The sequence below is a fragment of the Paramormyrops kingsleyae genome, chromosome 9 (assembly GCF_048594095.1).
Source record: "Paramormyrops kingsleyae isolate MSU_618 chromosome 9, PKINGS_0.4, whole genome shotgun sequence".
Taxonomy (NCBI): Eukaryota; Metazoa; Chordata; class Actinopteri; order Osteoglossiformes; family Mormyridae; genus Paramormyrops; species Paramormyrops kingsleyae.
In genome coordinates this window covers 24,895,400-25,039,262 of record NC_132805.1, presented here as the reverse complement: position 1 = coordinate 25,039,262, position 143,863 = coordinate 24,895,400, and the positions used below count along the sequence as shown (strand labels likewise).

The following is a 143,863-nucleotide window of genomic DNA, read 5'->3' as shown; positions in this document are numbered from 1 at the left end:
GATAGTAAGATAAAAATGTGCTTTTGATGCCAGGACTGTTTGCAAATGATTATAAATATATTATAAATACACATTAAATATATTCACAGGCCACTGATCAATGCCTTTTACATGCACTGATAATCATAACGTTTTTTGATTATAATTCAACACTTTTCAGATATAAATGAATATTGAAAAATAAAGTAAAAATCTTAATGTACAAGATTTAAATGACATTGAATACTTATAGTAATTTAAAATAGTGGCACTAGATGAAGCCTGACTGAATGTGCAGTTTTCAGGTCAGATTGTCTCTTCAAAAGGCCTTTTTTACATCCCACTTTTCTGCAAAAGCTGTTATTATTGACTACATTAAACAAAATGTGTTCATAGTTTTAAGCAAAAAGCATACAAACGTACCTTTTTCATGGAATTATACAAAGTCAAACTGTCCTTCAACCTCATTCAACTTCACATACCTCTGCTGTTGGTTGTGCTTGACCTGAACCAGCATATTTTCTGACATACACAAGAAAGACACACAGAAGTCAATTAACATGTTAAGGAAAGATAATAATATTCATATGATGGCAAAGTGCACAGAAACTGATGAAAATAAACCGATTATTATTGCTTCTTTGATATGTTTATTTCCATCTTGTTATCTCTTTCTTCAAACGAAAAAGAATTTCCTTCCTATAAATCAGAGGTGAACAAACACCAGGCCACTGGCCGGTACCGGGCAGCACAGAAAGAATTAAAACACACATGCACACAAGAGCACACATGTCGATTGTTTATGAGCATTTTGAATCAATAATGGACGCCTAGTGTCGAAGTTTACACACCACGTGAATTTCAACTCCACGCGAGAGCAACTCATTTTGTTTCGTGTTTTAACAAGATATGTTTCACTTGACTTTCGGGCTGCTGCCTGCTCTGAGAGTGGGTACCCAGAGGACGACCCTCCAGGTGACCTGCAGTGGGACCATTCTGGTCTGGCCCTGAGTTCCATACTAGGGATTCCGGTTCCTACCCCAGACTTGAACCACTCATATCTCCTGTCGCAAAAGGGCCTCCGGTAAAGACATAATCATTTTATGCTAGCCTTACAGAGCTTTGATAATAATGTTCTAGATAAATCTGCTGGCAATATTTTTACAGAAATATAATATTGAACACTTGAATATAATTCCACAGAGTATGTTAGATACATATTCATAAACAACTGATATTTCACAAAATTGACGTCTAACAGAGAGGCTTGTAATAGGAGTCAAATGATGTAACCATTTACACCATTTGACATTTCAATTTAAAATCAAATTTGACAGGCATTATCACAGACACTTATGTAAGCATATAGACTTGATATGAGTGTTTCAAACATACTCTTGGAGCACCCCTTACAGCACCCCCCGAGGGGCAGGATCATATGCTTTCCCCAAGTCCACAAAATATATGTAGACCAGTTGGGCAAACTCCAATGAGTCCTCCGATATCCTTGTGAGGGTGAAAATCTCGTCCAGTGTTCTGTGACCAGGACGGAATCCACATTGTTCTAATCACACCCTTCCAGGGGCCTGTACTACGAAGGGGGTTTAACTAAATCAGATTTAACCCGGAGTCAATTTGCTAACACGGGGTTCACAAAACCAGGTTGTCTCAATCGGTGCTAATCAGTACTATGACACCAGTTGATTTGTTACATCGGTGTTAACTTAATTTAGTTTGTGCGCGTTCACATAAATGGAGCACGTTCGGCAGCACAAGTCATCGTTTGACTCATGACGCGATCTCCACATTTCCCGTAGGAAGACTGCATGCTAATTATGCAGGGTTAGGAGGAGTTTAAATCAACGCTTAAAGGAAAGTCCAATACCACTGCAGCCAACAAAAGCAGGCAGGCTTGACGTATTGCCGACTGAGTACATGCGTAAGTACATTTTCATGGTTATAAAACGTGGTCTAAAATATCTCACGACTGATTATTAGACTATGAAGCGTTGTCTGAAAAGAATTGAAATACTGTTAATAAATACAGAGGCTCACAGATATGACACAATTCAGAAGTAAGCCTATTATTTGCTGTTAAGTAATGTAATGGTCCCAAAAGTTCCATGACTGTGATGTTATTCATAATGTAAACCTAATGTTAACAATAACTTAACTGATCCAATTTCAAATGCAATAGTAGTGGAAAGCTTACATGGCAGCAAGTCAAATGAGCATATTATGAGAAGAATACCTGTACAGTACATTGATACTATGAAAAGATTTGCGATTCACATAATCACCCTCATGCACTCCCAGGGGTGCACTAATTGGGATGTGTGTGCAATCAATGATTCCTCTGACCCTTGGGAATCCTATGAGAAATTGTGTTCAGTAAAAGCAATTTCCCTATGAAAACAATATTTTAATGCTGCGATTTACCTCCGATTCCATGAAACCCTATTTTATTCCGCAGAGCACTTAAATGACAAGGGAAAACAACAAATGCATCCAACGATTTAGATAGAGCAAGTACCACTTTGCGAACCGCACGGCAAACTGTTTTCTTGCTCAGATGTTCAGCATCACCTATGGAATACATAAATTGGCCACTGGCAAAATATCACAGTACAAAGCATACTGTCTGCTCAATCATAAGGGCATTGCTATGGCCAGTGGAATTAGAGACCTCTGGACCGATCAACTGAAAAAGGTAACGAATTACCTTTCATGGAGAATATCGTCCGGGTATGCCAGCGGATTCTGGTAGTCTCTAAAAACTTTTGCCCTGCGGAGAAGGCCCCTCATGATTCGCGCTAATGTCGTATGGATCATCCAGGTATGCCTGCATTGTCTTCGGGGAAATTGTAGTTGGAGGGGTGGTCCTCATATAGGGCTGGCTTACGCAGAAACCTCGACTTAACCAAGAACATAACCTGCTCGGAGCAGGTTTGAGATGCAGCGTAAACTGCCATAGCAGCATGCCTCGAGTAAAACCTAACCACCTTTTGTAGTACAGATTAATCGCGAAGTTACACCACACGTCATCAAGTTACTTGCAAAGTTACCCCGATAAGCTATTAACCCCGCTTCGTAGTACAGGCCACTGGTTTCACTGCCATTACCCACATAAGTGTTAAACTCCCCCAGCAGAACAAAGGAGTGTCCAAAAGGGTCACGTTCCAGCACCCCTTCCAAGGTCTCCAAGTAGACTGGATACTTTGAACTGGTGTTTGGCGCGTACACACAGACTACTGTCAGAGCTCATCCTCCAACATGAAGTCGAAGGGAGGTGACTTTCTCGTTCATTGGGGTGAATTCCGTTTTACTGGCACCGAATCAGAGGCCTACAAGTGGAGCCACCCCTGCCTGGTGTCTGTCACCATATGCAACTCCAGAGCAGAGTAGAGTCCCGCCCCTCTTCAGGAGTTTGGTTCCAAAGCATGAGCCTATCTAGTCAGTATCTCTCTACCTCTTGCAGTAGCTTAGGCTCCTTTCCCACCACCAAACCATGTACCAAGAGTCAGTTTTGGTAGCCAACGATCAGTGGGCGAACCCATGTTATCCGATCGGGCTATGCCCGGCCAGGCCCTGTGGATGGAGGCCCAGGCACCAGTAGCTCTCCTTCAAGCTCCCACCCCAGGCCTGGCTCTAGGGTGATGCCCCATTATTGAAATGTGAGATCAAAATTTTAATATTTGAAATACCATTCATTTAATATGAATGTGCAATACAGTAATTAAAAACGTACGTGCCCTGGTGAGGTGTTCCGGGCATGTCCCACTGGGAGGAGGCCCCGGGGAAGACCCAGGACACTCTGGAGGGACTATGTCTCTCGACTGGCCCGGGACCGCCTCGGGATTCCCCCAGAGGAGCTGGATGACGTGGCCGGGGAGAGGGAAGTCTGGGTTTCCCTGCTGAGACTGCTGCCCCCGCGACCCGACCCATTTCCCATTTTATATTGTTGTGCATGTCGTCCTGCTTTATTATTCTGCAATACACGAATCATTCAATATACTTTCATTTCTTATCATTTTCTAGTCCTAGACAGTCACGTTACTTACCTGCACATGCCTTTTTATCCTACGGTTTAATTTTATTCTGCATTTTTAATACTGTACAACACTTTGGCCTTGTGTATGAAAACGTGCCATACAAATAAACTTTGATTTGAATTCGTTTACTTGGCCTGTTTAATTTCTCATATCCTTTGCAAAAATAATTTTATTTAGCTGTGCAATAAACTGAGTAACAGCATAGACTGTGGTGCCTGTAGTTCAGGATAGAAAATTAAAGCACCAAGTGTGAAGGTGCTGACTAATTTAGGATATCCACCATCAAGCACTGAGAATCCATTCCAATGTATTTAGGCTGCCTCGATCTTTGTGACGGCAGACCAATTGTATGGCATACTAGCATTTGTGTGGCAGCCTAACATTTTTGAACAAAAGCTGGTAATTGATAGCCTGGCTCAACATGCCAATTAGTTCCAGCTTATTGCTGTTAGTGAATTTGGGTCTGGTTATATCAAGGTAGGTAACTGATCCCTTGTACATCTCCATGAAACAAAGTTCCAATGAAACTGAATCAAGGCCCTCGATTTCTGGCTTGGAAAGTTCGGTTATTGTGATTGTTTTTCTATGTAATGCTGAAACTTCTGTTCTTACTTGTTTGAAGCCTACTGTTGTTTGTGGACATCATAGTCACAGCAGCGGTAATAAGCCATAGACACTTCAACTAACACTTAGGTACATTCACCTAAAGGATTATTAGGAACACCATACTAATACGGTGTTTGACCCCCTTTCGCCTTCAGAACTGCCTTAATTCTACGTGGCATTGATTCAACAAGGTGCTGAAAGCATTCTTTAGAAATGTTGGCCCATATTGATAGGATAGCATCTTGCAGTTGATGGAGATTTGTGGGATGCACATCCAGGGCACGAAGCTCCCATTCCACCACATCCCAAAGATGCTCCATTGGGTTGAGATCTGGTGACTGTGGGGGGCATTGTAGTACAGTGAACTCATTGTCATGTCCAAGAAACCAATTTGAAATGATTCGAGCTTTGTGACATGGTGCATTATCCTGCTGGAAGTAGCCATCAGAGGATGGGTACATGGTGGTCATAAAGGGATGGACATGGTCAGAAACAATGCTCAGGTAGGCCGTGGCATTTAAACGATGCCCAATTGGCACTAAGGGGCCTAAAGTGTGCCAAGAAAACATCCCCCACACCATTACACCACCACCACCAGCCTGCACAGTGGTAACAAGGCATGATGGATCCATGTTCTCATTCTGTTTACACCAAATTCTGACTCTACCATTTGAATGTCTCAACAGAAATCGAGACTCATCAGACCAGGCAACATTTTTCCAGTCTTCAACTGTCCAATTTTGGTGAACTCTTTTTCCTATTTGTAGTGGAGATGAGTGGTACCCGGTGGGGTCTTCTGCTGTTGTAGCCCATCCGCCTCAAGGTTGTGCGTGTTGTGGCTTCACAAATGCTTTGCTGCATACCTCGGTTGTAACGAGTGGTTATTTCAGTCAAAGTTGCTCTTCTATCAGCTTGAATCAGTCGGCCCATTCTCCTCTGACCTCTAGCATCAACAAGGCATTTTCGCCCACAGGACTGCCGCATACTGGATGTTTTTCCCTTTGCACACCATTCTTTGTAAACCATAGAAATGGTTGTGCGTGAAAATCCCAGTAACTGAGCAGATTGTGAAATACTCAGACCGGCCCGTCTGGCACCAACAACCATGCCACGCTCAAAATAGCTTAAATCACCTTTCTTTCCCATTCTGACATTCAGTTTGGAGTTCAGGAGATTGTCTTGACCAGGACCACACCCCTAAATGCATTGAAGCAACTGCCATGTGATTGGTTGATTAGATAATTGCATTAATGAGAAATTGAACAGGTGTTCCTGATAATCCTTTAGGTGAGTGTATATCTGAAAGGCTACAGCCGCTACACATGAAAAAACTATCAGAGGGGGAACAGAAATGAAGCAAAGGAAGAAAAAAGAAAATCTTTATTTTACCTATAATAGAACGGCACCACTTCACACATCAAAAATCTGAAGTGCAAAACATTTCAATGTTAATAGAAAGAACAGTAATATACTCTCGCAGTGAAGGACTTGCATCTTTAATTCACAGCAAATGTCCCAGGAGGAGCAGATACGACAGATTCTGGAAAACAGATAAGATAAATGAATATTTCCATATTCCTCACATTACCAAGCGCAATGCCAAGTGTCAGACACAGTCATGTAAAGCAGGCCATCACTGGACTCTGGAGCAGTGGAAACATGTTCTGTGGAGTGATGAATCACGCTTCCCTGTCTGTCAGTCTGATGGATGAGTCTAGGTTTGGCGGATACCTCAAAAGCATTACCTGCCTGACTGCACTGTGCCAGCTGTAAAGTTTGTTGGAGGAGGGATTATGGTTTGGGGTTGTTTTTCAGGGGTTGGGCTAGGCCCCTTAGTTCCAGTGAAGAGAACTCTTGATATTTCAGAATACCAAGACATCTTGGATAATTCTACGCTTCCAACTTTTTGGGAACAGTTTAGGGAAGGCTTAAAACGTCGGCTTAAATTTTACGATCGTGACAGCCCTAGAAATGATTTTTTTATTTTAGAAAACAGAATGGGGCAAGAGTTCTGGAAACATTTTTGCACACCCTCTTTTGTCATACTTATCCAGGCTTGGACATTACTAAAATCAAATTCCATACTTTTCCATACTGCTTAAGGAACCCTTGATTCTATTAATGGGAAACAAAGAATGATCATAGATGATATGCATTACATAACACAGCAGAGAAAGGAAGAGACTGTTTTACCTTCATAAGGATTCAAATAAATCCAAATGTATCCCTGACTCCACATACTCTATGAAGGTTGAGTAGGAGGGATGCAGGGGCAGACACAGTATCACCTCACACGTATTAACCTCTGGAATAGTCTTTGATTCCCATCATTACAAACTGAAACTGAATGGTTGGACGGTGGGGAAACCCAAATACCACCCCTCTCCTGAACACGAATTGACAATCATAGGCTAGCATGCCATTCTGACCTCTTGCAATGAAATGACTCGAAAAGATCAATACGTCGTGTGGGTAAGGATTTATCTTTCGGTGATCCTCCTCCTGAGTCCCCTGAGCGTAATTTTGATTGGTCAAGGTGACTCTTTGGGCGTGCAGGCTCCTAGCTGAAAGAAGGTACCCCAATAGCATACTGCTGAATACTCGCAGCACTGTTCTCAGGCCCCACACTCTCACGTGGCACGTGACGGCAGGGCCTGAGAATTAAATAAAATAACTGAAGTTTGACAGTAATCAGTGTTGAGTGCAGTTGTGAGGTTAACACTGCCTGGTTCTAAATTCTATCCATGATGGTGAAGATGTTTTGCCAATATAGTACACGGTATCAGCAAAGTAAATATTAGCAGAAAAGTATAATACATAATGTCACGTCCACATAACAAATGGATAAGGAACGATAAGCGATGCAGTTTCTTTCAGGAAAATCCCTTTATTCGGGGAAGCACACACGGACCAGGAGCATGATACGGAACAATGACCGGACTGAGGAACATGGGACTAGGGAACACTTACATACAAGAGTAAAAAGAGGGGAAAACACCAGGTAACAATTAGTGATTAACATGAGGGCAGAACACGAGGTAAGACAAGATGACCCTCAGGCGTGGCTATTTTGGAGCCCAAGGGGAGTGAACACGGCGGGCGGGGCTGGACGTGACACATAAGCTTAAAATGTACACTAAGGAAATATTTGGGTGGCAATTTTTTAATGGGCATGAAACATCTGCCTTGCAATTTCTAAGGGCTCCAAGAGAATGTCCATCCCAAAGCACATGCTGTGGTCGAGGGGATCAATTCTTCCACGGTGCCTCAGGTGTCTCTGGAACATCAACTGTCCCTTCGGGATCTAATGGTGTTGGTCCTTCCCAATCAATTCCATAATCTTCCAGATTCCCCTAGATCAGAGCAAAATGTCGTCACAAAAATATTTTGAAGTCTCTCACCTCTCAACTATGACTGAGTAAGATGTACATTTATACAGTAAATGTATAATTGCTCCATGGCACCACATTTGTAGTGTATTTAGTTTTATGTCATATATCCACAGAATGACATAATACAACTTGTCATTGTAAATAAAGATGATTCTTAGACTGACCTGCTCATTGACGGGGTCAGAGATTGGATTGTTGCTCATTAATTGCCCTTCAATCCACAGTTGCTGAGGTGACCTTCCTTGCTCTGTGGAAAGGGAATGGCGATCCTATGCTTGCTTAAAAAGCTGCAAATCTGCATTAATTCGGGGCAGCATCAGATAATGCAAACAAATGAGGTCAAGCTCATTCTCAGGGTTTAAAGCAGCTGTGGGGCAGAATGTTGTTGGAATGCTGTATGGTAGTTCACGGTCACAGCACAGCAAACATCTCTCCAGAGCCTCTCCATTCTCTGATTATGAACACTGCATCCAGTTATGAAACTACTTATTTCTGAGATAGGAAAAGAGAAATGACAACAGAAATGCATGTTGCATTATTTAGAAATAAGACAGATCAACAGAAGTGTGAAATATTTTTCAGTGACTACAATACTCAATTCAAAATAGAGATATAATTTTAAAATACCCCAAAAAGCAACCCACGAGAACCAAACATGGCTCATACTGATCAGTCTGATTTGTGATATTTATCAAAAATGAAACGTGGCCAGTCAGTCATACGTCAGTGTGTATATCAGGCAGATGGTGGGGGGAAAAGTGCTGTTTGTCAAAAACAAAGTGTTTTTGACCACTTGTCTGTGATGTAGCCCATGTATTATCCTGGTATGTGGCCATATAGGTAAATAAAGTGATAATATGTGTACAATTATGCAATAATAGTTAATACAAGACTAATGTATATCTGTGGATTTTTCACAAATCACGTTTTGTCAAAAACAACATGGATATTGTGATTTGGGTATTTCCATTATTAGTAATTAAGCTTTATGTGCAAAAACTGCCTATAAAAACTGCCTTGCCATAGCAGGTAGTACTGCTTGATACACACACTGACCTATGACAGACTGACCACGTTTGATTTGTGAAAAAAAATCACACATCAGACTGGCCAGTATGAGCCTAGTTTGGTCCTTGTGGATCACTTTTTAGGTGTTTTGCTATTATAGATCTCCGGTAATTCTACTTAGCTATGGAGTTTGATTAACTGAAATGTGCAAAAATAAACAAAAAAAATCAGCTAAAATATGTCAGCGATTTTTTTTTCCATAATCGCGCATATCAGTCACTATGGAAGAGGATTAGGGCCACCATGAAAATATTATTTGAATTCTGACTTTAATCTCAGAATTCTGACTTTTTTTATCTGAGATTAAAGTCAGAATTCTGAGATTAAAGTCAGAATTCTGAAAAAAAAGTCAGAATTCAAATAATATTTTCATGGTGGCCCTAATCCTCTTCTGTAAGTCACTGACAGCGGAACTGGACTGTAGAAAAAATTCACAAATCAGACTGGTCAGTATGAGCCTGGTTAGACCTGTTTATATGGTAAATTTTTCATTATTCACTCTTGAACATAAAAAGGCAAAGTATAATATCAGCAGATTTCGGGATAGGGGGGTGACAGCATCTGAATACACAAATCATGAGGAACAAAACGCCACTATTTACTAACATACACGTTACTGTACAGTAGAGATAAATTGAATGGGATCCCTAATCGCTATATATGCAAACTATACCACGGTGATCTGCCGTATATGAAAGCGCGCTATACAAAGAAACTTTGAATTAGTCTACTTCAAACGGCAGGGGTGCTAAGAGTACAATGTAAAGTTGTACAATGTAAGTACAACAACAGAAGTACAATGTAAAGTTGAATTGATGCATACAAATGTTTTGTTGGGTGAGCAATCGACATTGTGACTGTCAAAATAGATTTGTCACAAACGAATGTTTTGTTACGTGCTCAGTCGACGTGGACAGTGTACTAATGACATATTTTTGGCACAAATGGAACGTACAAATGTATATCGACGCATTTTTGGCACTAATGGAGACAAGAGAAGTGCTTCGTAAGGCGTCGATACATCGGCTCAATACTTCGCGATGATGTTTTGAGGTGGTTTGACTATGTAAGCGGTTACTCGTCTGTAGCCGAGTTGCACCTGTCCGATCCCGCCCCTGTGGGCGTGACAAATATTGATATCGACTGCTCACCTGAGGAAACACTTGTCATACTTGTCATCCTAGCATGCCCTGTCGTTGGACTCCTTTATTGCATATTAACGAAATATGTCAACACGTCATTTTGTGTCATATCCTCGTCGTTTGACTGCGTCGTTATGCATGCTGTCATGCCCCGATTGTGCCGTTCCCCTTGTGTGCCACGCCCCCTCATGTACCCCGTGTGGAATCCCCATGTTATCAGCTGTCCCTAGTTGTGTTTAATTAGTCCAGTGAACGTTTCCCCAGTCTGGTCATTGATGTCATTCCGTGTTCCTGAGTGTTTCTATTCCAAATAAACCCCGTGTTCGCCTGACTTCTCCGCCTGCTGTGTCTGCTTCCCCGCTTTGAGCCAAGACACATGTCAGCCGGATGTGTCATCTATGGCATCTATGGAATTTGTAATTGGAATTTGTAATTGGAGTTCATATATTAACAATATGAATTTCATTTATATACAATGCAATTCTTACTAGTAAGAATGATAATTTTTACTAGCAAGAATTGTATTTTTGCTAGTAAAAAAAAAATATTATAGAGCTCTATAATTCAATTTTTACTAATCATATATTCCCGTTGACATCCATGGTATTTTTGGTTCATATATCCTTAATTCAGTTTTTACTAGTAAAAAGTTATATTGTAGAGATCTACAACTCAATTCTTACTAGTAAGAATGATAATTGTATATATCTGTATTTACATTTTGACTAGTGAGAATTCCAGGCCCACATATCCATAATTGAGTTTTCACGAGTAAAAATTTCATTACAGATTTGTAGAGATCTGAAATTACACATATCCAGAATTGTGCTTTGCCTTTTTATTTTCAAAAGTGAATAATAAACTTGACCATATGAACAGGTCCAACCAGGCTCATACTGAACAGTCTGATTTGTGAATTTTTTTCACAGATTTTTGTACATTTCACTTCATTGAACTATATGGCTAAGTCATAGTGCAGGACATCTAATACCAAAACACCCCAAAAAAAAGTTACCTTCAAGGACCAAACTAGGCTTATATTGACCAGTCTGATTTGTGATTTTTTTTCACAAATCAAATGTTATCAGTCAGTCATTGGTCAGTGCGTGCATCAAGCAGGTAGTAGGAAAAGAGGCTGTTTTTACACTTAAACCTTAAGAACAATGAACAGCTCCTGGATCACAATATCCATGTCGTTTTTTGGCAAAACGTGATTTGTGAAAAATTTACATATACAGCTGTAAAAAAAATGAGACCACTGCACAATTTTTTTGTCTCACTCATTTCTCAATTTATGGCTCTGTGTCTGTGAATAATATATTTTCTTCTGCAAACTGCAGCCTGGTTCTTCTCTGTTACTCATTAATGAAGGGCTTCTTCTTTGCTTTATGGGACTTCATGGGACAGTCCTGCTTCTGGGAGCCTGATACAGACTCCCACATATCAGTGCACTTCACACCTGCACCATTTCCCATTCCTTTTGAAGGTTACTTGATTCATTCTCCGATTCATGAGAAACTGTCAGATTAACAGTCATCTCTGGTATTAGAAAGTCGTTTTCACCCTTTACCTGACTGGTTTCTGGTCATTCCCAGTGTCTCCTGCTTCATCTTATTTTTGTGTGCTGCTGTCTTAGAAATTTTCAATGTGGTACCTGCTGCTCAGCGCAGCCTTTTGCCAGCTGAATCATGATAATACCAGGATTAAAAGTGGTCTTGAAATTTTTTCCATGACTGTATATTTGCATACATGTGATCACTTCATTTACGTCTATGGCCACATGCCATGGCAATATATGGGCTACATCACAGACCAGTGGCCAAAACACCCAAATAAGGGACCCACAAGGATGGAACCAAGTTCATAGTGACCAAATGGGGTCAACCAGTTATAGGTGTTTGTATTAGATCTCCTGCGATTCCAATTATCCTGAGAGTTCAATGAATTGAAATGTGAAAAATAAACAAACAAATTGTCACAGCAGGAAGCCAGGGACAACAGGAGACCCAAAATGCAGGAGAACCCTGAACAACCAAAGCCAAATCGCACTACCAAAGTCGTTGTCAGGAGAGTAGACCCAGGAATCCGTCCAACGATGAAGCACGAGACCAGGAACAGGGACGCCAGACAATTTCCACTCCTAAACCTTGTGGACAGCCTTCCCAGAACAGTTGAAGCTGTTATATCTGCAAAGGGTGGGCCAACTCCATATTAAAGGCTATGTATTAAGAATGGGATGTCATTAAACGTCATGTGTGTGTAAATGCAGGTGTCCCAATACTTTTGATAATATAGTGTATATGGGTTTGATATGAGGCAAGGCAACAGCTGGATTTCATACATCCATTTGGTTAATTTTGGTGATACAACCTAATGTGTCTACTTTATGCCAGTGAAAAAAAAACGTTTTTGATACATACAGGTCCTTCTCAAAAAATTAGCATATTGTGATAAAGTTCATTATTTTCTGTAATAGACTGATAAACATTAGACTTTCATATATGTTAGATTCATTACACACAACTGAAGTAGTTCAAGCCTTTTATTGTTTAAATATTGATGATTTTGGCATACAGCTCATGAAAACCCAAAATTCCTATCTCAAAAAATTAGCATATCATGAAAAGGTTCTCTAAACGAGCTATTAACCTAATCATCTGAATCAACTAATTAACTCTAAACACCTGCAAAAGATTCCTGAGGCTTTTAAAAACTCCCAGCCTGGTTCATTACTCAAAACCGCAATCATGGGTAAGACTGTCGACCTGACTGCTGTCCAGAAGGCCATCATTGACACCGTCAAGCAAGAGGGTAAGACACAGAAAGAAATTTCTGAACGAATAGGCTGTTCCCAGAGTGCTGTATCAAGGCACCTCAGTGGGAAGTCTGTGGGAAGGGAAAAGTGTGGCAGAAAACGCTGCACAACGAGAAGAGGTGACCGGACCCTGAGGAAGATTATGGAGAAGGACCGATTCCAGACCTTGAGGGACCTGCGGAAGCAGTGGACTGAGTCTGGAGTAGAAACATCCAGAGCCACCGTGTACAGGCGTGTGCAGGAAATGGGCTACAGGTGCCGCATTCCCCCGGTCAAGCCACTTTTGAACCAGAAACAGCGGCAGAAGCGCCTAACCTGGGCTACAGAGAAGCAGCACTGGACTGTTGCTCAGTGGTCCAAAGGATGAAAGCAAATTTTGCATGTCATTCGGAAATCAAGGTGCCAGAGTCTGGAGGAAGACTGGGGAGAGGGAAATGCCAAAATGCCTGAAGTCCAGTGTCAAGTACCCACAGTCAGTGATGGTCTGGGGTGCCATGTCAGCTGCTGGTGTTGGTCCACTGTGTTTTATCAAGGGCAGGGTCAATGCAGCTAGCTATCAGGAGATTTTGGAGCACTTCATGCTTCCATCTGCTGAAAAGCTTTATGGAGATGAAGATTTCATTTTTCAGCATGACCTGGCACCTGCTCACAGTGCCAAAACCACTGGTAAATGGTTTACTGACCATGGTATTACTGTGCTCAATTGGCCTGCCAACTCTCCTGACCTGAACCCCATAGAGAATCTGTGGGATATTGTGAAGAGAAAGTTGAGAGACGCAAGACCCAACACTCTGGATGAGCTTAAGGCTGCTATCGAAGCATCCTGGGCCTCCATAACACCTCAGCAGTGCCACAGGCTGATTGCCTCCATGCCACGCCGCATTGAAGCAGTCATTTCTGCAAAAGGATTCCCGACCAAGTATTGAGTGCATAACTGAACATAATTATTTGAAGGTTGACTTTTTTTGTATTAAAAACACTTTCCTTTTATTGGTCGGATGAAATATGCTAATTTTTTGAGATAGGAATTTTGGGTTTTCATGAGCTGTATGCCAAAATCATCAATATTAAAACAATAAAAGGCTTGAACTACTTCAGTTGTGTGTAATGAATCTAACATATATGAAAGTCTAATGTTTATCAGTCAATTACAGAAAATAATGAACTTTATCACAATATGCTAATTTTTTGAGAAGGACCTGTATATACAATTAAGCGAGCTCGATGGGCCGAATGGCCTCCTCTCGTTTGTATAGTTCTTATGTTCTTATGTTCTTAAATTATATTGCCATGATTTCTATTAAAAACCATGGAATGTTGATCGGTGATTCTCAAATACATTAATCCTCAGCCAATGTTTGACATCCTCAACAGTCCATTTAGACACATCTGTCACACTAAGAACGAACAAAAACAGAAAACTATGTATACAACTGGAAAGACTTGGCTGGTTTTAATCAGCAAAAGTGCTTCAGTCTATGCAATAGTCCACTACATTATCATTAGAACACAGATAAAACATGTTTGTAAGGACAGAGGGAATTTCTTTCTTATTGGAGAATGTCCCAGAGTGGAATTCTATTTTTTGTGGAATAGACAAATTTAAATATGTAGTGTATTGACAGACTTGAAACAATTTGAAAGTGAGTCTTATTTCTTCATAAATGCAAGTCGAGATAAAAGTCAAGAAGAAAAATTTCCATCTATAACAAAAACCAGGAATTTCCATATAAAAAAGAATTTGTATCCTATGAGCTGCAGTGCATGCTTTAACAAATAATGTAAGCTTTCCTACTCATTTTATTTAACTCAGTTCAAATAACTTTCTTATTTAAGTCAAGTCAAGTGGGACTATATTGTTGTGCCAGCCATACACAAGTATACAGTGGTATGAGACATTGTTCCCCTGGGACCACGGTGCAACGTAAGACACATTGGGTATGTACACAATTACACAATGCAGATTAACACAAAATATATATGACATTGTAGGAGGTCAGACACACAGTGTATACATGAATAGTTACCACTTTACAATAAGGCTCTCTTTTGCCACTTGTAAATGGTAGTGACTCATTAATAGAAAGAAAACTGTTATAACTTGTTTAAAATAGTCTATTATTAATAATTTACAAAGTGCTACAACCTAATTAATAACCAGATTATAAACCATTCATAAACTCTTTATATCGGTAGACTTATTGTAAAGTGGCGCCCATGAATAAACTGTCTGTACATAATACAGCAGCAGGAATGTAGCAGAATATAAATATGGTATGTAAAATATGTAACATGAATAGAATGATGTGTGTAAGCTGTGTGTAAATCTGTACATAACAATATTGAATATAACCTTTGTGTACATATTTACAGTATGTCAACCATGCAACATAAATAGATGTGGTATGTGAGCTACATATACATCATATACTGTAGTATGGTATGGTATAGTAGACCAGCAGATAATGTAGCAGCAGATAACAAAAAGGTCAAAATTAGGCATCTTAATTCTTATTTAGTCATTGAACTTAGCCCCATTGGCAGTATGACATTAGACTTCTTGTTAACTTTGGGCACTGGCATGTCAAAGCAAAATGGAATTATGATGTCATAACTGGGTTTATCTTGGGGAAAGAAAAGGTCTCCGCACACCTCAATGAATGACAAATGGGTTCTTAATTAGAAAAAAGAGAGGAACTCCCGTACTGACACGTTTACTGCAGAAATACACCATAATAAATTTCTGTAGTTTCCACAGTATTGCTGGTGTTCTGTCGATATATGCTGCCTTGTGGAAAAATGCTACCGTAGTGCTAATCGATAGCCCTAGCCCTAACTCTTACCCTAACCCTAACCCCCCAAACCCCCTTACCTTAACCTTAACCCCTAAAACCTAACCCTAATCCCAAAACGGTGGAACTGCACATGCACAGAAAGGCTCAATAGCACATCTCGATGAGTAGGATTTTATGACAGAACACCGGCGAGATGGGTCCAAATAGCGGAGCCCAGTTAGTGTGCTGATCGTGCTGGGAGCGCTTGTAAATAGCCCTGCTTGTATGTCTTGTAAATAGTTGTATTTGTTAGTGTAAACACCTGCTTTGCCCCCGAGTATCGTCTGTGAATTAACCTGTGTTGTATGTGTTAGGACTGCAATGGGACCCGAAGCTGCGTCAGTGCGCAGCAGTGCCGTCACACTCTAAGGCAGGGGTCTCAAACTCCAGTCCTGGAGGGCCATAGCCCTACACAGTTTTTGGTTCACCCTCATTTAACACACCTGATTCAACTCTTTGTGCTAATTACCACACGGCTCTTGAGCTGGATCATTTGTGGTGGAAGGGGGAAAGAACTAATCTACACAGGGCTCCGGCCCTCCAGGACCGGAGTTTGAGACCCCTGCTCTAAGGCATACGACGTGCTTGGTGGAAGCTTCCAGAATAGGTATAAGTTCTCTCGCGCTTCGAAGAGGTGACCTCGCAATTATCTCACCATTAGTCTCTTCTAATAATGTAGTGTTTCCTGCCCACGGTTATCTGTGTGTGTCAATGTCGTTCAGTGGCTAATATTCGTTCTGTATTTGACGTAGTTAGTTTAATTACTGGACTAACAGTGTTTGTGTAATATCATTTACACGGGTGTTTCCTGTATTCCTGTACCATGTTATGTTCGTGTATCTGTTTGTATTACGTTGCCATCATTGTACGGGGAGATGATAACTTTATTACCACAGTTATTCGCCTATGTTGGCAGAATGCACTCCGTGTATCACATGCAGACTCGGCTGTAATCCTTAGGCGCCATCTTGTGGTTAGATGGTGTTGTAGAGCTGCGGTGCGGAGGAAAAAGAGAAAAGAGGCAGTCACCACAAGCCAAGCGCCAAAAAACAGGTGTCTTTATTTTAGCTTGCTAAACACTGAAAAACCCGCGCCAAGAGAGTTCCAGCTTGGGCATGTGCACTCACCACCAAACCCCTGCGTGCAGGAGTAAGGGAGAATGTGAATTCTCTTTAAATGGTAGGAGCCCCTGCAGTGTAACTGTCATAATTAAGTTCATGGTAGATTGAATCAAAGACAACCCTTCTTGCTGTGATTTCCTGTGCTCTGACTGGCACGCTCCTGTGAACACTACCTCATCCTGAACAGGTGCACCCTCCTATGTCCCAACGTACTCTAGTTTTCTATAATTATCCTACTGTGTGTGACCCTTCCTGTCCTTAGCCTAACTTCCTCGTGTTTATCTGCCATTCTTTGCCTCCGAGTATAGTTTCTTTCTGCACGGCCTTTTACAGTACTGTATATAAAAAGCAACTTCGTGCAAAACCCGCTTTTGTTTCTCGCCGTCGCTGCCTCTATGCGTTGGTCTGCCATGCATCACAGAATTATTACTGTGTAATAAACAAATGTTTACTCAGTCATGATAGTTCAGGTATTACATTCAGGTACTACAGTACTGTATGTTAGTAAACAATTAACTAATTAGTTAACAATGGTAAGACTTCAGTTGAGGGGGCAAAAATTACTTAACTAATTTACTACTGAAGAACATATCATGAACTAATATAGGTTTTCCCATAAAATGCATGAACTGTCATGATTAAACAATGATGAATGAACATGGGATCTGTACTTACCAAACACTTAGTTACTGGTAAATTAATGCATTAAGTAAGCATGTACTACTACATTATTCATGTCCCCTCAAGTAAAGATGTTTTTTCCTGCAAATCACAATCCAGTAATTTTGAGCAGGATTTTTTTTCAGCTATACTAACAATAATCTATTTTGCTCCTACTACATTTTGCATTTTTTCCAACACATGTATTCTAGTTGTTATGACACAGACAGAGGAGGACCCAACATCTTTACAAAACATAAAGTCACAAAAATGATGAGAGTATAACTGATGTCTACCTGCATTTTCCACAAAGTTTGTTTGCAAGACGAAGATTTCACACTTTCTTCGTCCCTTGAGTCCAGTGAGGTATCTTTGCTCATTATTTTGCAACTGTATCTTAATTTAATGCAGTTTGCTCATGTAAAGTTAGCTGTATGCATACCTTTAGGATAGTAATGGGAATACTTAAATTATTCAATGTACAATAATTATACTAAACTTCATAAACACCATTATTTAACACTGCGTTTCTAATGAAAACATTAACACAAAAACATTAGACAATATTACACAAGTATATTGAACATTTGAATAATCATATTATATTATCAAATGATCATCCTCTTATTGTCTTGCATTAAGAAAAAGAAAGAAACAAAAGCTTTGCAGGTGAGTGGGAGAGGCAGAAAATAGACCAGATCGAGGTAGAGATATGGTGTGCATGGAAATAATATTATTTTATTATGTATGAGTCCCTCATACCTTTCACACCTCATAGTCTACTCATGGCTGGACACTTGTCAGGTGAATGGTTACCTCATTGAATGATGGGAAGGGGGCCAGGTCAGGCATTCCACCTTCAAAAGGAAAATACCTCCAAGGCAGGGGTGGCCAATCTTATCCACAAAGGGCCGGTGTGTATGCGGGTTTTTGCTGCAACTCCCTAATTAGATTACTAATTAGAGGACTGATTGGCTGAAGAGTCCTCACACCTAGGTTTGAACAGCTGACCTACAGGTTATCCCAAAAACCTGCATAAACACCGGCCCTTTGCGGATAAGATTGGCCACCCCTGCTCTAAGGGATCATCCACCTGGGCTGAGTGACCACTGCACTGGCTGAAGACTGGCCCAAATGGCTCAAGAGGTTTGAATGGTTTTGGATAAAGTCCGGCTTGGACGTGCAAGCAGATGAAAACAAATTTAATGCCACGATGGGTGAAGAAACAGGATATTATGACTTCTTTACACCTAAGTGTGGAAGAAGTGAGTACAAAACTGTAAAGGATTAGTTATATGCTCACTTCTTAATGCGTAGAAACGTGATTTCTGAGAGAGATAAATTTAATCAGAGACGGCAAGACACAGGTGAGTCTATAGACTGCCTTATAACGGTACTGCATTGTCTGTCTGAACATTGAGCATATGGGGCTCTGCACAATGAAATCGTGCGAGACAGAATTGTAGTGGGTGTGAAGGATAAGATATTGTTGGATATAAATGCCTTTATTCTTCTCTTTGGTTTGCTTTATGCTCTATGCTTACTATGCTTAATGAAGAGTATCACAAGGATCTAAGGTACATGTTCAAGACTGTTCAGATGATCTTCTGAACTCTGAAAATGAGTGAACTGCAAGAGTGCGGTCTCTAAAGAACAAGCTATTGCAAGTGATTGAATTTTTGGTAGAATTGTTGAATTGAATTTTGAATAGTTGTAGTTTAAACAGAAAGGACCGTAAAGAAACATTTTCTTTTTAAATACATTTAAAGCAAAGACTTGTGTTTTCAAGTAAGGTTGTGTGTAAAAAGACATGAAGTGAAATCAGTAAGAATTGTATGCTAAAAGTCATAATCAATATCAGCGATCTCACATGTACATTTTGTGCAGTTCAAACCAGTTTGTACCAAGTGACAGTTAATAAAATTAAATAATTTTCTGTTAACATAAATGTTACTAAAGTGCACGTGAGCTTTTAACATGCACTGTGAATGATACTTTGTATGCATTGCTTTGCAATGCTCTTTTCCATTCAGTACTTTGTGTAGTTTATCACAGGATGCTGTAAAATTAATGTGAAGTTTACATACAGAATTTACTAGTGCACTTTTACAATGTTATTTGTTTATTTTGTATTCTTGATCTGTTCTGTTGTGTACAGTACTTTTGTGCAGTTCTACACAGAATGCTCAAAGTGCATGCTGAGAAATATTTTTATATTATTAAAATGTAAAAAGTAATGAAGTAAAGTCACATGCACTGCACAAAGAAGTAGAAGTTGCTGTCAACAAAGTCAGTAAGAAGAAGATGCAAGATGGGAAAATTTGGGTATGTAAAAGATTGCAATGAGTGTGGATGAAAAAATAGGAACATAAGAAATTTACAAATCAGAGGAGGCCATTCGGCCCATCAAGCTTGTTTGGGGAGAACTCAACTAATAGCTCAGTATAATTCCAGTTGGATGTGCAAATCAAAAGTACAACATATAACAAGGCAGTGGTGGCTTGATGGTTAGGAAAGTGCACTTGTAATCAAAAGATTGCAGGTTCAAATCCCCGACCATCAAGGCACCACTGAGGTACCCTGAGCAAGGTACTGCCCTCAAGCACTGCTCCCCGGGCGCTGAATTAGCTGCCCCCTGCTATGTCACAAAAAGTCACATACAGGTATGGGTTAAATGCAGAGGACACATTTTGTTGTTGCGCACTGTGTGCTGTGGTGTGTTAGTAATGACCACTGATCACTAAATTCTAAAAAAACAACTACAGAAGGCACTCTTCAAAAAGATGGAGAAGCAAGTGCATGAGATAGAACATAAAGAACTGGAGAAAATGTTTATGGGTAGCATTGAAGTAAGGCAAATGGAGTGATCAGAGCTTCCAAAATTATCACTGAAATTGAAAATGAAAATAAGAAATGGATGTAAACACTGAGTATTAACAATCACATGCTTACACTGAAACTTGATACAGGAGTACAGTGTGATGTCATTGAGTGATTGAAAGAATCACCAAGCATATGTCAGGCAATGTAAGAGGGAAGGGGATATTTAATGTGCTTTTCTTTGTTCTTTGGTTTGTGTTTTATTTATATTGTGTTTTAGGTTATTTTGTGGGTTTTTCTTCATTTGTGATTAATTACACATGTGATTAATTAATTGATTTATTGGTTAAAGTATACTGGGAAGCATGTGAGAGGGAGCCAACCCAGAAGAAGAAGCCAATGGGAGAGCCACCCATTCCTGGAGCTCCAGCAATCTGGCTTTGATATGCTGGATAGGTGATTGGGTGGATTTAAGGTGTAGTGTTCAGCACTTCAACACCATTCTGAACCGCACTGTCATGTTGCTGCGACCCCTGCAATAAATCATGGACCATCTGGGATGGCTGACCCACGCAATGGAATGACTGAATCCACCGGTTACCACACAATCCCCTCCATCCTCAGAACCCCTTCCACCACTAAATGCACCTGCTTGCTCCAGTGGCGGAGCTAGAGGGCTAGTTGGGGTGGCAATTGCCACCCCAGACGAAGTCCTTGCCACCCCTGTTGCCACCCCGCTGAAAACATTACACTGTTTGATTTTTACGAACATTTCTCAAATCTCCCAGCGAACGTGAATGCATCCTTACGCAGCACGCACAAGCGTGCAGCGTGCTGTTGCTGCTACACTTTTCATTGGTTAAGCTGACACGCAGGTATTTCGTTCTCCAAACGGCTCCAAAACATCGCGGCAGCACACGCGGGATCGATGTAGAGCGTTTTTGCTGGTATGTAAGGCTTTTATTGGTATTAAATTAAACGAAGTACTGTTTTAACGGGAAGTAAGGGAGACATTGCACTGTAGTGCTTAGCATTAATTAGAGCTGGGCGATTTTTAAATAAAAAACTCGATTTACGATTCGAATCGATTTTTTTTGTCTGTTACGATAGTCGCTGTGTCAGATTACACGATTTTGACTCCTAAAAATTTTGTCACGTCGTGGACAAGAAACATGTCAGACTACACGTTGTTTTCCGACCAGTCATCGCGAGCTGTCTCACACACTCTTTCACTCGCACATACACAAGCTCACTCATATAGCCTACACACACACACTCGCACATACACTCTCATACATACATACTGTTCTATTATTATTCTTGTGGTACATATTTGAATGTGTACAACTGCCTTGTCCTGCCTTGTTTTGACAGGTCCAAGTTTACCTCAGTTTTTGTTTACTACTGGACTTGATTAGTCCAAGGAGCACTTTGAATACTTATTCTATTTTTGCTGTATACTTAATACATATATAATTGTGTACATTTTGGAAAATAAAAACTTTAATTAATCTGTATACATTTTGTGGAAAATAATTTATTTTTAGTGTAATTGAACACTTTGTATATTGACCCCCCAAAATAATACCTTGCCACCCCTTTGCCACCCCTGTTTTAAAAGTCTAGCTCCGCCACTGGCTTGCTCCCAAAACCAGCCATGTCCCAGTGCTCACCAGCTAAGAACAAGGAGTGCAAGAACATTGTTTTTTGAGCACCTTAATCCTTTTTCATTGGGAGAGGTGGGGGGGGGGGGGGGGGGGGGGGGGGGGGTACTTGATTGTGCGTGCGCTTTTGTGTTTATTTTAATTTTGGGTCCTCAGTTCCCAAAATAGAAATAAAACTGCAATCTTTGTTCAAACAAAATACAGCCTATAGCTTTTCAAGGCATTTTACAACATCCAAATAAAAGGTAATAGAGCCTTTATTTTCTAACATCTCAAAATTTAAATTCCTTACCAGGCTATAGACGATTCAGCTCTTCTGCCAGTTGATCCCTCCTTGCTCGTGCTGCTCCTGGTGTACACTCCATTGTTTGCATCGGCACATACAGTTCAGCATCATGCCTTCCAGGGGCGTTTCTAGGATTTTCATTTAAGGGGGGCTCAGCCCCCATATATGTTTAACACATATTTGGCTTGTTCAGAATCAGTATTCAAATGAGTCTTCCTGATTTCTCATAAATAAGACAGTAGGTTCTAAATTCAACCCCTTAAAACTTTATATCTACTAGGCTATTTATTCTAATTCATTAATATAGACAAACATTGTTTTAATGTAATTAAACAAAACATATTTTTTATATCATTCTTTTTTTGTTTCTATTCATTAAAAAAGTAACTTTTTCTAAATCAAAGTGACAAAAAACGCTACTCTAAGGCTAATAAATGTTTTTCACGATCTGGGACATTATTTAATACAATATTTATTACAAAAAAAACAGGATTTTTCTATCTCTGTAAATCACACTGCTATGCAGTTAAAACGAGTGCATTGAATGCTGTCTGTCACTGTTTTTAATCATTTATGTGCATAACTCTATGGCAGTTAATGCCATGCACTGTGTAATGTTTTATATTGACAGTTAGGTTTTCCAATTAAAACAGCATCATTGTTTTATAAAGTAGACTATAGGTTAATAGGGTAAGTATTAAGGGTTTCTTTTTCGCTAGAGGAAACAGCTGGTGTGATGACGTAACACAGCGAAAATTTTGACATTTTTTGTAAACTGTATTTATGAAAAAGGGCTGCACTGATGCAGATATAACAATTTATCGAAAATGGTGCCACAGAGGTACTGGTGGCCGGGCTGGAGGGCTTAATCCTCGCTCTGTGATGCCCCCCTAAAAATGGCCTAGCGACGCCCATGATGCCTTCTAAAGTCCAAAATCAAAATTACCAGCTGGAATGTCATGGGACTGGGAGAAATAGCCAAAATAAAACAGGTTTTAAACAGAATCAAACAACTTAGGTCCCAAATAATTTTCTTGCAGGAGATACATTTAAGAGCAGTGGAAATTGATAAAGTATGTAACCGGTGATTGCTAGGGATGACGTCACCCACGGATCCCGTATCGGGTTGCATGCACGAGAGGCTGTTTAGTAGGTAGTTGGGGGTGTTCCGCAGTGAAGTTTTAATCGGGGAGAAACAGCTGTGCACGCAATTAATTAGGATCGGCGTGAATAAAAGCGGTGGAAGCCGGTAGTGGGGGCGTGGTCCGATTGTTGCCGTGACACTCCTGTGAGTGACGGGAATTGTGGTGAGTGTCCGTGTCCGTGTCCGTGTCCGTGTCCGTGTCCGTGTCCGTGTCCGTGTCCGTGTCCGTGTCCGTGTCCGTGTCCGTGTCCGTGTCCGTGTCCGTGTCCGTGTCCGTGTCGCGGTGCAAGGTAATGAGTAATAGTGGTTGGAAGGTTGTTGCGGGGTGCAGTTTTCTTTTCGGGTATGTAAGGATTGTCGATCTCTTCCCAGGCTGGGTGCTGGGTAACAAGTGTCTGGGTTTATGCTGCTGCTCAGGTAGGACACAGGTGGACACATGATGTGTAGAATAAATGTTGAAGTTGTGTATCTCGTGAGTATGGTCTGAAATGGGTGTATGTTTGCAGGAGAATGTCACTGCTGTTTTGCCTGTTTCGATTTTTGTAAGATTATGTGGGTTGTACTGGTATGGTTGTGAATAAGGGGTGGTTACCAGGGCTAACTGGGTACTGGCTGGTATAGTGGGTGGGGGTCTTGAGGGTATTTTATTGACCTTTTCCCCATCTATAGAGCCAGTGAATGTGGTGCTGGAGTTTTGGGAGCTGGAGGTTGTTTCCTGCACTGCATGGAGTGAATGTGGGGTGAATTATAGGTACTAACTCCAGGATGTGGTTTGCTGTGATTTTTGGTGTTAACTCCCACTTGGATATGTGAGCCCTTGGTGTGTATGTGTGGTGTTTCCTCTTCCCTTCCTTTCCCTCAAGGTAAGCACCTTCCCTGGCTGGCTAAGGGGTCAAGGTGGGATTATAGAGTTGGACCACCAGTGCCTGGGTTTTGCTCTCAACAGGGGCGCTGCTAGAGATTTTGGGCCCCATGAAAGCCTATCATATTAGGCCCCCCAGTCCAAACCAATCCAGTTATTTTCCTAATTTTTTAGGGCCCCTGTCACTCAGGGGCCCTTGGAATCGTCCTAGCTTTCCTCCCCCTTACGGCGCCCCTGGCTCTCAACCCCTATTTGTCATGTTTTAGTGGTGTCATATGCTGGTAATTGTTTATTGGCTCGGAGGTTGTTTTTAAATATTGTGTTAATAAACTGTTTTTTAATTCTGGGATATGCGTCTGTGTTCATGCAACGTGGCTGCGGGTGGAAGTTCTGGGGGTTAATTATACATCCTAAGGGGCAGGGCCTTGGGTGGCGTAGTCTGGTCTCTTTTTTTTGTGTAACCTTGCAGCCCAAGGTTACACAGATTAAAAAAGAGAAGGTCAGGTTCTGTGTGCTCCATTTAGTAATTGTGCTAGTGGTGTCCTCATACTCATACAAAAATCTGTACTGTTCCAAATGGTCAATGTTTGTGACCAAGATGGTAGATATATCATTGTTCAGGGTAACATATCCACACAGGCTGAATCTGGTTAGTATCTATGGTCCAGTATTTTTCAGAATTTTTTGCAAGGTATGTACAGTGAGGAACATAAGTACTTGAACACCCTACGATTTTGCAAGTTCTCCTACTTAGAAATCATGGAGGGGTCTGAAATTAATATTGTCGGTGCATTCCCACTGAGACGGCATTTAAAAAAAAAAAAAAAAATCAGGAAATCACATTTAAAGAATTTTATTTGTATTGCACTGCTGCACATAAGTATTTGAACACCTGAGAAAATCAGTGTTAATATTTGGTACAGAAGCCTTTGTTTGCAATTACAGAGGTCAAACATTTCCTGTAGTTCTTGACCAGGTTTGCGCACACTGCAACAGAGATTTTGGCCCACTCCTCCACACAGATCTCTAGATCTGTCAGGTTTCGGGGCTGTCGCTGAGCAACAAGAAGTTTCAGCTCCGTCCAAAGATTTTCTATTGGATTTAGGTCTGGAGACTGGCTAGGCCACTCCAGAACCTTGATAAGCTTCTAACGGAACCACTGTTATCCTGGCTGTGTGCGTCGGGTCATTGTCATGTTGGAAGACAGCCACGACCCATCTTCAATGCTCTGACTGAGGAGGTTGTTGCTCAATCTCTCAATACATGGCCCCATTCACCCTCTCCTTAATACAGTGCAGTCGTCCTGTTCCCCTCGCAGAAAAGCACCCCCAAAGCATGATGTTTCCACCCCCATGCTTCACAGTAGGGATGGTGTTCTTGGGATGCAACTCCTTTTTCCTCCAAATACGGCAAGTGAAGTTTAGACCAGAGTTCTATTTTGGTCTCATCTGACCACATAACTTTCTCCCATGCCGCCTCTGGATCATCCAGATGGTTATTGGCAAACTTCAGGCGGGAATGGACATGTGATGACTTGAGCAGGGGAATCTTCCGTGCAATGCATGATTTGAAACCATGATGGCATAGTGTTCTACCGACAGTGACCCTTGAAACTGTGGTCCCAGCTCTCTTCATGTCATTGACCAGCTCCTTCCGTGTAGTTCTGGGCTGATTCCTCACCTTTATCAGTGATATCAGTGAGATCTTGCATGGAGCCCCAGTCCGAGGGAGACTGACAGTCGTCTTTAGCCTCTTCCATTTTCTAACAATTGCTCCAACAGTTGATCTATTTTCACCAAGCTGCTTGGCAATTGCCCCGTGTGTGGAGGTCCACAATTTTGTCTCTGGTGTCTTTTGACAGCTCTTTGGTCTTGCCCATGGTAGTAGTTGGAGTCTGACTGACTGTGGGGTGGACAGATGTCTTTAAAGAGCTCAGACAGGTGCTACTAATTTAGATTAAGTGGAGTAGAGGTGGACTTTTTAAAGGCAGAGTAACAGGTCTTTGAGAGCCAGAATTCTTGCTGATTGCCCGGTGTTCAAATACTTATGTGCAGCAGTGCAATACAAATAAATTCTTTAAAAATCATACAATGTGATTTCCTGATATTTTTTATTTTTATTTTTTTTTTTTTTAAATGCTGTCTCTCACAGTGGGAATGCAGCTACAATGTGAATTTCAGACCCCTCCATGAACTCCAAGTCGGAGAACTTGCAAAATTGCAGGGTGTTCAAATACTTATGTTCCTCACTGTATGTGGGGATGATTTCAGTTTAGTGCCTACAAAAGATCGCTCTACTAATCTTGACTCTACTCATACAGGCAAGGAAAATGTTGCTGCAGTCCTGTAAAGATTTAGATTTGGTTGAAATATGAAGGGAACTGCATCCTGATAGAATTGAATACTCCTGTTATTCAAGTACACATGGCACTCATTCACAAATTGACTATACGATAGCATTGTCATAAGTGATCATGCAGCTGTATCATTGAATTTAGATATAGATATTTCTATTTATAACTGTAAGAGACGGAGATTGCCCATTGAGCTATTGCAGGATACAAAGTTTATAATATTTGCTGAATTGAAAATTATTTTGAAATTAATCTTGTTCACACTGATGCTTGTGTTAGATGGGAGGCATTTAAAGCATACATGAGGGGAAATTATTAGTTATACGAAATCCAAGGCCGAACAACGGCGTATGGAAACAATTGAAAACCAAATTAGATTATTGGAACAATACTTGTATAATAATTACACCCAGCAGAATTGCAAACTATGAGAATGAAATATACTCAGCAAAAAAAGAAACGTCCCTTTTTCAGGACTGTATTTCAACAATGTTGTAAAAATCCAAATAACTTTACAGATCTTCATTGTAAAGGGTCTAAATGTTTTCCATGCATGTTCAATTAACCATAATCAATTAATTAACATGCACATCCGAATATCACACCTACGTGACAGGTACAGGATGGCCACAACAACTGCCCGAGTCACACCAGGAACACACAAGCCCTCAGTCCAGCCTCTCTCAGCCTATTGCGGACAGTCTGAGCACTGATGGAGGGATTGTGTGTTCCTGGTGTGACTCGGGCAGTTGTTGTGGCCATCCTGTACCTGTCACGCAGGTGTGATATTCGGATGTACCGATCCTGTGCAGGTGTTGTTACACATGGTCTTCCACTGCGAGGATGATCAGCTGTCCTTCCTGTCTCCCTGTAGCGCTGTCTTTGGTGTCTCACAGTGCGGACATGGCAATTTATTGCCCTAGCCACATCAGCAGTCCTCATGCCTCCCTGCAACATGCCTAATGCACGTTCACACAGATGAGCAGGGACCCTGGGCATCTTTCTTTGGGTGTTTTTCACAGTCGGTAGACAAGTCTCTTTAGTGTCCTGCGTTTTTAGAACTGTGACCTTAAATGCCTACTTTCTGTAAGCTGTTAAGGTCTTAACGACCATTCCACAGGTGCATGTTAATTAATTGATTATGGTTAATTGAACATGCATGGAAAACATTGTTTAAACCCTTTACAAGATCTGTAAAGTTATTTGGATTTTTACAACATTGTTGAAATACACAGTCCTGAAAAAGGGACGTTTCTTTTTTTGCTGAGTATATAAGTTATCCATAGATAAAGTTGCTAAAACAGTCCTATTATGATCAAGGAGAAAAATGTGGTAAATTATTGGTTTGGCCAATTTAGAAAAAGGCAGTCGTACAGGGAAATTAACAGCATCATGACACCTGCAGGTGATGTGACTTCAGAGCCAATAGTGATCAATAACACATTTAGGGATTATTACGAGTCCTTGTATGCATCTGAGTGTTCAAATGATTTGTGAGAGTCAAAATTCTTTTTTAGATCAGTTGAAGTTCCAGACTTAGAAAGGGAACAACAGGAATTGGATTGCGGTTTAACAATGGAGGAATTACCAGAGGCCATTCAAAGTATGCAGAGCGGGAAAGCACCAGGGCCAGACGGCGTTATAAGAGACCTTGCGCCGTAAGAGAGACAGTAGAAATAGACAAGGATTACATAACATTTAATGTGTTCTGAACATATTGTATGAAAAACACAGTTCTAGAGATACAGCTATATTGTCCTTAGACGCATGCCAGGCTTTTGATAGGATTGAGTGGGGCTTCTTTTTTAATGTGCTTCTACGGTGTCACGCCCACAAGGCCGACGCACTCTAGGCAGTTCGACCCCCCTGAGGCAGTTGAATCTCCTGCTGGATGCCCCCAGGGCAGGTTGTATGGTCCCGATCCTCATCGGTCCGCGATAATCAAATGGGTACATTCATCCCATAGCTCCGGGCACCTGAGGGTCTCCGCAACTCAGCGGATGGTGCCACAGAGGTATTGGTGGCCGGGCTGGAGGGCTGAAGTAGAAAGGTACAGTACGTTGCATTATAGGGCAACTCTGTAGTTACAGTATGCTGTATAGTGTTCCACGGTTGGCAACTTTGGTCAGCTGGCCGTCATGAGATCTTCAATTCGAGACAAATCTGCACACACATTTACGTGTATGTATGTTACGTGAATTACATTGTAAATAGTCTGTTCCAACACTTTGATGTAGCTAATTTTAGATTCTTAATGGAATAATACAGATTTGCCATGATTTTTTGCAGGAGCTTGAGAGTCTGAGAGCATGAGAGTCTGAGAGCGTGAGCGTCACGCCAGATGTGTGATTCAGAAACCCTGCAATTAGTTTTTTTTTTCCGTAAACTATTGCCGTTACAATTGCAATATATAAAGTGATATCCATCTTCAGTAATATGGCAGTTTAAGTCTGGTAATGTCCCGCATCATTTGCACTGAATTTGAGGAAATTATTAAAATTGTGCACAACATGAATTCCAACACGAATGTTAAGCCATGCACTGTGGAAAATTTACCTCATTTCAGGGACCAGTATGATGCCCCTGTCACTCTCCTGCACCCTGTCTTCTTTCACAAACATCCTAACTTTCTGGATAGAATCACTAGCACAAACACAACATAAAATAGCGACTAGAGATAAATATGGTGGATTTATTGAAGCACTCCTTAACTAGACTTTCTGCGAGCACTGATCAAGTGCTGAATAATTCAGAGTTTTTGGTAACTGAGTAACTTACTTTGTGGCATTTTACAAATAAATATCAAGTCTGGCCTGTTTTCTGACGGACTTCTTACACATTCTTGTGCCCTGTCAGCAAACACAATGAGATGAATTGTGACTGACACAAACACTATGTACCACTGCGTTGTCAGCGTTGCTATTTGTGCTGTGCTATTAACTAACCAAGCGAGTTGCAGTTTGCACAATCAAATAAGATAATCTTTGTGAAATCTAATTAACCTGATCATTAAATTCCACCATTTCACACAGCCTTTTACTAACTGTTGTTTGTGAAACAAGGCCTTTGGTGAGTTAACATACAAAGCCATACCATCCTTTTCCACCCGTTCTCTATGTTGACTACTTGCTCATGGGTCTGGAAGCGAGTGCCTGCAAACTGGAGCGGGAATTTGGACTAAACCATTTTAATGAAGGGTAGGGGTTCTCGAGGTGGAAACTCAGTAAAAAAAAAAAAAGCTTTATGTGATGAGATATATTAGTCGTAAATATTTTTTGTAAACCAAGCATTTTATTATATAGGATATTATTGAGGAGGATGATCCCCCCCCATCTCAGTGTAAGACAATAGATATGTAATCCAACAATGTGCATGATACTATAGTACTATACTGTATACTTACTGCAATGCTTCATATTACAGTATTTCACTTGCAATTTATAATATGCATTAAATGTACTTTATAGTTACATACTGTACATATAGGCTGTAGCACACACATGTATACATACAGTGTGTGTGTGTATATATATATGCTGTATATATGTATGTATACATTTGTGTGTTGTGTGTTACAGTATATGCACAGTATATGTACTGTTGAAATTGATATATGCCATACAGAAAAAGCAAAACCTTATGCATTTTCTATTATTGTCATCAAAATGTTACTCACCGTTGACGCTGGAAAATATTCAGAGTGCATATTTTATTGACAACATGGCTATGCATTTTCACCATCTTGTTTGTGAACAATGGTGCAAGAACTTGATGGCACTGCAAGCTTATTGCCATAAATATTTCCTTTTGAGGGATAAACTAAGGATTTTGAGAAAGTCCCAGGATTTTGCAAACAATCCATTATATGTTGCTGTTGTACAAATTGCTTTGAGAAATTGATTGTTTTACAAATGTTAAGGATGATTTGAGAAATGTACCAAAGTAACTGAGAAAAGCTGCAATAGCTGACCAAGGACTTCCCCAGCCTCATTCTCACCTTTGTGTGTGTACAGTATGCCTTAAAAAAAGATTACATATGAATGAGCACAGCTACCCTTTTTTAGGTAATTTTGAAAAGCATACCATGGCTATAAGGTACAGTATGTTGTTTGTTTTCAGTATTTATACTTTTAAATGGCAAGTAAATTATTTCAAGATGGTTGCATGTTTTATATATGTCTTTTGTCATCTGCTTATTTCAGTGTGACAAAGGTTTAATGGGACTGTCAGCCAAACCCTGGGGAGCGACTTCATTTTAAAAATCGTGAACCCAATAAGGAAGCAACGCCAATGACTTTTGAAATGGGCCCTGGTAAGAACAAGGCAACGGTTCCTACAGATTCTAGAACATTGCCAAGCATTGAAGGCTTATTTGATTCCATTGCTTTCTTCTCCTGTTTGAGGGCATCAATGCTTTGTTGCATAAGTTCTGATTTCTCATTAAAGTTCTGGCTGAGAAGGTCCTCTTGTTCCTGCAATAACAAACACAGCCCATCATGCTCATGCTCAGTCACCTGACAAACAACATGTGAAAGACAGAAGGAGAGCCCCTGGTCTAGTAGCGTTTAACGTCAATGCGTCTACCTTCAGTTTAGCTGCCAGTACTCTGTCATACTCCTTTGCGGCATTCTGCCCGTCTTCCTCCATTTTCTGCATCAGCTGCTGAGTAAACTCATTGTAACTCTGCTCCTGGTCCTTTAACAGTTTCTCATACATATTATTCATCTCAGTCTCAGTGCGATGCTGCTGCTCAAGGGCCTGAGCCTTTGCCAGTTCAGCTGCAGAAGGGGAAGCAGGACAACAAATACAACATTTGAGGTGCTGTAAGCAAAATATGATTAGATATCATTACATTTGCTATGCATTCCTTATAGTGTAGCAATGAATAAAACCAGCCATCTTTAATTATACAATAATCATGTTACTACATCCCACATCAAAGAAACTTTGCCAATTAAAACTAGCCAACACTGTCGACAATAATTCATTTTGAATATATTATGAAAATGATGGCAATATTCATAACAGACACTTCACCTTGGATCTGGCGCTCAGCTTCAGTGAGAGACTGGTCAGCGGTCAGTATGGAGTCCTGAAAGGCCTTTTTCCCATCCAAATATTTCTTCAGGGCTTCTTCAGCCTGTACGCAGTAATGAGCAGGACATGTGATCGCGGTCAGATAAACTCACTCAATTTCACAACGTTGACTGATCTCAATGGCTACTCCACTGTTACCTGCACCCCTTTGCCAGGTGTTGATCTGTACCGATTGATGAATCTCTGCATGTCAGCACAGAAGGCTTTGTACCCTCCGCTTGACACGTAGTGGCCAGAGCCAAGCTGATCTTCTAGAGGTTGGAAAACATGCTTGATGATGGACTCACAAGCTTTCTTGGATTCTTCAATGTTTTTCCTCAAGATTCCTGCATACATTTCATCCAGACTTAGCTGGAGGAACAAGAAGTACCACATAGTTGGCCATTTAAAAATGATTTTTTGGAGGGGAGAACAACATCTAGTTATTTTAAGACTTTGATGAGGTGTTGCTTAGCCAAACATGGTATGCTATTGGCCAAGTGAACAAATACATGGCTACACTGGAGGGTTACTATAAACACATTAGGACGTTTTACGATGTTTTGAGCTAATGCACTTTAACAGACAGGTTAATACTGTTGTTTTATACCAAAATGAAGATCATTTAAACATCAATTCCTTTGACTGCCTAAGACTTGCATAGTACTTTATATGCATGACCTCAAGCACTGCTTTACACACATTTTTGTAATGAATGGGCTTTACAAGATTCTAGACAAATTTCAGTATTTGTTAATCGTTCATAGCAACTTCAGTCAAATTCATATTGCAGTGAATGTGATTCTACGGAGCCCCCAAAGTCCCATAGAGTGATTTTTTTTTTTTTCTTGTGTGCACAAGTTACGTATCTTGTGTGCACAAGTTAATATTTGTAAGGAACAGGTTAGCTGTGTATAGTTGCCGTATTACGTTTGATAGACCTCTAGGTTAAGTTGCATTTGCAATTTTCAAGAGTTTACTGATTTCTCAAAAATGATTTCATTGACATAATTAGAAGAATTGCTGTGTGTTTGATGTTACTCGCTTGTTTAATCGAATCATTCTCCTAAAAAAAACATTGCTGGCATCAGGGTACAATATGAAAAGATACAGTAGCCTTGCAATGAATATTACTCGAAGGACTAGATGCAACGCTGCTGCGCACTAATTTGGCATTAAGGCTGAGTTACACGTACAGTCCGTGTGAATGGTCGCGACAGAGGTGAAGCGTCATGAACAATACGTTTTTCTTTCACTATCGGTAATCATAGTAAAACAGGTATAAACAGGTTCAATAAATACAATAAACAGGTGTCAGTAATGATGTATTTACTGTACCTGTTTATCATAGTGTATTATTATGATTACCGATAAGGACCGAAGGAAAAGTATTGTTCATGTCACTTCACCTCTGTCGCGACCATTCATACGGACTGTAACTATCTTGTGCGCACAAGATACATAACTTGTGCGCACAAGTTATGTATCTTATGCGCTCAAGTTATGTATCTTGTGCGCACAAGATAAAAAAAATAAAAAATAAAAAATCACTCTATGGGACTTCGGGGGCTCCGTATGATTCAAATATAATAGAAAAACACAAAATATTGTATCAAAACCATTTGTACAGCTACTAGACTCCCATACCAAGAACTTTTGTTGATATTTCTGATCATCATCCTTGAAGGAGCAGTCAATGAGAATCTTCAGTGCCTCCTTCTCTACAACGTGGTGAATTTGTGACAGTTCCTCTTGTGATTCAGTCGGGTAGGCAACCCTCTCCGCCATCTGAGCATTGTAGTGATCTATGGCCTGAACTACTGCTTTGGCATTCTGAATCTGTGCCAAGCTCAGCACTGCATTTTCTAAACAAGGGATCTGGTTGCTGCAGATTGCATCCACATAGATCTTCGCCAGGTTTCCCAACACTAAGGGACAGTCAGCTTGCTTTATTACCATCATCAGGTTCCACTTGGCACACATTTCAAGACAGATGGTCTACAATTTATCCAAGAATGAATGATCATTTGACGAAATGATTCTTATTTTGAATTTCTGTTATGAGAAAACTGAAGCAGAAAGACAATAACACACTGCAAAAGGCAGCAGTAGATGGACTTAATACTCACATGTGCCTGTCACATGGACACCTCCTTTCAGAGTTTTGCTTTCAGCGGTGCTGAAGACATGACAGCAGAACTCCCTGACCTGCTTCACAAAGCTGGGATCCAAGTCTGCGTCAGCAAGTGTATCTAGAATGCGCATTTTTTCTGTCCTTGCAGGACGGTCAAACACAAAGCACTTGCGGGTGGGGAAATAATTCCTAAGGCAGCTGCGAGGCATGTTGTACATCTGGACAGCTTTTGAATGACCTTTCAACAACAAAAAAAAATTGACAGGAAGTTCTGATTACAGTCTTTTTTAGGTTCATTGTATCATGCCATCTCTTAGTTACAGTGTTTTATTTTTCTTCATATTAAAGCAATACCAGTGACTATTTGTGTTGATGTCCTCACCAGGTTTTAGCTTTAACGCATTGTTCAGGTACTCATCAGCGGTAATTGGCTTCCCATCGTGCTCCAGCGTAAGGGTGAAATCTCGGACACTCCATACAAAGGAGGGAAAGACTCGTAAGAACTCAGTAGATTCATCTTCATATTCATCCTGCTGTGATTTCACCTTGATGTGCTCTGTCAGTTCTGTGACATAGCTGTACATGCCAATGTTCAGGAGGAAGCTTCCAGGAAAAAAAGAGACCCTCTGTTTACAAAATTGTCATCTCATTTTACATTCTTTTATTTATTAGCAAATGCTTTTTTCAAGGTGAGATAGAGGTAAGAATCAAAGAGCCAGATCAGCCAGACCCTGGAGCAACTGGGGTTAAGGGCCTTTCACAAGGGCCCAGTGGTGACATCAGAAGGATACTGTAAGCGCTGCAGGGCGTCGTTATCGATGGTTCCCATACTATTATACACCAGCATGCTGCTCAGCAGTACAGCCAGGGAAAATATCCATGTGTCATTTTTCTGATCTCCCTGAGAAGAGAAAATTTGGGTTGGGAGAAGACATAAAATATTTGTGGACAATAGAGACTATATGGGGGACAGCTGCTCGACCCGGGGGGGCGGGGTGGAAAGTGAATGTCCCTTTCTGTAAATTTTGGCCACCAAATCAAACCAATCATTCTAGTCATTCAGAAAAATCTGGCCAGGTGCTCAGGTACCCTAAGCCCTCCCATGTGCCTGTTTATTACATTCAGTGTTATGTTGAACAGCATATTCAACCTTAAATTAAATGCTGAAACAGAACAAGTAGCCCTTCTGATCACCTTCTCCACGTCGCCCAGCCCCTCGGTGTCCAGGAGCACCAGAGTGTGGTCCTTTTTAACAGGGTGAGGTACACACCACATCCAGATGCCCTTAGTTTTGGACTGTATGGTGGCTCCCAGGGCAAATCCTGATACAAACAAAATGACTCATGAGGATGGTTAAGACAAACAAGCTGATTGGACAATTCTGCACTAACACAAATCATTACTACTGAAATAGATGTGGAGACATGTGCTATATGGTTAACACCTTTTGAGACACGGGACACCCTCACCATTCCTCTTTCCAGCCAGCTGGTTCATGAGGTAAGACTTGCCAGTGCGATAGAGTCCTACCACTGCCACAACCACAACTCGCTGTCCGATTTGCTCCAGGATCTGGAGTGCTTTAGGCTGGACGCACAGCTTGCCATCCTTGCCATTTTCAATCAGACATATCGGTTCCGCCATGGAGAATCCAGCCATTATGCTGCAAGCAGACGTGCATGTGAAACAGTGAGGTGTAATCGTTGGCACAATTGAACTGGCACGTTCCATGGATATAACATACAGTACATCACTTGTCCTGTAGTTAAACATTGCAGTTCTTGCGCTAATTTCTGGTGTTCTTAATGCTTGCTTTGTTTATAAAAATGAAAAGCGATACATTTTTTAAAAAGAAGGATTGAATTTGGGTAATGTGGGGGGTAGCAACCCTGAAGGCATAGGATGTGAGATGATGGTGACTGTTCACGGGTTCAGATCCCTGAAGTTGTTTATTTTCCCTGAGTGCATGAGTTCAGTTTACCTTGGGGTACTACCACTGTCCAACAACATGCAGTTAGGGGAAATTGAGTTTCTAAATTGTCTGTTGTCTCATAGAGTGTTTCCTCCTATGATGGACTGGCATCTCATCCAGGGTGTACCCCTGGAATAGGCTGCTAGGGCCCTGTACTAGTTAAGCATTTGAAAGATGAGATTTTGAATATAGTATGTGTGTATGTTGTCATATATCTCCTATATCAACGCCTATACGTTGTGATACCAAACATGTAAATATAAATAATTGCATGTGCTTAGGGCGGCATGGTGGTGCAGTGGTTAGCACTGTTGCCTCACACCTCTGGGACCTGGGTCTCCGCTTGGGTCACATGTGTGTGGAGTTTGCATGTTCTCCCCATGTCGTCATGGGGTTTCCTCCTGGTACTCCGGTTTCCCTCCAAAGACATGCTGAGGCTAATTGGAGTTGCTAAATTGCCCTTAGGGGTGCATGTGTGAGTGAATGGTGTGTGAGTGTGCCCATGATGGGCTGGCCCCCCATCCAGGGTTGTTCCCTGCCTCTTGCCCATTGCTTCTGGGATAGGCTCCGGGTGACCCAATAGGATAAGTGGGTTGGACGATGGATGGATGTATGTGCTTAAGTATGAATTGCCTGAACTATACACAATACACCTAATCTGCATTTTACAATTTTTCTCAATTGCTTTGGAGCATTTCTCAAATGACGGTTAATATTTGCAAAACAACAAGTGTATTCCCCTCATCATAATGTCACTTTTGCATAACAGAAAATCATTTCTCATCGTTTTACACAAATTTCCAAAGGTTTTAGAAGATGTATTCAAATGGTTTTGCCCAGTTTTCATCATTTGGCACAGTTTTCAGTTGCTTAAATTTAACTGCATATGTACAGTATGTGATCCTCCTGTTAGTCACTGCATGCAAAACAGTTAACCAAGCTTTCAAAACGATTTAAAGATATATTCAAAAAATTGCAGTGATACGGCATTGTTGTGTTGTGTGTGTGTGTGTATATGATTTTGTTGTTCTTGTATTGCTATTTTGCTGTTTTGATACAGAGTTGTGTGCTGGCGTTTTTGTTTGCTATTGTACTGTATCTTAAGATCTGAAGAAGTTACATGTGCATGAGAGTGGTTTCTCTTGCCAGTGGAGTTTACATACTGTAATCCAGAGCCTTGAAATGTTGAAACTGCTGTCATTCAGATGAACAAGTATCAGTTTGCTAAAGAAAAATGATCGGTCAGTGACAATGACAAAGTGGGAGCTCAGGAGCAGACTTACACTGACATACTTACACTGGCATTATGATAATACATCTAAGCATTATGACTCATGGTTAAAACGATGCAGATTGTACTTTTCATTTTAGCACTGACTAATTCATTGGTGGAATTATTTGCTTTTCAGACATAGGCTAATTGTTTTGGGTAAGTTACAGGCTTTTGTATTGTACATTTCGTATGTCAAATTACTTTTGAATGCTCATTGTATACCTGGCAAAATGGCGGCACACACACATGCAGCAACTCACACCTCTCCACTTTGGTGCGCTTTTTGTATGTTTTTGTTTGTATGTCTCACCTACAGCCGTCAAGATCTTGTAACAACAGAAATACAGTGGAATCAGGCAATTATATGTGAATTTTTGCATTGTACCAGAGGAGATATCCAGCACCCCAGGCTCTTTGCGAATTGTTGTTGGCTCCTGCAGGCTTTGGAGGTGGAGAGGACACAGAAAGTAAAAGCACGGCAAGCGCGGTGTGGTATGCGTGCTAGACTAAGGAGACAACCACACAAACCACTGCTACTTAGCATTTTTCTCAGCAGCCAACAAAATGGGTGAACTGAATCTTCAGATCTCCGCGAACAAATGCATACAAGACTGTTGTATTTTGCTAATTACAAAGACATAGCATCACTCTGTCAGGGTCAGCACCTGTTTTGTCCCAGTCTTGTGTCTTCTCCCCATTTGGCCAGTAGATATCGCTGGTCATCCTGTCTTTCCCCATTGTCTTAGTCTGTAGTGTCTCCTCTCCTCCCCGTTGGCCGCATGGCTCAATGAATTGAGTATGTGGCTACCTGCTAACTCCTTTGTTGTGTGTTTGAATCTTACTTCCTCTATTTTTGTATTTTGTTCCGTAGTGTATCAGATGTTCTAGTTTCTTTGTCTTGTGATTTGTATTTGGTTTTGGTTTCATGCTTTGTGCCTGTGCTTGTGTTTTTTACCTGTCTGTTATTCCCCTAGTGTACATTCTGTTTCCTTGTTTCTGTCAGTGTCTTAGTTTCCCCCTCTCAGTCCCTTGATTTAATTATTAGTTTAATCTGTGGCCTGTTTTCCCAACCCTTGTTAATTAGTCTCACCTGCCCTGTGTCAGTCTTGTTACCCCTCAGTATTTAAGTCCCTGCCTCAGTTCAGTTCCCCAGTGGTTCATTGTATGAAATGTATGTTGCTGTTTGCTAAGCGTAGTATTTCTAGTGTATTGCATAAGGTGTATATCTTGTCTTAGTGCATGGTACTAGTGATGGCAAAACGAAGCTTTTCAAAGCACTGAAGCTTCCTTTTCAAGTGTGTTGAAAAACGGTTCAGTACTCGAAGCCTTTCGAATTGGTGACCATTAGTGACACCAAGTGGTCAAATAAGGAAATAACACTTCATTTTGAGCGAGTGCAGTGAATCTCAATATTTATAAATTGGCAAAAATTCTAATGGTCTGTAGTGCGTCGTGAACATTAATGACCTGGTGAAATTGAATGTGAATTCTTGTGGACTGGGAAACCATTGACTTAACTGGGAAGGGGTGCTTGTGTAATGGAAGAGGGCCATTAGTCTACAGATTTTGAACAGCATTTGTTCAACAGTGCGGGGGCTAAGTTGGTTACGTTTTTTATTCACCACTTCTCCTGCTTTGGAGAATACCCACTCACATGGAACGGAGGACGCTGGAGTGCATAAAAACTTTACTGCAAGTTCGTATAAGTGTGGATACACAGCCTGGTGCATATCCCAGAACCTCAAATGGTCTTCAGTATGTGGTATATTGGGGTCACTGAGGTTCGCGCCTCATTTTCACTTTCCTGAAGCAGTCACGTGGTTGAGCGCAGAACGAAGCTTTGGATCACCATGGTCACGTGTTTAGGGTAGAAAAGAAGAAGCATCAAAGTTCTGCTTCAGAACGCACTGTATCGTTTTTTTTGACAGATGCCTCGGAGCTTCGGTGTCAAGCTTAACATCACTACATGGTACCCTGGTGTTTATTTGTTTCCTGCCTGCCTGCCTACTCCTTGTTGCCCCAGTCATTTGTAATTAGTCTTTGTTTTTCCCCTTTTACTTTTGACCCCTCCTGGTCCATTTTGTTTTGTAGTCTTCTTAGTGTGTTCAACTTTGTTTAATAAACCCCTGTGTTCCTATTAGCCGCCAGTAGGTCATCCAACTTCCTGCTTGCCTGCACCATGCAACGTCCTTGCGCCAAATCCGCCCGGATCCTTGACAGACTCACTTATCTCGGATCTAGCTATTGAGCTTGCAGACTGCACGTTTTTTTTGCTGGGACAGAAACAAAGACTCCAGTAAGAGCAATTGAGGGGGACTCTGCATTTATATACATAACAAATGGAGTACTCCTACTGAAATCTTAGACAAACACTTCTTTTGATTTGGAATATCTCACTGTTAAATGCGGACCTTTTTACCTTGCATGTGAGTTTACCATTGCTATATTCACAGCTGTTTAAATTCCACTGAACGCTAATGATAACACAGCTTAGGCTACCTACTCAGTCCTATAAATTCACAACAGAACACCTATCCAGAAGCAGCCCATATTACTGTTGGTGACTTTTACCATGCAGATTGAAAAGCAGTTCTCCTTAAGTTTCATCAACATGGCAGCTGTGTTACCATGGGTAGAAGAACATTTGATTAAGTTTACTCAAACATCAAAAACGGATTCAGGTCACCACCACTACCTCACTTAGGTTGATCAAACCACTTACCCATACTTCTAAACCCAGCATACACTCCCCTGAGGAGAAAAGCTCAAACCACCACAAACACTGTTAGGACATGGCCTGAAGGAGGTTCCTCACAACTGTGGGATTGCTTTGAAAGAACAAATCGGAACACTTATGAAAATCAACTGTACTCTGCTACATAAAGAATTGTGTTGACATTGTCACAGTTGAAAAACACATCTGGATGTACCCCAATCAGAAACTTTGAGTGAAAAAATGTGCTAAAATGCTCCTCAAGGAACGTTACTCCTCCTTCAGGTCCAGCAATAGAGCTCCACATAGTATTGCTAGAGCTAACCTGAAGAAAGGCAGCGGAGAGGTTAAACTGGCCTACAAGAGGAAGATTGAGGATCACCTCTCCAACAACAACCCAAGGAGGATGTGACAGAGCATCCAGCAAATAAGTAAGTGTCATGCCCCGCTCCGTCCGATCCTAATGTGTGCCACGCCCCCTCGTTAACCTCATGTGGAATCCCAGTGTTTTACAGCTGTTTCAGATTGTTGTCATTAGTTCAGTGTATTTAGTCCGCGTTCCCGTTTGTATCCCCAGTCCGGTCATTGATGTTGTAGTGTCATTCTGTGTTCTTGCCTGCTGTTTGTTGCATTAAACCCAGTGTTTCCCTATATTCACGGCTCATCTCGCCTGCTTCCCCGCGCGCCTGCACGATCGCCGTAACAGAATGACCGGACTCCGTAGAAAGACGCCTCACCTCATGGAGGAAGAATACCTCAGCGCTACCGACGAGGTACTACACTGGCTCGTTCAGCCCGAGGTCCAGGAGGATCCCCTGCTTCGGGCTCTAGCTTACCGGAGCAGGGACGTAGTAGAGGCGATGTCCCTACCTGGCGATGCGCATCTGACCGAAGAGGTGCGTGACAACCTAAGGCAGCTGAGACGCGGGGTGGCCGAAGGTAAAATGAAGCGGCTCCAGCCGCTCACCTGTGCGGAGACGACCCCGCTGCCTCTTACAGGGTCCGGACGGCGGAAAAAGAAGAGGCGAAGAGGGAAGGGAGAAGAGGCCACTCCGACTCTGTTCATGGGGGCTTGCTCTCTGCACCCCGCCTGGGATGACACCACCGCTACCCGCCTGGCCGGCTCCCATCCGGAGAAGCCACCTCCGATGGAGGCGTGTCACTACCGGCCGGCGTGCCTGGGTCAAGGCGGGATACACGCCGTTAGGGACGCTATTCCCCGGATCCCTGGAGCCCTTAAAGGGGCAGCACCAGCTCGCTCGGCGCTCCTCCTGGCGCCCATTCCGGATCAGCCTGTCCTGCCTGTCCAGACTGTCCTGCCTGACCAGCCTGTTCTGCCTGCAGTGCCCCCTGTTGGCCCAGAGTCGGCGGCGCCTGCAGTGCCCCCTGAGTTTCCTGTGCCTCCTGCTCCAGCTGCACTACCCCCTGCTGGCCTGGAGTGGGTGCCCCCCGAGGTTCCTGGGGCGCCTGCAGTGCCCCCCGAGGTTCCTGTGGCGCCTGCAGCGCCCCCCGAGGTTCCTGAGGCGCCTGCAGCGCCCCCCGTGACTCCAGTGCTCCCCGTGACTCCAGTGCCTGAGCTCCCAGCTCAGTCCCCTGCTGCTGAGGTGCCCCCGGTGACTCCCGCGCCTGCTGAGGCGCCCCCGGTGACTCCCGCGCCTGCTGAGGCGCCCCCGGTGACTCCCGCGCCTGCTGAGGCGCCCCCGGTGACTCCCGGCGCCTGCTGAGGCACCGCCTGCTGGCCATGTGTCGGCAGTGCCCGCTGTGGCGCCCCCAGTGACTCCCGTGCTCCCTGTGACTCCCGTGCTCCCCGTGACTCTGATGCCTGAGCTACCAGCTCAGTCCCCTGCTGCTGCTGCAGCTGCGCCCCCAATGACTCCCTTGCCTGCAGCTGGCCGCACGCCGGAGGCCGCCGCTCTGCCCGCGGCCCTGCCGGAGGCCGCCGCTCTGCCCGCGGCCCTGCCGGAGGCCGCCGCTCTGCCCGCGGCCCTGCCGGAGGCCGCCGCTCTGCCTGTCCAGCCCAGCTCGCCCGCGGCATCACGGGCTACCTCCCCTGAGGCCCTTTCTGCATCCCCTGAGCTCCCCGCGGCCCCTGAGCTCCCCGTGGCCCCTGAGCTCTCAGCTCGGCTCCCCAGGCCCCTGTCCCCGAGGAGGTCCCGGACTGCTGCCCTGATGCTCCTCCCTCCATAGTGGAGTCGGAGGGGGAGCTTGAGGCCCCTGTGACTGCCCCCGTTACTTCCCCTGTGACTCTGCCACCGTCACCCCAGTGTGACAGACCCCGGCCGGGTCCCCGCCTCTCAGTCTCCCGGAAAGGGCGGGGACACCTGCATCGGGCCCGGGTCCCACCCGCCCTGCCCCCTGGCTCGCCCGTTAGGCCCCTGGCTGTCGCTCGGTGGCTGCCTGCGGGTCCTCCGGCTCTGGATCGGCGGTCCCCTCCGGGTCCCCCCCCGGTGCCTTGGTGCCGGTTCTCGGCGTCGCCTCCGGCTCCATGTCGGTCGCCTCCGGCCCCCCTGCTTCAGCGGGGCATCGGATGGCGCCTGCCGCGGCTTCCCCCTCCTACCTGCCTCCGCTGGTGTTCCCTCCTGCTCCCTCCGTGTCCCCTCCGTCTCTCCCTCGTCCCGTTCCCTCGGCCCCTGTGTGGTTCCCTCCTGCTCCCTCCTCTCTGTCGCCTGCGGTCCCTCCGGCCACTGCCCGTCGTCCGCCTGGGCGCTCTCAGGCTCCCCTGGCTCCTCCTCCCTTTCCCTCCGTCCCGCCTGTTTTTGGTCCTTGTCCCTCTGTTCCTCCTGTGGTTCCTGTGTTCACTCCTGGCCCCTTTGTGTCGCCGTTCGGTGTTCCTTCTGTGCCCTCTGTGTCTCCCTTCTTTGTCTGTCTGTCTGCGTTCCCTGTCCTTTGTCGGGTTTTGTCTTGGTTCCTGTCCTTGTTCTTGTTCTGTGTCTCTGTCTTGGTTCCTGTTTCTCGTTGATGTTTTTGGTTTTTGTTTTTCAGGTCCTGTTCCCCGGTCTCGTCTCGTCCGTCGCCTCCTCTCGGGCGCGCCCGGTGTGTGCGCCTTCGGGGGGGGGTTCTGTCATGCCCTGCTCCGTCCGATCCTAATGTGTGCCACGCCCCCTCGTTAACCTCATGTGGAATCCCAGTGTTTTACAGCTGTTTCAGATTGTTGTCATTAGTTCAGTGTATTTAGTCCGCGTTCCCGTTTGTATCCCCAGTCCGGTCATTGATGTAGTGTCATTCTGTGTTCTTGCCTGCTGTTTGTTGCATTAAACCCAGTGTTTCCCTATATTCACGGCTCATCTCGCCTGCTTCCCCGCGCGCCCGCACGATCGCCGTAACAGTAAGTACAAGATCAACAGCTACAAGACCATCCACAGAGAAGCCTTGCATGCAGAGGAACTTAATTGTTTCTTTGCTTGCTTTGAGGTAGAAACAAAGGAGACAGACCCAACATTTGTCCCCCAACAGCCACATCATCCTGGTGCAGGAGCATGAAGTGAAGTAGGTGCTCAAAACTTTAAATCTAAGAAAATCTGCTGGCCTGAATGGTGTGACAGGAAGGGTGCTGAAGGAATGTGAAGCCAGCTGTCAGGTCTTCACAAGGATCTTCAACCTGTCACTTTCAAAATGCATCATCCCACCATGCCAGAACTCTGGCACAATCATTCCACTGCCAAAAAAGGATGTCATCAGTGACCCCCCCCAACGATTATAATGAATTGACATCATCCCTCCTGTTGCCTATGCCTGTCCCTGTGCTAGACAAAACCCTGCGATCTCCATCTGACCCTAGCCCCCCCCCCCCATTGTGTCCTGATATTCCATTTGGGCCCTTCTTAGTCCTGTTTTGTTTTCCCATAAGCATTTGTGTGTTGTTCTAATAAAGACCCTCTCCACTTACCTTACGTCAGCCTTCAAATCATTCCTTTCCTAGTTGTGACAATTACCAATATTCATCCTGATGATTTGTCAAAGATTTTTTGATTTTTAGAATCTAAGACTTTGATCTGCGCAATGTGTGGGTGTTCAAAAAGTTTGATTCTTTTAGATTTGAAAACCGGTTGGACCAATTCACTGAAAAGAACTGGTTCAAAAGTATGATTCTTTCACAAATGAGATATCATTGTCATTCAACTGGATAGCTTGGATAGCTGTTTTTACATGCAAGATTAGTGTTTCTTGCTAAGACCATATTGCGTTGTACTGTAGTTCATGTAATGCTTTTCTATCAGACTGAAAATCATGCAAATAAAAATGCAAAAAGTTTGTTTTGCATTTTCTGGATGTGCTACTCAGGGTTCACAAATTTTGAACCAAAAAAGCAATTTGCTTTATCATAGCACCCCCGTCCATTGACATGGGTCATTTTGTGCTGGGCCCTAGCTCTGCATCAGCTATATCAACTCCACAAATTTCACATTTGCATGTCAGACCGTTTGTGCAGCAGAATCACTTTAACACGATATTATGCTGAAAGAAATAATCTTAACAAATACAACAGGTATCCATCAGCTACGCTGCAAAGCATGAAAATCAGAGCGATCTGAAGATCTTTTTTTTTTTTTTAAATGGCCATTACTGTACTGATCCCCTGACTATGATTGAAACTCACTTCTATTTCTTCACTCAGAAAAAAGGGTAAAATGTGTACTTTGCTTGTCACTGGGGCCGTACCCTCAAGGGTCTGCCAATTGTACCCTTAGCTGCAGGGTAATTGTACCCCTATAGCTGTACCCTTTTAAGGTACAGAAATGGACTCTGAGGAACACCCCAAAGGTACAAACAGCATTAACCATCAACAGTACAAATATATTCCTCAGAGTCCATTTCTGTACCTTAAACGGGTACAGCTAGGGGTACAATTACCCTGCAGCTAAGGGTACAATTGGCAGACCCTTGAGGGTACAGCCCTAGTGACAAGCAAAGGTATAAATGTTTACCCCTTGTTCTAAGTGTTCCGTTTTATTCTTGCAAGCCATTTTTGTACAACAGGGGGTACGTCTGACAGTAGTGCCACATCCGAGCAGAAAAAAACTATGAATAAATAAATTTTTCAAATCCCGTTTGTTCATATACTAATTAAAACAAACTTGCGGGCTGAACTGAAAGTTTTACTCACGTCTCTAAGTCTTACAACTCGGGTTAACTGTAAGCAATGAAATTGCTTGTCATCGCTTTAAAATTAATACACCAAACTGTCCATTCTGGTAAGCATTAATAAATAAATAAATAAATGTTTCAATTACCTACCTTGATCTAGCTTGATTATTTACTTGGAAAATTTGCCTAATACTTTTATAGTGAATTCGGTTGACCTGAAAAATCAAGAGAGTGAGCAATATCGAAAGTGTAACTACTTCTCAACTGCTTTCAGTTTCCCGTAACAGGAGTTTCCAGTAAGATTCTGGTGTAAACAAGGTAATCATTATAAAGGATTGATCGCTCTATCTATCAAATACAGTCATAATTACAGGATCGTTGCTAGAATACGCGGTATTTGGCTCGTGACGCATTTGGCCATAAATATGTAGGCCTAATCTATCATTTATTATGGATGGTGGAAGTTAACCTTTATGTTTAAAGAATCTGGGCTATGTCTCCGTGTTATGCTATAATGTTATTCACAGTATTGTCTCCATGTCGTTTTACGTCAGCATCTGTGACACACCCTAAAACAGCCTGTGATTATAAAGATTCTTGACCCTTGTTCGAAGGAGAGCAGCCTTCACTTTCGCTTGTCGTCGAGCCACAGCCAAGGAGTACCGCGCACATTAACACGGAGCTCTTGTAAGCGTTTTCATTACAATCTATTTATTGTATAAATGTTTCCACTAGGGAAGCCAGAAAAACTCACCGAAAAGCGCAACGCGTTGTACTGCGTTTTTTTTTAATTCCGCATGGTTATTTCGCATACACATGTTTGTAATATATGATATTCTAGCGAATCGCAGAACGCGCGCGTTAAATCCGAAGTATAAGTAATTTTATTTACAAACTGAATGGGGCTTTTCAAATTTTGCGCTACATAGTTTACTACATGTGTCTAAATAGGTTTTGGTTTCATAATCCGTTTTGAGGCTTACAGTATAGGAATGTCCGGCTACGGTGAGAATCTCATTGGCTATATTTGTGTATTTGAAAATGTTATAATAATTATCTTACCTTGAACTGTTGACACTTTCACTAGAAGTTTTTTTTCTGTAAAATATTACCACTGTTTTCATATCTTTGCATTGACTCCACGTAGGATGATATGATTCCCTTACTTGTTATAAGGAAAATAATATTCGTTTCGTATAATTTAGCAGGTTCTGTGTCCAGAGTTTCCACAATGGAGTCCCCTATGTGTTTGATCGAAAACGCCGGGACCTTGCGAGTCGTCCCAGAAGCAATGTCTTATCTTATGGGGGTCAGTCAGCCCGTCGTGGTTGTGGCCATAGTGGGATTGTACCGCACTGGCAAGTCCTACCTGATGAACAAGCTGGCAGGAAAGCAGAAAGGTAAGCTTGCAGATTGCATGGTTGTCACAAGCCTGCATTGCTTTGTTCTCAGGCATCCAGCTTTTATTTATTATTGTGTCTTAAGGTTTTGCCCTGGGAGCCACCATACAGTCCAAAACTAAGGGCATCTGGATGTGGTGTGTACCGCACCCTGTTAAAAAGGACCACACTCTGGTGCTCCTGGACACCGAGGGGCTGGGCGACGTGGAGAAGGTGATCAGAAGGGCTACTTGTTCTGGTTAACGCATTTCAGAATATATATATATATATATATATATATATATATATATGTGTGTGTGTGTGTGTATGTATATATGTATATATTATTCATTAATCATAATCGAGGTAAAATGTTCAATTAATCGTAATATTCATTGAGGTCATATTGCCCAGCCTTAGATATAACTTTATTTTCAACTGTCCACAACATACATATACATTACTGGGGGCAAGAAGCAGGCAGGTACAGTATAAGCATCATGAATGACACCTACATGAAAGCTACAAAAGTGTTCTCCCTTTAGTCATTTGAAGACACTCATTCACAGCTTGTGTAGACCTGCACTTGTCATAGCGATTTAACTTTGCGCAATGTGTTTAACCTTTCAGTTTCTGTTTTTCCACTCTTTATAGTCTTGTTCCTGTTTCTGTGCTTTTCCGTGTTTCGTGTGTGCTCAATACTGCTGTTCTGCTCTCTTCTCATTTTGAAAGTGAAATCAACAGACAGCTCAGACGAGTCTTAGTGTGTAACTAACATCCCTTTACAAATGGCAGGTATAAGTTACTTTTCATTTCTTTGAAAAGTAATTCCGAATGTCCATTTTGGACTTTTGGCACTCTTGACAGGAAGTCAATGTTTGCCTAGCATCTAGTGGGGCGTGGAGGCTAAGGATAATGGAAAATCCTGGTCTGGAATGTTTAGAGATACGGGTATTTGAAGGAAAAATAAGTGGACTGGATTTCTAAAATGGTAAATCCTGGAAAATGGGTAATGGAAAATTCTGTCCTGGGTTTTTTTTAGAACTAGTAAGTGGATTGAATTTTACTGGCAATGCAGAGAAAACTACCCAAGCATGGCACAAAACTACTGCTGAGAATGAGAAAAGTGGGGGGGGGGGACAAAATCCACACTTTTAAAAAGTGTCGAGGGGGATGGATATTCTGACCCTTATAGTTCTATAGGTTCTACATTGATATATATATATATATATATATATATATATATATATATATGTGTGTGTGTGTGTGTGTGTGTGTGTGTGTGTGTGTGGTATAACACTGCATGACACTAGGTGATTTGCTCTTTTATTGATTAACTTTGTATCCATTCTTGTATATAGTTAACTTATTGTGTTGCTAAACCTCATGGATTTTCTGTCTGTATCAAGGGACTGGATCTTTGTTCATTTTAAAAATTGTGACAACAATGACACAGGACTGTATTAAGGTTTCACAGGTATATTGTTCACATGGGCAGTTTTTTTTTTAATTTTTATCAATGTTATTTTATGACAAACATCAAAACATCTTGCATCTAGCTCAATCTGTTGATTATAAATGTTAATTGCTGTAGGAAATCCCATCATGAAGCACAGCGGTGAAATTATTTAATTCTCCATTATTTAAAGCTGTAACTATGTTTGCATATGGCTAACTATGGCATGCCATCATTTCATTTAGATTTGGGGATGTTTTACAGGGAGACCAGAAGAATGATGCCTGGATCTTCGCTCTGTCCATTCTTTTGAGCAGCACTCTGGTCTACAACAGCAGAGGAACCATAGACAACCAAGCAGTGGAAAACTTACAGTATCCTTTTTTCTGTAGTAAAAACTCAGTATTTAAGTGAAAGCCATGTTAATTACCTGACATCAGGTAAATTTCCCCAACAGGTGGCAGATACCTTTGGGTCTGGCTTTGTGAAAAGGCACCTCTTGGCTTGTTATGATGTATTTGATTTATTGAAGAACAGTTGTTGAACATTGAATGGATCGGTGATAATACAGTCAGTCCTGCCAGAATGTGACTAATGCGTTCCTGGAAAACGTCACATTCACTAAAATCTCATAGTAAAATACAGATATCCAGTGGGAAAAAGAGAGTTAGGGGAATGCGACTCTAAAACTTACGCCAAATTAAATGAATTGCATAATTAAAACAGTGGTACCAATGGGCAGTAATGTAATTATATGCATTTTAAATAAGAAATAATAATATCACATGAGCACCATCTAGTGGCGTCAGAAAATACAGAAAATGATTCATTAATAATTCATATTGGATATCATTGGTCATTAGTCGGAAGTCGTGAGCCAAAGCTGGGCATGCGGACAGCGTTCGACCGATTCACTGTAAAGAATTGGATGCCACTATCGATCACTTGGATAGTTATTTTTGCGTTCAAGTAGTATTTCTATCTAAGATCGTATCTGGTCATAGTTCTTAGTGCTGTTCTTTCCAACTGAAAATCATGAAAATACAAATGCGATTCCTCGTTGTATTGGACTTGGGTACTAATATATCAATTGTATTAGAAACGATTTGTGTTATGATATCACGTGTTGTAACAGGACTGATCTTATTCATCATTAGGCCCTTTAGGGGTATATGTTAGCGGCAGTTAAAGGGCCTCGATTTCTGAGTCCCACAGGGCACCATTTCTTAACATGTACAGATATGTCACAGAGCTGACAGAGCGGATCAAGGTGAAATCGCCTGCCAGTGCTTTATCTGCTGAGGGTGATGACGATGAGGAAGATGCCCAGTTTCTGCAGTTCTTCCCCAGATTTGTGTGGGCTGTGCGGGATTTCACTTTGTTGCTGGAAATTGATGGAAAGAAAGTAAATGAAGAAGAGTATCTGGAACATGCTCTTGCCCTTAAAAAAGGTAAGAGATAAAACATCAAGATTAACATAGTCTTGGCTTGGGGGAGGGGGGGTCAGGGGCGGGTCTGCTTGGTGGCTCTCGGGGCATCCCCCTGGTCCCCCGGGTGGGGGTCTTGGGGGGGGGGGGCAGGTCTCCCGCGGGGTGTGCAGGTGGTCCGGGGTCTGGGCTCTGTCCGTGCCTGCGTGGCCGGCCTCCCGGGGGGGGCCGGCGCGCTGCCGCCTGTGGCCGTGGGGTTCCTGCCTCGTGCTCGCCGGTGGGGGGCGCCCAGTGCCTCCCCCCCTGCCTTCCTTGGGTGGGCGCGCAGCCGTCTGGTGGCGGGGGCCCGGGTACCTGGCCACTGTGGGGCGGCTGGGTCCGTGACCCGTCGGGGCTCTCCCGGCCGTCTGGGGGCCCCAGGGCGGTATTGTTGTGGCCTCGCACACTCACTGGGAATCATTCCATGTTAACCTGCACAGTCATACACTCACAACACACAAACATACACATATGCGTACACACACACATACACGTATGCGTACACACTCACATACACGTACATATGCACACGCACACACATACACACACTTTCATATCAACACACATACACTTAGAATGCACACACACACAGACATGCGCGCACACACACACACACACACACACACACAAGAGACCCTAGGGCTCTCTTCCCCTATTTTATCCCTCTTTCCCCTTGTCTGGGTGTGTGTGTGCGTGTGAGAGTGTGTGTGAAAGTTGGTGTGTGGCTTCCACTCCCTCCTCTCAGATGCAGATACGGGTACGACGATATTTAGACAGTGTTCCTGGTGGTCTGCTTATGCATATATATTTATTTTCTTTCGTTGGTATTAACGTATTTAATTCCAGAAGCAGATACTGGCACAAGCACATTCCCATGTCATAATGGTACCACTGGTTTCTTCGTGTGTATACTGTTTGCGTGTGTCCCTGGATCTTATCTTTCAGATACAGCAGCTGGTGTGATGATACGGTGTAAAGCAGCAAGATGCAGAAGCTGTCCTCTTATTACTCTTTCCTTTTTGTTCTACTGTTTGTTATGTATTATTTCTCTTCCCTGTCTCTCTCTCTCTCTGACCCCTGTCCTTATTTTATTTTTATTATGTATTTATTTATTTTTCTACTTCCTCCGTCTCTCACCCCTTTCTCTCCTTTCTCACTTTCTCTATCTCTTTCCCACTAACCCCCTCTGTCAGCTCTGCCTTTGTGGCACATTGTCATAAAAATGATTAATAAAGAGTATACCTCAAGTAACAAGAGGAGCTTAAATCCAAAGCTCCACTTGTTAAAATAAAAGTGTTGGCACAATAAGGCACCCAGACTAACATCCTGCTTGCTAAACTGCCGGACACGACAAGGGGAAAAAAAAAAAAAAAGATTAACATAGTTGAATCACATTACTTTTGAGACATTAATGTGTCTAGTTAGGTAGTACACAACACAAAATTTAGAATGGTGCTTTATTGATCAGGTTGGGTAGCTTGCTTTGGTACAGTGCTGTGCCTTTATTGATTCCTGTGGGAAAAATCTCTTTTTGCCAATCCCATCCTGCTCTCAGTCAATGGCATGGAGAATCGGATAGGTGTTTATACAGATTACATCTGAGACATGAGGTAATAGGTGTTAACATGGTCATTAAAATCAATACAAAGAGAGACAATGTTAACATAATCTACACTGATAAATACAACTAGGGTGACCACCTAATCCATGTCAGGAGGGACACTATGAGCTACAACAGGATTTGTAAACTACCATTTCATACATTTCAATTAAAAGGACCAGGATTTCACTTAAGCACTGGGTTCTTGCCGTATGCTGATTGGTCAGTCTCCTATAATCATGTATATGTGTCAGTAATGTTAATGCGAAACAGCTGGATGAGTCTTTCCATCTAGGAACTAACCAAACATTTTAGCAGAGCACAGAACCCTTTCAGCTTTAAAGTAGTTCGTAAAAGCTGAAGTAGCTCATAGTGTCCCTCCTGACATGGATTAGGTGGTCACCCTAAATACAACTGTACAGATGTGATGTGACCAATTAAATGATGTTGTGAGGGCTAACGCATTCAACCCCACTTGTTAACGACAAATCAAAATCAAGCCTCCAGTCACTTCACCACCAAATTTGCGTGGCAGTTTCTAAAGTAACATGGAGTATCTCTGCCTCTCTGTACCCAGACCTGAGATGTAGTGATGGGCATATTCACGTATACCTCATATACCAACTTCTGAAAAAATGAATTTACTGTATACCCACCAAAAAATTGTAAGAAATGCATGTCAGTCAGAAGAAATGCAATAATACAGTATAACAGTATGCCCACCTACCAAAACACCACTACCACACTGGGTATAATGTTTGTTAGACTACCTCCTGTATGCTCCAATATACAGATATACGTATGTCATGATACATGTTTCTATGTATAGGAAGGGACAGGAAGACAGTTGATTATAACCTCCCTCGAGAGTGCATTCGGAATTACTTCCCAACAAGAAGATGCTTTGTGTTTGAAACCCCAGCCGCTCCAGATAAAATGGCCCACCTTGAGTCCATTGAAGAAAATCAGCTCAGTTCATCATTTAAGGCTGTTTCTCTTATGTTCTGCAACTACATCTACCAGGAAAGTCTAGTAAAAAGAGTGAAAGGTGGACTTCCAGTCACAGGAAGGAGTGAGTCTACGATCTCTCAGTCAACACTCATAATTACCGTAGCTCTGTTTCCTGTTTTAAAATATTGCTTTACATGTAAAGAGATGGTACTGATTTCTAAATTGGACCATATCCAATATTTTGGAGGGCAAAAGTCTTTGGATTAAATTAACTCCCAGTGGATATTACATAGTAACTATGGATTTTGAATAATCGCGATTTACATACTTGCTGTTTGGTTTTAGTGCTTGGCCAATTGGCAAAGACCTACGTGGAGACCATTGCTAGTGGTGGTGTTCCCTGTCTGGAGAATGCTGTGGTGGCCCTGACCCAAATTGAAAATGAGGCCGCTGTGCAGGAAGGATTGCAGGTGTACAGAAATGGCATGGAGGAGGTCACCTTCCCAATAGGCATTGAAGAGATGTCCAAACACCACAGACACTGGGATTCCCAGGCCATCAAAGCATTCTCAAGCCGATCCTTTAAGGATGAGAAGGGAGAATACATGAAAAAACTACTGGTAGGTTTCAGTCCCAGCCAACTTATGATACTGATTTAAGGTTGCTGAAAGAATGTAAACCACAACAGAATCTGTGCTGTGTTCATAGGAAACTATCAATGAAGCTTATGCTGATCTTCTTATTGAAAACGAGGAAGCCTCAGAAGAACTTTGCAGACAGCTGCTTTCACAGCTTTCTCAGCCAATGGCCATGAAACTGGAGAACGGGTCCTATGCTAAATCAAGTGGGTATGAGCTTTATTGTGTGGACCGCCAAGCTTTACTGGATGAATACAACAGAAAGCCCAACAAAGGAGTCAAGGTAAGAACTACAGATAAAACTGTCTACAACCCAAAACGACTTGCTGTTATGCATGTGCTTTGTGTCTTTCAAAATCTGATCTATATCTACTGGAATTGGTCATTTTCATGCTGAATATGCAAAGCAATACAGTCTGTATTGCTGAAATGGGGAAAAACAAGTCATAAAACCATAGGGTATCAGTGTCTTACGCCCATTTGTCTGTTATGATCTTTTCATGTCCTGATGGGTTTTATAGGCAGAAGAAGTCCTGGAGAACTTTCTAAAGGAAAAGAGTGCAGAATCTACTTCAGTCATGCAGGCTGATAAGCAACTCACGGAGAAGGAGAAGAAAATCCATGGTAAGTTTTTATTACAGCAATAGAATAGAATAGAATAGATAATTAATTCATCCCCTTGGGGAAATTCTCTTTACTTGCCTATCCTGTCTAACTCTCCATGAAATGAATACAGGTGACAGTAAGCTTGGGGGTCACAGCGCAGGGCCAGCCAGTGTGCAGCACCCCTGCAACTGGCGGTTAAGTGCTTTGGTCAGTTGTTCTGATCACAGACACTGGTACAAAAGCTTAAGAGAGATATGTTGGACCTGTTGTTGAAGTCTGTTTCTTTATCCACTTATAGCAGCTTGTTTCAGCCTGTAATTCTGTCTTCTTTAACCTATTATTTAATATTTAATTCTCATTTTCATATTCATTTATTATACCATTATGTTTTATGTTTATGGCTATACACTCACCTAAAGGATTATTAGGAACACCACACTAATACGGTGTTTGACCCCCTTTCGCCTTCAGAACTGCCTTAATTCTACGTGGCATTGATTCAACAAAGTGCTGAAAGCATTCTTTAGAAATGTTGGCCCATACTGATAGGATAGCATCTTGCAGTTGATGGAGATTTGTGGGATGCACATCCAGGGCACGAAGCTCCCGTTCCACCACATCCCAAAGATGCTCTATTGGGTTGAGATCTGGTGATTGTGGGGGCCATTTTAGTACAGTGAACTAACTGTCATGTTCAAGAAACCAATTTGAAATGATTCGAGCTTTGTGACATGGTGCATTATCCTGCTGGAAGTAGCCATCAGAGGATGGGTACATGGTGGTCATAAAGGGATGGACATGGTCAGAAACAATGCTCAGGTAGGCCGTGGCATTTAAACGATGCCCAATTGGCACTAAGGGGCCTAAAGTGTGCCAAGAAAACATCCCCCACACTATTACACCACCACCACCAGCCTGCACAGTGGTAACAAGGCATGATGGATCCATGTTCTCATTCTGTTTACGCCAAATTCTGACTCTACCATTTGAATGTCACAACAGAAATCGAGACTCATCAGACCAGGCAACATTTTTCCAGTCTTCAACTGTCCAATTTTGGTGAGCTCGTGCAAATTGTAGCCTCTTTTTCCTATTTGTAGTGGAGATGAGTGATATCCGGTGGGGTCTTCTGCTGTTGTAGCCCATCCGCCTCAAGGTTGTGCGTGTTGTGGCTTCACAAATGCTTTGATGCATACCTCGGTTGTAACGAGTGGTTATTTCAGTCAAAGTTGCTCTTCTATCAGCTTGAATCAGTCGGCCCATTCTCCTCTGACCTCTAGCATCAACAAGGCATTTTCGCCCACAGGACTGCCGCATACTGGATGTTTTTCCCTTTGCACACCATTCTTTGTAAACCCTAGAAATGGTTGTGCGTGAAAATCCCAGTAACTGAGCAGATTGTGAAATACTCAGACCGGCCCATCTGGCACCAACAACCATGCCACGCTCAAAATTGCTTAAATCACCTTTCTTTCCCATTCTGACATTCAGTTTGGAGTTCAGGAGATTGTCTTGACCAGGACCACACCCATAAATGCATTGAAGCAACTGCCATGTGATTGGTTGATTAGATAATTGCATTAATGAGAAATTGAACAGGTGTTCCTAATAATCCTTTAGGTGAGTGTATATGAACTATGCAGAAACAGCATGAAGTTGCAGAAAAATGAATGGGGGAAAAATGTTTCTTCCTGTGCAAAATGCTAATCTTGAAAGTTTCAGTTGGGCCCACTTCCTGAGAGCTGACTGGGTTGTATATAGCACAGATAACTTTTGGTGAATTTTCTCATCAATGTAGCTAATAATAATAATAATAATAACCATACCAGTTACATACAACCTACAAAAGACACAAACAGGTAAAATATGCAAATACACAGATCTGACATATGAAATACATCACCTCTGGCAAATGGATAGAGTGGTCATTGTCACCATTGTTCTTTCCTAAGCAGTTGCCACATGCACTATACAAAAATGACATTTACACCCAAAGACATATATTACAGTACAAAAAGCAACAATAATAAACATAAGCCACATAGTCAGGAAATTCCTTTCACATTAATAAACCTGTCCTGATGTCTTGGCCTTCACCCAACATAGGAGATCGCCTTGGGGATATCCCAGAATAATAATAATAGTAAGATATATTTTTTAATTAAAACTGTTGCTTATCCACACTGATACATATTATGTACAGAACTGTGCAAAAGTCTGAGGCAGTCAAAGAAAATTATATTTAAATGATCTTCATGTTAGTGTAACACTGATTTTTATGGCTGTCAGGGTGCGTTAGCTTAGCCATTTCTAAGTCTGTGCTAAAGTCACTCCCAGTATTTACAGTAACCAGTCAAAGTACCCATGTATTTGTTGGCTGGACCACAAGCATACCATGTTTGGCTGATCACTAAAATATTAATCAATCAATAAATTGGCAGATTGACTTATTGGTGAAATTTAACAAACACGTGGAATGGCTGCGGTCCTTAGTTACAGGGATACATGATTGATCAAATTGCTTCTGTTACATGATGTGCTGACCTTTCTTCTTCTTGACACTTTAGCAGAACAGTGCTTACAGTCTGCTTTACTTCTGTTGTCGTCCCTTATCTTAAAATATGTACAAACTGCTGACATCCTCTGCGTATACTTGCCAATTTGCCAGTGTTCTATGCATTTATCCTTCCCAGATGTTTCTGATTGACAAATCTCTCTCTTTGAATGTGTTATAATGTAATTTTTTACACTTTAACACATTTTCTTTGACTATTTTAAAACTTTAAAACCTTTTCGCAGTACATGGACCATACATATAAAATATTATAATATTATACATACTCATACCTTTTTGCCTATGAGAGGACATGGCCGCCTCAGCATATTATTATTTGCTATCTGCTGAGAACCAAATAAAATCAAAATTCTGTACCATATTGAATTGCATAGCATCTCATCGTATAGCATTGAATTGCATGGTGTTGAATCAAATTCTGTCAAGTCTCATCGCAATAGGAATGAACCAGCACAAAGCATAAATGTTAGCAACAGTGTAGACCACTTGTGTAGTCTACAGTATAAGCTGGACACGGAAGTATAAATCAGCCTTTACAGTGTCAGCTGTAAGCTGTAGTGTACGTTATTATAAGCATATTTTAATCAGTTTACTGAGTCTACAAGTTTACAGAGAATAAACTGCTGATTGTTGACTGTAAAGTAATGTTTAATTGGTAACACTTGACACTACACTTGGCACAAATAATATAGTATTATGCTATTATGTATTAATAAATCAAAAACTAAATCTTAGTTACATACTGATATCATGTTAATTCATCATTAATGAATCGTATTGCATGTTTTATCTCAAGCAGTTACTATACGTTATTAGGCTATATTATATATAATTCTGTAAACCTTCGTTAACTACTGACAGAACTACTGAAGGAACATGTAATGAAGAACACAAGTGAAATACTGATCGTCATGCACCTTTTATTTCAAGTAGTAATTATACTTGTTCATGATTTGTTCATGATTTGTACTTAAGTAGTAACTGGGCTTTTACTAAGTATTTGTGCCTTGTGTTACCATAAACGGTAAAGTGTTACCGTTTCATTAAATTTGTTTAATTATTTGCGTAAACTTTGATCATCATTTGATCTGCCTTTGTGGAAAGCTCTGTAACTAAGCTACAACTTACTAAAATTTCAGCTAAGTGTGTTTTTAAAGATTTCAGTGTTGAACTGAAACTGAAGCTAAATTCATAGAATAAAAGTTAGTGGTTAGCGGTTATGGTTAACTCCCTCTAAATTTTTTAGCGGTTTGTTGGTTTAGCATTGTCAAATTAAACTTTGGAGTTAGCGGATTAGCAGTTATCGAAGCTAACTTTTCAAATAGCTGACCCCAACAGAATGAAAGAACAATGAATAAATGGAGGAAATCGCAGGCTGTATTTTATCTAAAACTAGAGGTGAAATTTTTGCCTATTCATTCAATTCCCCTCCCCCCTCCCCTTTGTTGTGACTGAATGAACAGAGGAAAGAGAGAGAGCCGCACTACTGGCTCAACAGACAAAAGCTGAAGAGGAGAAACGTTTAGAGATGGAGAAGACCCTCGAGGATGAACGCAAAAACCAAGAGAAGGCACTTCAGATGCTTAGAGAGAAAATGGGGGATGAATTAGCCTGCCAAAAGAAGGAGACAGAAAAGGCCTTAGAATGCAAACTTCAAGAGCAGAGGGATCTTATGGAGAAAGGCTTTAAGGAGAAGGCAGAAGTAATGAAACAAGAAATCGAGAACCTGAAAGCAGAGAAAGACAAACAAAGCAACTCTAGCAACTGGTTTACAGATTATGTCTTGCCAGCTGCTAATACAGCCATCCAGGCAGCCAGCACTGTCTTACAGTTCAAATTAATGAAGAAATCTTTTAAAAAGTAAAAATAACTTTGTACCCTCCTAGTTTGCTTCATTGAGAAGTAACAGATTTCATTGTAGCTATCAGCAAATTCGATCAATAAAATGAAATTCTTCATATCTCACTTTGTAATGGTTTGATTATTTGTGTATTTACTGTCCTTTTCAGAAAATTGTTTACACAGTGACTGTTTGTCTTTGTGTTTCTTAAAGCAAATCCTTAACAATATTATTCTTTCCCGGTATTCATAAAGAATATTGAAAGCCATCAAACTCACACTCTGTCACATTCATAAAAACTGGCCAGTGCACAGATGAATTTCTTCCATTCTAGAGGCATTCCCAGTGAGGTCATTCCCAGTTCTTGTCTGTATTGTAACAGAGGAGGAGATGAGATCTCTCAAGTTGGAGCAGGAGAAGAGAAGGGAAACTCAAGAACGTCAGATAGCAGAACAGATGCTTGAGGAGCAAAGTTTACGCCACCAAGAGACCGTACATCATCTGAAGGTACATTCATTCATCTTATTTGTCTTTTGTGAAGGAGATATTTTAATCTGAAAAGGTAGAAGGGATTTCATATCAGATTAGATGGTAACTTAGTATAGTCACATTATACATTATACATTATAATGTTTAGAGCTCCTGACTCTGTAGATAATTTTTATTTTAAACCGATATAATCAAACAGTTAAAGATACGAAAGACCTCAAACATTCTGATTTGTGGGATTAAAGGAACACTAAAGAATGGCTGAGCACAGCAGAAATGTCACTCACACATTTTGTTCTGTGACATTAAAAGGAAAAAATGAAACGTGAGGCAGCTGAAGCTCAGCAAGAAATGGAGCTTGCTCTACAGAGTAAGCTTCAGGAGCAGAATGAGCTCATGGCTATGGGCTTCAAAGCCAAGGAAGCAGCCATGGAAGAGGAGATTCAGAGGCTGCAAGTGGGGATCAACGAGGCCAAGCAGAGACAGGAAATGGAATTGATGGGAAAGGTCAAAGACTTCATGACTGTCATCTCCACTGGCTTAAACACTTACTACGATTACAAAAAAACCTGTGAGCAGCGCAAACTGCTGGCACAGAAGCATCAAATGAGTACTAAGGGAGTAAAGACCCCAAGGCAGGACACAAACCCCACAAAGAACCGGTCGGGGTCGTCTGTCCAAAATAAGTCAGCCCAAGGGGTGTCGACACCGAGCCAGAAAGATGGTACTTCTGTGTGATTTCAAAGTAATCTTTTCTGCATCAATTTATTTTCCCCGATTTCTTTTCAAATCATAGGAATGTTTCATTGATGAGTCAACGTGAAATACCTACCTAAAATGTCCAAGTACTCCTAATACTTTATCCAGTGTAGCATCTTTGGGAAACCAGGCCCAGTCCTGGGAAACACAAGCCACCTCACAGACTGAAGGTCACCCTATATCATAAGTAAGATGGGAAATCTCAAGGGGGTGGGGAAAAAAAGAAGACGAGAAGCTCCTGTCCTAGGTTGCCTTCAAATGTACGACAGGCACAAGACAGATGAGGTGGATGCAGGACAGATGTAGGATAAGTACACGACTCATTTGTGTTCAAGAGAAATACTGTATCTTAGAGAACCTGGAACAGTGTGAAACTTATATGTGACAAATAAAAACTTCAGTGTATTCACCATGCCTCTTGACTGCAAGCCACTAGTAGACTGCAGGGAGTCAATGAGTAGCTCGCATAACATGCACCACAAGAAATCAGATCATTTTTACCATCACCAGCCCTGCACCCCCAGGTTGATATAATCTTGAATCAAATGCATGGTGTCACGCCCCGCTCCGTCCGCTCCCGATGTGTGCCACGCCCACCTCGTTACCTCGTGTGATTCCCTGATTGTCTCTTACCTGTGATTCGTTACCCTTAGCCTGTGTCTTGTATTTAGTCCGTGTCTAAGTCAGTGTACCCCAGATCTGTCATTGTTAGATGTCCGTCCGCCTCCAAATAAACCCCGTTACCTGAACTCCTGGCTGCCACTCGCCTGATTTCTGGTTCGCCGGATCCCGAAGCTGACACATGGCTCCCCATATTATTTTCTTTGTAGAAGTAGCTTACACTAGGTGCATTCATATTGAATTTCAGAAACCTGAGCCGGTATGCATAAAACTTCCTAAGAATGGTCTTAAGAATGGTCTTAAGAATGGTCGTACACTTGGACTTAAAAAGTAAAAAAACACTTAGCAAAAAGTAGGACCTAAGAGCATTGTATAAAGCTGCTAAAAGTAACTTTCAGCAGTCTAAGCCCAATTCCTAAGTGCTGACGGAGCCAGCATTTAAGTGTCGTGAAATGAGGACTACAAATAAAATCCATCCACTAAATACTGAGTTCAACCAATAGAGGAGCTGCACGGTGAATATATTAGTGACATTAAACCGTTAATGTACAGCTTTATACAACATACCGTTCTGTGATCATACCTTTAATTGGTTGTACGAAAATCTACCTAGCACACCACCAATCAATTTCCACTAATATTTGTACCATGTAACATGTTGTAACATGTTGTATAAATGACTGTATGGGTCAAACGCAAAACTCATAGCAAGACATTGGATTCTAAAAGAAAACCAAACTGGACGACAAACAAAACGGTTCTTTTGGAACAGTTGGTGCTTAAATGGAAGGAGGTAGTGCGAGGAAAGTTTGGCCCAGCTGTTACAAGCACGGATAAAAAAAAGCTTAGGAGGCTATTGCAAGCTCCGTAAGGCCTCGTTCACACGGACGTCTGTACCAGGCGTTTTTCTGGCGTTCGTGGCGCCAGGTGAGCGCCGACTGTTTTTCTGCTCATTGGAGCAAATCAAAGCGTCCACACGGGCGTTCAGCACCGGCGTTCGGCCGGCTACGCGTTCAGGTGGCGTCAAATAAACGCTGCATGCAACGTTTTCTTGGCGTCAAATCCCGACGAACGCGAGGAAAACGACGCTATTGCGTTTACATGGCGTTCGGTTAGCGTTCTGGAGGACCAAATATGTCCCATGATTCTGTACGACAACTGCGAGAAACCACATTTTACGGAAAATTTGATACTTGTAATATCGGTATTGTACCAGCAGTGAATTAATCAGCTGCTGGTACAATACCAATATTACGAGTAACCCAACCGACGGATCAACTGGTGCTAATATTTTCGCTTAAAATACCAATTTAAAAAGCTCAGCCCTTGACAGCCCTTTCGTTGTCAATAAAACCCCATTTACCCGTAAGTACGGCTCCATTCGCCTGCTTTCCGGCTCGCCTGCCCAGCAACTCTGACAGAATGACAGATCTCCCCGAAGACCTCTGGCTCGCCCTGTTGCATGAAACTGAGTACTGGCGAGAGCTACCAGAGATCCGCGGGGATCCCGGTTTAAGCTCCCTCGCAGAAAGGAGCTGGGATCTCCTACAGGGGATCACACCCACCAAAGAAGCACACGTAATGGCGGAAGTGCGCTCCCTCCTACGACAGCTCATCGACAAGGTAAGGGAGAGATGCCTCCAGCCTCCCACCTGGTCAGAAGCAACCCCGCCTCTACCTTCTGGTCCGGGTCGGCGGAAGAGAAAGAAGCGACGGGGAAGAAGGGAAGAGGCCGACCCGACGATCGTCGTAGGGCGGTGTCTTCTCTTACCGGCTTCACTCCTAGCAGGTGAGGGGGGGAATACCCGCTCTCGGACGACGTCCCAGCTGCGATGCTCCCACGAGCACGCAAAGCCCCCGGCGCCTTCACCGAGGAGCCGCCGCTGGCAGCATATCATTACCGGCCGGGCACGCCTGGCCAACAGGGGAGCCAGGACGGCTTGGGACGCAATTCCCCGGGTCCCTAAAGCCCTTAAAGGGGCAGCTCCAGTCCTGCCTGCTCTGGACCTACCGGCGGCGCCTGCTGAGGCGCCCCCTGCTGGCTGCACGCCCGAGGTGTCCGCCGAGGCGCCCCCTGCTGGCCGCACGCCCGAGGTGCCTGCTGCAGCCCCCCCCCCAGGGTTCCTGAGCCACAGCCCTGCCTGGAGGCTGTAAGCAGCTCCTGCAGGAATTGTACTGGTGGGTGGTTGAGGAACCCGTCATGAGAGACTCCCTAGAGGCAGCTCCGCTCCAGGAGCAGCTCCGGAGGGAGTTTGCCACCACCGCCCCTGATTCCCCGCTCCAGCAGCTAGCCCAGGTGGAGGAGACCCTGAGGCAGCTGCTCCATTTGCGGCCAGCGGCCCCGCCTGCTGCTGCCACTCTGCCCATGGCCCTGCCTGATGCCGCCGTCCTGCCTGTCCAGCCCGGCTCGCCCGTCCTGCCTGTCCAGCCCTGCTCGCCCGTCCAGCCCTGCTTGTCCGTGGATGAGGCGGCACCACCTGCTGCCACTCCACCCACGTCCTCGCCGGCCACCTCCCATGGAGAAAAGACTCCTGTCCCCCCAGCACTAGTCCCAGTCCCCGAGGAGGTCCCGGACAACCAGCACCCAGCTCCTTTTTCCTGTGAGGAAGAGGAGCTGGAGTGGGACCCCTCGGGGGCCTCCCTGATGACTCTCTCTCCCTTGCCCCACTGTGACCGACGCCCCTCGAGGCCCCGCCTGTCAGTGTCCCATAAGGGAAGGGGACACAGGCATCGGGCCCGGGTCCCGCCCGCCCTGCCCCCTGGCTCGCCCTTTGGCCCCTGGCTGTGGCTCGGTGGCTGCCTGCAGGGCCTGCGCCATCGGCTCGGCGGTCGCCTTCGGGCCCTCCCTTGGTTCCTCGGTGCCGGTCCTCGGCCTCTCTTCCGGCTTCCCCTCCACCTGCTCCGGCTTCCCCCTCCTGCCTGCCTCTGCCGGTGATCCCTCCTGCTCCCTCCTTGTCCCCTCCGGCTCTCCCTCGTCCCATTCCCTCGGCCCCTGTGGGGTTCCCTCCGGCTTCGGCCTCCTCCCTTGGTCCCGCCTGTGTCTGCTCCTCATCCCTCTGTTCCTCCTCTGTTCACTCCTGGCCCTCTTGATCCGCCTGCTTATGTTCCCCTGGTGTCTCCCTTCTCCGTCTGCCTGTCTGCGTTTCCTGTCCTGTGTCAGGTTTTCTCGTGGCTTTTGCCCCTGTGCCTGTTTTGTGTCTCTGTCTTGTTCCCGGTTTCCCGTTGATGTTCTACTTTTGTTTTTCAGCTCCTGCCCCTCGTCTCGTCCGTCGCCTCCCCTCAGGCGCGCCTGGTATGCACGCCTTTGGGGGGGGGTTCTGTCACGATCAGCTCCGAACGATCCTCGTGTGTGCCCTGCCCCCTCATTTCCTCATGTCGACTCCTAATTGTTCCCACCTGTTTCTAGTTAATCCCAGCCTGTCTTGTGTATTTAGTCCACGTCCGAGTTCAGTCCCGTCAGATCTGTCATTGAAGTCTGTAGTGTCAGTAGATGTTTGTGCCTGTCAGCCCTTTCGTCGTCAATAAAACCCCATTTACCCGTAAGTATGGCTCCATTCACCTGCTTTCCGGCTCGCCTGCCACGCAACTCTGACAGGTGGGAGGCTTTGACATTTTTTTTGGGGGGGGGGCTGCAAGTGGTCTCCTGGAGCTGCCTGGGTGGACCACTTTGGTTCTCCTAGGGGGATATTTTTAGCTGTGAGAAGTGATGAGCAGGTGCCATGGATAGTCTTATGTCTGTGGGCCCTTGAGCAAGGCCCTTAACCACCAGCTCCAGGGGTGCCGCATGTTGACTGACCCTGCGCTGTGACCCCTAAGCCATGGACAGCAAGATGAGGTACATGAAGAGAAGAATTCCAATGTGCTTCTTCAAATAAATTTCATTATTATTTTTCTTTTGCACATGCAGATCAGTTCAGGACCTGACCAGTTCATAATGGAATCTGATATTGGGCACATTTTTAAAACATGAATAATGTGAATAGGCAAACAAAAAATCAGATCTCAGCAGAAAATCCTAATTGAGAACCTAGGCTTGCAATGTGAATGTGGCCTTTGCTAAGTAAATATCATTTATTTTTTATCTTTGCCTCAGACAGGGGGTGCTTACGGTGCCACATCGACTAGGATCGGTACCTACTTCAATGAACATTTCCACCATTGTACTTATTTCGTAGTCACTAAACAAATAAGTTATTCTACCTTATTAATAAAAAAAATAGCTTTCTTATAGCATTTTTTAATAAATTGCTTGTCCATACAGATCACACATATATTAAAACATTGTCACACTTTACTTGAAGGCTCCATGTAATAACAGGTACTCAGTTACTACTCAGAAAGAAATCATGAACTAATATACATTAATGTGCAAAAGTATTAGGCAGTCAAAAGAAATGTTTAAAGCTCTTTATGTGGGTAATAAGTGCACATTTGCTCAGAACAAAAGAACACAGCTTAACATTAGAACATATCCAAATTACAACTAATAAAATCTAGTAAAAAATTCTTCTGTTCTCCTAAAAGTTACTGATCTCTAGTTGGATTGCTAGATGAACACCACTTCAGTTCCCAAACCTCCCCTCAGCCATTCCACGTATTTATTAAATTACACGACCAGCTCAATTAATTAATTAACTTAATTAGTTAAAAAAGCCAATGAGATATTGATTAGTGTGCTAGTGGTCAAGTCAAAAATATATATGGGTGTATTGTATGGTTGCTGTAACTAATGGGGTGATTTTAACTGAGGTTTTGAAATGTCTAAGCTAAAACACTTTGACAGGCATAGTTTATAGCATAGTTTTACACCAACATGAAGATAATTTAAACATATTTTTCTTTAAACATAATATTCTTTGGGGTGGCATGGTGGTGCAGTGGTTAGCGCTATTCCCTCACACCTCTGGGACCATGGGTTCAAGTCTTTGCCTGGGTCACATGTGTGTGGAGTTTGCATGTTCTCCCCATGTCATCGTGGGGTTTCCCCCTACAATCCAAAGACATGCTGAGGCTAATTGGCATTGCTGAATTGCCCTTAGGTGTACATGTGTGAGTAAATGGTGTGCAAGTGTGCCCTGCATTGGGCTGGCCCCCCCATCCAGGGTTGTTCCCTGGATAGGCTCTGGATCCCCTGTGACCCAGTAGGATAAGCTGGTTGGACAATGGATAGATGGATAATATTCTTTGGCTGCCTATAGTACTGTAGTTCTTGCATGAAATAAATGAATGGTCACGATTGATTAATGATGAACGAATATCTGATCAGCACGTATAACTAACACTTAGTTACTGGTTAATTAATGCATCAAGTTAGCATGTACTACTAGATAAAAGTGTTACCTAAAACACTGCTATTACAGTACCTATTCAGTTGAATGCGGTAGATTGTTCTCACGTTGTTTTTCCTTTTGTAATGAATATTATTTCTTTGACTGATGCTACAGGAAGTCTTTAAGTTCGAGATTTTAATAAAGAAAAGAAAAACCAGTTTGAAATACGATACATTTGTATAGATCTATAAACAATAGATCGTATTTATACGTTATAGTACTTTAAATTTAGAGAAATATTTCCTTATATTCAAACTGAAACGCGTTGTCTTGTATTATTTAGTATAGTATTATGCAAGAAAATGTATTAGTTGTCTGAATCGCCATTTGGTGGCGAATACGCGGGCATTACTGTATTTTCAGGTAGATTCGGGCACGCTTCTCGCATAAACTACTCTTGACTCTAGGTAAGTAGCACTTTTACGAGAAATTCGGAAGCTTCGGTTTCACTTTACTGAAAACGTTTGTGAAATAAAGGGGTGGAGCAAGAAACAGAAACTATACGAACGAATGTTAGGATTAGACTTAAGTTTTCTGTCGTTTTAGTGTCTACTCGAATCTAGCCCTGAAGGATATTTGAACTTGCCTTTGGTAAGTAAAGAAAAAAAAAACAAATTCACGCTAAACCTAACTGTATGTTAGTGTTTTCGAATTGTTTATTTACGGTAATATTATGTTGTACGGTCTGTAAAAATGACCAGTATCCAGAGTTTTCGTCGAAATAGACCTCTTTTAAGTCCTTCATCAGCTGCACAATGCTTCTCTGGCTACATGACGTCTTCCTTACCTTTACACTCATGCCTACATGCACTGGCGTGCACAGATAGAGACGAGGTGGTGCTGAAGCACTTGCCCTTTTGCCCTCAGTCCAAAAAAGTGCTCTTTTGAAAGACGTGATTTTTTTTTTTTTTTAAAGCTGCGCGATTTAAAAAAGTGTGAAAATAATGGCTTGATTTGTGCCCCTTCTTCAAAGACACCCGAACCCTGTCGCTTTTTCACTGTCACTGTGTCACGTGAACACGCTTGCAGTTCATTTGTTGTGAGGCGTGTAGCAGCGGCATGACATAGGACTACTTGGAGTAGGCATAGTAGGCTAACTATAGCGACTGGGAGCCACGGCGGACAACACGGCAGCTCTTTCCCTTCCCAACCAGTCAGGTAACCCATGAATCGAGTGAAATTATTCTGTTTGCCCTCTAAGACCAACCTGCAATTGTTTTGTTGTGAAGTAGCCTGTCAGAAACTGCACATGACAAACTTTGCCAGCTTGCCCCCTCCATCCATCCATATGGATAAACAAAAAAACGACACATTTAAAATGTAACCTAAACCATTTAGGCAACCCCACTCTCCATCAATTCCGACCTTTTTGCATACACTATTGAAAATATCACGTTATGCTATAGGCTACATGCCGTTAGGCAGAGGGCTCTTTTGAGCCCATTTTTCGTTACAAATTTTAGGATGATCTCACGGAAATCTGTGAATAAATACAAAGTTTTCAAACTGAAGTCAGTGACGGGAAGACATCACACTTTTTAGAGATGGAACTGCAGAAAAACCTAAAACCTTGACATGATTATGAATAATAGAATTATGGACGTTTCTCCGTTTTTGTGGATTAGCCTTTCCATAACTAACGTCAACTACTGTCCTACTTTGGTAAGATTGAAATTAATGTCTTTGACTGTCTTTAGTAGGTGTCTCCTGTGAGAAAGTTAGAACACCGTCCAACTGTCTAAAGATGCAGTCTTTAGCCTAACTGGTTGTTACTGACTCAGCGATGTGGTGTGATTTTTGATTTTTAGAGAATGTTTTGAAATAAAAGTCAAATTGCATTTAACCTGTGCGTTTTTTTTATTATAAAAAGAAAAGGTTTTCCACATATGCAAAAAGTGCCCTTTTTTCCCCCTGGAGCACTTGCCCCCCAAAATGTCTGTGCACGCCACTGCCTACATGTAACCTTTATATATTCAAAGAAGTACACTTTAGATTTCTAGTGAAACATTATATTTCAGGGAGAAATATATCATTAGTAGCACAAGCAAAGTGCAGTGTTTTGTGTGTGTGTGGATTATGTTTATGTTACATTGTGGAGACCAAATGTACCCTATAATGTCATAAAAACCTGTAATTATGACATTGTGGGGACCATTTTTCAGGTCCCCACAAAGATCTGTGAATGCAATCAAAACACTAAAAATGCCAAAAGACTTTTGTTTGCTTACTTACGGTTAAGGTTAGGGCTGGGTAGGGGTTAAGGACCTAACTCTAGATTGGAGATAGCGTTTTCCCCATAGAAATTAATGGAGAGTCTCCACAAAGATATAATTACGAAGCTTTGTGTTTGTTTGTGTGTGTGTGTGTGTGTGTGTGTGTGTGTGTGTGTGGTATAGCTTAGTAGAGTAGAGTGAACTTTCCACCTGTGTCTATATCGTGAAGCTTCTTTGATGTAAACGGTGCTGCGGTTCATGTATGTTTATCCCCCACTTGAGGTTGAATCCAGTCTTTTCATCCACTCTTCCTCCCACTCTTTGTTGTATTTTTCTCGTATTTTTCCCACATAGTTATTGGCATTGTTAACGAACTAGCTAAAGAAACTCCATTTTGATTTTGATTTGTTTTGATTTGTATGGGGAAGGAGAGGGGCGGAGGGAACAGGATACTGAAACAGGACAAACTCAGCCCTTTTGCTTTATTAGGCAGGTACTGTATAGTAGAGAGAGACAGGAGATAGGGAGCAAGCCTAAATAAGCAACTACATTAAACAAGCCCAAAATCTTAAAAAAAAGTCCTAAAATATTTTATTTTAATATAAGCTTAAGCAAACAAGAAAGAAACATTTTCAGAAAGCAAATAAAGGAGAAATATACAAATAAAATATATATATATATATAACACAAATTTTCTTTCTGTCTCCCTCTTGTGTGGGTGGTAGAAACCAAATTTACTAGCCTATCAGGCAACATGATCATGCTATGTAATGAGGAATTCACTTCTTTCAAAAAGAGAACCCTTACTAAGATCAGTGATATTCCACATTACACTGAGCAGATATATTTCATGACTTCATGGTCTGATGATCTCATTGTTGTATGGTCATTTTGGGATGGCTGAATTTTTGTTACTATTTGTGCTGAAATTTGTTGTAAGTTAGTTTAACTGCTGAGTATAACAAACACATTGTGTTTAAAACACTCTGCACTATACTATATGTGAAAGACATTAGATAATCCTTGCCTATGCATGTGCAGGCTGATATATATAGAAAAAAGTACTCAATGATGCACATATATTCCATCTACACTCACCTAAAGGATTATTAGGAACACCATACTAATGCGGTGTTTGACCCCCTTTCGCCTTCAGAACTGCCTTAATTCTACGTGGCATTGATTCAACAAGGTGTTGAAAGCATTCTTTAGAAATGTTGGCCCATATTGATAGGATAGCATCTTGCAGTTGATGGAGATTTGTGGGATGCCCATCCAGGGCACGAAGCTCCCGTTCCACCACATCCCAAAGATGCTCTATTGGGTTGAGATCTGGTGACTGTGGGGGCCATTGTAGTACAGTGAACTAACTGTCATGTTCAAGAAACCAATTTGAAATGATTCGAGCTTTGTGACATGGTGCATTATCCTGCTGGAAGTAGCCATCAGAGGATGGGTACATGGTGGTCATAAAGGGATGGACATGGTCAGAAACAATGCTCAGGTAGGCCGTGGCATTTAAACGATGCCCAATTGGCACTAAGGGGCCTAAAGTGTGCCAAGTAAACATCCCCCACACCATTACACCACCACCACCAGCCTGCACAGTGGTAACAAGGCATGATGGATCCATGTTCTCATTCTGTTTACGCCAAATTCTGACTCTACCATTTGAATGTCTCAACAGAAATCGAGACTCATCAGACCAGGCAACATTTTTCCAGTCTTCAACTGTCCAATTTTGGTGAGCTCGTGCAAATTGTAGCCTCTTTTTCCTATTTGTAGTGGAGATGAGTGGTACCCGGTGGGGTCTTCTGCTGTTGTAGCCCATCCGCCTCAAGGTTGTGCGTGTTGTGGCTTCACAAATGCTTTGCTGCATACCTCGGTTGTAACGAGTGGTTATTTCAGTCAAAGTTGCTCTTCTATCAGCTTGAATTAGTCGGCCCATTCTCCTCTGACCTCTAGTACCAACAAGGCATTTTCGCCCACAGGACTGCCGCATACTGGATGTTTTTCCCTTTGCACATGCCACGCTCAAAATTGCTTAAATCACCTTTCTTTCCCATTCTGACATTCAGTTTGGAGTTCAGGAGATTGTCTTGACCAGGACCACACCCCTAAATGCATTGAAGCAACTGCCATGTGATTGGTTGATTAGATAATTGCATTAATGAGAAATTGAACGGGTGTTCCTAATAATCCTTTAGGTGAGTGTATATGGAACCTCCGCCACCCCGCACATGTATTCACAAAACATACATTCATGGATTATATGAATCACAGCACTGAAAGAGATACATTATACAGAAGAACAATAAAACATGTGCTTTATGACACTTTATTGTTTTTATTAAAATCAGCTATGTCACGTCCCATGTGCAGATGCGGCTTAATCAGTTGCCCCAAAGTGACAACACCTGAACTATTAGCTAGAAAAGCTCACTCAACCTTGCATTCAGTGTGAGGTATTATTGATCTAATGTCACTTACTGAGGGCTTCTCTCATCTCCTTTGTCTTGCCTTGACCTGCCCTTCCTTCTGAACCTTAGTCCTACCAAGTCCCCATCTCTTCAGACCTCCCCAGTGTGATGACCTTCTGTCCTTCATGTTCCCGTAGGACTGACTTTCCCAGCTTACGACTTCTTCAGCTCTGTTACCCCGACCAAGAAACAAGATCCATTTCAGTTTGCCTGTCTCCTTAAAAAACGCTCCTTGTACCGCATTTGGGTCCCTGAGTATCTGTCATAACACTATGGATGAATTTGACATAGTTACTGATGAAGAAGTGCAAGATATCAGAGAAGCACTGGAGAACGGCACCTTGGCTACAGCAGCTGAAAAGATTCAAGAATATTTTAACGAACTGGATCACGTTACTCTGAACATTGCTATCACTGGAGAGTCTGGTTCTGGGAAGTCCACCTTTGTTAATGCTTTCCGAGGGATTGGGGATGATGATGAAATCAACTCAGCCCCCACTGGTGTAGTGGAGACTACCATGGAGCCTAAATCTTACCCCCACCCAAAGTATCCCAGTGTCCAGCTGTGGGATCTACCTGGAATCGGAACCCCCAACTTCAAGGCAGACACTTACCTTCAGGATGTTGAGTTTAAACGCTATGATTTCTTCATCATCATTGCATCAGAGCGTTTCAGGTCCAGCAACGTACAGCTGGCCATGGAGATCCAGAAAATGAAGAAGAGGTTCTATTTTGTGCGCTCCAAGATTGATGAGAACATCCGTGCAGAAAAAAGAAAGAGAACCTTTGACCTTGAGAAGACATTAAAAACAATCCGAGATGACTGTATGAAAGGTAAGGTCTATGAAAATCCTTACAGAAAAGTAGGAGAGGATAGAATGAATAATTCATGGCAAAACATGGTAAGAGTGATTACAGAGGTTAGGTGTAAAACGTTTTTCTGTTTTTTTTTTTTTTATTAGAGCTCTAAAGAAATTTGAAGCAGCTTGACATGTTTCCCCCCTGTCTTTCAGGCCTTCAGGAACAGGGCTTAACTTCTCCCACAGTCTTCCTGATTTCCAGCTTTGAATTGGGAGGCTATGATTTCCCTTTACTTGAAGGGACCATGGAGAAGGAGCTTCCCAAGCACAAGAGGCATGTCTTGCTGTTGTCCCTGCCCAATATGACCCTAGAAATCAATGAGAAAAAGAAGGCAGCCTTGCAGGCAGACATCTGGAAGATGGCCGTACTATCAGGCACAGTGGCTGCCATACCCATCCCAGGCCTATCAGTTGCTGTTGATGTGACTATTTTGGTCAAAGAGATCTCCAGATATTATTTGGCATTTGGCCTAGATGATGATTCTTTGAGAAAGCTCTCTGACAGAACAGATGTACCCTTTGAAGAACTGAAATCGGTTCTCAAATCTCCACTTAATAAGGAAATATCAGCTGATGTGGTCATTAAGCTGCTGACCAAGGCAGCTGGAGGTGGATTAATGGTTGTTGAGTACCTGGTCAGCAATATTCCTGTTTTTGGATCCATGTTAGCTGGTGGGATTTCTTTTGGGACCACCTACTCCATGTTAAGCAGCTGCCTGAATGAGCTGGCTCAGGATTCACACAATGTGCTGATGAGGGCTGTACAGACTGAAGTCTAACACATTGTACTCACCCACCAAATTCATTTCCTGCATAGAGTAAATCTAACACACGTTTATGCTACTCCATTATGTGTATGACATTGTTATTGGAAAGAGGGTTTGTATGTATTCGGATATAATAATTTAAAATAATTTTTCCTTGTTTAAAAAGTAATCACGTTACCTTTTTGTTGCTTCTTAAAATGCCAATTCATTTGCATCTGACTGCTCTTTTTGGGCAGCCATGTGGCTCAGCAGGCTAAGCTTATTTTTATAAGCCTGTGGTCATAAGGTTACTAGTTCAAGCCCAGCTTTGGCAGTATACTCACATGTTTGTGAGCTCTTGAGCAAGGCCCCAATCTCCTGGTCACCCTTAGCTCTGTGAGCCCTGTTGCTGGTGGCTGCCCTTCATTGCCAAGCTTACTGTCATGTACATGTGTGTCATAGAAGGCAAGATGGATTCAGCAAAAAAATAAATAAAAAATCCCCACAAGGATCAATAAAGTGTCATCATGTTATAAATAACTGGGTATCACTGTACTTGGTAATTTTATGTCTTATTAGTTACCCATCTGGAGAATTATTGTAGGTCGCTTGCCATTTTTAAAATAATTACATTACTGGTAAACATTCAGATTTTGTTAAAAATACCTGATTGTATCAAGGTCAAATCTAAATAAAATAATTTTTTAAAATGACCATGTCCACATTTTGTTTAGTTAAAATAAAAATATTAGATTTCTTTCCAGGCGTATGCGCCGTAACATCTGCAGCACAAGATAAGAAGTTCAGTCCATTAGCATTTGAATTATGCTATTTTTCAATATTGTCCAAAATTCCATCTGAGAGATTCATTACTGTGACATATGACTGATGTAGGTTTACTGTGACTCTGCCCCATGTCTGCCATAGCTGTCCACCACAGACTCCCATAGAGAGCGTGCTTTTTCTTCTCAAGCACAGTAGAGGTGAGGTTGGGGAGTGCCACGAGAAGAACGTGGCGCTTGTGGCCCTCCAATTCACTCTCCAGTGTGGTGTGCAGCAAAGGGAAGCCAAAGAGATGTGGCTGGAAGCAAGAGATCAAGAACACATGAGGTTTTTGTTCCCTACTCCTCCTCAATGCTGCACTGCTGTCATTCTGTATCTGATTCAGACGACTCTGCGCTAGACTGTGGCCTCTAGGTCATTTCCACTTTTTTTGCATACAAAGTATCTATTTTGGAGCCAAAAACAATTGTTTAAGTTTTTCTGGCACATCCATTAATTGATTCATTCAATGCATGTATTCAGTGAATCTAAGGAACGATAGTCACATGGTGACATTGTAATGTAGAGTTGTGTATCATCTGCATACTTATGGTAAGAGTTATTGTAATGTAGCATAATTTGAGCATGGGGGAGCATGTAGATGTGAAATAATAGTGTCTCAAGAATGGACCCTTGAGGAACTCCACATGTGATTTTTTTTTGTTAGCTCAGAATCATATATTATTTATTTATTGACACAATGCAATCCCTATATTATCTATTGACACAATGCAATCCCTATATTATAAAAAATATTTAAAACCAGTTTAACAGGACGGCAGAAAGACCCACCCACTTTTCTGGTCTGAATAGTATCAAAACTGAGATTTGTGCAGTCTCGGTGCTGTGGTATGGTTGTAATCCAGACTGAAATGCTGGATTTGCTATGGTTGTTTCTGTGATGTTCCCTGCCTTAGTTATTGTAGTTTCCCTACTTCCCTACCCGTCATGGTCCCTTTGTTTTCAGGTACTCCCTTTGTGTTCTCTTGTCTAAAAAAAGTGAGTGAATCGTTAGTTATAATTTTATGATTTAATAAGGGGTATTTCTAATAATTAGTAGATCATCAGGAAGTGTCATTCACCTTTAAAATCTAATTTTAACTTTAACACATCTTGGCAAGATCAAAAAACAAGTAAGTCTGTGACAGTCTAAGTCTTATAATGGATAATAATATCAGTTTACTAAGTTATGTATATACATTTATAAATTCACAAGAAAATATAACATTTTCTGTCCACATAGGCTTCAAGTGGCGAGGTTTAAAGTGGGAGGCTGGTGATGATAATAATGTTGTACATCAGGTAAAACAGGAACTGAGAATATAGCACAGGAGTTTATCACATTGAAAAACATAAATCTTGTTATGTGCACAGAATGGCATCAGGATTCCTATGGGCTAGGATGTACGTCAGTGAACGTCAGTAATAATCCTGTGGTATCGGTTTTATGGAAGCATTGTACCTAGACATGTATATGTTCTCACACGATGCGTTAATCAAACAGGTTACACAAGGAAATGCATGGGGGGGATTAGGGCTGCCTGAACACCTGCCCCTTTGCCCGAACAATTGAAAGTCTCCCCTCCCCTCCCCTCCAGTGCGAGCACCTGCCCCTAAAAATACCTCTGTACAGATCTGATGTTAAAATATTATATTATATTATATTATATTAATGAATCCCAGCTTCTGTTACTTATACACTGCTGGAAAGTAGTTATCAAAAACTTTCAAAATCATGGTACTGTAGTTCCTTCTATATTTTAGTTTTCATAATGATGCTTTAAAAATAAAATGAAAGTGACATTTGAAAATATCTATAATGTCTTTAAACTGAATTATTATGCAGCTGTAAGTTAATGTTTTTGAGTTGTGATTGTGTATTCAAGATAATATTATGTTGCTATACTTTTGCGTCTGAATGTCATGTATATTTGAAAAAGTTTTCAAACGTTTGTCTCCCTTGTACTAAATCTTGCTTTGGACAAAAATGTCTGTTAGATGTATAAATGTAAATGTCAGTGACCTTATTTGCAACTCAAATGTGAAAGAACAAAACGTCAACACATACACTTATCTGGCGGGATTAGAAATCTGAATATATTTACATTTTAGTTAACCATAGTTTTATTCACCAATGTTGAAATTTTTAACATTAATTACATTTTAGAGATAAGCTTAATTACAACAATATTAAAACACCCTGCACTATGCTGTAAGTGAAACACATGAAATAATTCTTGCCTATGCATACATCTATCGGGAAAAATAGTACATCAAAGTGCATCTAGCTGCTTGTAATTTGTCATTTTCTGTGATATCTTGAAATTTGTGAATCAATTAGAATCCAAAAAACATCAGACTGTAAATTATCTTTCATACAATGAAAGACACAACTCTTTTACCCAATACGTCTGTCTCTACATCAGTAAGAAAGTTTAAATCTCACAAATGATGAATGTGGCCCCAGATGTCTATATACTTAGAGTACAGGTGGGAGAATGATGAGAGATTAAACATCTATAGCACAAATGAGGGATATTCACATACAGTTTCTGATTCCAGTTTCGTCACTTGCTTTATGTTACAAAGTTCAACTTTGTTTAAATATAGTCAGCAGAAAAAGTGAGGTATGAAATCTGTTGGACTTCCTATCAGGAGGTCAGGTCTTTAGTATCATATCATTAACTGGAATAACTTTACAACCAAGTTAATAATGAACAATAGAAGGATCCATGTTTGACTTGTGATGGTAATTAAATTATTCACACAGGAGCATCTAGTGGACAATCTGGAATATAGTCGTAATGGGTATGGTTTCTATTATCTTGTGATACTCTGCAATATCGGTTTATAAGATTCCCTGTTACAGAGATCCTAGGTTGCCAGACATATACTACAGTTGGAAAAATATTCAGCTGGCTATTTTAAGGTCACATGGCTGACACCTGGGTGGTGCGCTGAGTAGTCAGGCAGGCTGCCATACGAAAACCATCCATCCATCCATCCATCATTTGCTGCTGCTGGGCAGCAGTCTAAGCTGGGATGCCCTGACCTCCCTCTCACCAGCTACTGTAACTTCTCTGGCTCCACCAGGGGGATACCAAGGTGTTCCCAGACCAGCCAAAAGATATATTACATCTCCAGCATGTCCTGAGTCTGCTCCGGAGTCTCCTCATGTCTGAACCACCTCCCCAGGGAGGCATCCTAGACAGATGCCTGAACCACCTGAACTGGCTCCTTTCAATATGGAGGAGCAGCAGCTCTACTTTGAGTTCCGCCCCAATGTCTGAGGTCCTCACCCTATCTCTAAGGCTGAGCCCAGATATGCTGTGAAAGAAATTCATTTCTGCCTCTTGTATTTGCAATCACATTCTTTCAGTCATTACTCAGAGTTCATGACCATAAGTAAGGGTGGGAACATAGATCAACTGGTAAATCAATAACTTTGCCTTCTGGCTCAGCTCTCCCTTTACCATGACAGAAATGTACAGTGTCGACATTACGGCTGAAGCTGCACCAATCTGCTTGTCAATCTCCTGCTCCCTTCCTTTACCCATGAACTAGACTTTGAGATACTCAAACTCCTCTGCTTGAGACATCCTTCACCAGGAGAGAGCAATCCAACCTTTCCCAGTTAAGAATCATGGCCTCAGACTTGGAGGTACTGATCCTCTGCTCCGTGGATGTGCCTAGAAATTCTGTCCATAAAAATTTTGAACAGAATTGGCGGTAAAGGGCAGACCTGGTGAAGTGCAATGCCCACTAATAACCAGTGTAACTTACTGTTGGCAATGTGAACCAAACTCTTGCTCCATTTAAACAGGGACATCATGGCCTGCAACAACAGACTTCGTACCCCATACTCCTGAAGCACCCTCCACAGGACCCCCAAAGGGACATGATCATGTGCCTTTTCCAAGTCCACAAAACATATGTAGACTGGTTAGGCAAACTCACTTGACCCCTCCAGTATGCTTGTGATGGTGAAGAGCTGGTGCAGCATTCCACAACCAGGACAGAATCCTCATTGTTCCTCCTGAATCTGAGGTTTGACCAATTAGTGGACGCTCCTCTCCAGTACCCCAGCATAGACCTTTCCAGGGAGGCTGAGGAATGTGATCACCCTAAAGTTGGAACAAATCCTCTGGTCCCCTATCTGAAAGATATGGATGTTTGGAAAATGCAATAGCGAGACTAAAAACTAAGACACCCAGAAGCGATGGCTTTCCTTCAGAGTGGTACAAAATCTTTAAAAAGGAGTTGACCTCTCTGCTACTGGCCTCTTTTAATGAAACTTTAAAAGAAGGTAAGATACTTCACTCATGGAAGGAGACCATAATAACAATAATTCCAAATAATTCCACTGGATCCAACTCACCACCAGGTGGTGATCAGTTGGCGGCTCAGCTCCTCTCTCCTACTAAGATTCCAAGGTCTCCAAGAAGGCCAGATACAGAAGTTGAAGGTGAAGGAAGGTGACCAACTAGTTCACCGGGGTAAACGCTACCATACTAGCATCGATCCAGGGAGCTATAAGTTGGCCCACACCTGCTCGGCACCTCTCACCAAGGGCTGGTGATGAAGATGAAGACCCTGTAATAAAAACTAGGGTACTCCCACAAATAATCAGTTATTAATAAAGGTGCTTTTTGATGCAGTGGTTCCCAGACTGTTGCCTATGATAGAGAATTAGGAAGGGACTGGAGCTGATTAAGTTGAACAGTGTTACAAAATGGCTTGCATTCAGAATTACTTACCAATAAGGAGATTTGTGTTTAAATCTGTTACTACTAAAGATAAAAGGGCCCACTTGTAGATATTACATATAAAATTAGCAATTATGGATTTTGAATCTGATCATTTGAATCTGATTGTGGTCAATGTTATTTGTCTTTAGACAGCTAGAAGCCAATAGCATGGCTGCAAATGTTGGGAAAGTAGGAAGGAAGTGATGCAATATGGTGAGTGATGGGGAGAGAGAGATAGAGTGAGGCAGAAGATATGAGTACTAGCTGGCTAGTGTTTCATCTTTCACATCCATCACACCACCCAATGCCATCTGAAGAGTCTGGCCCTTGGTCCTGCAGATGGGTAAGTCAACAAGAGGCAAAGAACACATAATATCCATAATATACCTGTCTGGAGAATGCTGTGGTAGCCAAGGCACAGATTGAAAACCAGGCAGCTGTATTTGCCAGTAAGCAAGGACATAGACGGGGGTATATGACGTCACATCACCAACATACCAAAACACAGTGCAGGAGGGTCCCGGGCCTGGCCTGGCCAGCACCTCCCTCACCACGCTAGAATTTTAAAGGAATTTGGTCTGTTTCACCTTATATTTATCCCCCACTGAAAAAAGGAAGTCATGGTTGACTACTTAAAAGTTCCAAATCAAACCAGAGAAATTAAAAATATAAAATATGACTGGAAATATTCTTCAGTTAGATTTTAATAATAGGATTTTGTAGGAGAGGAGAGATGTAAGGAGTGTGTGCTGGTACAGTGCGTTGCTGCATGATAAACCACCTCACAGATGTGAACCCGAGTGCAGCTGTGTGGCAGGTGATGCCTCAGCACCACACTAGTTTGAATGGAGTAGAACAGTGAGAAGTTTTTTTCTGCTGGCTGGAGTGCCAATCCTGCCACCAACCCCCAAAATTTTCACTGGAAGTTGGAGGACTATTTTTGTAGGGGTGCTACTAAAAGTATTTTTTTAATAAAAAATATTTATTTAATGTCTACGTTCTTCCTTCATTAATTTTACTTCATATAAAAGAGTTTTGTGAATATTTTGAATGAAAGGCCAAGAGGATAAACAGTCTTTTTTTTCAAAGCCTATGTTACTTATACATTGAGGGTGCTAAAAATTCTGGGGGGGGGGGGGGCACTATACATGCAAACTGGTGACCCTGAGAGAAAGTTTGATTTGTTGGTAACACTTTACTTGAAGGGGCACAAATAATATAGTATTATGCTCTGACTTGTGTATTAATTAACCACGAACTAAGTCTTAGTTACATACTGAACTTGTGTTCATTCATCATTAATGTCCCATCCCTTTCTTTTATCTCAAGCAATTACTATATTTGTTGCTAGGCTATTTCTGTTAATTCTTTTGTGAACTACTCAAGGAACAAATAATGAATTACAGATGTGAAATTCAGATCTGGCTGGCACAGTGGTGCAGTGGTTAGTACTATTGCCTCGTATCTCTGGGACCTGGGTTTGAGTTTCTGCCAGCATTCCATATGTGTGGAGTTTGTATGTTCTCCTCATGTTGGTGTGGGGTTTTCTCCCACAGTCCAAAATCATGCTGAGGTTACTGAATTGTCCAAAGGTGTGTGTGTGCGCCCTGCAATGGGTTGGGGCCCCATCCTGGTTTGTTCCCTGCCTTGCACCTGTAGCCTCCAGGATAGGCTTTGGACCCCCTGTGACCCTGAACACGGTAAGTGGTTTTAGAAAATGGATGGAAATACAGATCTCATGTTTGTTCATCATTAAAACATCATGATCATGTTTTATGTCAAGCAGTTACTATATTTGTTACTAAATCTAATTCTGTAAACCTTTGTGAACTACTGAAGGAACCACTATGAAATTACTGAAGGAACAAGTAATGAATAACACGTGAAATACTGATCTCATGTTTGTGCACCATTATTAAACCGTGGCACATTTTTTTAAGTAGCTCCTTTATTTGTTCATTTTTTGTACTTCAGTAGCAACTAAGTATCTGTGCCTCCTCATGTAAAGTGTTACGGTTTGTCCAAAAAATCACTAGATTTATCACGAGTTGTTTTTTTAGGGGGGAAAAATCGCTAAAGGGACCTCAAAAGTTGTAAAATTCAGCGATAAAGTCGCTCTATTGGAAACACAAGGTATGCCGCGCATCTTAGTCTTCGCATTACTTTACCGTACTCCCTTTAACCCAGTGCGCATGCGTCATTTCCATACTCTTTAACTTAATAAAGGCATGTTCAACAAGTGCTTTTTTGTCACATACACGATATGTTTCCTATAAATTAACTTGATTGTGAATGATACCGTACTCAAACTTGCTAATAAATAAATAAAAACTATTCGACTGGCCTGCGTTATCTGACTGCTTTAATATTTCACCTTAGTATACATACCTGTAATAAAGGTGGTGGTTCATAAAATACAAGGGCTTGCAGTTTCAATAAGCGGTCACCGCTACACTAAATGATCAAAGTTTTCGATAATAATAAAGTAACAGAAATTAATTTTAAATAGCCTACCCTTACATGGGATTACGTCATGAGACAACCAAAGACGTATAAAACTGAAAGTTCCTACTGTAGCGATTTGATAGTACGCTGCATTAGTCTGCTTGTGAGGCGGCATTTATGCAGTAGCTAGGTATATACGCTAAAGCCCTGTACATATTAAAAGGTAAGGTCGGGTTATTTCATTATTTAAGAACCAAAAAGATATTAATATCGTCATTGTAAAATCAATTGTAAACAACAAGTAAGGTTGCAAATTGGGGATGAACCTTGTAGAGCTTAGTAGCCAACAATGTTGTTTGAAAGCTGGACGTTTGGTTATTTATAAACGTGTTACGTGTGTGTCGATGTGATTAAATAAGTTTATTTACAGTCAAGTTTACCACAGTACTTTCATTTCGTTGTAGGTTCCGGTACAGTACGATTGCTCGTACATACGCTGTTTTATTACGCTTTATCTTCTTTTTTTCTGATTTACCACATATAATGAGCTACTACTATAAACATTAATATCAGCAGACTCCCATCGTTTATGGTCCGGGGACAGGCGCGCAGTGCTTAGTTTGAGCCTGTTGATCGTCGAATTCTGTGAACCTAGAGGCGCAGCTGCACATGTTCGCGAGGTTCCCGTTCACGTGCACGAGCATTCTTCGCATTTTATGGAATGCAATTTACCTGCGTGTTCTTGCAAAATATATAGGAAGCTACGAGAGTGGGTATTTCTGAGCTCCGAAACACATCGGCAGTGCTGTGTCTAATTTCCCCGTTTGTTCGGGTGAAAGTAAAATACAGTATTTTACTTAATTTTATTATGCTTTATTTTATTTTGTTTTTCTTTTTAAGATATATTTTTAAGAAATTTCAAAGACGAAACTGAAAAACAACACGATAGACAAAGCAGAGGGATATGGTGCCACCTTGTACAATATTTACAATGCAGATCAAGAGAACTCATCCCACTTATTGTACTTAGGTACTTATCGCCTAAGGAAAGTTTTTGCATGTAATTTGTCTTTTGTGCTGTTGTATCTTGGCGAGCACTAGGTGTAAATTAAACAGAGCTAAACTTGTGAGACCATAAAGCCTTAAAATGATGAAATCAATGGTCCAAAGCACGTACTGTAGTTTACACAGGTCTACAAGAATTTTTTTTTTTTCAGGTGCCAAGGTTTTCTGAATTGATTTAGGGTATTTCGAGGGTGCTGAATTAAAAAATCCCATTACTTTTGCTGAATTGGTTCTAGTTTTTGAGATAATGGACATCCATGAAAATAATGCATTCCCCCAATGTGACTTGTGTGTGATAACAAATGCAATAGCTTTTGGTCTGTCTTTTGACTCTTTAACAATGTCTTAGGTAATGAAATGAATGATGAAGCGTTGAAGGAGAGTCTGAAAATTAAATTAGAGTTAAGTTCACATGTGCGTGTTTGCATGTTCATTTATTGCTGTTGTTACTGTGGTGGTGAATATTTACCCAGAACATATCTGCCAAGTCCTTCCAAAGGAAGGGCATCATGGGAACACCTGTCTGGTAAATGAAGTGACACGTTATTTCCACTCTTCCCAAACTAGGAAGTGAGCAGCTACTATGGCGACACTGCACACAATAAGTGAGGCAGAGATCCAGGACATCAGCAGTAGCATCACGTCACGGGTGGTGACAGAGGTGGTGGCACAGCTTCAGGACAGACTTGGAGAGCTGAAGTCCACCACACTTGATATTGCGGTGACAGGAGAGTCTGGTTCAGGAAAGTCATCCTTCATCAATGCCTTCCGTGGTGTGGGCGATGAAGATCCAGAAGCAGCGAAGACTGGTGTCACAGAGACTACCAGGGAGGCCATCCCCTACGTGCACCCCAATATGCCCACAGTGCGTCTGTGGGACCTGCCGGGCATCGGGACACCTGCTTTCCAGCCTAAGACCTACCTAGAAGTTGTAGGTCTGTATCAGTATGATTTTTTCATCATTGTCGCTTCTGAGCGATTTCGGGAATATCATGTGACACTGGCTCAGTGTATAGGGCAAGCAGGGAAAAAGTTTTACTTTGTACGCAACAAAGTGGACAACGACCTGGAGGCCACAGTCCGGCGAAGAGGTGGAGAACCATCTGCCATATTGAATCAGATACGGGATGACAGCAGTGCAGCATTGAGGAGGAGTGGGGTGCAACAACCTCGCGTGTTCTTGATCTCATGCTTCCAGCCACATCTTTTTGACTTCCCTTTGCTGCACACTACACTGGAGAGTGAACTGGAGGGCCACAAGCGCCATGTTCTTCTCTTGGCACTCCCCAACCTCACCTCGACTGTGCTCGAGAAGAAGAAGCAGGCTCTCCATGGAAGTGTGTGGCGGACAGCTATGACCGCTTGCCTGGGAGCCATGACACCAGTGTCTGCTGCATCTGGTACTGTTCCCTTGCTCATGGACACACTGCGATCCTACCAGCAAAGCTTTGGGATAGACACCAACTCACTGCACCGCTTGGCAAGTCTTACAGGGAAATCTTACCAGGTATGATGTAATCTGGAATATTCCTTGTTTTTTAATTCCTGACTCCTCATTTTGGTTCATTGCTCAACATGTTTAATCAAAGCATATGCACTATTTGTCTTAAACTATCTGTGTATTTTAATATGCTCCAAATCTCCTTTCCTTGTTAGCATATATCCACTCATGCTGGTTGCTTAATCTCTATCAATGGAGTGTTAAATAGCTTCACTTTGCTTCCCTTTCACCAGGAGCTTCAAAGAGAAGTGCTCTCCACAACCGGCCAAGAGCTCTCTCAGGAGGGCGTGCAGACGATGCTTTCTCAAGCGGCCGTAGGTCAACAGGTTGTTGCAAATATGTTGGAGAATCGGGTGCCTGTCCTGGGTACCATTGCCTCTGGTGGTATCTCCTTCCTAGCTTCTTATTACACCCTGACATCAGCTATTAATGACCTAGGTGAGGATGCTGCACGGGTACTGAGCAGAGCTCTGAAGGGGTGCGACCAAGAGCAGGATGATGTGCCAGATCCAGGAGATTTCTACTAGACCTCCTTTTCAGTTGATTGAATTTATTCTCCGTTTAATGCTGATTTAATGCTGTATTGAAATGTTATGATATAATTTTCACTATATGGCCAAAACTATATGGACGCCGCTATTAATTAAAGAAATTTTCTCATTACGCCACATCCGTTGCAGACACAGATATATAATTAAGCACACAGTCACATGATCTCCTGGAACAGACATTAGCTGCAGAAAGAGTGGTTGTATATAATAATGACTTTCCACATGGTACCATCATAGGACGCCATCTTTCCAAGTCAGTTCACCACATTTCTGCCCTGCCACAGCTGCCCCAGTCAACCGTAAGTGAAGTGATTGTGAAGGTCAGAATGTCTGGGAACAAACTCAGCTATGAACTGAGCTCATAGAAAGGAACCAGGGATCTCATATATAACTGCCTGTCATGTACACACAAAATGGGACCTGAAAGAGGCATATGCTACTTCCCACGCAATCGTTACGATCTATAGAACCAAACTTGACAACAGAATGTGCGTATCTGTGCGGGAACTCTGACCCATGCCTATACGTACATTTTAGAGAAAGTTGGCAACCCAGGTGGTGATGGTGAATTGAAACCAGATTGTAGGAAAAATACGAGTGGCATTATTACACATATATTGATGCCTTGTGCTTGTGAGTCATAACTTGTACATTTAATTTCATTTCATAGCCCACATCACATATATATCTACTTTATTATAGAAAAAAAGTGGTTTTATTTGTGATAGTGAGCCATAATTATTCCCTAAGGACGTTTCAATAGTAAAATAAATAAGCCGACTCAAATCTTAAATCATATTACATTTGTAATGTTTCATCAGTACTCTCACGCCACAGTTTTTGAAATGTAAGTATATTAGTGGCGGACATGACTGGATTATCACGATCATTTGGGCAATCAGTCTGATTGCTGGAAACATATAAATACTTGTCACACACTTGCATAACGGATTTTTTTAATCTCACGTACTGTCCTGTTTGCTGCGCTCACAGCGATAACAGGATTTCCAAAGTGTTGGCACTTTTTTGTCACTCTATTGCTTTGACAAACAAAATGGTTTTTCTAGTCTCTACCTCACCCACAAGCACCTCGATTTCTGTTTCAGAGAAGTTTCTTTTCTTGCACTTCCTACCATTTGCTAGCATAAGTATATCGGGCTTAAATTGTATACATCAATATTCATGAGGTGTTTTGCATTGACCATTTGTGGTTGGATGTGGGCGTGTAGAAAGCAGAATATGAGGCTGATCCACCTGTACACAATTCCAAGTCGGGTGTGATTTATAAAGACAACATTGCTTGCAAGTCTGTGTACGCACGGTTTTATAAATCTGACTTTTTTGCATACACCATTTTCGGCTTTTCTGCGTATGTATACTTTCAGTATGAGTCCTACACACTGTTTTATAAATGAGAACACTAGGGGCAATTACAGCAAAAAGACAGGACGAAGTTTATAAAGATTCCCTTGATTCCAGAATGAGATATTGGACAAGCTGGTGTCCACATACTTTTGTCCATATAGTATGTGTGTGTAATTAGGACCTTTGTGAACAAGTGTTTGTTTTGTAAGAATGAGTTGGTGCTGACAGGAGCAAGAACAGCAAGAAAAGACTTGCTGTTGCTGACAGCCCATAAGGGAGGGTCCATCTCTCCAGAACATTCCATTCCTCATATTAATATAGACACTGCTGTTCATACATAATATTAAAAAGACATTTTCTAGAGGCAAACGATCCCCTAAAATAGATCATTTCTATAAGGCCAAATGAGTACAACACAGTACCAATCAAAAGTTTGGACATGCATACCTTTGTATGAATGAGAATGATAGTGTCGCATCACATGACCTGGCCACCTGACATATACACAGTAGAGATGGTTTTGGAAGAGTTTGACCGGAGAGTGAAGAAATTGAACCGCCAACCTTCTGAGTCCCAACCCACAGAGTTGCGCCCCAAACAAATTAATTTGCATAATTCCATATATGTTGTAGTTTTTATGACTTTATAATTTTTGTAAAATATAGAGAATAGTACAAATAAACCTCTCTATGGGTAGTCTGTCCAAACTTTTAACTGGTACTGTAGGTCTCCATACATTACATTTTATTTCTATAAATAAACTTGATCTGATTTTGAACATAAGAATATTGTGTGACTAGACATGGAAAAACAACATTGCATAAACTAGAGCAACACAGCTGCATTTTGCAGTAAACTGATCTTGGGGTAATAGTGTGAAAGTGCAGGACTGATGGTAATAAAATGAGACATTTCCTTGAAATGACTGTAATGTTGCTTAAGAGAACAAAAACATCACAATGAAGAAACTTTTTGTGCAGACAATATGCTGCAAGTTTCAACACATCTGGGCTGCCAACCTCTGGAGGGACTTTAGTCATTTTGGAGAAGCTACATGCAAATTCATTCTTAAAATTAGTACTTACACAGCAACATTGTATGAAAAATAAAATTAGTTCATTGCCTTTAAAGACATTTGAACACAAAGACTTCTCTTGTAGTTGTGTATTAAATGATTTTATTTATGGTATTTATTTTAACCCTATAACAATCCAGGTAACCACACAATGTATTGAGTTAAGAAGTGACCGTTGTCTCTAGCAAATAAATATTGCGGATGGATTTTAATTGTCTATTTCAAGTCAGAGTGAACTCATTTTTAGCATTCATAACAAATTCATTCTTAGGCTGAGATGCCTCTGAAAATGTAGTAGCAAAGTTCATGGCAAATTTGTGCTGGGTATCTTGGGAAATTTCACAGATACAGAGGATCTCAGATAGGAAACATGTAGCAATTTTCACAATATGCTCAATATTACTTAATTAAAATTGTATCAACATGTCTAAATGCAAATGTAATAAAATATATACAATCTGATCCCGATAACATGTGTGGGGTTCTGTATGGGTTAATATGATTCATCTGGATGATTTTCCTCTTTTAAATCAGAATACAGGGGTAGAAAGGCAACCTCATAATTATAATTCTTACGAAATCTTATTCTTCTGCCTCAAAGCTTTTACTACGGCTGTAAAAGTTATAGATATATAGTATAGAATAGCATTCTGACTACCCCCCTCCCCTGAATTTGTCTGTAGAGATCATACATTCCTTCCATCAGCATGTGCTGTGACACAATTTCCTCTGACACAAGTTAGTTAGGACACAGGGGTGTAACGGTGCACAAAATTCAGGGTTCGATACAAAGCTCTGTTTCGGGTTCATGGTTCTGTGCAGTTTCAGTACCGCAGCGAAAGCACAATTTTTTGAAAGTTTATTTTAACTGCCTTAGTTTTTTTTCCATCAGGTCTGATTTTCCTGCAAAAAGATCCTTAAATACAGCAGATAAGTATGAACCACCCCGGTTTCTGCCTTGCTCCAGTCATTCCCACACTCAGATAATCAGTTTCAAATATGTTAGCACATTGGATGTGTTTCCAGCAACATACGTGAGTCAGGGCAGAGCCGAGAGACAGTCTTGGATTTATCAACTACTGTCTCTCTAATGCTGGTGTAATTCAATGGGAAACCAACATGTTCTCAAGCCACTGATTATGACTGACCATAGCCAGCATTAGCTGGCATTAGCCACAATGAGCATAATGCTTCCATGCAAGTTCCGCATTCCGTGTCTAGCAAAGTGTTTGTTCATTTTATTGTGCATTCCGGACCAAACATGACATAACTGAATGGTACACAGCAATTACTTAACCTGTACCATTACAACCCTAAAACAGACGTGCACGAGGAAGCTGCAGAAGGAAGCCCTTGGTTTCCATTTACTGGAAATGTTAGCACCAGAAATGTCACATGAAACTGAAACAGTTTCACAGATACATGGTTTCCTCAAATAAATAAGCAAATAACCGACAACAACAATACTTCATTTAAAACACACACATACACCAACAACAGCCTTCCTATAATGCAAAAACAGGTTTGGTTTGTCACGCCATGGTATGGTCAAAGGTGACTAACATTTAGTCAGTCCCTAGCTCCAGAAAAGGAGAATAAAAAACGAAAGAGAAAATGAGGTGCAAGGGACTTTATGGCCAGGTATTTCATAAAAGATGTTGAATTTCGGTGGGGGCTACCCACTTAGTATGAATTTGATTAAACACTGCATGCTCTTTTAGTGAGAGCTCTTTGCTATGTGCAAATGCAATGTGTGTTGCATATACGTTACAGCCAGTCAACAACCTGTGCCCACTCGGAAATGTGTGTTGGGGGGGGGCGGGGGGCCATGGAGACCATGTTGTCCTTGTGCACAAGCAAGACACATACATGTAACCGGCCTGATCATCATCATCTCATCTAAGATACATTTTTCTGTCTGCTGCCCGACCCAAAGGAAACATAAAAAAAAAATGCTTCTTTTTTGAAAGAAAAAAGGTTCTTGGGACAGAATTCCTCCCTCCTGGCCTTGTTCTGCAGGAACACTGCAAAAATCATGAAAAACATAAACAGATACATACATGAAGTGCAAACATGTATACAGAATATCAACGGCCCACTTACCAATGTGAGGGTAGTACTCCGAGCCCTCGTCGGAGCCTGCAGAGCCGGCACTGTCATGACTGGCAGACGGGGTGGAGGGCTTCAGCATCTCAGCGGTCTGGAGGAACCTGGAGGGGCATCGCACTCAGGTCTACTCAGAGAAACTGCTTTACAAGTGCTTATGTCTCTCTGAGGTTAAGCAGTATTATTTGTATCCTCATGTAAAGTTATTTGTCACATGAACTGCCAGCAACCACAGGGCCATGAGAAAGTATTTACTCCCATTCCCCTGTTTATTGCTTTTCTGTCACAATGAATGGCTCGAGACAAAAGGTACTATTTGATGTAGGTAATATTTGATGCGTAAACGGATGATATATTGTGTACACTTGTCTATAGAACAAAAGTTATCAAACACATTTAGGAACTTGTCCCTGAAGAGAAGCCTTAAGTGTGTTAGAGATTAGATTAGATTCAACTTTATTGTCATTGTACAGGTACAATGAAATGCAGTTTAGCATCTAACAAGGAAGTTAGATGTTAACCTGATTTATAATCCGAATGGTGCAATTCCCATCATTGCTGAAGCGCCTGTTACCTTTAACATCACACTCTCAAGCTGTAAAACTAACTCATCAAAAATATGTAACTAGCTGCAAACACCCAACTGAAATCTAAGAATTTTAGCCAGTTGACTAATAAAAATATTTGAATGGATTTTTTAGCTACAAGATTTTTACAGTACTCCTAAGTGTATTGGGTGTTTTGCCAAATACCTGATTGATATCAGTGAACCAGTCCTGAACCACAATGGCGACATGGCACACAGTGAAGAGGAAGGCAGCTACCTGCAAAGACTGAAGTCAGAAGAAAACAACTATAAGAGGTACAACAATGGGGCTTTGCCGTTGTTTTGTGAATTCAGGAAATACAAAGGTTACCAACACATCCAGTTAAACAAGTATGCACACACACTCTCGCACAGTTGTCATTGCAAAATACTGTAAAAATGTCTTTATCAAACCAAAACAAATTATCAGTAGCCTTATAAATTTAAATGCATCTACCAAATTAAAACATTACCTAATGTGCAAAATGGAACATTCATTTAATGCTTCCAATTCATAATCTAAAACAAAGGACACATTGCATTACATTTTGGAATGGGGTGGGGTGTCATTTTTACATGCCAGCTGCACCCTCCCTGAGACAATACAGGCAGCCAAGTGCGTGTACAGGGATGAACTGCAATGCAACTGAATGGCAAGAAATGAAGCATGAGGCAAGGTCTGAACACCAAAATAGCCCAGAGAGGGAAAGCCAGTGTGATGTGTCACCACATCTCTCCTGGAAGAGCTGAACGTGTTTCATGCTCGCTTTGAGGCAAACGCCCAGAGGACTGCATGCCACCATTGACCTCTCCATGCTCTCAGTCTCTGTGGATGAGGTGTGCAAGACCATATGATGAGTAAATCCTCACCAGGTTGCTGACCTGGACAGCATCCTTGGGCAGGTTCTCAGAGTGTGCATGGATCAGCTGGTGGTAATGTTCACAGACATCTTTAATCTCTCCCTCATCCGGTCTGCTGTCCCTGCTTGCTTCAAAATGTCCACCACTGTCCCTGTACCAAGCAACTCCTGCCATGCTCTGCTCAACTTGCTACTGCCCCCTGCAGGCCGCATACACCAGACAGTGCTGGAGGAAAACCTCTAAAATCATCAGGGAGTGCAGTCACCCTGCCACACTCTCTCACCCTGCTACTGCCCCCTGCTGGTGAAGCACTGACCTGCATTTCCACATAAGTGTGAGGGAGGTTGTACTCAGGTGGTAGCTTGCAGTCGTTGTTAATGAGATGATCCAATATAGAAGGACTCAAAATAGGCTGTAGGCAAAAGGCAGTCCAAGTCAATTAAATGATGATATAAATGCCCGATTGGCTATTTAAAATTACATTTATTAAGCACAAAATTTTGTCCAAAGCACAAAAAATTATCCAGAGCACATGGGGTAAGAGTGTAAAGTTATCCACCATCCAGGTGGGGTTACTGAAGAATCAGAGATTTGAATTAGCAAAGGAATGTTACATTCCCATAGTGCTTTTCAAGACACCCAAAGCACTTTTCAGAACCAATGGGGAGTAATGTCAACCACTGCCACTGTGTATCACCCACCCGGATGATGCAAAGGGACCAATTCTGCACCAATATGCTCACCATACAATAGGTGGTGAAGGGGAGGAGAGAATTCATCAATCAGAAAGAGGGGATGAGTAGGAGGTCTGATTTGAAAGGACCAAAGTGGGCAATTTTAGCCAGGACATCAGGGTACCACCCCGACTCATTTGAAAGATGCCCAGGGATTTTTTTTTCCACCTTAGAGTCTGGACCTCGATTTTACATCTCATCCGAAGGACAGCACCATTTTACAGCACAGTGTCCTAGTCACTGCACTGAAACATTGGGATCCACACAGACCACATGATGGGCTCCCCCTGCTGGCCAAATCAACACCTCATCCAGCAGCAACCCAACTTCTCTAGTTGGTCTCCCATCCAAGTACTGGCCAAGCTAAAAACCGGCTTATCTTGAGGAGGATTACCTCATCTGAACTGCAGGAGGTATGGCCACTGATATGGGCCATGGGCTTTGAACCCATATCCTTTGGACACAGGCGCCCTAAACTACTGAGAGGGGTGATGTGTGGCTCAGGGGGTTAGTTTTCTGTTCCTGTGATATGAAGGTTGCCTTGAGCAAAGCTGAGCAAAGCTTGAAACTCCCTGAAAGGCTCCCGGGCGACGGATAAATGGCCTGACTTTGTAGTCAGAAACCAGGCATCAACTGTATCAGTGTGTGTGTGTGTGTGTGTGCATCTCATAGGACAACAAGATGATATATATAAAAAGAAGCATTCCAATGTACCTGTACTCATACTTGTGCAAATGGCCTATAAAGGATCACTATATTTCAGCTACACAATGCCCCCATGAAACAGACAAAAGACAACTGTTGCTGTAGATAGCTTCGAACCTGTGTGTCCAGCTCCCGACTCTGTGCCCTGAATACATTTGCCCTGAAAAACAACATTACAGTTTTAGGTTTGTATTGTACTACCTACACTTAACACACAGTATCATGAAAAAACACACTTCAAAACGACAATCGTGTGCTTCCATAGTGCTGTGGCATCCTGATTAATTAACCAGTGTCCTATCATGCTTTGGGACACGTATAACAATGCTACATGAGCCTTGTTACTCTTTTTTCCTAAGGTGGCATGAAGTACAGATCGGAACAGGAGGACAGACAACGGGATTACTCAATTTTAATTAATAACTAACTTGTAGACAGAATTACCTTGGATCATCTTTGGGTAAATTGGCAGAGAGCAGCGACATGACTGTGGATTTGCCGGTTCCCTGGAGCCTGATAACACCCACCACCAGCATGTCTGTCTGGTCCCGCAGATACTGTAGAGCAGACGCCATGAAAAGTTACCCCACCTACATGAATCATTAACCGAGTACACAACACAGGGCACATACAGTACGAGATTTTCAGCTACTTAAAGCTTATGCACAACTTAGGCAGGTAGGCATGATGCTTAATTCAGTCTGTACTCATTTTAAAACAGCTTTTTGGTAAAAACTATATCTTTTACAGTTTCAGAATATAATTAACTTCTAAACTGCTTAATTAGTCAAAAGCATTTAGTAGGCCATTAAACTGTATTGTGAAAACAGCATTATTACTTCAGAAGGTATGACTTTCGTCCAATCATTTTCCATACCTGCTTCTTGCGACTTGTGTGTGATAACAAATGCAATAGCTTTTGGTCTGTCTCTTGACTCTTTAACAGTGTCTTAGGTAATGAAATGAATGACAAATGATGATGGAGAGTCTGAAGATAAAATTAGAGTTAAGTTCACATGTGCGTGTTTGCATGTTCATTTATTGTTTGTTACTGTGGTGGTGAATATTTACCCAGATCAAATCTGCCACGGCCTTCCAAAGGAAGGGCATTATGGGAACACCTGTCTGGTATTTAGCCAGAAATGGTTGAAATGCTTGTGATAGGGCCATGAAAAAATGCAGTTTGGCCAGAAGAAGCGGATCCATTCAGGCTTCACAAATGCAGTCAAAAGAAGATGTCCCTGGGTTTTTCACCTTTTTTGACTTCACCAGGTCCACATATTTCACAATAGAGGGCCAGACTTCCAATGCTCGTTCGACAGCTGGCAAATTTTCGAGCCACCGATGGTCACAGAAAGGTAGAGGGAATCTTGAGGATGATGTTGCAGCTGTGAAGTCCTCTCTTCTGGCTGGTGCAGAGTGGAAAAGAAAATGTAGTGCTTTGAGCACTTTCTCTACCATCCACATTTCAAAACCAGTCTTGAATGAGTTGTGAAGGGTATGTAGGCCACAACTTCCTACAATTATTAACTGTGTCCCAGCAAATTGCTCACCAAAGTGTCATCATTGGACATATAGGAGTGATGTCAGCTAATCATTTGCAAAGCCCATAGCACTTCTGCTTTCAGTGTGTCGGTTGAGGAGAATGTACTGCAGGCATTGCTTGTCGTGGGATCCAGAGACACTGCCAAAGTGGGTGTAAGCCTATCTGTAGAGGTTGTACTTGCAGGACTGGCAAACAACTGAATGGGGACAGTTGTTGTCTGACTGTCGACAAAACACTTGTACTTCTCTCCCCTGATATGTAAGTCGATGGCTTTAGAGCCCATTGTTGCCAGTTTGATGACTTTTACAAAGGTCGCATCGCGCTTTGTAGACTTTAGTCGTCTTTTTCAACCAGCCACAGTAGTTTTTTTTTTTTTGAAGCACTGACATTAATTACAATTAATGACTAATTAATATTCTATTAATTAATCAAATCATACATAACTTTTTCCTGTCACTGTTAGATATTTTTAATTTATTTTCTTTATGATGTTAGACTGTTTACTTACTAGTTGTAACTAAAATAAAAATATTCTTGCAATTCTGAATGCTTTTCAAATGTGTTGTGTTAATTAACTATTAAATATCTCAGAAACTAGAGCTAATCTGGCAAAACCAAAGTCATATTCTGATTCAGCACCATAAACTTAATATAAAACTGTTCAGACATTGTTGGCACCAAAATCACTGTATACCAGTGTTATTTTTACTTTTTAAAAGATTTCTTCATTAATTTGAACTGTAAGACAGTGATGGATGCCTCCATCTCTAAACGTTTCTCCTCTTCAGCTTTTGTCTGTTGAGCCAGTAATGCAGCTCTCTCTCTTTAATCTGTTCATTCAGTCACAACAAAGGAGAGGGGAGAGGAGAATTGAATGGACAAGCAAGCATTTCACTTCTATTTTTAGACAAAATACAGCCTGTAATTTCCTCCATTTGTTCATTATTCTTTCAATAAACTGACGAAAATATGCTTACAATTAGCTGGGGACAGCTAATTGAAAAGTTAGCTTCAATAACTGCTAATCTGCTAACTTCAAAGTTTAATTCGACACAACGGCAATGCTAAACCAACAAACCACTAAAAAATTTAGAGGAAGTTAACCATAATCGCTAGCCACTAACTTTCATTCTATGAATTTAGCTTCAGTTTGGTTTCTAGCTCTGAAATATTTAAAAACACTCCCAGACAGCTGAAATTTTAGTAGGTTGTAGCTTAGACACATACAGTAGCTTTCCAAAAAGGCATAGCATGCCAAGATCAAATGATGATCAAAGTTTGCTGAAATAATTAAACGAACAAATTAAATTAAACGGTAACAAATAGTAAAAGCTCAGTTACTACTTAAGTGAATGAACAAGTATAATTACTACTTGAATAAAAGGTGCATGACGATTCATTAATGATGACAAAACATGAGATCAGTATTTCACTTGTGTTACTCATTACTTGTTCCTTCAGTAGTTCACAAAGGTTTACAGAATTAATAGATAAAGCCTAGTAACAAATATAGTAACTGCTTGAGATAAAACATGCATCACGATTCATTAATGATGAATTAACATGATATCAGTATGTAACTAAGATTTAGTTTGTGATTTATTAATACATGAATACTATATTATTTGTGCCCTTTCAAGTGTTACCAATTAAACATTACAGTCAACAATCAACAGTTTATTCTCTGTAAACTTGTAGACTCAATAAACTGACGAAAATATGCTTACAATAATGTACACTGCAGCTGACACTGTTAAGGCTGATTTATACTTCCGTGTCGAGCTTACATCGTATACTACACAAGTGGTCTACACTGTTGCTAACACTCATGCTTTGTACTGGTTCATTCCTATTGTTATGTGGTGATTTGACACAATTTGATTCAACACCATGCAATTCAATGTTATACGATGAGATGACAAAGAATATGATGCTATGCAATTCAATATGGTACAGAATGTTTGATTTTATTCGGTTCTTAGCAGATAGCAAATAATAATATGCTGAGGCAGGCAAGTCCTCTCATGGGCCAAAAGGTGTGAGTATGTATAATATTATAATATTTTATATGTATGGTCCATGTACTGTGAAAAGGTTTTAAAGTTTTAAAGCAGTCAAAGAAAATGTGTTAAATGAGTTTAAGTGTAAAACATTACATTAGAACACATTCAAAGAGAGAAATTTATCAACGAGAAACATTTGGGAAGGATAAATGCGTAGAACACCGGCATTGCCAAATTGCCGAGTATGCGAAGAGGATGTCAGCAGTTTGGACAAAATTATTGACACCATTGACTTAATTCTTGGTAGTACACCCTTTGGAAGAAATAACTTATTTTAAGGTACCCTGCCGTAAATGACACCCCCCTGTATCTTTTCTCACATGATCATATCATAATTTTCTTGATAATACACACAGTGGACCTAAATTTATTTGAGCAAGCTTCACAGATCCAATTGCAGTGCAGCTAGATTTGAAAAGGGTGCATACCCTTATGCATAAGGATGCACCCCCGCCCCTGCATGTCCATGCTCTAGGAAAAATGCACTCCTATAACCACTAGGGGAGCTCTTACCTTCCTTTAGCCTTGCTGAGATGCCATTTTCATTAGTCTTGACCTTGCGGTTAAGAAGACCTAATGCATATCACCTAATGCATACAACTGTTTTTTTTTTTATTAAAAAAAAAAAAAACTTTGTTTCAGGGTTTTATGAATGGATTTTAAGAAAACGAAGATCCCCCTCCCCCACCCTCACCCAGGCTTACCCACACCAAAGCATACATAACTGCATATGAGATAGATGGTTGGTACAGCATATGAAAAAAATTATAAACAAACAAACAAACAAAAAAATTAATTAATAAATGATTAAAAACACACAACTCCACTTGCAGTCCGGCAAGTACCATTCTCCTGGCAACCGCCAAACCCAGACTCGTCCATTGGATTACCAGACAGAGAAGCATGATTTGTCACTCCAGAGAACATGCCTCCACTGCTCTAGAGTCCAGTGGCAGTGTGCGTTACACCACTACATCCGACGCTTTGCATTGCACTTGTTGATGTAAGGCTTGGATGTAGCTGCTCGGCCATGGAAACCCAACCCATGAAGTTCTCTACGCACTGTTCTTGAGCTAATGTGAAGGCCACATGAAGTTTGGAGGTCTGTAGCTATTGACTCTACAGGCAGTTGGCGACTTCTGCACACTGTGCAGCTCAGCATGCCTTGTCCCCACTCTGTGATTTAACACAATTTTAGTTTTATCCCACGTAAGTATATTTATGTCCTGTATGATATTGTATATCATTGAAATTCTACCTTTTACATAAGGGTTCATTTCTAAAATATTGTCTGTTGCACTATTTTGAATTAGCAAAGGAATGTTACATTCCCATAGTGCTTTTCAAGACACCCAAAGCACTTTTCAGAACCAATGGGGAGTAATGTCAACCACTGCCACTGTGTATCACCCACCCGGATGATGCAAAGGGACCAATTCTGCACCAATATGCTCACCATACAATAGGTAAGGTGGTGAAGGGGAGGAGAGAATTCATCAACCAGAAAGAGGGGATGAGTAGGAGGTCTGATTTGAAAGGACCAAAGTGGGCAATTTTAGTCAGGACATCAGGGTACCACCCCGACTCATTTGAAAGATGCCCAGGGATTTTTTTTTCCACCTTAGAGTCTGGACCTCGATTTTACATCTCATCCGAAGGACAGCACCATTTTACAGCACAGTGTCCTAGTCACTGCACTGAAACATTGGGATCCACACAGACCACAGGATGGGCTCCCCCTGCTGGCCAAATCAACACCTCATCCAGCAGCAACCCAACTTCTCTAGTTGGTCTCCCATCCAAGTACTGGCCAAGCTAAAAACCAGCTTATCTTGAGGAGGATTACCTCATCTGAACTGCAGGAGGTATGGCCACTGATATGGGCCATGGGCTTTGAACCCATATTCTTTGGACACAGGCGCCCTAAACTACTGAGAGGGGTGATGTGTGGCTCAGGGAGTTAGTTTTCTGTTCCTGTGATATGAAGGTTGCCTTGAGCAAAGCTGAGCAAAGCTTGAAACTCCCTGAAAGGCTCCCGGGCGACGGATAAATGGCCTGACTTTGTAGTCAGAAACCAGGCATCAACTGTATCAGTGTGTGTGTGTGTGTGTGTGTGTGCATCTCATAGGACAACAAGATGATATATATAAAAAGAAGCATTCCAATGTACCTGTACTCATACTTGTGCAAATGGCCTATAAAGGATCACTATATTTCAGCTACACAATGCCCCCATGAAACAGACAAAAGACAACTGTTGCTGTAGATAGCTTCGAACCTGTGTGTCCAGCTCCCGACTCTGTGCCTTGAATACATTTGCCCTGAAAAACAGCATTACAGCTTTAGGTTTGTATTGTACTACCTACACTTAACACACAGTATCATGAAAAAACACACTTCAAAACGACACTTGTGGAATCGTGTGCTTCCATAGTGCTGTGGCATCCTGATTAATTAACCAGTGTCCTATCATGCTTTGGGACACGTATAACAATGCTACATGAGCCTTGTTACTCTTTTTTCCTAAGGTGGCATGAAGTACAGATCGGAACAGGAGGACAGACAACGGGATTACTCAATTTTAATTAATAACTAACTTGTAGACAGAATTACCTTGGATGCTCTTTGGGTAAGTTGGCAGAGAGCAGCGACATGACTGTGGATTTGCCGGGTCCCTGGAGCCCGATAACACCCACCACCAGCATGTCTGTCTGGTCCCGCAGATACTGTAGAGCAGACGCCATGAAAAGTTACCCCACCTAATGTACATGAATCATTAACCGAGTACACAACACAGGGCACATACAGTACGAGATTTCCAGCTACTTAAAGCTTATGCACAACTTAGGCAGGTAGGCATGATGCTTAATTCAGTCTGTACTCATTTTAAAACAGCTTTTTGGTAAAAACTATATCTTTTACAGTTTCAGAATACAGTATAATTAACTTCTAAACTGCTTAATTAGTCAAAAGCATTTAGTAGGCCATTAAACTGTATTGTGAAAACAGCATTATTACTTCAGAAGGTATGACTTTCGTCCAATCATTTTCCATACCTGCTTCTTGCGACTTGTGTGTGATAACAAATGCAATAGCTTTTGGTCTGTCTTTTGACTCTTTAACAGTGTCTTAGGTAATGAAATGAATGACAAATGATGATGGAGAGTCTGAAGATAAAATTAGAGTTAAGTTCACATGTGCGTGTTTGCATGTTCATTTATTGTTTGTTACTGTGGTGGTGAATATTTACCCAGATCAAATCTGCCACGGCCTTCCAAAGGAAGGGCATTATGGGAACACCTGTCTGGTATTTAGCCAGAAATGGTTGAAATGCTTGTGATAGGGCCATGAAAAAATGCAGTTTGGCCAGAAGAAGCGGATCCATTCAGGCTTCACAAATGCAGTCAAAAGAAGATGTCCCTGGGTTTTTCACCTTTTTTGACTTCACCAGGTCCACATATTTCACAATAGAGGGCCAGACTTCCGATGCTCGTTCGACAGCTGGCAAATTTTCGAGCCACCGATGGTCACAGAAAGGTAGAGGGAATTTTGAGGATGATGTTGCAGCTGTGAAGTCCTCTCTTCTGGCTGGTGCAGAGTGGAAAAGAAAATGTAGTGCTTTGAGCACTTTCTCTACCATCCACATTTCAAAACCAGTCTTGAATGAGTTGTGAAGGGTATGTAGGCCACAACTTCCTACAATTATTAACTGTGTCCCAGCAAATTGCTCACCAAAGTGTCATCATTGGACATATAGGAGTGATGTCAGCTAATCATTTGCAAAGCCCATAGCACTTCTGCTTTCAGTGTGTCGGTTGAGGAGAATGTACTGCAGGCATTGCTTGTCGTGGGATCCAGAGACACTGCCAAAGTGGGTGTAAGCCTATCTGTAGAGGTTGTACTTGCAGGACTGGCAAACAACTGAATGGGGACAGTTGTTGTCTGACTGTCGACAAAACACTTGTACTTCTCTCCCCTGATATGTAAGTCGATGGCTTTAGAGCCCATTGTTGCCAGTTTGATGACTTTTACAAAGGTCGCATCGCGCTTTGTAGACTTTAGTCGTCTTTTTCAACCAGCCACGGTAGTTTTTTTTTTTGAAGCACTGACATTAATTACAATTAATGACTAATTAATATTCTATTAATTAATCAAATCATACATAACTTTTTCCTGTCACTGTTAGATATTTGTAATAATTTTTTTTTTAATGATGTTAGGCTGTTTACTTACTAGTTGTAACTAAAATAAAAATATTCTTGCAATTCTGAATGCTTTTCAAATGTGTTGTGTTAATTAACTATTAAATATCTCAGAAACTAGAGCTAATCTGGCAAAACCAAAGTCATATTCTGATTCAGCACCATAAACTTAATATAAAACTGTTCAGACATCGTTGGCACCAAAATCACTGTATACCAGTGTTATTTTTACTTTTTAAAAGATTTCTTCATTAATTTGAACTGTAAGACAGTGATGGATGCTGTCACGATGGGTGAGCGAGCGAGCCAGGAAACAGGCGAGGCAAGCCGTGAATGCAGGTAAACGGGGTTTATTCACGGTGGACAGGACCAAAACACCAACTAACATTAATGACGGATCTGGGGTAACGTACTCAGACGCGGACTAAATACAGAAGACAAGCCACAATAACAAGGAACAGCTGGGCACGATCGGGGAAGCACACGTGGATGATGAGGGGGCGTGGCACACATCGGGAGCGGACGGAGCAGGGCGAGACAGATGCCTCCATCTCTAAACGTTTCTCCTCTTCAGCTTTTGTCTGTTGAGCCAGTAATGCAGCTCTCTCTCTTTAATCTGTTCATTCAGTCACAACAAAGGAGAGGGGAGAGGAGAATTGAATGGACAAGCAAGCATTTCACCTCTATTTTTAGACAAAATACAGCCTGTAATTTCCTCCATTTGTTCATTATTCTTTCAATAAACTGACGAAAATATGCTTACAATTAGCTGGGGACAGCTAATTGAAAAGTTAGCTTCAATAACTGCTAATCTGCTAACTTCAAAGTTTAATTCGACACAACGGCAACGCTAAACCAACAAACCACTAAAAAATTTAGAGGAAGTTAACCATAATCGCTAACCACTAACTTTCATTCTATGAATTTAGCTTCAGTTTGGTTTCTAGCTCAGAAATATTTAAAAACACTCCCAGACAGCTGAAATTTTAGTAGGTTGTAGCTTAGACACAGAGCTTTCCAAAAAGGCATAGCATGCCAAGATCAAATGATGATCAAAGTTTGCTGAAATAATTAAACGAACAAATTAAATTAAACGGTAACAAATAGTAAAAGCTCAGTTACTACTTAAGTGAATGAACAAGTATAATTACTACTTGAATAAAAGGTGCATGACGATTCATTAATGATGAAAAAACATGAGATCAGTATTTCACTTGTGTTACTCATTACTTGTTCCTTCAGTAGTTCACAAAGGTTTACAGAATTAATAGATAAAGCCTAGTAACAAATATAGTAACTGCTTGAGATAAAACATGCATCACGATTCATTAATGATGAATTAACATGATATCAGTATGTAACTAAGATTTAGTTTGTGATTTATTAATACATGAATAATAGCATACTACTGTATACAGTATTATTTGTGCCCTGTCAAGTGTTACCAATTAAACATTACAGTCAACAATCAACAGTTTATTCTCTGTAAACTTGTAGACTCAATAAACTGACGAAAATATGCTTACAATAATGTACACTGCAGCTGACACTGTTAAGGCTGATTTATACTTCCGTGTCGAGCTTACATCGTATACTACATAAGTGGTCTACACTGTTGCTAACACTCATGCTTTGTACTGGTTCATTCCTATTGTTATGTGGTGATTTGACACAATTTGATTCAACACCATGCAATTCAATGTTATACGATGAGATGACAAAGAATATGATGCTATGCAATTCAATATGGTACAGAATGTTTGATTTTATTCGGTTCTTAGCAGATAGCAAATAATAATATGCTGAGGCAGGCAAGTCCTCTCATGGGCCAAAAGGTGTGAGTATGTATAATATTATAATATTTTATATGTATGGTCCATGTACTGTGAAAAGGTTTTAAAGCAGTCAAAGAAAGGATAAATGCGTAGAACACCGGCATTGCCAAATTGGCGAGTATGCGAAGAGGATGTCAGCAGTTTGGACAAAATTATTGACACCATTGACTTAATTCTTGGTAGTACACCCTTTGGAAGAAATAACTGATTTTAAGGTACCCTGCCGTAAATGACACCCCCCTGTATCTTTTCTCACATGATCATATCATAATTTTCTCGATAATACACACAGTGGACCTAAATTTATTTGCGCAAGCTTCACAGATCCAATTGCAGTGCAGCTAGATTTGAAAAGGGTGCATACCCTTATGCATAAGGATGCACCCCCGCCCCTGCATGTCCATGCTCTAGGAAAAATGCACTCCTATACCCACTAGGGGAGCTCTTACCTTCCATTAGCCTTGCTGAGATGCCATTTTCATTAGTCTTGACCTTGCGGTTAAGAAGACATGACCTAATGCATACAACTGTTTTTTTTTCATTTAAAAAAAAAAAAAAACTTTGTTTCAGGGTTTTATGAATGGATTTTAAGAAAACGAAGATCCCCCTCCCCCACCCTCACCCAGGCTTACCCACACCAAAGCATACATAACTGCATATGAGATAGATGGTTGGTACAGCATATGAAAAAAATTATAAACAAACAAACAAACAAATAACAAACAAACAAAAAAATGAATAAATGATTAAAAACACACAACTCCACTTGCAGTTCGGCAAGTACCATTCTCCTGGCAACCGCCAAACCCAGACTCGTCCATTGGATTACCAGACAGAGAAGCATGATTTGTCACTCCGGAGAACATGCCTCCACTGCTCTAGAGTCCAGTGGCAGTGTGCGTTACACCACTACATCCGACGCTTTGCATTGCACTTGTTGATGTAAGGCTTGGATGTAGCTGCTCGGCCATGGAAACCCATTCCATGAAGTTCTCTACGCACTGTTCTTGAGCTAATGTGAAGGCCACATGAAGTTTGGAGGTCTGTAGCTATTGACTCTACAGGCAGTTGGCGACTTCTGCACACTGTGCAGCTCAGCATGCCTTGTCCCCACTCTGTGATTTAACACAATTTTAGTTTTATCCCACGTACTGTAAGTATATTTATGCCCTGTATGATATTGTATATCATTGAAATTCTACCTTTTACATAAGGGTTCATTTCCAAAATATTGTCTGTTGCACTATTAGATGCTTGAGGGGAGAAAAATATTTCATGGCAAAACTAGGGGCCTGTAGGACATGAAAAAACTGAGTTCTCTGAATATTGTGAACATTTTGCAATGTGTCAAATGAAATAAATGTACCATCAACGACAAGATCCTGAACACAGAACAAACCACTGTCCTAACAAATCCTGAAAGCTGGGTCTATTAGGGGGGGGGGGGGAACAGATGGTTATCAACAGATGGTTATCAACCAACAGAAGAACACTACATATATACGTGAAACCAAAATGTTTTCTTAATTGAAACCATATTTCAAGAAAAGCTTTCACAACAGGTTTAGAGAATGGTGATTTAGATTCATGGCTATTGGAGATGTAGACAGATGTGGTTCTAAGAACAAAGCTACCCAGGATGGGCCTTCTCTAGTTGTGAATAATGTAATCCAATGGGCAGTGTTGGGGAGTAACGAGTTATATGTAACTGCGTTACGTAATTTAATTACAAAAAAATGTAATTGTGATCCGTTAGTTACTAGAGAAAAAAGTGCAATTAAATTACAGTTACTTATGGAAATATTAATGATTACAATTTTACTTACATCATAAGATTGTATGCAAAACTTTGCTAATACCTAATACCTAAATACTTTAATAACAGTAATTTTATTGCTTTTCATGTTTTTCTCATGCAAAACATCCTCCTTTACTATTTCCCTCCACAGCCGAAAGTTTGAATCTATTCGATGCTTCTGATTGGTTATCCTGTCGCGTCTACATTTACAGCAAATGAGCGGTCTGAGTTTCTGTTGCAGGCAATGGCAGACAAGGAAAGCAATGCATTCCATTGCTGGAAATATAAAAAAAACATTTCCGATACATTACGGAAAAAAGCACAAATTTAACTGTGCAATGCAGTGTATGTTTACCGGCTGTAAAGATGTTGTCGATATTAACTAAACAGTCCAACCTAAGAAAACATCTAGCGGTAAGTGCAGCTTACTGTAACTGCAAACAGTCATATTAAACAAGGCAGGGAAGACATGCCTACCTTCAGCGTGCCACACCATACTTCTAAAGTGTAATGGGCCGGTACACACTGTGTGATTTCAGCAATCTTATAAAATCATTACTGATCACACTTGGCGACATGGATCTAATACTGTAATCCTGGCTATGACAGGTATGCGGACTGTACGACAACAACACCAACTCAATCGTAAGATACGGCGCATACTGTAGGACAACAAAACAAAATGTAAACACTGATAGCATGCGTGAACACTGACAGCATACTGTACGTAAACACCACAATGAATCGCGAAGTGTGTGCCGCGCTTTAAAGCCACACCGGCACTTCTGATCCCGTTGACAGAAAATGTGCCTCCCCCCTTCAATATGCTAAGGTTATTGGTAATTTATGTTATCTTAGCACTCCCGACATGCTGTGTTTTACGGAGTATTGAGTTTTGAAAATTCACTAATTAGCTAACCCCTGGGCGATGCAGCCTTACCACTCTGCTAACCCATTTTATTGTACAGTGCTGCGAAGACAGTTTTAGGCTATTCCGTGATTTGTGATTGAAAAATTGACTTAAACAAAGTAAGTGATTACACATTTCTATCCTGTCTGATGCAAAAACTCCTTCAGATCAGAAGTAAAATGGAACCATTTATTTTCGCAAGTATATAAAATGTTTGTATCGTAATGTAATCCTGAAGCGTCACGGAGTGGTCAAATCACTCGTAGATTATCTTGTTTTGACTCCCAAAAAGTTTATATTATGAAGACACATTAGAATTTAATAACTGAACTAACATGAAGGCTGAGTTTTAACTTTTTTTTGACAATTTAGGTGCATTTTATGTAACATTAATGTTATGACATGTTACACTGAGGGAATCTGGGTTTTCACTGAGTATGAAGCGAGGATCTATTCTTACCTGTTGTTTAAAATCATTATTTGGGCTATATGGTATGTTTGGTATCTTTATTATATTGATCAAGTATAATCATGTTAATTCATGTATTGAAAGGAGTTTGACAGTAGTCAGTGTTTAGTACTGCTGTAAGGTAAACACTACCAGGTTACAAAATTTCAAAATGGTTAATGGTTGAGAATGTTCATTCATAATTTAGAAAAGTAATCAAAAAGTAATCAAATGTAATTAGTTACATTTCTTTCATATAGTAATTGAAATAATTACACTACTATTACATTTTAAATAGAGTAATTTGTAAGTTTAACGAATTACATTTCCAAAGTAATCTTCCCAACACTGCCAATAGGTCAACTTAACAATGTTGGCAGACCAGTGATAAAACATAAAGTTAGGTAACCCTCCTCCACTGTTGCCTTGGGTAGTTCCAGATAAACCCTCTTCATACAATCAGCAATAAGGCTATTCAATTTCAATTTAATACAGATCTTGGTTGAGAACCATACACTGTAAAAAATTGCTTGCGAAATTTACAGTAAATTATTGGCAAAAAATAAGAAATAGTTAAAGCTATTTATTTAAAGTCAGTATTTAAATATAGTCAGATAATAATAATCCTTAACTTTATTAAATTAGCTTCATTCATCCTGGATTTCATATCCTTCATTGTATCTAACATTATGCTGCAAATCCTAATGTGCATCCTAATCCGATCCTAATGTGTGCCACACCCACCTCGTTACCTCCTGTTGACTTAAACAAAGTAAGTGATTACACATTTCTATCCTGTCTGATGATTCAGATCAGAAGTAAAATGGAACCATTTATTTTCGCAAGTATATAAAATGTTTGTATCGTAATGTAATCCTGAAGCGTCACGGAGTGGTCAAATCACTCGTAGATTATCTTGTTTTGACTCCCAAAAAGTTTATATTATGAACACACATTAGAATTTAATAACTGAACTAACATGAAGGCTGAGTTTTAACTTTTTTTTGACAATTTAGGTGCATTTTATGTAACATTAATATTATGACATGTTACACTGAGGGAATCTGGGTTTTCACTGAGTATGAAGCGAGGATCTATTCTTACCTGTTGTTGTTACCATGTTTACTTGATTTGTGGTTTGCAGCACAGGCAGTAAGCCTCAGTTACCTCAGTGTGAAACAGTAGCCATTTAATTTACTTTGTAAATGTAAGAGAACTTGATTGAAGAAGAATTTTCAACATGCTCGAATCATCTCCACAATGGAGTTTAATTCTGTTTGTTTTTCAACAGTATTTTGTTACAAAGAAAACAGAAGTGTGTCACGCCCCGCGCCGTCCGATCCTAATGTGTGCCACGCCCACCTCGTTACCTCCTGTTTCTCCCTGATTGTTCTCACCTGTTTCCTGTTCCGTTTGCCTAGTCTTGTCCATATTAGTCCGCGTCTCCCACTGTTTCCCAGATCGGTCATTAATGTTTGTAGATGTGCTTTCCCCGGTCCTGTCCTCCGATTAAAACCCCGTATTGTGGCCTTGCTGGCTTGGCTTGCCTTCTTCCCTGTACGCCTGCAGCACTGATCGTGACAGAATGACCGATCTCCCTCACACGCTAAGCGCTGCCAGGGAGGATCTCACCCTGGACGAAGAGGTCATTTGGTGGACCAATATGCTGGAACTTCAGGGGGATCCAGTGGCCCGCCCGCTAGTGGAGAGGTGTTGGGTGCTCCTGAAAAGGAGGTATGACATTGGCGAAGAGCAGCTGTGTGCAAAGGTGGGAGAACACCTTAAGCGGCTGAGGGAGAGAGCGGCAGTCTGGCTGTCCCCCCTGGGGTACACCACCTGGGAGCCGCCCCCCGACTCACCACTTACCTCCATCCCGGTTGCTAGCAAGCCGGAAAGGGCTTCAGCCTCAACCCCCCTGCTCCGGAGAACTACCCTGGGTCCTAGAGAGCCCCGCTCGTCCCAGAAGGAAGAGGCGCAGGGAAAAGAAGACAGCCGACCCGACGCTCTTCCTGGGAGCATGCTCCCTTCTCCCCACCAGGGAGGATGCCGCGGATGCCGCCCTTAAAGGGGTAGTCCCAGGCGTATCTATGCCGGACCTGCTGGCTCCAGACCTGGCTACTCCGGACCTGCCAGCGGCTACACCGGCTGCTGCTGCCGCCGCTCTGCTCGCGGCACCGCCTGCTGCTGCTGCCGCCGCACTGCCCGTGGACCCGCCTGTCCTGCCTGACCTGCCTGTCCTGCCTGTTCTGCATGCAGTCCCTACAGCTGCCACCGCTCTGCCTGCGGCACTGCCCGAGCTGCTGGCCGCGTGGTGGCGGCGCCCGCTGCGTGCGCCCCCTGTTGGCCGCGTGATGGCGGCGCCCGCTGCAGCGGCCCCTGCTGGCCGCGTGATGGTGGCACCCGCCGGGGCGCCCCCTGCTGGCCAGGAACTGAGGGTGCCCGCTGCAGCACCGCCCGAGGGCCTGACCGCCTCCGCCAGCAGTGGAGGAAGCCGCTCTGCCCGTGGCGCCCCCTGCTGATCGCACGCCCAAAGCGCCCTCCGAAGCGCCTCCTGTTGGCCACACGCTCGCGGCCCTGCCTGAGGCCGCCACTCCTGTCCTGTCCGCGGCCCTGCCTGAGGCCGCCTCTCCAGTCCTGCCCGCGGCCCTGCCTGAGGCCGCTTCTCCTGTCCTGCACAGCTCTTCCGTCAAGCCCGGCTCTCCCGTCCTGCCCGCGGCCCTGCCTGAGGCCGCCTCTCCCGTCCAGCCCGCGGCCACGCCCGCGGCTCTGGCGGCCACGCCCGCGGCTCTGGCTGCCCCGCCTGCGGCCGCGCCTGTTGCCTCACCAGAGGCCCTGCCTCTAGTTCCCCCAGCCCTACTGACTCCTTTGCCCTTGCCCCGACAAGGCCGACACCCCTCAGGACCCCGCCTATCTATGTCCCGCAAAAGGAAGGGGACATAGACGTCGGGCCGGGGTCCCGCCCGCCCTGCCCCCTGGCTCGCCCTCGTTCGCTTTGGCTGGGGCTCGGTCGGGGCCCGCCTGCGGTTCCTCCTGCTCCGGGTCGGCGGTCGCCTGCGGGTCCCTCTCCGTGGCCTCGTCTCCCGGCCTCGATCCCGCCTCCGACTCCGCATCGGTCGCCTGCGGGTCCCCCTGCGCCGGTGCGTTGGCGGACGGCGCCTTCGCCCGCTGTGGCGGCGCCTTCGCTGGCTGCGGCTTCCCCCTTCTCCTTCCCTTTGCTGGTGGCCCCTCCGGCTCCCTCCTTGTCTCCTCTGTCTGTCCCTCACCCTGTCTCCTTGTTCCCTTCGTGGTCCCCTCCTGCTCCCTCCTTCCTGTCGCCTGCGGCCCCTCCGGCCGCCGCCCGTCTGGGCTCCCTCGGGCTCCCCTTCTTCCTCCTCCCTTTCCCTTTGTCCCGCCTGTCTCTGCTCCTCGTCCCTCTGTTCCTCCTCCGTTCACTCCTGGCCCTTTCGTGTCGCCTGTGGGTGTTCCCCCTGTGTCTCCCTTTCTGGTCTGTTTGTCGGCGTTTCCCGTCCTCTGTCAGGTCCTGTCTTGGCTTTTGCCTTTGTGCCTGTTTTGTGTTTCTGTCTTGTTTCCTGTGCCTCGGTGATGTGTTTTACTTTTGTCTTCCAGGTCCTGTTTCCCGGTCTCGTCTCGTCTGTCGCCTCCTCTCGGGCGGGCCCGGTGTGCGCGCCTTTGGGGGGGGTTATGTCACGCCCCGCGCCATCCGATCCTAATGTGTGCCACGCCCACCTCGTTACCTCCTGTTTCTCCCTGATTGTTCTCACCTGTTGCCTGTTCCGTTTGCCTAGTCTTGTCCATATTAGTCCGCGTCTCCCACTGTTTCCCAGATCGGTCATTAATGTTTGTAGATGTGCTTTCCCCGGTCCTGTCCTCCAATTAAAACCCCGTATTGTGGACTTGCTGGCTTGGCTTGCCTTCTTCCCTGTACGCCTGCAGCACTGATCGTGACAAAGTGTTATAGTTTGGCTATTTATTTATTTTATATATGGCTATTTATATTGTTAATAATTTGCATAGTTAATCTTGTTCTTTGGTGTTCAGTTTATAAAGATTTTTGAAATGTTATTTAATAAAAAATAGTTTTAAAAATCGTTTTTTTGTCCCACCCCCCATGAAAAAAAATCGTGATACGAACCGAATCGTGGGTCAAAAATCGTGATACACCAAACCCACGATTCGGTTCGTATCACGATTTTTGACCGACGATTCGGTTCGTATCGTTACAGCCCTAGTGTGCGTGTGTGTGAGTGAGTGAGTGTGTAATCTTTTGTCCTGGTTTGTATGTAATGTTAATGTGTGTGTGAGTGAGTGAATTGCAGTCAGTTGTTCTGAGTAAGCAACTCAGCACTGAGACATTTTATCCGAACATGGCTAATCTAAATATATACACTCACCTAAAGGATTATTAGGAACACCATACTAATACAGTGTTTGACCCCCTTTTGCCTTCAGAACTGCCTTAATTCTACGTGGCATTGATTCAACAAGGTGCTGAAAGCATTCTTTAGAAATGTTGGCCCATATTGATAGGATAGCATCTTGCAGTTGATGGAGATTTGTGGGATGCACATCCAGGGCACGAAGCTCCCGTTCCACCACATCCCAAAGATGCTCTATTGGGTTGAGATCTGGTGACTGTGGGGGCCATTTTAGTACAGTGAACTCATTGTCATGTTCAAGAAACCAATCTGAAATGATTCGAGCTTTGTGACATGGTGCATTATCCTGCTGGAAGTAGCCATCAGAGGATGGGTACATGGTGGTCATAAAGGGATGGACATGGTCAGAAACAATGCTCAGGTAGGCCGTGGCATTTAAACGATGCCCAATTGGCACTAAGGGGCCTAAAGTGTGCCAAGAAAACATCCCCCACACCATTACACCACCACCAGCAGCCTGCACAGTGGTAACAAGGCATGATGGATCCATGTTCTCATTCTGTTTATGCCAAATTCTGACTCTACCATTTGAGTGTCTCAACAGAAATCGAGACTCATCAGACCAGGCAACATTTTTCCAGTCTTCAACTGTCCAATTTTGGTGAGCTCGTGCAAATTGTAGCCTCTTTTTCCTATTTGTAGTGGAGATGGGTGGTACCCGGTGGGGTCTTCTGCTGTTGTAGCCCATCCACCTCAAGGTTGTGCGTGTTGTGGCTTCACAAATGCTTTGCTGCATACCTCGGTTGTAACGAGTGGTTATTTCAGTCAAAGTTGCTCTTCTATCAGCTTGAATCAGTCAGCCCATTCTCCTCTGACCTCTAGCATCAACAAGGCATTTTCGCCCACAGGACTGCCGCATACTGGATGTTTTTCCCTTTGCACACCATTCTTTGTAAACCCTAGAAATGGTTGTGCATGAAAATCCCAGTAACTGAGCAGATTGTGAAATACTCAGACCGGCCCGTCTGGCACCAACAACCATGCCACGCTCAAAATTGCTTAAATCACCTTTCTTTCCCATTCTGACATTCAGTTTGGAGTTCAAGGAGATTGTCTTGACCAGGACCACACCCCTAAATGCATTGAAGCAACTGCCATGTGATTGGTTGATTAGATAATTGCATTCATGAGAAATTCAACAGGTGTTCCTAATAATCCTTTAGGTGAGTGTATATTGGCATATAATAATCAACAAGAACAGGAACTTGAAGATGCATTCTTACTTTCACAAAAGAGTTATCTAAAATGTGCATGTGTAATGTTTGTATGTGAATGACAGTTTGTATGGGACTTCATATGTTTACATATGAATATGTGTGTGAGGTTGTTTGTGAGAGAGAGTGAGAATATGTGTGTAGGTGTGTGTATGTGCGTGTCAGAGTGAATGTGTGTGTGTTCCACGAAATGATCTAAAAGTTCATTTTACACCTGCGTGTAATGCTTGTGTCTGAGTGTGAATTTTGTGCATGTGTAATCTTTGTGTATGAGTTTATGAATGTGTGTATTACATTTGTTGGTTTGAGTGTGTAGATTTGTGTTTCGTGTATGTAATTTTTGTGTACTTGAGTGTGTGAATGCATGTGTGTCTAATGTGAAAGAAAGTGCGTGTACACCTGTGTAAGGGAAACAGAGAAGTGCATACACCTACACACACAGCCAATCAAAGTCCATTAACCTCCTTAGGAGACTGCAGACATTTGCATTAATGGCCTGCTTCTTCTTCTGTACCATCTGTCCGCTGGTTTTACTCAGAGCCTTTCTGACAGTGGTCTTGGAGCCAGTGCTTGGATTGATCCCCACAAAACATCTGCAAAATCAAGGGTAAACCTTTTATGCTCTTCGCCCCATCAATGCTCAAACCCCCCTCCCCATTCACATCAATTTATCACCTCACTCTTAGTCCATCACCCTAAATTCAAAAATAAATATTTTTTTTAATAGCCTGCTGTGTCATTTATCAGTCTAGATTGTTTTGGTGTAAAACATGACCCAGTTACTCAAGAAAATCCACAGACCTTGTTGTGAACAGTTTCATGTAGGAACTATTTTATTTCTACTAAACTTTACATGACACCTGTTATCACTGTGCTGAAGGTAGCAAGCATCTACTCATCCATAAGAGCCTCACGCTCAGTGTGCAATAATATGGGTAGTAAAAGTAGATCCTACATTAAACTGCTCACAACACGTTTTGTGGATTATCTTGAGTAACAGTGTCATGATTTCTGGTAAGAGACATTGCTGTTTTTTGGGGGGGGGGCTTTGAACAGCACAACCCTAGTGCCATTTAGTCTCATACTATTCAAGAGAAGGCAGACATTTATATGGCCAATATTTTCAAAACCTGGCAACTCGCACCAAAACAATCTAGATGGATTAATAGCACTACAGAAAAATACGAATTTTTGATTTTGGCGTGGACAATTTCATCCATGCAACCTCCAAACTACATTGTTCCAACATGGCATTATCCAAATTAAAAGTATTAACCAAATTAATCTCCTACCTACACAACTACTTGCATTGAAATATGCCTTTTTTCTCAGTGAAGCTTTTGGGCTGTATTTTGACAGGGTTGAGTACAGCATAAAACACTATGATCAAATGGGTATGCACTTATTGGCATTACATCTGTGAACATTCCACCTGCGCTAAGACTGTGTTGGTCTATGCAGTCACAATAAAGCCTGTCTTTTGTACCATCCATGCCAGTCTCACATATTCTTTATTCTCTTGGAGAAGTATGTCGACCTTACTGAGATCTCTCCACTATTCAGCTTATCTGCCTGATAATAAATTTAATTCTGCTGAGTTCTGCATGTAGGATCACACATGCACATATCACAGGGCCTAAATTCCAGGTGGCCTGAGACAAGGCCGAGCCTGGTACGAGAGGCACCAAAGGGGGGTTACACACATAAACACACACACACAGATAACAAGGGAGGCCAGCACTCCAACTTTTATTGTCCAAAGATTTAGGGACCTACAGACAAGCAGAGTGGACCTAATGGACAGGGGTCCCTCGACTTGGCACACAACTCCCTCCCCATACACTCTGCCTTACATATCACTCACCCAACAGACGAACACCCTAAAGGAAGTTTCATTTAAGTTTGGCTTTTGTATACCCTGTATATTGATTTACTCATGACTACTAGTCTCAATATACAGATAGGTTATGTTTGTATGTGTCCTTAGACAATCTTAGTGTTTTGTGTGCCACCCTTATAACCATGTTCACGGAGTATCACCTATTTTACCCCGTTGCACTTGAACACATATAAATTTAAATAAATAGATAGGTATAGCTACCATTGTATATATGTTCTCATGGTATACCAGAAGAATCTGGAAAATTAGTGTAACCAATGTGTCCTAACTTTTAGAGAGTCTTCTTTGTTAAAACCCCCCCTTCTCTTCCAACATTCCTTTGCGGTCCTTATCTGATCTTGGTGGACCGTCACCAAGTTTCTTTGTTCTAACTAGAGATGCACCGATACCGATATTCGGATCGGTATCGGCGCCGATCCAGACCTTTTTGACGGATCGGGAATCGGCCATGCGTGACCGATCCACGTCCTATACTTACTTATTTAGTTTTTGGCAATCAATCGCACGACAGCTCTTTCCCATTTTACATGTGTGTTTTTGCGGAATTCAAATCGAACGCTATCACTGCCCCAAAGTCTTTTTTGCTACTCAGTGGGTGTGAGTACAGTGACTTCCGCCTGCTGTGAGGTCATGTGCATACCCTTCGCAGTACGAGGAGCGTAAGATAAGACGTGACGATGTGGGAGTATTTTAGGCTTTTAACAGAAATCGGAAGCACAGCGTTTTGCAATCTATGTAAAATAAGGTTTTGAGGTGGGAATAGCGTTTAATGGAAAATGCCATTTAACAAAGCGCACGCAACTGCGAGACAAAACAAAGCAATGGATGATTTTGGAGTCGCTAACTTAATTGGACTGTTTTGCGAACTCGTTGCTTGAGATACAAGAGGGGCTGCCATCGCAACAAAAGTGTAACTGCGCTGATGCCAATGGGAGAAAAACTGTTAAAATTTTAAGCATTCGCCACTTGTGTATATTTGCTTTGAAGATATTCATATTGAACTGCAAATGCCTCAAAAACGCTTAAAACAAATGAGGTGGAACAGTACGTTATGTATGTTTGTAGTAGCCTAATTAAATATTTTTGCCATACATTTTTTCCATCTGTATTTACTAGCTTAAAAAAAATAATATGTAAAGTATAACAAAGTAAAAAGAGCTCTTGTATCGGAATCTGTATCGGCAGTTGTGTATCGAAATCGGATCGGAACTGAAAAAACGTGGATCGCCCATCTCTAGTTCTAACATGCTATGTTAAAAGAACTGAATTAAGGTGTATCTTATCCATTCCGGAGAAGATGAATTGGCATAAGCCACACCAAACAAAATATGTTGTTTCCAGATGTGCAACTTATATTGATATTACCACAAACTAACGGCCACGCCTATCTATGTATAAGATGTGCTGTTTGTAATATGAATATTTGATGTAATATCTGCACAAAGTGTAACATCTGTTAAGGTGCAACCCAAAACACCTGTATCCTATACTGATGTGAATCAGTCACATAGATAAAATAATTCATTGTTTAATCAATTAATACAGATGGTATGAGGTATGTACCTGTGAAGCTGGTATGGCATGTTTGGTGTCAAACTGATTGTTAATCACCCCTGATTCCAAATCTGGTCAGTGATTACCATAAAAGTGGATGTATCAAAAGTTATAACAGCTTAATGAAAATCATCAGTAAAGGGAGAATCAGTCGGGCCATAAATCCCAAAAGGACTGATACAGACCCCCTTCCGAAAGCCCGCCAAATGGATGGCCAGCCATTGGGCCAGGAGTCTAATTCCTGGTCATCCCTATTCATGAACTTTAGACCATAAAAACCTGGACCTCAGAACAAAGGGGCGCAGAGAAAACCATCCGCCCGAAGGAAAACAACATCAGCCGGGGCAAACAGATCATCAAGCGCAGAGAACAACCATCAGCCCGGGAGAAGAGAAGCCCACAAGAAGCCCTCCGGTGAAGGCCCAGCTGAACAGAGAACAGCACCCAAGACAAAGCTTCACCAGGAGAGAGAATCCAAAGGGGCTCCACTCCACTGCTCCAAACGCTACGCCTTCCCGAGTGCCATCAGCTCAATAGCTCTGCCATCAACTGCCAAGACCGCCTCCCCCCCACTCTTCAACCAAGTAAACCAATTTCCTTTCATTCTAACACCTTAAGCTGTTCTGTTAACCTGCTACAAGACTTTAGGGTCGTGTTCCACAAACTGTGCTTGCTTTGCAGAACAGTATTTCCCATTTAAGGTTACTCATTTAAATCCGGTCATTGCATTTTCATAATTACATCGTTTGTTTTATTCCGTTATTTCGTGTTTGTTGTTTGTGTTAGGTGTAATGTCTGTCTTATGTTAGTTGTAGTGTTAGCTAGGAATAAATGCATGTCTTTTACACAACTTTAGCCTCCGTCATTGAGTGTTTCACAATAAAGTCCCTGCCTCTGTGCAATTTTGCTACACGCTCTGAACCTCAAACTCGCCTGAAACATCGCGAGACTCTCTCTCATCAGCCGTGAGGGGAGCTTCGCTACCAATCGGTTACATTACCGGGTGATGCAGCTCGCTGGACAAGCCTTCTAACCCAGGTTACTAAGCGATACTGGTAATTAGTGAATCCCATTTAAATCTCACATTAACAGGCTCACAGGGATACCGCAACTGAGTTTGGAGGAGCCGACCATTCGGCATAAAGATTGGTTAATAATCAGCATTAAATAATAATTAATTCAACTTTAATTAATTTCAAACATATTGGTGGAGATATTAAAAATTACCTGAGCTAATAATTCCTACATGCATTAGACTGATGGATGTATAAATACAGCTTCCATGTCATTCAATATCTAAATTTTATCTTGTATTTTAATAATAATAATGATTTACCTCTGGATGAATTCCAGGGTGCAGGAAGCTTCTTCTTGGTATTCAAAGTTGAAAGTATAGAATGAGGCAAAGGCAGCTGCCAGACCTGCCACAAAGTTTGGATGTGGAGATATGACCACCTGACCCTTGATGCTTATCATCCACTTCATCGAAGACAGCATCTCACCTAAAATCAATGAACATTTATACATAAGAACATAAGAAATTTACAAACGAGAGGAGGCCATTCGGCCCATCAAGCTCGTTTGGGGAGAACTTAGCTAATAGCTCAGAGTTGTTAAAATCTTATCTAGCTCTGATTTAAAGGAACCCATGGTTTTAGCTTCCACTACAATAGCAGGAAGACTATTCCATACTCTGACTACACGCTGTGTAAAGAAGTGCTTCCTCAAATTTGTTTTAAAATGTTCTCCCGCTAATTTCCACTTATGGCCACGAGTTCTAGTATTTAGACTAATATTGAAATAGTCATTTGGCTGAACGGCATCCAGACCCGTTAGAATCTTATAGACCTGAATCATATCCCCCCTTAGTCTCCTTTGCTCAAGGCTGAACAGATTCAGTTCCGCTAACCTCTCCTCGTAAGACATTCCTCTATGACCAGGAATCATTCTCGTAGCTCTTCGTTGCACCTTTTCTAAGGCAGCAATGTCCTTCTTGAGGTATGGTGACCAAACCTGCACACAGTATTCTAGGTGGGGTCTTACCAAGGAATTATATAAGTGTAACATCACCTCCCTTGACTTAAACTCCACACATCTAGAGATATAACCCAACATTCTGTTCGCCTTTTTTATTGCTTCCCCACATTGGCGAGAGTGGGACATGGAAGCATCAACATACATACCGAGATCTTTCTCGTAATCAGCTACCTTTATTTCAGTGGAACCCATAAAATATCTGTACTGTATATTTCTGCTCCCTGCATGGATTACCTTACATTTATCTGTGTTAAATTTCATCTGCCAAGTATCAGCCCATTCGCTAATTAAATCCAGATCCCGTTGGAGCCTCTCTGCTGCTAGATTAGTATCTGCTACCCCGCCCACCTTAGTGTCGTCTGCAAATTTAACCAGTTTACTGTATGTATTCGTGTCAATATCATTAATGTAAATTAGGAACAATAGTGGTCCTAAAATTGAACCCTGCGGTACCCCACTATAAACGGAGGCCCACTGTGACATAGTACCTCTAATAACTACTCGCTGCTTCCTATCAGTTAGCCAGTTTTTGATCCAAGCTGCCACAGTTCCTAAAATTCCTGCAGCTTTAAGCTTTAACAAGAGCCGTTTGTGGGGGACAACATCAAAGGCTTTCTGGAAATCTAAGTAAATCACATCATAGGCCTTTTTGTGATCAATTTCACTTGTAGCTTCCTCAAAGAACTCAAGCAGATTCGTTAAGCAGGATCTACCTCTCCTAAATCCATGTTGGCTATCCTTTATAATGTTATTTGTATCTAGGTAATCTACCATTTTCACTTGAATTATAGCTTCCATTATTTTTCCAGTAATGCTAGTTAAACTGATTGGCCTATAGTTTGCCGGATTACTTCTATCCCCTTTTTTGAATATGGGTGTTATATTAGCATGCTTCCAATCTGATGGTACCACACCCGCAGATAACGATTTCTGGAATATTAAAGTCAAAGGTTGGCTAATAATATCCCTCATCTCTTTCAAGACTAAAGGTAAGATGCCATCAGGCCCCTGTGATTTATTTATTTTGAGTTTAGCTAGGCTTAGTATCACATCAACCTCAGTTATACATATATTGGTCATAGACGATGCTGTATTCGTATTAATTGGTGGTAAGTTACTTGTGTTCTCTATTGTGAACACCCTTGAAAAATAATCATTAAACTCATTTACCATATCAATTTCGTTATCAATTATAAGGCCCTTACTATCCTGTAAATTAGTGATTTCAGCTTTTAGTGCTCTCTTGGAGTTAAAATATTGGAAGAAACCTTTACTGTCATGCTTAGCCTCCAATGCAATTTTTCTTTCTACATCCCTTTTTGATAGCCTAATGTCATTTTTTAACTCTGCCTGTAGACTTAGATACTCCTGCTTGATTTTGAAATCATTAGTTATTTTCCAGTTGTGGAACAGAGCCCTTTTCCTCCTGACTTTATTCTTAATTTCCTTAGTAAACCACCTTGGTTGTCGTTTCCTAGAGTTAGTTTTGCTGGAAACAGGTATGAAGTCCTCTTGCACTTGCAACAATGTGCTTTTGAAAAATTCCCATGCCTCTTCTACTGTTTTGCTATTTAACTCTGTCCAGTTTACAGTTTCTAATTTCCGTCTCATACCATTAAAGTTAGCCTTCCTAACATTGTATACTTTTAATTTAGACTTTGCTCTTTGGACACTAAAATTAACCTCGAATTTAACCATGTTATGATCACTACCATACAATGGGTCTAAAACCTCTAATTTTCCAATCCTATCCTGGTTATTACAAAAAACGAGATCAAGAAGGGCTTCTCCCCTGGTAGGAGTATTAACAAACTGAGTAAAAAAACAATCCTGTACTAATTCCACCATCTCAAGTTCATTTACAGAAGAGCCAGAGACTGTGTCCCACTGTATCCCAGGTAAATTAAAATCACCCATAACCACCACATCATTTTTATTACTCATAATCCTGATATCATCATATAATATTCTGCTTTCCTCTACAGCTACATTAGGTGCCCTATAACAAACCCCGACAATTAGGCCATTTGAATCTTTAGCATCAAGTTTGATCCATACAGCTTCTGAATTTTTATTTTTATCAGTGAGATCCCTTGCCTGCAAGTTTTCTTTTACGTATACTGCAACACCACCTCCCTTCTTGCCTATCCGGTCTCTACGGAACAACGTATAACCATCCATATTATATTCATCACCATCATTGTCACTCATCCATGTTTCAGTTATTCCTATAATGTCGTAATTGTCTGAAGAAATTAAAGCCTCTAAGTCATTAATTTTGTTTCTAATACTCCTAGCATTCAAATACAGACCACTAATGGTAGGCCTTTTACAGTGTCTACTTTTAATTTTTATTTGGGCTTTCCGTCTCTCCCCACATAAATTCTTAACTGACCTCCCTGCCCCCCCAGTCCCTAGTTTAAACATTCCTCAACTATTCTGCACATACGCCTCCCCAATACACTGGTTCCCCTATGGTTCAGATGCAACCCGTCCGGCTTGAACAGGTCCCACCTGTTCCAGAAGGTCTTCCAGTGCCCCATAAACCTGAACCCCTCTTTCCTACACCACCATTTTAGCCACGCATTTAATCCCCTTATCTCAGCTAATTTTGCCTGACTTGCACGTGGCACGGGAAGTATTCCAGAGAATACCACCGTGGATGTTCTGCTTCTAAGCTTATCCGCGACTTCTATAAATTTATCTTGCAGAACAGCCCTTCTGCCCTTTCCTATGTCATTGGTGCCAACATGCACCACGACCACTGGATCCACCCCGGCTGGGGCCAAAAGCCTGTCCACTCGATCTGGAAGGTCCCCTACCTGGGCACCAGGCAGGCAAGACACCGTACGGGACCCTCTATCACGGGTGCACACATAACTATCTACACCTCTTATAATTGAATCCCCAACTACCACAACCTCCCTCCTACTAGGGTTAGGTGGCTCCTTGGTGCCCAAGGGCCTACCTGCCTCCCCAGTCTCTTCCGGCTCTAAAGCTGGAAGCACCTGAAAGCGGTTAGAAACCGTTACTTCAGGTGATGCCGCCTCTGTGAACTGTGTACGTCCTTTTCTACCTCTACGACCTACGTTCACCCAGCTCTCTCGACCTACCTGTTCATCATTCTCCCCCCTCCCCGCTTGTGACGTACACATAGTCTCCCTAGAAGGCGTATTAACTCTCTCCTTTAACTCATTGCTATGCTGGATGAGAGCCAGCCGCTCCTCTAGGTCACGAACCTGGACCATGAGTGAGTCAACTAACCCACATCGCTCGCAGACGAAGTCCGACTGGACGCAAGCATCCAGAAGGGCAAACATCTTGCAAACACAACACTGAGCTGGCCCCATAATTACCTAACTCACTATGTTCCCGTCCTTTACTCCCAGCCCAGTATATTAATAGAGAATATATAAACTTTTAGTTGATCTAATTAACGTATAGTTAAAACAAAGTGCCGAGTACACTAAAACACTAAATTAACACTTGCGTTAAATCGGTACTTTATTATAAATTATCCGTCAGCGTCAGCGATAACAACCTTTAAATTTAACTTTTAAAATAACCAAATTTACAATTACTTACCCGAGATTAACTTCCTGCTGAACCACGTTTAGCTTAAACTAAAGCGAAGTTGCTCTAGGGAGGCCAAAAAACCACAAAAACCCTCTCAAAGCAGGCTACTGCCGGAGCGGGAAAAAAAGTGGAAAATGTCCTCCCGGCCCCGACCGGCGACCGAGCAAAGCTCCGGAGCAACTGACCTTTTAGAGTTAATGTTACCGATGTTCGATAATATTACCCGCGGGTGTTTGATGCGAAGGACGCAAACAGAAACGCCACTCGCGCCCGCAGCTGTCGGTAACACTCACAAGGACAGACAAGTACACACGTAAAAATAAGAGTAAAAAATGAAAACAACAACAACCACCCACGTAACCGTGCTGGCACACAAACGCTCAAATATACTTTACAGATAATTCAAATCAAATCAACCGCTTCAACAGGCACACAACACAACCGGTCCGGCTTGAACAGTACAGCAATCCCAGCAGCCTCTCGATATACAGGCTATGAGGTACCTTGCAGTACAAATATGTAGTGTTGTGATATAGAATTTAATAAATTCTACCTTGAACAATCAGTCTTGGAGAATCTGGCAAAGACATCGACCCATCCACATCTGCAGGTGTGGCTGTTGCCTGAAATGTGGGTTGTACACGCTCACATTAATAACACAGTGTGGGCTTTCAGAGATTCATATTAGTACTACAAAAGGATATCTAATCAAACACTTACATCAACTTGTAAAATCAGGGCATCCACCTTCTCTTTGAAATGAGCCATTATGAGTAGAATAACACAAGGTCCCAAGAGGGTAGATCCAGTGGCATCAAACTTTGACAGGACTTGCTTCAACTCTTCATTTGTAGGCTTTTTCTGAAAAAACTGCAAAATCATTGTTCCTTTTTCCTCAATTGCTGCTTCCATTTTTTCAAGGATAGAGATGTCTGTCAGTAACTTAAAATGATTGTAAAGTTCCTTCAGTGTAAAGAGATATGGCCAGCTGCTTTTAAGCTCCATTATGGATGGTGCTGGATTAGCATTTATGGCTTTACGTTGTAAATAGTATGTTGTTTGCATGAGCTGGGTAAGGTGCTCCCTCTCGGCTCCTGCTGAACCCTCATGAGAGTATAGATCTATCATTTCCTTCTGTTTCTCTTCCAGACTGGATTCAGTTTCTCCTAGGGGACAGTCAGGCTGCCACCTGATGCACCCATACTGGTCTGATGGCCCTCTTTGTCTTGTACTGGTATTGCTTGATAAGATGGAGAGCCTTTTCTCTCTCCTGCGTCGTTCCACAAAATTGTCACGGTTCAGGTGTTCAACACGTGTTTTCAGCTGGTTTACAAGTGAAGCATAACCACTCCCAAGTTTGGTACCATCCTTCAAGATGTCTGCAAAACTCTTGGGGTATTGCTTGACTATCATCTTTGCAACACTTTGGCAGTCTGATCTTGAGGGATTAGCATCAGTAAGCCTCATTTCATCGACTACAATTCTAACCATTTGTCTACAATCTCGAGGATTTGGCCGTTGCTCCATAGCTATTGCTGCTTTGATTCCTGCAGGCATCTTGCTCCATGGCACCTTGAAACTGTCAGGCCAAGTATCAAGATCCACAGTGGATGATGTGCTGGCTTGACTAGGGGTGCTGGAGCTGGAAGAGGAATTCTGATGACATGAACTCCATGACATGCCCACAGATGATGCATCACAGGACACTGGCTGCACAACTGCTGCACCCCTCATCTGATCTGAAGAGTTACAATGATGCAGAAACATAAACATTTCAATGTTTCAAATATAAGCATTTTATGTTTGACCAACAACATAAACAAAAGGGGTTATTTATTTAATAAACATATTACTATTATTATTATTACCAATACAACAATTTGGAGACAAAGTTTCTCAAATTAATTAATACACTTCAAACAATACTAGAAACATTCAGATACATTACCCTCAGTGCTCCATGCTTGCAGCAGTTTGCAACACTGGATAGGTCTGAGGTGATCTTGCAGATCCTCTTCTTTAACCAAACTCAAGTCTGACTTATGCTCTACTCCTATACTGGCCAGTTTCTCCAGAATGGATGATAAAGTTTGTTCTGGCAAATTTGGTAGTGCTGTAAGGATTGCCTCAGTGATCTCCTCTATATTCATTGGCATTGCACTACAAAGCAGGAAATGAGTGATGGAGAATTATTACTGATAAATCATTCACCTTGTACTCTATTAAAGGATAGTAATCAAGCAGGTCGTCATGCCTAACACACATGAAAGAAGAGTCTTGCTCTAATTCTTTCAATGAATGGACACCCAGAGCAGGTAGATGGTCAGCCTGGCATCTTTTTACAACAAAATATACCTGGCAATCACAATGAATCAAAATGAGCTTGACTCCACCAACTAACAACCCATTATCACTCATACCAATGATGACATACATTCCCTTTTTGTACCTAGTGCCCTTCACAGTTACATCACTTGCAACAATTGTTCTGTTGGATGCATCTTTAATCTTGTTTCACAATAGTGAAATTCGTTTCCAATGTTCATCTGAATCAGTGGAGGAAACATGCTGCCAGCACCCAAGTATGCCTGTAGGAGTTGATGCCTTTCTGCTAGGGTTGCGCATAGGTTTTTAAAATTGTGCAATTTTCGAGCACACTGTTTAAAGTAAGTGTGCTTACTTTCGAACCTTCAAGTCCACAAGTGTATGAGAGGGCCAAACTTCATCATGAGCTCAGGGTAGTGACACAATAGTGGTGTTTTGGCTTGAGAGGATTTTCTGGAAATGTCTCAACTCTGAAATGTACACTCACCTAAAGGATTATTAGGAACACCTGTTCAATTTCTCATTAATGCAATTATCTAATCAACCAATCACATGGCAGTTGCTTCAATGCATTTAGGGGTGTGGTCCTGGTCAAGACAATCTCCTGAACTCCAAACTGAATGTCAGAATGGGAAAGAAAGGTGATTTAAGCAATTTTGAGCGTGGAATGGTTGTTGGTGCCAGAAGGGCCGGTCTGAGTATTTCACAATCTGCTCAGTTACTGGGATTTTCACGCACAACCATTTCTAGGATTTACAAAGAATGGTGTGCAAAGGGAAAAACATCCAGTATGCAGCAGTCCTGTGGGCGAAAATGCCTTGTTGATGCTAGAGGTCAGAGGAGAATGGGCCGACTGATTCAAGCTGATAGAAGAGCAACTTTGACTGAAATAACCACTCGTTACAACCGAGGTATGCAGCAAAGCATTTGTGAAGCCACAACACGCACAACCTTGAGACGGATGGGCTACAACAGCAGAAGACCCCACCGGGTACCACTCATCTCCACTACAAATAGGAAAAAGAGGCTAAAATTTGCACGAGCTCACCAAAATTGGACAGTTGAAGACTGGAAAAATGTTGCCTGGTCTGATGAGTCTCGATTTCTGTTGAGACATTCAAATGGTAGAGTCAGAATTTGGCGTAAACAGAATGAGAACATGGATCCATCATGCCTTGTTACCACTGTGCAGGCTGGTGGTGGTGGTGTAATGGTGTGGGGGATGTTTTCTTGGCACATTTTAGGCCCCTTAGTGCCAATTGGGCATCGTTTAAATGCCACGGCCTACCTGAGCATTGTTTCTGACCATGTCCATCCCTTTATGACCACCATGTACCCATCCTCTGATGGCTACTTCCAGCATGTCACAAAGCTCGAATCATTTCAAATTGGTTTCTTGAACATGACAATGAGTTCACTGTACTACAATGGCCCCCACAGTCACCAGATCTCAACCCAATAGAGCATCTTTGGGATGTGGTGGAACGGGAGCTTCGTGCCCTGGATGTGCATCCCACAAATCTCCATCAACTGCAAGATGCTATCCTATCAATATGGGCCAACATTTCTAAAGAATGCTTTCAGCACCTTGTTGAATCAATGCCACGTAGAATTAAGGCAGTTCTGAAGGCGAAAGGGGGTCAAACACCGTATTAGTATGGTGTTCCTAATAATCCTTTAGGTGAGTGTATATATTCTTCAATTAGAATGTTTAAATATGCCACTTGATCATGGGTAATGAGTGGTGCACATATGTAATTAACCACTTGTCGTAGGAGTAAAATCAACTACCATGGTGGACTATCTGCTGGATTATCTATTCTGTCTCCAACTAATAGTGGTATCACTCTCAAGAGACACCAGTTTTGTACAGCATGTCCAGATAATCTATCACTGCCAGGGTTGATTTCAAGAGGCTTGTCATTTGCATCAGAGCCACGATACTGGAATTGAGTGATACATCTATTCAGTTCTGCATATGTAAAATGCCTTTCCTCATTTACCAAATGATTAATTAATATTGCCAAGTCAAACGATACTACTCCTTCAAAGAGGTCATGACCTAGACAAGGAGGTAAACCAGGCTGACACACATGGAAGTACCTAAGCTGGTTAAAAACAGAATCAAATTTAATGCCTCCAACACTATTCTTCTCAGTGGTTTCTTTGTCCTTTAGGTTCTGCTCATAGGACTGTGGAGTTCTTCTTGTAGCCGTTTTCAGTGGCTTAGACTGAAACATTTCTCTATCTCACAAAATCTACAGAAATATGTACTCCGACTAAAGTTTTCTACAAAGCCTCCAATGCTGTGAGAGCCTAGATTATCACCAGCAATAGCACACAGTCCCCCTTTCAAAACACGCCCATCCTTTAAGACAATGCCAGTGTCCTCCAATTCCTTAAGATCCCTTATCAATTGACTGAAGACTACATCTTGCCCAAAATGTTTAAAATCTTTCTCCCTACACAAAAACACAAGCTGCATATGATCAATATTTGACCGGAGATATGGTGGAATATTGCCTAAAGTTAAATACACAGAAAGTACCTTGTGCTTCTTTTTCCCTGAACCCAATGGATTTGCCACCTCAAATGAGTCTTGATAAAGCAGTGGTTCTCAAACTGGGGGCCGCGGCCCCCTGGGGGGCCACCAGATGGCGCTAGGGGGGCCGCATCGAAATTGTAGAATCTAAAAAAAAAAAATTACCTGTATGTAAATCAGGCTTGTCAACCTATGTAAAATATAATGTATTTTAAAAAAAATAGAAGTATAAAAAAATGTAAATATAAATTTTACGTAGCACACTACGCTGCTATGGACATCATAAATTACTGTTCAGTATTCAGTACTTTTGTTTGCACTTTTGCTTCACCTTCAAACAGCTTGTTTTGTGAAATGACCTGCCCATCCCAAATATCTTGCATAACATCATGGTTTGTAGGACAAGAATGTACTTCCTCATAAACTCTCCTAACTGATTCTGACTCCAATAGTGCAGCAAGTGTTTCTTTTAAAGGAATGTATTGGGCAAAGCATTCTTTGCCAGAGTCATCAAAGCCTAGGTGTAAGGGATGGGATTCAACATAGTTAAAGCTATTTTTAAAGATGGTCTTTCTGCGCTGATCTGTTTGTAAAAGCCTGTTGCAGGTCTTTAGAGGATCTTGTTTTTTAAGTTCATCAATTAGATTTTTTATGGTAGAGTCAGGAATGTTGAGTAATGACAATTTCTTTTTCAATTTTGAGAATACATGAGACTGTCCTAGGTTGTGAATATCACAGAATTCTTCAACAATTGTTTGAATTACTGATGCAGGCAGCAGCAGTTTAGCTTGAAGCTTTAAGTAAAACAGTGTCAAATTATTTAAAAAGAGTGCTTCATCCACATCAAGAACATCATCACCCTCATCTGGCACTAAAAGGACAACAAATTTCTCTGCCCTCTTTCAAATGGCCCTTCAAATGAGAAATGAAATCTTTCAAATCCTGAAACTGGCTACCTTCAATGTGACAAATTAGTACAGAGTCATTTGTTTGAGCCCTTCTGCTAGATAGCTGATATTTCTTGTGATTTCTGTACAAATGAGACTTAAATGTAGCAATCTTTCTAAAAGAATGTGAACATTCTGGAACACCACAAATGAAAGATTGGTTTGGGGCATTTTTGTGTAGCTTCATATGCTGAGTAAAGGCTAATATTGTTTTACATTCATGGTTACACAACTTGCAAATGTACATAATTTATTACATTTTAAAGTCGTTTTAACTCTAAGTAATAGGTGCTCAGTAAAGGTCCATGTAATTTTTAACAGTTAACAGTAACAACTATAACTCAGCTACAGTATAGGCAAGTAAAACAGACATGGGGTTAATATACAGTAGTAGCAGTCTAAACCACTCAAGTATGTTAACTGTTGGTCGGGCTAATGTTGTAACCGCACCACTACTTATTAATGAATTGATTTTCGAAATAAATCATAATACTGCAATTAAGATATTATTTCACTTACTATAAGTTCATCATTTTAACAACGTGAAACTAACAAAATTCAAAATAAAAGTGATTACTGGAAAGTAATATTTACGATTTTACGATTGTTTGTAAAAGAAAAAAAAGTAGCAGTGCTTAGAACTAGCAGAAAAGCTTTATACTTCATTGTGTTAAGATTAGCGTTGATTCAAACAGCATTCTCCAGCGCCAGCCATCACTCACTCCTGCCTGGTTTCTCAGTGCGAATATTTAGTAAACTAGCAGTACACACCTACATTAACGTTCATTCGAACTATATTTCACCTGGTTTCTCGGAGAAAATGTGTAGTAAAACCTCCGTTAACACTTACATTAATGTTAATTCAAAATCACTATCTCCAACGCCAGCCATCACTCACTCCCTCCCTGGTCTCTCGTGGCAAATACAGTATACAGTAAACCTCGGTTTTCACTTTACCCAAAGAAAATACGTGCCGCCTGTTTTCCGTGCTAATACTTTACTGTGAAATAAGCAGTAAAGCTTTGTAACCATCTAATGGCCCAGGATGCATTGCGTTTTACAATGTAATACTGTAAAACCATGAAACAATACTTTACTGTAAAAATTTACTGTAAACATTACAGCAATTTTTTACAGTGTACAACTGTTTAACAGTTTAATGATTTTCCCCAAGGCTGGCACCATAAATTTTATTCACATTTATAACACCGGTGATTATAAGGTGGCCAAATTTAAGTTATTATAACTTAAAATTTTAAGACAACATAGTACCATTTTTTTTAGTTGAAACAACATTTTTTACAGTGCATAACATCTTCAGTGCAGTCAAGTTAAGTATACTCAAAATAGTACCCTGAAACAAATAAAAGTCAAAATTGCTTTTTACATTGTATTCCTGCCACCAACTTGCCGTGCTGCATGTTAGTAGCTCAGCTGGGTAAGTCTCTGGGCCTGTGATCAAAAAAACACTGATTCGAGTCCCAGCCTCGGTGAAATAATTACATGTCTATGGGCCCCTTGAGCAAGGCTCTTAAACCCAGCTCCAGGGTGTCACACATTGAATGACCTTGTGCTGTGACCCCCAAGTTATGGACAGCAAGATGACGTAGGTGAAGCGAAGAATTCTGATGTACTTCTGCAAATAAACTTCCTTATCATTGTCCTTTTGCAAATGCACATCCTGGCCAGTTCAGTACCTGACCAGTTCACAATGGATTCTGATACTGGCTACATTTAAAAAACACTTTGAATAGGCAAACAAAAAATTGGATCTCAGCAGAAAGTCCTAATTGAGCACCTAGGCTTTTAGTGTGAATATAGGCTTTGATTAGTATTTATTTATTGTTTGTTCGTTTGTTTGTTTTTATTTCTGCCTTAGACAGGGGGCACCGGCAGTAATGCTTGTCTAGGGCACCACATCCGGTTCTGTTTCAATTAACATTTATTTCCGCTATTTAACTTTTTTCCCAGTGACTAAACGGATAGGTTTTCCTTCTTTTTTAATCAAATAAGCAGCTTTCTTTTTTGTGACCAAAATTTTTTATGGAATTTCAGAAAAAAAAGAAAAAAGAAATGGGAATAAAATAGTTTTCTGACTGCCCCCTTCCCCTTTATAAATTTCTTGTCCAGACAGATCACAAATGATTTAAAAACACGAAATAATGCAGTTCCTGTACATAAATGAACTGTCATGAACTCATCATTAATTAACGATGAACGAACATGGAATCAGTACGTAACTAACACTCAGTTACTGGTTAATTAATGCATTAAGTAAGCGTGTACTATTAATGTGTTACCTAAATACTATCTGCAGTTGAATGCAGTGGATTCTTCTGTTGTTATTTTTCCTTTAATAAGGAACAAATATTCTTTGCGCATGACACTGCAGGACCTCTGTATGTTGAGGATTTAATAAAGAAAAGAAATCTTGATTGAAATAATAAACACATATAGATCTATAATCCATATGCAGAGTCAGAGTCAGCTCAGGCCCCCCGATTAAACTGTACATTGCAGGGACAAATCTGGTTTATTTGTGTATTCTGATTTTAACAGAACTAAAAATACAGGTCTTGTGTTTATTAAATTATCTTTGTTGATATTTTTAAATTTACAGTTCACAGTAAAACAAAGGTAATAAAGTTTACAATGCTGGGGGAGGGATAGTTGGATGGCTCCATGCAGCTTCTTTACCCAGGGCCCCGACACTCCCTAAAATCGGTTCTGAATGAGCTACAATTAGATTCTACGCTGCTTCCTTATATTCAAATTGGAAGGCGTTGTCTTCAAAACTCTGTGTATTAATAGTCTAAATAGCCATTAGGTGGTGAATACGCGGCAGTATTTTCCAATAGATTTGGCCACGCTTCTCGTACGTACTAGCAGGTATATGTAAGTATAACACTTTTACGAGACATTCGAAAGCTTCTTTTTCAGTTTGCTATAGAAACGCTACTGACATAAATATGTAGAACAAGCAACAGAAACTATACGAAAAGAGTTACATGTTAGAATTAGACTGATTTTTTTCTGTGTCATTTTACTAGTGTCTACTCGAATCTAGTCCTGAAGGATATTTGAACTTGCCTTTGGTAAGTTAAAAAAAAATTCACGCCAAACCTTCATTCACTCATACACGGCTGGAATATTGCGGTTTTTCAAAACAACCCCCTTGGTATTTTTAATTTGGTTTCTTCTGTAATTTAGTTTTCTTAATGACGCTTATGGCCATATATATGTTGTTGTACGTTCGGTAAAACCTCCTGCGTACCCGCGAAATCTCCAAAGGTAGTGTCAGCTCGGCTCCAGCTCTCCGTAGCATGGTAGACCGGGAAGATTTATTTATTTACTTATTTAATTGGGGGGGGGGGGCAGTTGTATAATTGTATATTGAGAAGAAATTCCCTGCTTTGCAACAGGAAAAACGGTACATCAGTGCTAAGTTTATATACTATTCAAGCATTAATTTACCCTTTAGTTTTCTGACATATTCGTTACCGTTGGACTGCCTACATTTATCCATGTTATACATAAACTCAAATTAGTACAAGATATTTCTAGTGTAAAAGAATATGTCAGGGAGAAATATTTCATTAGTAGCACAAGCAAAGTTCTGTGTTTCTATGTGTGTGTCTGTAGTATAAGCTACAATAATCGCTTATGTAAACTGAACATTCCTTCCAATGTCTATATGGTGAATGTCCGTAAGCCTCTTTCACGTAATCAGTGCTGCGTTTGATTCATGTTTATCCCCTGTCAGGGTCGGCGCCCGTCAGACCCTGCTCCTTTGTGTTCCCTCCCCGTTTGGCCAGCAGGTGTTGCTGGTGTAAACTTAAAAAGTTGTTGGTAATGGTCTCGGGTATTTAAAATGGAACTCACCCGGAGGACGGGGTCTTTGGCTCGCGGGAGGTGGATTAAACACAAGGGACTCGCTTAATTAACCACTTCGGTGGTATTTTTAATAACGCTGCTTTCTCTGGAGGTTACAAGCGGACTGCTGTGCCGCTACCGCCCCCCCCGAAAAAAACCTCCGTGTAACAACAGCAAACTCATTTATGTTCCCCTCATTACTTGCGAGGGTTTCCCCTATTAATTAACCTATACATATAAAACTTAGACATCGATTTCTGCGCTTACACTGGCCATTCTGTCCTCTTCCCTGTGATTTGCCTTTCAGCCCCATGGTGTCTAAGCCCTAGTGTGTTTTGTATGTTTCTTCAACTTCTGCTTAGGTCAGTGGACTGAATGTATGGCACAGAAACGGTGACCCTGTTGTTGGGGGTTTGAGGCTGCCCAGAGACCAGTTATGGAAATAAATCTGTCTCATCACAATTTGAATTTTATATGCCACTGAGCAACTTTGAAATGTTCTCTTTGAATTTTTGAAACTTGAGTTTTTGTAATTTGTATCATTAAACCCTGCATTTGTTTTATCGTGAATATGTGAACATGGAAAAATAGCAGTGAAACTGCATTATAGAAAATAAAGACTGTAATTCAGAGGCAAAAAAATCTGATGCACATTTCCAATGCATAAATATTCAATGTTAGAATTTCAGTGGCATATAAAATTCAAATTGTGATGAGACGGATTTACTTCCATACCAGTATCATCTGTTTATTTATAATCATTAGTTTTGATCCACAGTGTTTCTTTTCTTTTCAGATTGGGTGTTCGCTACTGTTCCCATGAGCGCTGATTGGTAGATACATACAAGAATATTTTATTTTAAAATAAGCGTATGCAAACAAGAATGAAATGTTTTTGCAAAAATAGACAGATAGATAGATAGATAGATAGATAGATAGATAGATAGATAAAAAACAACAAAGAAATATAGAAATTAATACATTATAATAATTGATACATGATTTTAAAACATTGTCACACTTTACTTGAGGGGTCATGTAATAACATAGGTACTCAGTTACTACTCAAAAAAAATCATGAACTAATATACAGTACTGTGCAAAAGTATTAGGCAGTCAAAAGAAATATTTAAAGCTCTTTATGTGGGTAATAAGTGCACATTTGCCCAGAACAAAAGAACACAGCTTAACATTAGAACATATCCAAATCATGAGAAACAAAAACTAGTAAAAATTTCTTCTGTTCTCCAAAAAGTTACTGATATCTAGTTGGATTGCTATAGATGAACACCGCTTCAGTTCCCAAACCTCTCCTCAGGGGCACCCCAGCCATTCCACGTATTTATAAAATTTCACCACCAGCTCACTAATTAATTAACTTAATTAGTTAAAAAAAAAACAATCAGTTATTTATTATCTATTTGACTTGTGGTCAAGTCAAAAATACATGTGTGTATTGTATGGCTGTTGGAACTAATGGGGTGATTTTAGTAGAGGTTTTGAAATGGCTAAGCTAACACACTTTGACAGGCATAATAGCATAGTTTTACACCAATATAAAGATAATTTAAACATCGTTTTCTTTGACTACCAAAAACTTTTGCACAGTACTGTAGTTCTTGCATGAAATAAATGGTCACGATTAATGATGAACGAATTTCTGATTACGTAACAATAACACTTAGTTACTGGTTAATTAATGCATCAAGTTAGCATGTACTACTAGATTAAAGTGTTACCTGAAACACTGCTATTACCTGTTCAGTTGAATGCGACATTGTTCTCATGGTATTTTTCCTATTATAATGAATATTGTTTCTTTGACCCTGATACTACAGGACTTCTTTATGTCCGAGGTTTTAATAAAGAAAAGAAAAACCTGTTTGAAATATGAAACACTTGTATAGATCTAGAAACAATAGGCCATATTTATACGTTATACTTTAAATTTAGAGAAATATTTCCTCATATTCAAATTGGAACGCGTTGTCTTCAAAACTTTATGTATTTTAATTTGTATAATTTAGTATAGTTTTATGTAAGAAAATGTGTTAGTTGTCTGAATAGCCATTAGGTGGTGAATACGCGGGCATTATTTTCAGGAACATTCGGCCACGCTTCTCACACCTGCAGTTACAAGTAGCACTTTTACGAGAAATTCAAAAGCTTCAGTTTCACTTTACATAAAATGTTTGTGAGATAAATGGGTGGAACAAGAAAGAGAACCTATACGAACAGAGAGAAGTTGTTACATGTTAGAATCAGACTGAAGTTTTCTACTGTACAGTATGTCATTTTAGTGTAGGACTTGAATGTAGTCCTACAGGATATTTGAAGTTGCCTTTGGTAAGTAAAAAAAAAAATCACGCTAAACCTAACTGTATGTTAGTGTTTTTGAATCGTGATTGTTTATTTATGGTCATATTATGTTGAACGTTCTGTAAAAAACTACCTGTATCCATAGTCCTGCGTACATGCGAAGGTTTTCATTGTAAGAGACCGCTGAAATAAAAAATATGTTTTTATATATGGTTTCAGGCCTGGCTCCAGCTCTCCATAACAGGAATAAAAACCTGTACTTTTGATGTTGTGGGGACAATTCATTGAAGATCTGTGAATGCAATCAAAAAACTAAAAATGCCAAAAGCCTTGTATTTTGTTTGGTTACTTATGGTTAAGTTTAGAGCTGGGTAGGTTAAGGTCGTCATGTTGGGATTAGAGTTTTCCCCATAGAAAATATAATTATAGACCTTAGTGTGTGTATGTGTGTGTGTGTGTTGTATAGCTCAGTATAGTCGCTTATGTAGAGTGAACTTTCCACCCAGTGTCTATATCATGAAGCTTCTTTGATGTAAATGGTGCTTCGATTCATGTATGTTTATCCCCCACTTGAGGTTGAATCCAGTGTTTTAATCCACTCTTTCTCCCACTCTTACTTGTGTTTTTCTTGTATTCTTCCCACACAGTTCTTGGCATTGTTAGCAAACTAGCTAAAGAAACTCCATTTTGATTTGTTTGAATTTGTTTGGATGGGCAGAGGGAATGGGATACTGAAACAGGACAAACTTGACTGTTTCACTTTATTGGGCAGGTATTTTGGAGAGAAACAGGAGATAAGGAGCAACCTCAAATAAGCAACTACATTAAACAAGCCCAAAATCTGCAGTCCTAGAATATTTAACCTTAATTTAAGATTATGCAAACAAGAAAGAAACATTTTTGGAAAGAAAATAGATAAACAAAAAACGGAATAATAAAGGAATATTCAAATAAAATAATGTATATCGTTGTGTTAGTAACACAAATATTCTTTCTGTCTTCCTCTTGTATGGGTGGTAGAAACCAAATTTACTAAGCATGATCATGCTATGTAATGAGGAATTCACTTCTCTTAAACAGAGAATCCTTACTAAGATCAGTGACATTCCACACTACACTGAGCAGATATACACTCACCTAAAGGATTATTAGGAACACCATATTAATACGGTGTTTGACCCCCTTTCGCCTTCAGAACTGCCTTAATTCTATGTGGCATTGATTCAACAAGGTGCTGAAAGCATTCTTTAGAAATGTTGGCCCATATTGATAGGATAGCATCTTGCAGTTGATGGAGATTTGTGGGATGCACATCCAGGGCACGAAGTTCCCGTTCCACCACATCCCAAAGATGCTCTATTGGGTTGAGATCTGGTGACTGTGGGGGACATTTTAGTACAGTGAACTCATTGTCATGTTCAAGAAACCAATTTGAAATGATTCGAGCTTTGTGACATGGTGCATTATCCTGCTGGAAGTAGCCATCAGAGGATGGGTACATGGTGGTCATAAAGGGATGGACATGGTCAGAAACAATGCTCAGGTAGGCCGTGGCATTTAAACGATGCCCAATTGGCACTAAGGTGCCTAAAGTGTGCCAAGAAAACATCCCCCACACCATTACACCACCACCACCAGCCTGCACAGTGGTAACAAGGCATGATGGATCCATGTTCTCATTCTGTTTACGCCAAATTCTGACTCTACCATTTGAATGTCTCAACAGAAATCGAGACTCATCAGACCAGGCAACATTTTTCCAGTCTTCAACTGTCCAATTTTGGTGAACTCGTGCAAATTGTAGCCTCTTTTTCCTATTTGTAGTGGAGATGAGTGGTACCTGGTGGGGTCTTCTGCTGTTGTAGCCCATCCGCCTCAAGGTTGTGGTGTTGTGGCTTCACAAATGCTTTGCTGCATACCTCGGTTGTAACGAGTGGTTATTTCAGTCAAAGTTGCTCTTCTATCAGCTTGAATCAGTCGGCCCATTCTCCTCTGACCTCTAGCATCAACAAGGCATTTTCGCCCACAGGACTGCCGCATACTGGATGTTTTTCCCTTTGCACACCATTCTTTGTAAACCCTAGAAATGGTTGTGCGTGAAAATCCCAGTAACTGAGCAGATTGTGAAATACTCAGACCGGCCCGTCTGGCACCAACAACCATGCCACGCTCAAAATTGCTTAAATCACCTTTCTTTCCCATTCTGACATTCAGTTTGGAGTTCAGGAGATTGTCTTGACCAGGACCACACCCCTAAATGCATTGAAGCAACTGCCATGTGATTGGTTGATTAGATAATTGCATTAATGAGAAATTGAACAGGTGTTCCTAATAATCCTTTAGGTGAGTGTATTTCAATAATGTATAAAATTTACATCATGGTCTGATGATCTCATTGTTGTATGGCCATTTTGGGATTGCTGGAATTCTTCTTTCCTGAATTGTTGTTACTATTTGTCCTAAAATTTGTTATAATGTAGTTTAACTGCTGAGTATAACAAAGACATCATGTTTAAAACACTCTGCACTATAATGCACATATATTCTATTTTTCTGGACCCCCTGTGACCCCGCGCATGTAAAACATACATTCATTGATTATATTGATCACAGAACTGAAATTGATGCTTTATACAGAAGAACATTAAAACATATGTGCTATATGACACTTTATTGTTTTTATTAAATCAGCTTTGTCACGTCCCATGTGCACATGTGGCTTAATCGGTTGCCCCAAAGTGGCAACACCTGAACTCTTAGCTAGAAAAGCTCACTCATCATTGCATTCAGTGTGAGGTATTATTGATCTAATGTCACTTACTGAGCACTTCTCTCATCTCCTTTGTCTTCCCTTGACCTGCCCTTCCTTCTGAACCTTAGTCCTACCAAGTCCCCATCTCTTCCGACCTCCCCAGTGTGATGACCTTCTGTCCTTCATGTTCCTGTAGGACTGACTTTCCCGGCTTACGACTTATTCAGCTCTGTTACCCCAACCAAGAAACAAGATCCATTTAAGTTTGCCAGTCTCCTTAATAAACGCTCCTTGTACTGCATTTGGGTCCCTGAATATCTGTCATAACACTATGGATGAATTTGAAATAATTACTGATGAAGATGTGCAAGATATCAGAGAGGCAATGGAGAACAACAGCTTGGCTACAGCAGCTAAAAAGTTTCAAGACTATTTTAAACAACTGGATAATGTTACTCTGAACATTGCAATCACTGGAGAGTCTGGTTCTGGGAAGTCCAGCTTTATTAATGCTTTCCGAGGGATTGGGGATGATGATGAAATCAATTCAGCCCCCACTGGTGTAGTGGAGACTACCATGGAGCCTAAATCTTACCCTTACCCAAAGTATCCCAGTGTCCAGCTGTGGGATCTACCTGGAATCGGAACCCACAACTTCAAAGCAGACACATACCTTCAGGATGTTGAATTTAAACGCTATGATTTCTTCATCATCATTGCATCAGAGCGTTTCAAGTCCAGCAACGTACAGCTGGCCATGGAGATCCAGAAAATGAAGAAGAGGTTCTATTTTGTGCGCTGCAAGATTGATGAGAATATCCGTGCAGAAAAAAGAAAGAAAACCTTTGACCATGATAAGACATTAAAAACAATCCGAGATGACTGTATGAAAGGTAAGGTGTATGAAAATCCTTACAGAAAAGTAGGAGAGGATAGAATGAATAATTCATGGCAAAACATGGTAAGAGTGATTACAGAGGTTAGGTGTAAAACGTTTTTCTGTTTTTTTTTTTTTTTTAGAGCTCTAAAGAAATTTGAAGCAGCTTGACATGTTTCCCTGTTTCCCCCCTGTCTTTCAGGCCTTCAGGAACAGGGCTTAACTTCTCCCACAGTCTTCCTGATTTCCAGCTTTGAATTGGGAGGCTATGATTTCCCTTTACTTGAAGAGACCATGGAGAAGGAGCTTCCCAAGCACAAGAGGCATGTCTTGCTGTTGTCCCTGCCCAATATGACCCTAGAAATCATTGAGAAAAAGAAGGCAGCCTTGCAGGCAGACATCTGGAAGATGGCCGTACTATCAGGCACAGTGGCTGCCATACCCATCCCAGGCCTATCAGTTGCTGTTGATGTGACTATTTTGGTCAAAGAGATCTCCAGATATTATTTGGCATTTGGTCTAGATGACGATTCTTTGAGAAAGCTCTCTGACAGAACAGATGTACCCTTTGAAGAACTGAAATCGGTTCTCAAATCTCCCCTTAATAAGGAGATAACAGCTGATGTGGTCATTAAGCTGCTGACCAAGGCAGCTGGAGGTGGGTTAATGGCTCTTGAGTACCTGATCAGCAACATTCCTGTTTTTGGATCCATAGCAGCTGGTGGGATTTCCTATGGAACCACCTACTCCATGTTAAACAGCTGCCTGAATGAGCTGGCTGAGGATGCACAAAATGTGCTGATGAGAGCTATAAAGTCTGAAGTGTAACACAGTGTACTCACCTGCGATAAATTCATTTCCTGCATATTGAGTATATCTAACATGTTTATGCCACTCCATCATGTGTATGTCATTGTTATTAGGAAAAGGGTATATATGTATTCAGATATAATAATTCTAATTAATTCTCCCTTGTTTAAAAAATAATCACATTACATTTAGTTACTTCTTAATATGCCAGTTCATTTCCATCCGGTCATTCTCTTGGCACAGTGTGCAGGTCAACAGGCTAACCTTTTGTGGCTATGAGGGGAGGGTTGCTGGTTCAATTCTGGCTTTGGCAGAATGACATAACCCTCAGCTGCATGGGCACTGCTGCAGGTGGCTGTCCTTAAAGCTGAGCTTGCTCTCATCTACATGTGTGTCATGGAGAGCAAGAGGGGGTTGGCAAAAAGAGACTTTGCCCACAGGGGTCAATAAAGTGTCACCATATTATAAATGTCTGGGTATCACTGTAGTTGGTCATTTAATGTCTTATTAATTACCCATCTGGATGATTATTGTAGCTAGCTTGCCATTTTTAATCATAATTACATTACTGGTAGAAGGTCAGATTTTATTATAAAATACCTGATTGTATCAAAGTCATATCTAAATAAAATCATATTCTAAATAAAATGACCATTTTTAACATCCACATTTTGTTGTGTTGAAACAAAAATATTAGATTGCTGTTGTCTTTCCAGGCTTATCTGCTGTAACACAATATAAGAAGTTCAGTCCATTAGTATTTGAATTATGCTATTTTTCAATATGACCAGTGTTGTTTTTGACAACCATCTTAGATTTAGTCTTAGTCTTAGTCTTTTGGACTAAAATGCTTATTAGTTTTAGTCAAATTTTAGTCACTTCTATATGTGATAGTTTTAGTCCAGTTTTAGTCGACAAAAACTCAAAAAGGTTTTAGTCTAGTTTTAGTCAAAAAAAGAAAAAAGAAGTATAGTCTTTTAACAAATTAATTTAGGTCAATAAGTATTGGAGATTGCTGCTGGGCAGTGTCACACATAAGTTGTGAAAATAGCAGCAGATCTATAAGTTCAACACATTGTGAGCTTGCAGATCAGATATTTTCACCAATAATTACAATAATAAAGGAATGGTTTTAGACATATAAGGTTTCCACCCAACTGCAAATACTTTCTGATCTAATGATTGTGCATTACACACAGATAAAGTGGTAACAGTGGAATCAATGTTCATTACTCCAAAAAAGCCAAAAACAAAAACATTCTACTTCAGCAATTGTGGCTTTTAGACTGAAGCTAGCAGACTCTTCGTATAACAATAACTCGACCTGTTTAACATATCAAGTTACACGCTGACAGAACATAGACACACAAAGAGATGACCACACCGTCACTGAATGTAAACATGGCTAAACATGCTGCTAAAGTAACACACACAAAATGAACGTCTGCCTCCGATTAAACCCCGTTTCCCTGACTACCTGGCTACGCTCGCCTGCTTCCTGCTCGCCCTACCCGCGAGCGTGACAGAATGACTAATCTCCCCAACAACACGACGCGGGAGACCGAGCACCACCGGCTCGGTCTCCTGCAAGACTTCGTGTACTGGCGAGCCCAGCCTGAGGTCCAGGAGGACCCGGTAGCCCTGGAGCTGGCTAACCGGGGCCGGGACCTGCTCCAGAAGGAGCGCCCGCCAGGACAGGACTACCCGCTGACTAAAGCCCGGAAATGCCTCCGTCGGCTACAGCGCCGGCTCACCGAGCGAGGGGAGGAAAAGCAGGAGGCGACTCCCTCGCTCTACCTGGGAGCCTGCTCTCTCCTCCCCGCCTGGGATGACACCGCCGCCGCCTGCCTAGCCAGCTTCCACGGCGAGCAGCCGCCTCCGTTGGAGGCTTATTTTTATCGGCCGGAGCGTCTGGGGCACGGCGGCATTCGTGCCGTAAGAGACGGCATTCCCCGGGTGCCCAAAGCCCGTAAAGGGAAGGCGCCTACGCGCTCGGCATCCCTCCTGCTAGCTCCGGACCTGCATGCTCCGGTTCTGCCCGCGGCTGCGCTGCCTGCTGCCGCCGCCGATCTGCCCGCGGCTGCGCTGCCTGCTGCTGATGCCGCCGCTCTGCCCGCGGCACCGCCTGCTGCAGATGCCACCGCTCTGCCCGCGGCACCGCCCGCTGCAGCTGCCGCCGCCTTGCCAGCGGCATCGCCTGTCCTGCCTGACCCGCCTACCCAGCCTGCGGTCCCTGCTGCAGCTGCCGCCCCTCTGCCCGCGGCTGCGCTGCCTGCTGCTGCCGCCGCGATGCCCGTGGCACCGCCTGACCCGCCGGTCCTGCTTGTCCTGCCTGCTGCAGCTGCCGCCGCTCTGCCCGCGGCACCGCCTGCTGCAGCTTCCGCCGCTTTGCCAGCGGACCCGCCTGTCCTGCCTGACCCGCTTGCCCTGCTTGTCCTGCCTGCTGCAGCTGCCGCCGCTCTGCCCGCGGCACCGCCTGCTGCAGCTTCCGCCGCTTTGCCAGCGGACCCGCCTGTCCTGCCTGACCCGCTTGCCCTGCTTGTCCTGCCTGCTGCAGCTGCCGCCGCTATGCCAGCGGCACCACCTGACCCGCCTGTTCTGCCTGCAGTCCCTGCAGCTGCCACCACTCTGGCTGCGGCACCCGCCGCGGTGCCCCCTGCTGGCCGCGAGATGGTGGCACCCGCCGCGGTGCCCCCTGCTGACCGGAAGCCCGAGGCGCCTGCCCAGGCGGCCCCGGCAGGTCGCACGCCTGCAGCTGCCTCCGTTCTACCTGAGGTGCACGCCGCGGTTGCGCCCCCTGTTGGCCACGTGCTGGTGGTGCCTGCTGCGGCGCCCCCTGTTGGCCACGTGCTGGTGGGGCCAGCAGCTGCGTCTGAGGTCCCGGTGCCGCCTCCGCCTGCACCCACGCCCACCGAGGCGCCCCCTGCTGGACACATGCCCGCGGCCCTGCCTGAGGCCGCTTCCCCAGTCCTGCCCGCAGCTCTGGCTGCCCCGTCTGCGGCCATGCCCGCGGCTCTGGCTGCCCCGCCTGAGGCCCTGACTCCCTCGCCATTACCCCGGCAAGGCCGACGCCCCCCAGGACCCCACCTGTCAGTGTCCCGTAAGGGACGGGGACACAGGCGTCGGGCCCGGGTCCCGCCCGCCCTGCCCCCTGGCTCGCCCGTTCGGCCCCTGGCTGTGGCTCGGTGGCTGCCTGCGGGTCCTGCGCCTCGGGGTCGGCGGTCGCCGCCGGGTCCCCCCCTGGATCCTCGGTGCCGGTCCTCGGTCCCGCCTCCGGCTCCATGTCGGTCGCCTCCGGGCCCCCCTGCTCCGGCTTGGCGTCGGACGGCGCCTTCGCCGGCTTCGGCTGCGCCTCCGCCTGCCGCGGCTTCCCCCTCCTGCCTGCCTTCACTGGTGTTCCCTCCTGCTCCCTCCGTGTCCCCTCCATCACTCCCTCGTCCCGTTCCCTTGGCCCCTGGGTGGTCCCCTTCTGTTCCCTTCTCCCTCTCGCCTGCGGCCCCTCCGGCCGCTGCCCGTCGCCCGCCTGGGCTCCCTCGGGCTCCCCTTTGTCCTCCTTCCGTTCCGGTCTCCTCTGTCTGCTCCTCCTCCCTTCGTCCCGCCTGTCTTTGTTCCTGGTCCCTCTGTTCCTCCTCTGTGCACTCCTGGCCCCTTCGTGTCGCCTGTGGGTGTCCCCTTTGTGTCTCCTTTTTCTCTCTGCCTGTCTGCGTTCCCCGTCCTCTGTCGCGTCCTGTCCTTCTTCTCGTCCCTGTTTCTGTTTTGTGTCTCGGTCCTGTTTCCCTGGTCTCGTTGATGGTTTTTGCTTTTTGTCTTTCAGGTCCTGTTCCCTTGTCCCGTCCGTCGCCTCCTCTCGGGCGCGCCCTGCGGGCGCGCCTTTGGGGGGAGGTTATGTCACGCCCCGCTTTACCTGTCGGTCCGGCTCAACTCGCCTGCTTTTTTACTTATTTATTTGATTATTTATTTATTTATTTCTCATTATTATGTGGTGTGGTATATTGCAGATTGTATTCTTGTTGTGGTTTGAGTTATGATTTGTAGATAAATGCTAGTGTGTTCCTTGGTTAAGGGTGCTTACCTGTAATATTATATAGATAAGGGGCAGGGTTTAATAACAATTTTCTTCTTCCTGCTCCTTTTCACTCATGGGTGCAGTGTTATATCAAGGGAAATCACGGTTTGTGTGTATGAAAAAAACTGTTGAACCAAGTGTGAAATAAATAGTATTAAATACTTGGTCTATTGCCTGCCCTCTTTTCTTAAGGACACCTCTGACTTTTTACATAAATTGAATGACTTTAAAGCAGTGTATTCGGTGGTGTTCCTATGTGCAAGGGATGTTACCAGTCTCTACACAAGCATTCCACAGGAAGCGGGATTAGACGCATTAGGTTATTGTTAGGAACTCTGGGGTTTCCATCACGGACTTGGGGCATAGTACAGGCAGGGAAGGAAGGTTTATTTATTTACAGATAACCAGAACACTTGGAAAACTACAAACAGAAGACCATGAGGGGTCAAAACTAAAGAGGTAGTACAGAGCAAACTAACAACCAAAAAGACCTACAAGGGGCAAATGGTAATAAGGAGAACCGGCAGGGAAGACCGCACACATAGCAAAACAGAACCTTACATCACAGAACCATCCAAAGACACAGTCAATGACTCCATCTGGAACAGAGTAGGATCAAGTGCTTAAATACAGAGGGCTAACAAGATAACACAGGACAGGTGAGAAGCAATCAACAAGGGCGGGCACAAGAAAATGGGCAACAAGTGGAACTAATATATAATTAAAGACAGAAACTAGAGAGCTTAACAAATACCAAAAACTAGAAAACATTAACTGGGAATAAAACACTGGATAATTAAACAAAACCCGAAAGGAACAAAACAGAACACAAGCAGGGAAAACCTAGGACAAGAAAACTAATACAAAAGAAATACTAGGGAACAATATCTAATAAATACAAAAACAGGGGTAGTTGGACTAGAACACAAAACTGAAGAGTTAGGATCTGTATGCTCAACATAGTGCCAAACAGCAATCCAGGGAGCTGGGGAAACACACAAAGAACTTTGTAACTGGAAGAACAGGATGGCCAGCAACATCTGCTGGCCAAACGGGGAGGAGACACGAAAGGCTAGGTCAGATGGGAGGTGACCCTGGCAGATTATTATTTGCATAAGTCTAATGTGCCATGTTCTGAATTTTTGCTTTCTCTTACTCAAGATGTCCTGACCAAAAATTGTTTCAGGAGACATAGTTTTTGCAAATTCCTTACTGAGGAGTTGGTAACACACACACTTTTCACTCATACCAGTTGTTCCGCTAACACAACAGCACTGTATTTTCACTGAGCGAAATGCTGGTGTTTGATTCAGTCCAGATATGTATTGTGTCACGATCCACTCCGAACGATCCTCATGTGTGCCACGCCCCCTCATTACCTCATGTTCATCCCTGATTGTTCTCACCTGTGGCTCGTTACCCGTAGCTTGTCTTTTGTATTTAGTCCTTGTCTCAGTGAGTCTGCCCAGATCCGTCATTGTAGTGTCCGTAGATGTCCCTACCTGTCTGTCTGTCGAGCAATAAAACTCCGTTCACCCGACTTCCTGGCTGCTCTCGCCTGCTTCCTCGACTCGCCTGCTTCCTCGACTCGCCTACCTTCCGAGCGTGACAGAATGACGGATCTCCCGAAAGACGCACCGCAGCAGGACGAAGACTTCTGGCTCGTCCTGCTGCACGAGGTGACGTATTGGCGAGAGTTACCGGAGATCCAGGAGGACCCCGGCTTATACGCCCTGGCAGACCGGAGCTGGACCCTCTTACTGGAGGTTACCCCACGCACCGAAGAGCGCATAATGGCGGAAGTGCGCTCCCTCCTGCAGCAGCTCATACGCCGGGTAAGGGAGAAGCGGCTCCAGCCACTCGCCTGCACGGAGGTAACTCCGCCCCCACCTACCGGTCCCGGTCGGCGTAAGAAGAAGAGGCGTAGGGGAAAAGAACACGCCGCCCCAACGATCTTCGTGGGGGCCTGTAGTCTCTCCGCAGCCGCTCTCCCCGTGGAATGTCAGGATACCTGATACAGCAGCCGCCTTTGGAGGCATATAGTTTCTGGGCAGCGCACCTGGGCCAAGCACAGTAAGGGACGCTATTCCCCGGGTCTTCAAAACTCTTAAAGGGGCAGTTCCGGACCTGCCTGCTCCGGACTTGCCGCCTGTTGCTGCTGCCGCCGCACTGCCCGCGGCACCGCCTGCTGCTGCCGCTGCACTGCCCGCGGCACCGCCTGCTGCTGCCGCCTCACTGTCCGTGGCACCGCCTGCTGCTGCTGCCGCCTCTCTGCCCGCGGCACCGCCTGCTGCTGCCGCCGCTTTGCCAGCGGCACCGCCTGTCCTGCCTGAGCCGCCTGTCCTGCCTGACCCGCCTGCCCAGCCTGCGGTCCCTGCAGCTGCCACCGCTCTGCCTGCGGTCCCTGCAGCTGCCGCCGCTTTGTCTGCGGCACCGCCCGAGGTGCCCGCCGAGGCACCCCCTGATGGCCACGTGACGGCGGTGCCCGCCGAGGCACCCCCTGCTGGCCGCGTGACGGCGGTGCCCGCCGAGGCGCCCCCTGCTGGCCACAGGCCCGCTCTGCCCGCGGCCCTGCCTGAGGCCGCCTCCCTGCCCGTCCAGCCCGGCTCTCCAGTCCTGCCCATCCAGCCCGGCTCTCCAGTCCTGCCCGGCTCGCCTGTCCTGCCCGTCCAGCCCGGCTCGCTTGTCCTGGCCACGGCTCCGGCTGCACCGCCTGCGGCCACGCCCGCGGCTCCGGCTGCACCGCCTGCCGCCACGCCCCTTGTTTTGCCCGAGCCTCCACCCTCGGGGACCTCCCTCATGACTCCCTTGCCCTTGCCCCGACAAGGCCGACACCCCCCAGGACCCCGCCTTTCGGTATCCCGGAAGGGACGGGGACATAGGCGCCGGGCTCGGTTCCCGCCTGCCCTGCCCCCTGGCTCGCCCATTCAGCCCCTGGCTGTGGCTAGGTGGCTGCCTGTGGGTCCTCCGGCTCGGGGTCGGCGATCACCTTCGGGTCCCCCCCCGGTGCCTCAGTGCCGGTCCTTGGCGTCGCCTCCGGCTCCGTGTCGGCAGCCTCCGGGCCCCCCTGCTCCGGCTTGGCATCAGACGGCGCCTTCCCCGGCTCCAACTGCGCCTTCGCCTGCCGCGGCTTCCCCCTCCTGCCTGCCTTCGCCGCTTTTCCCTCCTGCTCCCTCCGTGTCCCCTCTGTCTCTCCCTCGTCCCGTTCCCTTGGCCCCTGTGTGTTTCCCTCCTGCTCCCATCTCCCCTTCACCTGTGGCCCCTCCGGCCGCTGCCCGTCGCCCGCCTGGGCTCCCTCGGGCTCCCCTTTGTCCCCCTTCCGTTCCTGTCTGGTCTTCCTCTGTCGGCTCCTCCTTTCGTCCCACCTGTGTTTGCTCCTCATCCCTCTGTTCGTGTCACCCTTTTCTGTCTGCCTGTCGGCATTTCCCGTTCTTTGTCGGGTCTTTGTCTTTCTTTTCGTCCTTGTTCCTGTTCTGTGTCTCTGTCCTGTTTCCGGTGTCTTGTTGATGTTTTGCTTTTGTTTTCCAGGTTTTGGGCCACTCGTTTTGTCTGTCGCCTCCCCTCGGGCGCGCCCAGTGTGCACGCCTTTGGGGGGGGATATGTCACGATCCGCTCCGAACGATCCTCATGTGTGCCACGCCCCCTCATTACCTCATGTTCATCCCTGATTGTTCTCACCTGTGGCTCGTTACCCGTAGCTTGTCTTTTGTATTTAGTCCTTGTCTCAGTGAGTCTGCCCAGATCCGTCATTGTAGTGTCTGTAGATGTCCCTACCTGTCTGTCTGTCGAGCAATAAAACCCCGTTCATCCAACTTCCTGGCTACTCTCGCCTGCTTCCTCGACTCGCATACCTTCCGATTGTGACATATTGCTTTACCTCTAGTATTTTTAAATAGCACTGATAAAGTTTTTTTAGAAATACATGCTTAAAAGTAGGAAAGGGAAAATTGTATGTTTATATTTTATTCATGTTGTTAACCTTTAAGATTTGTAGCTCCCTTACTAAGATTGTGTGAAGTCATTACATAACACAGAATTGATGTCTCTCTTTTCTCTCTCTTAATTTATCACAGAAATTTATGTCCTGTGTCATCTTACAAGTGTCTCCACCTCCATTCGCCATCCTCCTGTGAAAGTGTCTTGTTCTATGTGATCTGACTTCATCGAACAAGAGTGACTGCAGGAACAGGGAGTCATCTGCTAGTGTCAGGTTCATAATTTAAATACTTTAGTGTATAAATATAATGGCAAGCTGTTTAAGATCAAGTAAGGGGAAGATAAGAAACAGAGGTTAAATATTGTGCCCAGATGTGCTTGATCTTTACTGTTATGTGTAACTGATATGTGGAGGTGCAAGGAGTGCAGTGTATCTTTTTCTGGTAGATATGATGTACTTAAACATTTGAGACTACAGCACCACAATAGACAACGTTATTCATGCCCACTTCTAAACTGTCTGTGTAGTTTTAAGACACTAAATGCTTTGCACATACATTTAAGTAGAGTTCATCCTAAGCAAACTTGTCAGGAGGTCCTGGAATTAAAAACATTTAGTTGTCCATCGTGCAATTGTAGCAATCTTTCTACAGAGAGGGATTTTTTCATACATATTGGCCTTCAGAGAGAAAGCCATGAAACTGTTACTTGTATGTTTGGGAATTGTCCTTTCAAAACAAATATCTATGGAACTTTTCACTCCCACCAGAACAGGAAACACAACCCCCATACATTAAATGATTTTAAACCAGGTATGGTGACAACAACCAGAATTTCACAAGAATCATCTGACTGTGCAGAGGAAGATACTCTTAACCCAGACGACTCTGCAGTGGAATCAAACAGTGCATCTCCAAGTAATGATGTGGATATAAGCAAGACCCTGCCTGACATAGTTGAGCAGAATTTTGCCACAGCTTTGCTGAAACTAGAACATTTTGTGCATGTGCCAGGCACCAAAATCAATGCGTTTTTAGAGGATCTGCACTATTTGTTATGCTCAGCCACATTTCCTCTCTCTGTAAACATTATTGAAGCTGTGTTACAGAAACATGGTTCCACGACCGACAAGTCAGTGATAAAAGAAGTAGCCACAGCCTTCTCTGCGTCTCACCCGTTGCTAAAAGCTATAGAGAAGGGTGGCTGTCTGAGCACATCATATCTCTGAAACAAGTTTTACAAAGAAAACTTTGTCATTGAGCCAATTGAGGACATGCTCCATGAAAGGCAAAAGAATAGCTTTCAGTATGTGCCTATACTGAGGAGCTTGCAACAGCTCTGCAATAGGAAAGATGTTGTGGATAAAATTGTTGAAAACCACAGAACACAGAGTCATGGGATAACTGGAGAACAGAATACAGTACTTATAAATCATTTCAGGATGGCTCACACTTTAAGGGAAATGGTTTTCTTTCAGGGGGTGAATTGAGAATCTTGTTAACTTTGTACATAGATGATTTCGAGGTATGCAATCCTTTGGGTACTTCCCGAAGGAAACATAAGGTCTATGGAATCTACTGGACTCTGAGTAATTTGCCTCCAGGCTCACATTCAGCACTTTCCTCAATTTACCTTGCAGTCTTGTGCAAATCTGATGATGTGAAGAAGTATAGTTATGACCGTGTCTTGCATCCTCTTCTACAAGATGTAAAAACCCTTGAGCAGGATGGAATTTTTGTTCCGTTGCTTGGTAAGTGTGTTAAAGGAACTATTCAAGTTGTTGCAGCAGATAACAGAAGATATCAGTGCCCACAGTATAGCAGGTTTTAATGAGAACTTTACTGCTGGAAACATCTGCAGATTCTGCACAGCAACACAGACAGAGATCCAAATGAGAGACGTGAGATCAGGTTAATTTGATCTGAGGACTAAAGAACTACATGACTCATGTAAATTCAGCACAGAAGAACAGTTCAAGCAGTTTTGGGGTGAAAAGACAGTGTGTAATCACTAAAAACCTTGCCCACTTTAGTGTTCAAACAGGTTATCCCCCAGATATCAGCTTGCACATTGTTTGTCACTGCTGATATCGAAGAAATATTTCAGTCTAGAGCTTCTAAACAAATCTATTCCCTACAAGTGGTCAGATAAAACTAACAGGCCTCACATGATCCCACACACATTCTCAAAAACAATTGGGGGGAATGCTCATGAGAATTGGACACTGATAAGATTTCTCCCATTCATCATTGGGCATATGGTGCCGGAAGACG

At 42.4% G+C, this 143,863-nt stretch overlaps 6 protein-coding genes and 2 long non-coding RNA genes across 22 annotated transcripts; 5 read left to right on the top strand and 3 right to left on the bottom strand.

Annotated features, from left to right (window-relative positions):
- Positions 1-7,825: 7,825 nt before the first annotated feature.
- Positions 7,826-10,352, bottom strand: LOC111840411 (uncharacterized). The gene is made up of 3 exons (XR_011992827.1): positions 10,249-10,352; positions 8,194-8,521; positions 7,826-7,990 (listed from the first exon to the last, which is right to left on the bottom strand). It is a non-coding gene; the product is annotated as an uncharacterized lncRNA (long non-coding RNA).
- A 17,997-nt stretch (positions 10,353-28,349) lies between these two features.
- On the top strand, positions 28,350-31,188 carry LOC140592675 (uncharacterized). Its single transcript, XR_011993071.1, has 3 exons — positions 28,350-28,456; positions 28,765-28,848; positions 31,001-31,188. It is a non-coding gene; the product is annotated as an uncharacterized lncRNA (long non-coding RNA).
- On the bottom strand, positions 30,070-46,318 carry LOC111840413 (guanylate-binding protein 2-like). Of its 5 annotated transcripts, none has more exons than XM_023805203.2 (11): positions 46,114-46,318; positions 35,478-35,671; positions 35,203-35,330; positions 34,800-34,909; positions 34,391-34,584; positions 34,004-34,246; positions 33,522-33,802; positions 32,034-32,246; positions 31,836-31,938; positions 31,383-31,576; positions 30,070-31,270 (listed from the first exon to the last, which is right to left on the bottom strand). In XM_023805203.2, exons 1-11 carry the CDS (start codon positions 46,173-46,175, stop codon positions 31,049-31,051), a joined length of 1,944 nt encoding a protein of 647 aa, XP_023660971.2. In that variant the 5' UTR covers positions 46,176-46,318; the 3' UTR covers positions 30,070-31,048. The 5 variants fall into 5 exon arrangements, with proteins under 5 accessions (XP_023660971.2, XP_023660972.2, XP_072572719.1 ...); XM_023805204.2 differs by lacking the exon at positions 46,114-46,318 and adding an exon at positions 45,806-46,004; XM_072716618.1 differs by lacking the exon at positions 46,114-46,318 and adding an exon at positions 45,198-45,441.
- Positions 45,239-59,559, top strand: LOC111840414 (guanylate-binding protein 1-like). Of its 5 annotated transcripts, XM_072716615.1 has the most exons (13): positions 45,239-45,369; positions 45,606-45,738; positions 46,257-46,451; positions 46,537-46,664; positions 48,151-48,260; positions 49,126-49,337; positions 51,782-52,024; positions 52,249-52,523; positions 52,612-52,824; positions 53,063-53,165; positions 57,186-57,473; positions 57,945-58,069; positions 58,364-59,559. In XM_072716615.1, exons 3-13 carry the CDS (start codon positions 46,283-46,285, stop codon positions 58,787-58,789), a joined length of 2,292 nt encoding a protein of 763 aa, XP_072572716.1. In that variant the 5' UTR covers positions 45,239-45,369; positions 45,606-45,738; positions 46,257-46,282; the 3' UTR covers positions 58,790-59,559. The 5 variants fall into 5 exon arrangements, with proteins under 5 accessions (XP_072572716.1, XP_023660977.2, XP_023660974.2 ...); XM_023805209.2 differs by lacking the exon at positions 57,186-57,473 and having other exon boundaries at positions 45,240-45,369; positions 46,260-46,451; XM_023805206.2 differs by lacking the exon at positions 57,186-57,473 and having other exon boundaries at positions 45,240-45,369.
- Positions 59,560-65,032: 5,473 nt separating this feature from the next.
- Positions 65,033-71,773, top strand: LOC111840412 (interferon-inducible GTPase 5-like). 4 transcript variants are annotated; one of them, XM_023805200.2, is made up of 3 exons: positions 65,033-65,168; positions 69,592-70,288; positions 70,468-71,773. In XM_023805200.2, exons 2-3 carry the CDS (start codon positions 69,727-69,729, stop codon positions 71,091-71,093), a joined length of 1,188 nt encoding a protein of 395 aa, XP_023660968.1. In that variant the 5' UTR covers positions 65,033-65,168; positions 69,592-69,726; the 3' UTR covers positions 71,094-71,773. The 4 variants fall into 4 exon arrangements, with proteins under 4 accessions (XP_023660968.1, XP_023660967.1, XP_023660964.1 ...); XM_023805199.2 differs by lacking the exon at positions 65,033-65,168 and adding an exon at positions 65,225-65,352 and having other exon boundaries at positions 69,524-70,288; XM_023805196.2 differs by lacking the exon at positions 65,033-65,168 and adding an exon at positions 65,226-65,352.
- A 7,390-nt stretch (positions 71,774-79,163) lies between these two features.
- Positions 79,164-85,094, top strand: LOC111840415 (interferon-inducible GTPase 5-like). 2 transcript variants are annotated; one of them, XM_023805213.2, is made up of 4 exons: positions 79,164-79,298; positions 80,708-81,647; positions 81,875-81,967; positions 82,080-85,094. In XM_023805213.2, exons 2-4 carry the CDS (start codon positions 80,724-80,726, stop codon positions 82,101-82,103), a joined length of 1,041 nt encoding a protein of 346 aa, XP_023660981.2. In that variant the 5' UTR covers positions 79,164-79,298; positions 80,708-80,723; the 3' UTR covers positions 82,104-85,094. The 2 variants fall into 2 exon arrangements, with proteins under 2 accessions (XP_023660981.2, XP_023660980.2); XM_023805212.2 differs by having other exon boundaries at positions 81,875-85,094.
- Positions 85,095-108,036: 22,942 nt separating this feature from the next.
- Positions 108,037-122,107, bottom strand: LOC111837658 (uncharacterized). Its single transcript, XM_072716603.1, has 6 exons — positions 122,017-122,107; positions 119,092-119,303; positions 117,864-118,882; positions 117,697-117,766; positions 112,867-113,032; positions 108,037-108,669 (listed from the first exon to the last, which is right to left on the bottom strand). Exons 2-6 carry the CDS (start codon positions 119,297-119,299, stop codon positions 108,507-108,509), a joined length of 1,626 nt encoding a protein of 541 aa, XP_072572704.1. The 5' UTR covers positions 119,300-119,303; positions 122,017-122,107; the 3' UTR covers positions 108,037-108,506.
- Positions 122,108-125,768: 3,661 nt separating this feature from the next.
- LOC111848759 (interferon-inducible GTPase 5-like) lies at positions 125,769-134,236 on the top strand. Of its 3 annotated transcripts, none has more exons than XM_072716602.1 (4): positions 125,769-125,852; positions 126,008-126,052; positions 132,098-132,794; positions 132,981-134,236. In XM_072716602.1, exons 3-4 carry the CDS (start codon positions 132,233-132,235, stop codon positions 133,604-133,606), a joined length of 1,188 nt encoding a protein of 395 aa, XP_072572703.1. In that variant the 5' UTR covers positions 125,769-125,852; positions 126,008-126,052; positions 132,098-132,232; the 3' UTR covers positions 133,607-134,236. The 3 variants fall into 3 exon arrangements, with proteins under 3 accessions (XP_072572703.1, XP_023676762.2, XP_023676770.2); XM_023820994.2 differs by having other exon boundaries at positions 132,030-132,794; XM_023821002.2 differs by lacking the exon at positions 126,008-126,052 and having other exon boundaries at positions 125,796-125,852; positions 132,030-132,794.
- Positions 134,237-143,863: the final 9,627 nt, after the last annotated feature.

What these genes read in the sequence shown, in the direction of transcription:
- LOC111837658 (XM_072716603.1), bottom strand. Translation starts at nt 119,299, where the DNA reads ATGCCAATGAATATAGAGGAGATCACTGAGGCAATCCTTACAGCACTA. An exon ending in GCAAGCATGGAGCACTGAGG is followed by an intron (nt 118,883 to 119,091) that starts GTAATGTATCTG and finishes GTAACTCTTCAG; the next exon opens with ATCAGATGAGGGGTGCAGCA. An exon ending in ACCCTGGAATTCATCCAGAG is followed by an intron (nt 108,670 to 112,866) that starts GTAAATCATTAT and finishes TTGATTTTGCAG; the next exon opens with ATGTTTTGTGGGGATCAATC.
- LOC111840414 (XM_072716615.1), top strand. Translation starts at nt 46,283, where the DNA reads ATGGAGTCCCCTATGTGTTTGATCGAAAACGCCGGGACCTTGCGAGTC. An exon ending in GGCTGGGCGACGTGGAGAAG is followed by an intron (nt 46,665 to 48,150) that starts GTGATCAGAAGG and finishes GATGTTTTACAG; the next exon opens with GGAGACCAGAAGAATGATGC. An exon ending in AGACCGTACATCATCTGAAG is followed by an intron (nt 58,070 to 58,363) that starts GTACATTCATTC and finishes TGACATTAAAAG; the next exon opens with GAAAAAATGAAACGTGAGGC.
- LOC111848759 (XM_072716602.1), top strand. Translation starts at nt 132,233, where the DNA reads ATGGATGAATTTGAAATAATTACTGATGAAGATGTGCAAGATATCAGA. An exon ending in CCGAGATGACTGTATGAAAG is followed by an intron (nt 132,795 to 132,980) that starts GTAAGGTGTATG and finishes CCTGTCTTTCAG; the next exon opens with GCCTTCAGGAACAGGGCTTA.
- LOC111840415 (XM_023805212.2), top strand. Translation starts at nt 80,724, where the DNA reads ATGGCGACACTGCACACAATAAGTGAGGCAGAGATCCAGGACATCAGC. An exon ending in TTACAGGGAAATCTTACCAG is followed by an intron (nt 81,648 to 81,874) that starts GTATGATGTAAT and finishes CCCTTTCACCAG; the next exon opens with GAGCTTCAAAGAGAAGTGCT.
- LOC111840412 (XM_023805200.2), top strand. Translation starts at nt 69,727, where the DNA reads ATGGATGAATTTGACATAGTTACTGATGAAGAAGTGCAAGATATCAGA. An exon ending in CCGAGATGACTGTATGAAAG is followed by an intron (nt 70,289 to 70,467) that starts GTAAGGTCTATG and finishes CCTGTCTTTCAG; the next exon opens with GCCTTCAGGAACAGGGCTTA.
- LOC111840413 (XM_023805203.2), bottom strand. Translation starts at nt 46,175, where the DNA reads ATGAAAACAGTGGTAATATTTTACAGAAAAAAAACTTCTAGTGAAAGT. An exon ending in GAAAGTGTCAACAGTTCAAG is followed by an intron (nt 35,672 to 46,113) that starts GTAAGATAATTA and finishes GTCTGCTTGCAG; the next exon opens with CATAATGGCTGGATTCTCCA. An exon ending in CACCTGGCAAAGGGGTGCAG is followed by an intron (nt 31,939 to 32,033) that starts GTAACAGTGGAG and finishes TACTGCGTACAG; the next exon opens with GCTGAAGAAGCCCTGAAGAA.